The sequence below is a fragment of the Artemia sp. Qi Xiang Cuo genome, chromosome 12 (genome assembly GCF_049724085.1).
Source record: "Artemia sp. Qi Xiang Cuo chromosome 12, ASM4972408v1, whole genome shotgun sequence".
Classification (NCBI taxonomy): domain Eukaryota; kingdom Metazoa; phylum Arthropoda; class Branchiopoda; order Anostraca; family Artemiidae; genus Artemia; species Artemia sp. Qi Xiang Cuo.
In genome coordinates, this window is record NC_142805.1 from 46,345,486 (window position 1) to 46,489,664 (window position 144,179).

General features: G+C 35.1%; 3 protein-coding genes across 5 annotated transcripts in view; 2 read left to right on the forward strand and 1 right to left on the reverse strand.

The window, feature by feature from the left end:
• The first annotated feature begins 13,777 nt into the window (after positions 1-13,777).
• LOC148946189 (inosine triphosphate pyrophosphatase) lies at positions 13,778-73,417 on the forward strand. Of its 2 annotated transcripts, none has more exons than XM_089098263.1 (3): positions 13,778-13,825; positions 69,275-69,425; positions 71,110-73,417. In XM_089098263.1, exons 1-3 carry the CDS (start codon positions 13,781-13,783, stop codon positions 71,439-71,441), a joined length of 528 nt encoding a protein of 175 aa, XP_088954389.1. In that variant the 5' UTR covers positions 13,778-13,780; the 3' UTR covers positions 71,442-73,417. The 2 variants fall into 2 exon arrangements, with proteins under 2 accessions (XP_088954389.1, XP_088954388.1); XM_089098262.1 differs by lacking the exon at positions 13,778-13,825 and adding an exon at positions 64,992-65,157 and having other exon boundaries at positions 69,273-69,425.
• A 7,308-nt stretch (positions 73,418-80,725) lies between these two features.
• On the reverse strand, positions 80,726-124,816 carry ArfGAP1 (ADP-ribosylation factor GTPase-activating protein 1). 2 transcript variants are annotated; one of them, XM_089098264.1, is made up of 10 exons: positions 124,756-124,816; positions 111,483-111,650; positions 108,984-109,097; positions 105,764-105,999; positions 101,683-101,794; positions 99,354-99,476; positions 96,563-96,622; positions 95,049-95,194; positions 89,443-89,508; positions 80,726-84,523 (listed from the first exon to the last, which is right to left on the reverse strand). In XM_089098264.1, the coding sequence occupies exons 1-10, from the start codon at positions 124,813-124,815 to the stop codon at positions 84,310-84,312; spliced, it is 1,299 nt and encodes a 432-aa protein (XP_088954390.1). In that variant the 5' UTR covers position 124,816; the 3' UTR covers positions 80,726-84,309. The 2 variants fall into 2 exon arrangements, with proteins under 2 accessions (XP_088954390.1, XP_088954391.1); XM_089098265.1 differs by lacking the exon at positions 96,563-96,622.
• A 10,144-nt stretch (positions 124,817-134,960) lies between these two features.
• The window catches only part of LOC148946191 (uncharacterized), a 389,952-nt gene continuing 380,733 nt past the window's right edge, over positions 134,961-144,179 (forward strand). Inside the window, exon 1 of the mRNA XM_089097629.1 lies at positions 134,961-135,035. Coding sequence (XP_088953755.1) covers positions 134,961-135,035 — 75 coding nt within the window. The remainder of the gene's footprint in view (positions 135,036-144,179) is intronic.

Genomic DNA, 144,179 nt, shown 5'->3' on the forward strand with positions numbered 1-144,179 from the left:
ACGTCATTATATGCTCATAAATTGATTCCCGTCACGAGCTCCTGATAGGGTTCTACCGATTATGTAATCAAATTCTCGTGAATTCTCTCCCTTCGATTACGCAGTCAATATATCTCTTCCCCACCTTCCCCATAGAAACAACAAATTAATTGCCCTCTCGTGAATCAATAATTCCCCTTAGAAACAACAAATTAATTCCCCTTTCGTGACAATCAATCAACCTTGACATCACCTGTCAGGTGCGATCTAACTGTTTCCTATTTCTGGACACATTGACATTTGCATCGAGCGTGCACTTGCCCAAAACAACAACAACATCAAATACTGTTTCCTATTTCTGGACACCTTGACATTCACGATCGATTACGCAATCAAGTTCTCGGAAATTCTCTTCCCCCTCGAGTCCTAGATCAATAACATTGTTCCTGTTAGAATTCAATGCGCAGTTGCAACCTTCGTCCTGGAGTTATTACACCTAGAAACAACAAACAAATGAATCTTGGAAAAAAGAGGTCATTGGGACACTTTGATTACTCAATCAGTTTCTCAGAAATCCATTTCCCCTAGGGACTCTATGCCCATATTAGGAGTCCCCTCGGATCAATAGGGGCCTTTCTACTCCCCTTGTTTACATATAGTATTGGTTATTGGGAATTATACAGACATTTTCAGGAAGGATTTTTTTCTGGGGGGGGGGGGCTGGAGGAGGGGTTTACTTGGGAGAATCGTCCCGTGGAGGGTGTTTCCTTGGGGTAAGGGACATTTCTGTGAAGGGGGCACCAGATTTCCCAGCAATATTTAAAAAACGATCAGAAATTAAATAAAAAAAACAGTTTTTTCAATTGAAAGTAAGGAGCAACATTAGAAATTAAAACTAACAGAAATTATTACATATATGAGGGGGTTCGCCCCCCTAGTCAATACCTCGCTCTTTACGCTAAAGTTTTTTTTTTAGTGATTTGAAAAGAGCTATGTATTCTAATTAAACGGCCTTTGTGATTCAGGGGTTTGTGATCTAAACAAAATTTTAACTTTAGCGTAAAGAGCGGGGTATTGACTAAAGGGAGAACCCCCCTCATATACGTAAAAACAAATACGTAATAAAAAAAAACATAAAAAAAGAGATACGGCTCAATAGTAATCGAAACTTTAAAAAACGGAATTTTCATGTCAATAAATGTACCAAAAGAATGGGATTATATTGCTGACTGATTCTAAATATATAAATTTTATTAAATTTAGTATTACTCAACAAAGGCTCCCCTACAAGTGAAAGAATTATAATGAAAATCACACCGTCAGATTCAGCGTATCAGAAAACCCTATTACATTGGTTTCAAGCTCATATCTGTAAAAATGTGCAACTATGTATTTTTTGCCAGAAGAGATCACGGATGCCTGTTTATTTTTTTTTTTAAGGGGTAATCGTACCGACCCAGTGGTCCTACAACATCAAGAGAGAGCTCATTCGAACGGAAAGTAAAAGTCATAGTGCCCTTTTCAGTGACCAAAAATGCTGGAGGGTAGCTTGGCCCCCTCACACGCCACTTTTTTCCCAATCTCGTCTGATTCAAATTTTTGTACTTTGATCAGAGATAATTATTATAATTAACGGCCTTTGTGATTAAGGAGTCATTCTTAAAGAATTGGAACACGATTTGAATTTAACGTAAAGAGCGAGGTATTGACTAGGAGGCGAACATAATATACGCAATAAAAATATACGAATATAGAAATTCGTTACGTAAGTTAATTTGTAAATTACGCTAGAACCAAATTTAGAGAAAACCATTTAACAAAAGAAAACTAGAATGAATATGCAAATTTTGTTTTACTCATTCAAACTGCATTAACAAAAGCTGCATTAACTAAAAAACGATCAGAAATTAAATAAAAAAAAAGTTTTTTAAACTGAAAGTAAGGAGCGACTTAAAACTTAAATTGAACAGAAATTATTCCGTATATGAAAGGGGATGTCCCCTCCTCAATGCCTCGCTCTTTACGCTAAAGTTTTTATTGTTTAAAAAAATTAAGTTGTGGGAAAGTCAAACTTTAGCGTAAAGAGCGAGGCATTGAGGAGGGGACATCCCCTTTCATATACGGAATAATTTCTTCTCGTTTTAAATTTTAATGTCGCTCCTTACTTTCAGTTTAAAAAACTTTTTTTTATTTAATTTCTGTATTAGAGCCGTCGTAACACTGCTCAAAATATATTCGACCTTATTTATTTCATTGGAACGTTATAAAAAGCTTAGGTTTCAGTTTTTAGAAGAAATGTATCTTCAAGTTTCAAACGGTATTAAATAGTTAATAAGTATATCTCAAGTAGCTTAAATCAGGAAATTGATATCCTACAGTTCAAAATAAAATAGTTAAGCACATTTGGGCCAGTGGAAAATGTTTGGGCTTATAAATTTTCGCATAGGACCATCATAACATTGGTTCAAATAATCTATGAATGTGTTTAGGGTAATTATAAGCACATGCTAATTGGATTTTACTGACGTACAAGTTATCCTAACATATTTAAAATATATTCGACTTTGACAATTTCGTTAGTACATTTTAAGTAGCTTAGGTTTCAGTTTGGAGAAAAAATGTATTTTCATGTTTCAAACGGCATCCTATAGTGAAAAAAATATATATATATAAGGTAGACTTAATTAGGAAACTAGTTATCTCACCGTTCAAAATAAACCTGTTAAGCACTTTTGGACTTGTTAAAAACTATTTACAACGCTTTTTATACAAAAAATTCGTCTTAATAAGACCTGTTCTCCCAATAGCTGGTTTGCGGAAGAAAAAGCACACGCCGCTGTTTTAAACAGAATAATTATCCCACACTCAAATAGCGTGAGACTAATATCTAATAGCGTGAGACCGCTCTTCTTGGCTCTGTTACAGGGATACAGGCGTTCTGATCGGCCCTGTTATGCGGATCTAGGCACTTTTCTCGCAGTGCCTATGGCCATACTACTTGGAGGTTTTCCAAAAGGATTTTTGAAGGGGGGTAAGCCAAGCACCATTATTCTGACGACAGCTGACGACGCAAACGAGAGCTCTACTCGGATGGAGTATAATATTTTTCTTTGAATAAATGTATAAGGGTGACATATTACTAAAACAGTGAAAAATACTTTTTGGAATATTGATTCTGGTTCCAAATAACATCACTCAAACAGTTTGTGGTAACAAAGGTGAATTAGGAGAGACTAGGGCTAATAGTAGCCCAAACTCTAAAAAAGAGAGTTTTGACAAAACATTATTGCATTAGAGAATCAGATTTTTATGCTAATTCCAAGTATATAAAACTAATTAAGTTTAAAGTTACGCATCAAAAGCTACGAACTTGGGAAGATTTGCCTGGATTTTAAGAAAGGGCAAAAACACCTTCGAGGAGGCAACTAATTTCAATGAAAATTATACTATCAAATTCAGCGTATCAGAGAACTCGATTGTAGACGTTCTAATCCCCTGTGTAAAAAATGGTGGAATTTTGCAATTTTTTTTAGAAGGGAGATCAATGGAAGATCACTGATGCGAGCTTGTTTTTTTTTCCTCGGTGACTGTCGGATCAAACCAATGGTCCTCAAAAATTGCGAGACAGCTCGTATGAACGGAAATTAAAAGTTTGTGCTTCCCTTCTGAGTAGAAAAAGAGATTGTGCAAAAAAGTGGCTCATTCTGCCATTTTGTGGCATCGAACTATGATTTTAACCCAAAGAGGGTGTATTTCACCCAAATGATAGCAGCTCTTTTCACCAGAGTTGCTATTAGTTGGAAATTCTGAGATAGCCAACCGATCTAAAACTTTTAAAACTTGTACGAAACTGACTTCCCAGTTTCAGAGACAGTAATACCGCAGCCCAAGTTGATTCACTTGATGTTTGATAGCATTTGTATAGTGATACAGAGTTTAAAATCAGTTATTATGGAGGACGGCTGGTGGGCTATTGGGTAGGGTGGATGCCTGATGTCCTAAAAGGCACATTCTTTGACCCCATTTTCGACTTTTTTGGATATTCAGGTAAATATAGGGGAGGTTCTGGGGGGAGGTGAGAAGATTTGATTTGATCAACGTTCTTCCTTTATTTCGATTAGACATAGATGAACATGCAGCGGGGTGATAGCTTCCTCCTTATTGCAATTTTTTCTTTGTGGTATAAAATATCACATTCATATACTTGCCGGCAAAAAAGCCGGAGTGGCGAAAGGGTATCTTGAACGTCGTCAGGAAATTCCCCAGAAGAGCGTAGGCCGTGTGACCAGGAACAGTTTTTTTTTCATTTTTTTATCGATGTTCAAATGGACAAAAAAAAGTTTGAGTTTGTTTTGTTATAGTTTAAAAAGGTATGTGGAAAAAACTGCAAGTAAGGTGCGACTCGTGCTCACAGTAACCAAAGCTTAAAAAAGTTGTAACAGCACTATGTATATTAAACGAATCTTTTTATGGTGATTAACTTAATAAAAATTAAAAACTTCCCAAGAAAAGGTTCTCATAGATAAATAAAGACCCATATAAACCTAACACCAGCGGGAATAGGCTCCATAATAACTCAAACTCAAAACGACAAGAAATCCCTATCAAAGAATAAACGAAACCCAAAACAAACAGGGAGGTATACAGTTGGAGGTGATAGAGCTCGTCCGGAATGATGCAGGCTCTGTCTGCTGACCACTTGCCTCTAGATATGGGGTTTTCCCTAGGTAAACACTCCGATCAGGGTGGCCGTGACCTCTTGTGGCCTGTGGAGCCCCCCCCCCAGGAATCTTAGTATATAGGTTTGACCTAACTCTAATCAGATTCCAAGCCTTGGGTCAGTTGGGCTAGCAAACTTCCACCTGAAATAAATTGCTACGAAAAGTGACAGAATAGCCAAGGATCCGGACTTCCTTTTAAGGTCTCGACCATCGTGCGTGCAACAGACATGCTTCAACAGGACCAAAGGGGGCTTCGGATAGCCGCCTGGAAAGTTTTGACTCTCAATGCACCCGCATCAAAGAACTTACTCTCCGTAGAGCTCTATAAGAATAAAGTGGCGATTTCTTGTCCCACAGAAACTCGTCTTATCGGAAACAGAGAAGAGAAAACAGACAACAATCCCTCGTTGCTCTGGTCTGGAGGGATCATGAGAAGGAATGGCGTTGGCCTTGCACTAAATAATCTGACAAGAAAGGCATTACTCTTGCACGAAGCCGTATCAGACAGACTAATGAAGTCCCGTTTTAGACTCAAACATGGTGAAATAACTATTGGCATATGATATACCCCGACCAACGATCCTGACGACACAATCAAAGAAGAGTTCTACTCTGCTCTAACCAGATGTCTGACGACATTTTCCCCCCACTATATAACTATACTTCTTTGTGATTTCAGCGCAACAGTATGTGATGATACGGGCTTTGGCGTGGCACAATTGGCCCTGTTTCTCCCGGCCCGCTTAGCGACAATGGCCTTCGCCTAATTGAACTATGCCGATTCCATGACCTAGTTATCGCAATCACTAACTTTCAAGGCAAAACCATCCACCAGTACACGTGGTATAGTAATGACGGTTGCACAAAGAAGATGATCGACTACGTCATTATGTCTAAATGCTGGAGATCATCTCTGAAAAACTGCAGAACTTACAGATCAGCTGAGCTCGGGAACGCAGACCACAGGCTTGTGTGTGCTGAAGTCTATTCATCGGGACCGGATTCAGTTTGTTACAAGGGAATCTGATAAAATTAAATTAGCAGCAAAAAAGAAAGACGTGCGTAGCCTCTTCAAACATCTGGGAGAACTTACGGAAAATAAAACTCCTAAATTGTGACCTGTCCTATCCCTGGATGGGACACTTGTCTCTGATGAAGGCAATTGTCTTGAGAGGTGGAAGGACCACTTCTGCTATCTTTTAAATAATACTAACCAGCCTGTCTCTCCAAATAATGGTCCCAGAGAATCTACCAGTTAAAGGCCTGAAGCAGATGTTCCTCCATATGAGCCTTTCGGCCCCTCAGGAATTAGAAAAGCAGTTAAAAGCCTCAAGAATAACAAAGCTGCTGGTATCTGTGGCTTAAGCTCTGAACTGCTGAAATATACCGGTACTACAATGCTCCTGTTTCTACACACTCTGTTCTCTACAATTTGGCAAACTGAGATAATTTCTTAAGATTGGCGGAAAGGTGTTATAATCCTCTTATGGAAAAGGAAAGGCTCTAGAAAGGACTGTTCAAACTACAGTAGAATAACTCTGCTGTCAGTCCCAGGAAAGTTCCTCTCATTGGTCCTGCTGGATCGTTGTCCGAATATAGTTCGTGGGATTCGGTGACCTGAACAAGTTGCTTTTATCTCGGACCGTTCCACCATCGAGCAGATTTTTCAGATTTTGACAGATAATAGGAAAGGTATCGGAGTTCCTCCATAAGGCTTTTTTCGCCTTCGTTGACTTCCTTGCTGTGTTTGACTCAGTAGACCGAGAAGCACTTCGGTCTACCGAAAGGCCTCCAATTGAAATACTGCAGACTCTTCAAAGCTTTACACCATGGCACAGATAGCTGTGTTCATGTCAATGGTTTACGTCTCAACTTTGGACTGAAGTTTGGAGATCGCGTCATCTCAGATGCTGATTTTTCTGACGATCCGTGGATCAAATTCTAGCGGAATCCGTGGATCAAATTCTAGAAGTGCTTCAAATCTTACGAGAAGATGCCGCCATTGTGGAACTGCAGATAAACTGGAACAAAACGAACATTATGGCCATAGACCCGTATTCTTCTGCTGTCATTTCTCCAGTAAGTCTGGACGGAGCAACCAAAAGTTTACCTAAGTTTTACATAGTAGTTGTCCAAAAGTTTACCTAACTGTGATCCACGATTTCTTCAGATGGCTCCCTTCTCCTCAAGCTGCAAGCAAGGCTATCTAAGGTGTCTTTTGCTATGGGCAGGTTGAGCCGTCACCCTTGGCGAAAACCAAATATCAGTCGTTCGACCAAACTGCGAATTTTCAACGCCCTTGTTGCTTCTGTGATGCTTTATGGAGCTGATTCCTAGCGAGCATCAGCCGCAACCCTAATGGCCATCGAAATGTTCCAATCAAAGAGTCTGAGAAGGATAGAAGGTCTACGGTGGGTCGACTTCGTGAGTAACGAGAAGATGCTGCATCTCACTGCTACCCAAGCAGCCAAGCGTACCTTAAGGGGATTTGGACATCTAATTTGAATGCCCCCGCTCTTACCTGCAAAGATGATCTTCGACATTGACCCTGTTAAAGCCGGTTGGAAGTGACCTCACGGCCGACCGAAGAAGCGATGGTTCCACTGCGTGTCCGAGTTCCTTGCGATGGGAAATATCAGAAAGAGTGAAGCACAAACCCTTGCAATGGACTAAAGTGGATAGAGGAGGCAGACGTCACTCTTCACGCCGAGTAGCACTCGGCAGGACACCTAAGTAAAGTAAGTAAAAACAAACAGAATTTCACCTTAACAGCCTTAGCTTTTTGTGACTCATCCAGGATCAAGCACCCCCTCCCTTTTCCAATAATAAATCCTATAGGTAAACAATAGGCAGATCACATAACTTAAAGCCCTTTCCACGGGGGCTGTGAGGGCTTGGTATAACCCGAGACATAGGTTTAGACCTTTTGACTATTTTGAACAAAACGTCTTCAGAATTTTGATCAGTGTTGAAGGGGCCTCTAAAAAGAGCTAGTGGGGAGGATCCAGCTACCCTGCGATCACTTTCGATCATCCCCATGAAAAGACTCTAAAAACTTCAACTTAATTTCTTCAGTTATTCCTGAGGGATTGCTGATACGTCCTTTTGACAACCAGCATTCATGTAGCGTGATTAATTTTGTTCAATATACCTCTTGACATTTCCTGAAAGTAATTGTAAATAAAAATAGTTGCTGTCACAAGTAGTAGCTGTCAGAGTCATGAGTAGTTGCAGTCGTAAGTAGTCGTAATAGCAATCGTAAGTAGTCGCAGTTGTAGTTACATTAGTAGTAGCAGTAGTAAAGTAAGTAAAGGGTTATATGTGTTCTAGTACACTTAGAGGGATAAAGTTAATAAAGTCAATAGCTAACCCCCCGTACACGGAGGAATTGCAATCTTGTGAAGCTTTAATCGCTCTTTACTTGCCTATAATAGTTTTTTGTTTTTGTTTTTTTTTTAATTGTCATTTTAACAATTTGTTTTAGGCAAACACGTTTCAGATTGGTTTTGGTTCTTTTATTAAAAAAAATCAACTGAAGGTAAGGAGCAGCATTGAAACTTTAATGAACAGAAATTATTCCACATATAAGGGTGAGGGTGTTGTCCATCCTCCATACCTAACTTAATACACTAAAGTTTAATAGTACTTTAAAAATGATTCTCATTCCCATTCAACAGCTCTTGTATTGGAGCTGTGGTTCTTAAAAAAAAAACTTAGACAAAAGGTAAAACTTTAGTGTAACGAGCTAAACGGGGTTCATACATGATCCCCCGATTCATACATACACGGATTAAGATTCATGCACGGAATCATTTCTGTTAGTTTTAAATTTTAATGTTGTTCTGTACTTTTAGTTGAAAAAAGTAGTAAATTTGTTCAGTTTCTGGTCGTTTATCATATTATGCCCTGGCCTAACCAAGGTGTGACGTAAGACTTGGGATTTAATATGTTATACTAAAAACAAAAAGATTTTCTACTATAAGAAAGGAGCTATCATCCAGCAGCATCTATAGACAGGGTTAACCCAAATGAAGGGCGGTGAGAGATTATTTTTTACTTCCCCAGGCCATCTTCTATATTTGACTGAAGTTTCATAGAAAGTTAGAATATTTCTGTGTAAAAATGCGGGTTTTCGAGTAATCAGTTACCCTTTCCTCCTACACAACGATCCATCGACTCTCCTCCATAATAGCTGATGCAAAATTATAGCTAACTGTAGAGAATTTTATTAGACATAATTTGAATCAACATGGTTAAATGCAAAATTTAAGATTTTTGTAGATAGAATTTTAAAACCTCTATATAGAGGTCTCTAATATGCTGAATTTAACAGTATGATATTCCTTAAAATCGCTTGAATTTTTTGGAGTGTTTTTCCCCTTTTTTCAAAAATCCGGCTAATACTTCTACGATTATATGCTATTATATTTTTCTACGATTGGAAGCAATATTACAAACTATAATGAACAGAAATTATTCTGTATATGAAGGGGCTTTCCTCTCCTCAATCCCCCTGTTCATTATGCTGAAGTTTTACTTTTTATCTCAATTCTTTAAGAACCACTGCTCAAACACAAGAGCCGTTGAATTGGAAGGAGAAACAATTTTAAAGCACTATTAAATTTTAGTGTAAAGATTGGTATATGGAGGAGGAGGTAGCCCCCCGAAGTAAACGAAATAATTTCTTTATATTATAGTTTTTAATGTTGCTCTTTACTTTCAGTTGGAAAAACTGTTTTTTTTTTCTAAATAAAAGCACAGAAACCAATTTGCCTAAAAACAATTGTCAAAACAGATATATAAAAAAAAAATTTAATAGGCAAGTAAAGAGCGAAAAAAGCTCATAAAATTACAATGCCCGCATATAGGGGAGGAGGCTAGTCTTCATTAATTCTTCCCCCCTAATCCTACTAAGACATTTATAACACTTTTATTAATTTACTTATTAAAAAAAGAAAATTCCGGGGCCGATTAGAGTCAATCGTTAAAAAAAATATCCTAAATATCCTAAGTTAAAACAAATATCCTAAATATTCCTTTATATTTTGAGAAATAAATACAAATCAGTATGATTACCTAGGGGCTGATGGTGGGAGCAGTTTCCCTCAAATGCATGAGAAGTTTTGCTTGATGAAAGTTTGAATCACTCCCTATGTATTTAAAAATTGTATTTCGTTGTTATTATATGAACATGGTTACAGCCAAATCTGCAACCTAGTAAAAAGTCGCCAAGGTTCATAGTAAACAGAATAAAAAAAAAATGTTTTCTTATGAAACAGTCTATTGAGATTAATTTATCGTGCAATGCTCACTCAGAATTCAACTCAGAACTTTTTACTCAGACTCAACTTGACAATAACTTTTAATTACGAGAAGGATATTTTTTTGAATTTTGAAAATGAATCTGCAACACCAAGAAAGTGATGCCAAATAGAAATAAAAGTTCGTCACTGAAATCGCCAATGTTGGTAACAAATGACTGAACCAAAAAAGTGGGCATATTTACAGATGCCCGCCATCAACAACGAGGGAAATTAGATTGCTACAGGGGTAGCATCAATGTCTCTTTCTCTTTTTTTTCTAGCAGTAAGGAGAGACATTTGAACCAGCAGAGAAACTCTTTTAATAATACAAAACAAGTACTAGTGTAAGAGCGAAGGAATTTGGCCATGAATTTTCTAGCTGCTTTGCCTTGGGATTTTAATGGCAAAATGAAAAATTCAAATCTATCCGAACAGGTGGAAACAGCAATTCCGTTCCTAAGTATTTGCATAAGTAATTTTAAAAGCCGAATTCTTTTGTGTTAAAGTCGTAATTTTGTAATCAACCTTTGCTAAATAGAAATTTCATGCTTATTAATGCTGTTGTATGTTTTTCATGAAACATGCATACTACCTAAATATTGATAGATTATTGCAAGAGCTATTTGCATTACAATTTCACAGACATTATACACAGGTAATTAATTAATGAAATATAATTGCCACTGTAATGCTATTATAAGTAGATAGCAAATTGAGAGAATAGGTAATTAGTTCAAATAAAATTGTTGCCTTCGAGGCAAGCTTCTTACGCTGCAGAACGTATTATTGTGTTACTCTTCGCTGTTAGTCTTTGAGTGAGGGGCTTATACGTTTTCGTTGTTTGCATAATTGTGTAGGGTTTTCTCTACCTGTGTGCTGTTTTACCGGTTTTTTTTGCGATACCTTACACTTTTAGTTGGCTTCAGCTAGGGTTTTATCCAGTATTTTTTTCGGGGGGGGGGGGGGGTTCAAACCCTCTATGCCCCTTGATACGGCCTTAGCCTCAACAAATCTTGCTTGTTTCAGACAAGACCGTCTAATAGTGTACTTCTTGTTATGATACGACTCTATTTTGAGTCGGATCTAGTTACAAAAGCATTTTTTGGGATGAGGCTTAAAAAATGCTTTAAAAAACGCATCAAAAATTTGTTTATATTCATTTTTGTTACGTTTTTACGCGTCAGACAAATATTTGGGGGGGGGGGTTCAAACCCTCTATGCCCCTTGATACGGCCTTAGCCTCAACAAATCTTGCTATTAAGTCGTCACTACTATCACGAGCCTTGTATGACCATTTTTGCTTTGTCACTGCCACATTTTCTGTCGACAACCAGAAAGCTCGCTCGAACTGTCTTATATGTGTAAACTGTCACCTTAAAAGTCAAGCTTTTACTGGTAACAAAGAAAAATAAAGTGCCGTATATGCAGAATATCGAGGTTTCAGCCACTTTCCTTCATTTTCAAGGCAATACATTTTCCTTGTTGTTCGAGCCAAGAGACTGTAAGTTTTCTATACAGGGGTTTCAGACAAGACCGTCTAATAGTGTACTTCTTGTTTTGATCCGACTCTATTTTGTGGAGCTATGGGCTATTGCAGTTTTTACTAAGGGACGTGATCGTCTCTTACTAGGTTGCTAGGTACCGCTGCAACCCGCATTCTAGTTTCAGCTGAAAAATCATATTTTTGTTAACCCCCCCCCCCAAAAAAAAAAGACGACTACATTTTACATAACTATGTCTGCATGCTTTTTGTAATGGTAAAAGTTCTTTGTAAAAATATTTATTTTAAACTAAGGCTGCAACTATTAATGAATATTTCAGTTAGTATGAGCTAAGGTTCGTTCTTTATTATATCCTTTATGTAAACTACCGCTGCAACCCGGATTATGGACTGCTGTATTTCTTAGTATTGGGCGTGATCGTCTCTTACTGGGTTGCAAACTACCACTGCAACACAGAAAACCCTAAAAACATTATTGCATTTTTCTTCCTCTTATACTAGATGCTGTGAAACTATAAACAGGAAAAAGACTATGGCATTTTCTTAATTGGAATAGTAAGAGACGACCTGGCTATAACCTACGGTTATGATATCATTGATCAATGTCGTACATGAAAAATGTATTTTTTCGTAGAAAATTGATTTTATTTAAAAAATTATTCTTTTATTTACAAAAGGTTTTAACCACATCAATTTTCTTTAAAATGAGCCATGGAACAGATCTCTACAATGTTCCAGGGCCAAGCTATCTGGGAAGAATGAGAGAAAAAAGATGCCGCATATGCAGAATATCGTTGTTGCAGCCACTTTTCTTGATTTTCAAGCCGATATATTTTCCTTGTTGTTCAAGTCCAGAGACGGTAAGTTTCCTATGTAAGGGTTTTGGGCAAGGCGGTTTTAATAATGTACTTCTTATTTTGACCTGACTCCATTTTTAGGAGTTATGGGTTATTGAAGATTTAATACGAGAAGTGATCGTCTTTTACTAGGTTGCTAGCTACCGCTGCAACCCGGATTAAATTTAAAAAAGAAATTCTCAACTGAAAGTAAGGGGCAACATTAAAACTTAAAACGAAGTGAAATCAATCCGTATATGAGGGGATTTGTCCCCTCCTCAATAAAGTGGTCTTCACGCTAAAGTTTTTTCGCGCTTTAAAAAACGTCTCTCATTCTATAAAACGGCCCTTTTGTTTCAGGAGTCATTCTTAAGGACTTGGGACAAAAATTAAAACTTTAGCGTAAACAGCAAGGTATCGAGGAAGAGGCAACCCCCTCATATACGGAATAATTTCTGTTCGTTTTCTGTTTTAATTTTGCTCCTTACTTTCAATTTTAAAACAAACTTCTATTTTCAATTCAATTTCTGATCGTTTTTAAAATAATACCGAAAAATTCCCCACTGAAAATTCCTCGTTGGAAAGTTCTTCTCACGTAAAAGTTCCCCTCTCCCGGGAAATTCGCCCGAATAATTCCATCCTCACTGAAAATTACCCCCAGAAAATTTGCTAAGGACTATTCCGCCTGAAAAATTCTCCTTGGCGTACTTTCATTCTAAAGGCTTGACTTTATGATCTTTTTCAAATTATGCCATTCCCCCCTCCGTCAAAAGCTTTTACTGGAAATCCCCCCCCCCTTCTGTGGTTTATTGCTCCTGTGAAAAATTCCCATGTTGAAAATTCCTCCCGCCGAAACTGCCGAAGGGGAGAATTTCCACCGTGGAGAATCACCCCCCCCCCCGCGAAAAAATCCTCCCGGCACATCCAACCCCCAATTGAGTCAGCAAAGAAAAGTAAGATAAATAAAACGAATTCGTATAGGAATTCTGGAAAATTCCCCCAGTGTAAAGTTTTCCCTGGAAACATCCCCCCGTGAAAAATTCTCCCGTGCCAATAAAATTCTCTTTTGTTTTTGAGCATAAAATTCCCCCATTCCAGAAAATATCTGTGTACTTCCCAATAATAAATACGAAATTGTAACCATTATTACGGTAGCCTGTTCGCTGAGCAAAGTTTTAGAATATGTCCTGCTTCCTGATATTCTTCCAAATGTTGATAATGTGTCCAATCAATTTGGGTTTAAACCAGACATAGGATGCCAACATGTACATCAAATTCCTACTTCTTTTTTAATTCAAGCATAAAAAGATGGATCTGAAGTTCATTTATATGCGTTATATATTTCAAAAGCTTTTGACTTGGTTTGTCACAGCCAACTATGGTATTCTCTTACCCAGCTTGGAGTGAATTCATCTGTTATATGTGTCCTTCGTTTTTGGTATGCAAATTCATATGTTGGACTTCGGTCAGGAGAGATCTTTTTTGGTAATATTCCTATTCGGTCTAGACTTAGGCAGGAAAGGGTTGTGTCACCTTACCTTTTTAATGCTTGTTTATACCCTGTGCTTTCTCGTATTTTTCCGTCGTGTTTTACGGGTCTAACTAATTTATCTTAATTTGCTTATGCAGATGACTTATTACTTATTAGCCGTTCAAAATTCACCCTAGCTAAGTCTACCCAGTTTGTTCCTAAGCTTTTGGAAAAAATTGGCCTCGTGCTTAATGCTGAAAAATGTGAGTATTTAGTTTTCAATGCTAAAAACCCAAGTAGTGATTTGAATTGTAATTCTTTTTCAGTTAAGCTCCTGCGTTGCGCTGGCTCGGGATTAGTATCTGCTCTTCTATTTCAGCTATCCGTGCTAGTGCACTTGCAGATATTAAGAATAAGCTTAAAGCAGGTTATGCTAAAATTGACCCAAATCACGGCCGACATTCTCGTAAGGCATTGGCGAAACTCTTCTACACATTGCGACCATTCCGTTCTTTTTCTATCAGGTTTGCGCCCATTTTTTAATACTAGTGATATGCAGGATATTAGAGTTTTGTATTTCCGTTATTGTAAATATCTTTTGTATTTGCCTCGTTGGTATAGAAACCATACGATTATTCGGATGTTTAATGCAACTGATATATTGACGTCATATAATAAGTTGGACTCCAAGTAAAAAGATGAGGCCTGCAAGCGGTTGGGTCCTTTTCATCCTCTCGTGCGATTGTTCTGATTTGCATTTGTAGTTCTTTATATTGATATTGTTTTGTATGTTTTACCTTTTCTTTTCTTTTGTTACTCCACTTTTTTATAATGTTAGTGGGTCAAAAATAAATTATTATTATAATTATTATTGGGCAAATTTGATTATTTATCGCCCTTTCCCCAGAACTGTGGGGGGTCAGTTTAACCTCTTAATCACAGTTATTGGACTTTTTAACTATGCTGAAAAAAATCGCTATCTCGGAATTTTGATCGGACGACCTTGGAGAAAAAGGGGCGTGGAAGGGGGCTAGCTGCCCTTCAAACTTTTGGTCACTTTAAAAGGGCACTAGAAGTTTTAATTTTCGTTCGAATGAGCTCTTTTCCGGTATTCTAAAACCATTGGTTCGATACAATCAGGTAGCTTGAAACCTCTACAGTAGGGTTTTCTGATACGCTGAATATGATGGTGTGATTTTCATTAACATTCCTTGGGTTTTTGGGAAGTGCTCCCCCGTTTTTTGAAAGTCAGGCAAACTTTCTCAGGCCCGTATCTTTCGATAGGGAACACTAAATTTAATGAATCTTAAATATTTGGAAATAGCATAAAAAGACAATTCTTTTGATTTATCTATTGATATCAAAATATCGTTTTTGAGCTGGGACGCTGCTTGCCTACTGTTCGTTACCACGAACTATTTGATATCGTCTTCGTTTTTTAGGTTTTTCTGCCTTAGCAATTGAAATGTTTTCCAAAAGCAAGTACAATTTATAAGAATAAGAATTAGCAAGGTGAATAAAAGCACAAAATGAAGGAAAACAAAAGAACTGGGATATTTTATTTATTTTGCAGTACTGTATTGGGCAAAATTTTTCTCATATTAAGGAATGGAGATAACATGGGTAGTTGCTGAGAAACAACACGGGGTGATTGAAGCCTGGATAGGATACTTTTTTATAATAATAAAAAATAGGATAGATAGGATAAATATAGGATATATAGGATATATAGGATATATAGGATAATATAGGATATATAGGAAATATAGGATATATAGGATATATAGGATAGATAGGATAAAAATAGATAGGATAGGATACTTCTCTTTGGGGATACTTTTTCCATATAAGAGCTTAGGATTGTTTTTCTCAAAAACATTGAACCGCAACGTAAATCTCTCATGCTCATGTGTGTTTAACCTAGCTTTTTTTAGAAGTGGAGAGTACAGAACTTATGAGAGTAGTGGGCAAACAAAGAAGGCATACATTCTTGAAGAATGAGAAGGGGAGGTGCTAAATTTATTAAGGAGCTTAATGAGGGGGAGAATAGAAGGAATAGCCTTCTGGATGGTGTTTAAACCTAAACATTAAAGAAATTTCGGCGCCAAGTAATTTCAAAGAGGATGCAGAAATTTCGAGAGAGATTTGATCAAGAAAAACCATTGATTTAAGAAAACCTATTCGCTCTATTTCAGATCTAGAAAAGTTGACCCTTGTGTCTAAATATGCGGCATCACAGTGGCGGCCCCCGCGGGGGGGGGGAGGGGGCGCCCCCTAGTGTAGTCTAAAGTAGTGTTAATTTAAGTTGAGTTAATTAATTTACTTAATTAACTCAAGTTTGTGGTAATTAAACGCAAGTTTATCGGATGAAACTATTTTACGCCCTCCCCCTAATTTTTTTTTTATCGGATCATGCTATTTGGCCCCCCCCCCCCCCCAAAAAAAAAAAATCCTGGATCTGCCTCTGTGGCATCATGCATAAACCGCTTCAACTTAAATGTTTTATACCAGGTGTTTACGACCGTTAGGTCATTGACAAATTTTCACCTGTCGAGAAATCCCTTAGCCACGCTACTAATCAAGACTAAAGGATAGAAGGGGACCTATGACTAGGAGAGTGCCTTGCGATTCTCCATTACGGACAAGGAGGGGATTGGTTCAGATATTTAAGTACTTTTGATCGTTTTGATAAGAAAGAAGCAACCAGTTTCTGCAGGAAAAAAACTCAGTATTGAATTCAGTGACAAGTTTCTTACCTAACAAAATAGTGATAAACAGTGTCAAATGCTTTTGAAGGGGGTGCTACCATTTCGACAAACCGTCACAAGCACTAAGCGTCATAACATCTAAAAAAAGTATAAGTATATAATAGCTTAGAAAGAAATTTCGGCTATATATTTGCACATCAGGGGGGTGGGGATAAAGCATAGCATATATCAAATACGTAAGCTAACCCAACCTGGGTACCTTTTCGCCCCTTAACCCCAAAAAACTAAAGTTTTAAAGTTTTAGATGTTATGACGGTTAGTGGTTCTGACGGATTTTTTTGTCGATGGTATGACGAATTTTGTCGGTGCCCTAACGTAAGGGCTCCTGACGGTTAGATGTTATGACGCCTTCCCCTTTTGGAGATTTAACCAATAGTTAGGCTTTTCCTGAATTTTTCCGAACGATTTCGAAAAGATAAACAAGGCAATGGGAATTTGAAGTGGATTTGGGGTTTGCAAATGTTCGAAAAGCAATGAGAGGTAGAATTCAAGGCTGTATCCAGGGAGATTAGGGGGTTTGAACCTCCCCTCCCCCAAAATCTTTGTCCGACTCGTAAAAAACGTTACAAAAATTAATATAAGCAAATTTGTTATGTGTTTTTAAAGTTTTTGGTATCCCCCCCCCCAATCCTGGATACGTCCCTGGTAGAATCATTTGCAGTTTACAAGGAATCCTTTGTGTAGTTTTGAGAATATAGGACTGAGGGAGACAGGACTGACACCTTTAAACAGCATTTTTGAAAATGTTATTAAGCTCATAGACTTATTAAACAATATAGTGTTAATCTAGCCTTATTTCTGTAGGAATGAGGTAAAGCAAAACAACTAAGGAGATTTCAAATATCAAATCTAGTATTAAAATTCAATAGTTAAATAGTTTGCATTTAACTAAATTTTAATCAACGCTAGTAGTTGTCCTTCTTAGTACTACCAGTGGGATATTGGCAAGAGCGACCCTAAATGAATTAAAAAGTAATTGAAGTTGCATTTCAGTGTGTAGTAAAATGGCATGTGTTAGCTATACTTATATCTATTAAAAGCAAGCGCATAAATACAAAATTAATTACAATGTAATTATCATTTAATGATTTCCTGAAAAGTCAAAAACAATCGAAGCGTGACTGCGCTTTCCGTAATAGCGTGAATCCCAGCAGAAACCTTTAATTCAGAATTGAACACAGACCATAATAAAGGTTTGTCTACCTGCCTCCAATCTCTATCGGCTTGTATGTAGAGGGTAACAGCTAAAAATAGCGAGACTAATTATATCATTTTCTGTGCTGTCTGGATTGGGCAATATTGTAGAGAAAACCTAAAAACTTTCACTTGGTTGTGACAGAAACGCTTCGATGGTTTGGAGGATGTAAATGGTATGAGGCTAGTAGCAAAGTCTCTGAAGGCTTAGAGAAGATGCTGAAAATAACGTATATAGTTCATTTTTCTGCATGCATAGCCATCAACGGAGATTCAAGCTACATTTTCTAAGATTAGGTACACGTCCTTAAATTTGGTGCAGGGGGATGGAAGGAGCTAATATCAAGAGTTGTGTTCCAGGAGGGATCTTCTCGCTTTCTTGGCAGATTTCACTTAATTAAATAACATTGATCCACTAAAATGAATAAGACCTCCGAGCACTTAACATAAAACATCCAACAACAATGCAAACACGCATTCTAAACTGTGCCGCAGCTAAGGGGCAATGACAGGTTGTCCCCGATACAAAATTAGTTGCCCCCATACAAGAATACCTCAAAAGTGAGTGCAAGGCTAAGTTATGATGGAAAACGCTTGATTTCTCGCTCCCTTGCTGGCCAGTTGCCCCGCTCACTTAGAAAAGATCCTTGGTTATTCCCACGATTTTAAAGTAAAAAACAATTTTAAGTATTCAAACAGTTCGTGGTAACGAACTGTAAGTAAGGAGCGACCCGGCTCAATGGTAACCGAAACTCTAAAAAACGGAATTTGGAAACCAATAGATACATCAAAAGAATCATATTTTAATCCTGATTTCAAATTTTCGCCTGAGAAAATTTGGCTGATTTTGAAAAAATGGGGGAAAGAACCCCTAAAATTTATATAACATTAATGAAAATCAAACCATCATACTCAGCGTATCATAGAGCCCTCCTGTAGAGTTTTCAAGTTCCTATCTGCAAAATGTGGAATTTTCAATTTTTTGCCAGAAGAAAGATCACGGATGCGTGTTTATTTGTTTTTTTTTGTTTTTTTCCCAGGGGTAATCGCATTGATCCAGTGGTCCTAGAATATCGTAGGAGGGCTTATTGGAACGGAAATAAAAAGTTCTAGTGCCCTTTTTAAGTGACCCAAAAAATGGAGGGCAACTAGACCCCCTCCCACGCTCATTTTTTTCTCAAAGTCACCCAATTAAAATTTTGAGATTGCCATTTTACTCAACATAGTCGAAAATCTAATAAATATGTCTTTTAGGATGACTTACTCCCCCACAGTTCACAGGGGAAGGGCTACAAGTTATGAACTTTGCTCATTGCTTACATATTGTATTGGTTATTGGGAAGTACACAGACATTTTCAGGAAGGATTTTTTTCTGGTGGGGGGGGCTGGAGGAGGGGGTTAATCGGTAGAATCTTTCCATGGGGGATGTTTCTTTGGGGTAAGGGACATTTCTATGAAGGGGGCGCCGGATTTCCAAGCATTATCTAAAAAACGATCAGAAATTAAATTTAAAAAAACAAGTTTTTTCAACTGAAAGTAAGAAGCAACATTAGAACTTAAAACGAGCAGGAATTATTAAACATATGAGGGGGTTCTCCCCCAAGTCAATACCTCGCTCTTTACGCTACAGTTTTTTTTTTAGTGCTTTCAAAAGAGCTATATATTCTAATTAAACGACCTTTGTGAGTCAGGGGTTTATGAATTAAATTTTTTTTAAACTTTTAACATAAAGAGCGTGGTATTGACTAAGGGGAGAGCCCCCTCATATAGGTAATAACATATACGTAATAAAAAAAAAACAAGCGATACGGCTCAATAGTAATCCAAACTTTTAAAAACGGAATTTTGATGTCAATAAATATATCAAAAGAATGGGTTTATAATGCTGATTCTGAATATATAAATTTTATTAAGTTTAGTATTACTCATCAAAGACTACGAGCCTGAGAAAATTTACTTCGATTTTTTAAAGAGGGGGGAAACATCCCCTACAAGTGAAAGAATTTTATTGAAAATAACACCGTCAGATTCGGCGTATCATAAAACCCAATAACATAGGTTTCAAACTCATATCTGTAAAAATCTGCAGCTTTGTATTTTTTGCCAGAAGAAAAATATACGAAGAATATAGAAGTTCGTTACGTAAGTTAATTTGTAAATTACGTCAGAACCAAATTTAGAGACAGCCATTTAGCAAAAGAAGAGTGAAATTTTTATGCAAATTTTGTTTACTTATTCATTGACGGTGAGCCAAAATAAAGCATGCATTAACTAAAAAACGATCAGAAATTAAATAAAAAAAACAAGTTTTTTAAACTGAAAGTAAGGAGCGACATTAAAACTTAAAACGAACAGAAATTATTCCCTATATGAAAGGGACTGTCCCCTCCTCAACGCCTCGCTCTTTACGCTAAAGTTTGACTCATTTGACAACTTTTTTTTTTAAACAATAAAAAACTTCAGCGTAAAGAGCGAGGCATTGAGGAGGGGACAGCCCCTTTCATATACGGAATAATTTCTGTTCGTTTTAAGTTTTAATGTCACTCCCTATTTTCAGTTTAAGAAACTTGTTTTTTTTTATTTAATTCTCAGTCTAAAATAGATGATATAGAAGCTGCCGTTAGATAGATTAATCTAAAAAAACAAAGTTTTTCCAAGGGAAGTAAAGAGTGAAGTTGAAACTTAAAACGGAAAAACAGTATTGCTTCACAGCCTATCTAATATATACATCAATAAAACTAGTACAAATAAACCAACTAATTATGTTCCCTGTGTTTCTAGGATTATAAAAAACTAGCGCTTTACTGAAAACACAAAAATCAGGAATTAATCACAGGAATATCGATTTTGGGAGTCAAAAATGAGTATTTAGCCTGACCAGTGACAGATCCAGTGGGGGTGAGGAGGGTATCCCCCCTTATGTAGTCTAAAGTAGTGTAATTTACTTACTTAACACAAGATTGCGTCAATTAAACTTGCTCCTAACGCAAGTTTACCGGATCAACCTATTTTGCCCCCCCCCTAAAAAATCCTGGATCTGCCCCTGAGTCTGGAAACAATAGACCAATCTATAAAGTTTTTCATAGTCATACACCAGTTGTGACATCTGTAACTTTCCATATACAATTAAAATTATCTTAAAAACATAAGCGTAAAATTAAATATTTTTGTAATAACCGTAAAGTAATTGAACAGCATACAGAAATATTGGATTAATTTATCAAGCATGATTTTAGTCTTGCCAGCTATAATACCAATACTGGGTAATATACAGTCTTAATTGTAAGAAATATGCTTTAGTATTACTTGAAATGAAGATCAAATAAGACATAATATGAATTCTGAAAATGCGGTTATTTTTCTCTAAACAACAGTGAAATTCAAGCTATGATACAAATTCTAAAGCTAGTCTATAGCCCTAATCGTAATGCTATCAAGATGGTTATACTTCGAACTTGTCTACAAACTAATTATGAGATGTCCTTTTTAAAACCGAAACGACAGCCAGGCATTGAACTGAGCCATCGTACAAAAGTGATACCAAATTAAACGAGTAAAAAAAAATAAAGCAACAATTCTAAAATGAATTGGGTGTATCCCATTTGAGCGCTTTCCCATTTGAGCGCCATGGCGCGCAAATGGGAATTTCCTATTTGCGCGCCGTATTTTAATTAGTTCAGTTGTGTCCCATTTGAGCGCCAGATAATATTTTGCGTTTCCTCTTCATGTTGAAAATCGCTCTTCTCTTATCCAAGTCCGAAATTGAACTGAACTGAGCTAACAATCTTGCACCCTCTTATAACATTTACTTCGAGCGCCCATTAATCCTAATTTACGATGCAAGGTCAGGTGACCTAATTGCGTAAGCGATTGCACAACCGTTTACCCACAAAATGCAATAGGATTTAGTGTGGGAGCATATTTTTTTACCCTCTTATAACAAGTATTTAATGATGCCAGGAACAATATTTCTGGTTAGTATTAATAAGTCAGTTTGACAATGAAGAGCTCCAAGAATAAACAACTGCTAGAACACGACGGTTTCGTCTACAGATTCGATAAGCCGATTTCTGGAGGAAGAAAGAAGAGCTGGAGATGCATGAAGAAGGGATGTCTCGGGCGGTTACACACTGATTCCAGCGACGGCTCACCAGTTTCAGTTGGTACGCACGACCACAGCGCTGATCCTCTGCAGACCCAGCAGTACAAATTCCGGTCAGACCTTCGAAGCGAGTCAGCCCGTACTACTCGTCCGATTCCCGCTATCTACGACGGCCAGGTCGCAAGTGCTGCTGCCAGTGGGCTGAGTGCTTTGCCTCAGTTACCCTATAAGCACGTGAAGTCGTCCATGTACAGATCACGAAACAAGCTGATACCACCACTGCCCGCTGATACTATATCCGTACCGACGCCCTTGCCCCAGGCTTTCAGTGAGACGTCTGCAAACCAGAGATTCCTCCTCTTTCAGCTTCAAAATAACGCTGCGATTTGCTTTGCAACCGACGAGTCGTTAAGTCTGCTTGAACGAAGCCCGGAATGGTATATGGACGGCACCTTCGACTCAGCTCCTTCCCCATTCGGCCAGTTGTTCACCGTTCACGTTTTCTTTGGCGACAAGCAACTTCCCGCTGTCTTCGTGCTCATGGAGAGCAAGTCTGCGCAGCTTTACAACGACGTCTTCAGCGAGCTGATCCTACAGGCTGCGATGAAAGGAGTGACACTTCGCCCGACGACCGTCGTCTCTGATTTTGAGACCGGTCTGCTGACATCCGTGAAGCAAGTTTTTCCGGCCGCCAAGCACCGTGGGTGTTACTTCCACTTTTGCCAAGCAGTAATCAGAAACTTGGGGCGTCACTCAGTCCGTGAGCTGTACATGACCGATGCAGACTTCAACCTCTACGTTCGAAAGCTTCTGGCTCTGGCGTTCCTACCTCCAGCGATCGTCAGAATCAATTCTGGTCCAATCATTTCTCACATCGTTCGTACCTGGCCTTCGGCTCGTCCGTTTGTCACTTACTTCAGCCGTCAGTGGTTCGACCAATGTCCTCCTCATTTCTGGTCAGTCTACGGCATCCAGCGAAGGACAAACAACGACCTCGAATCATGGCACATGCGGTTTAACCGAAGAGTCGGTCGCTACCACCCGAACTTGTGGCAGTTTATCTCTTTCCTGAAGGAAGAACAAGCAGTCGTCGATTCTGCAAGGACACAGCTACTCCAGGGTCTTGTCATCCATCGGACGAACATGATGTATGCAAGGCTGAACGAACGACTCGAAAAGCTGTCGACGGAGTACAGGGCTGGAACTCGAACAGCAGACGAGCTTCTCTTGGGTGTCGCACATAACATTTCGCCGGATGTGTGATATTAGCAGTTTTTGTTTGTATTTTTACCAATATATTAATTTGAATTATCCGTTTTTGGCACGATTTTTGGGTGATTTCGTTCCATTTCTAAACGATCGTTGTGAAATAACTCTAAAAAAAGAGCCGAATATTTCGACTTGACGAGCAAGCCTTCTTCAGCGGCAATCAGTTCTTACCCTATGAACGTGCGTAAAATCTTCACTTATATTCTTCACAAGCTTAACAAACGTTTAGCTTCTTAACTCTCAGTACAGAGTTATTTCACAACCATTGACCCAATAAAATCCTCAGTTTTGTTCGTTGTCTTCGTGGCAATAAATATTTGTACAGGTCAATGTGGCAGCAAACCACGCTTCATCCACCGCAACATCACAATTTTGGGTTTGGCGCTCAAATGGTACTCCGTGGCGCTCAAATGGGAACAAAATTCCGTGGCGCTCAAATGGAACAAAATTCCGTGGCGCTCAAATGGGAAAGCGCTCAAATGGGAACACCCCAATGAATTGTTGCTTTATCGTAAAAGGGATTGATCCCAAAAGGAATTGATAATATCTTTACTCTGTAAAAAGAAATAACCAATGAAATAACCAAAAAAGGCGTTTTTCAAAACCTAGGCAAGAGCAAAAAATAAAAGGGACAAGGACGTCCCTTCCCCTCAATTACTGCTATTAGAACTGCAGAGTAAAGTTTGAAGATTTAATTCAAAACTGTTGATCATTCAAGCTTAATTTTTGGTAGGTTTTTAGTTGAAAAGTTTTTATTTTTAGTTAATTTGTTTTCGCTATAAGCTAAGAGGGTTTGGAGGGGGAATATATGTGAGGGGGTTCTTATAAACCTCCAGTTAAGGACTTTGGACAATAATTATTGCAATGGTACCGTTTTATGCTTCCAAACTCTTCCACTTAAGAAGTGGCACCAAAAGTGCCGTTTTTAGTACTCTATGGCACCTATGGATGGCAAAATTGATAAAAAGCACGTAGATATGAGTAATAGCTTTAAAATGAGTCTTCCCAGAATTTGCTTGGAAAAATGAGTGCATCACATGTGTAGAAATAGTGGATTACCTAAAAAGTAATGGTAAGAAGGGGCAAACCATGATTGAAATAAAATCCAATGAGGAATAAAACGCATGATAATCCAATTTGAAGTCCAGTGCTGTACTAACAGAAACACGCCTCTAATAATCTAATTTCATATATTGGTGTTTGTGGGACTTTAATTGCGTAGCTCATGAAGGGGGCCTGGAAGAGGAACATGCGGTAGGTGTTCTTGCAAACCTCTATTTAAGGGATCATAATTTGGATCATAATTATTACAATTATACCGTTTTTAGCATAAAGATCTATCCCCAGGGGCTGAGGGGAGGTCATGTTATCTCCAAAGGCATAGTTTTGGAACCTTTCAACTATGTTGAACATAATCACTATCTCAAAATTTTGATCGAACGGTTTTGGAGAAAAAAGGGGCGTAGGAGGGGAGTAGTTACCCTCCAATCTTTTTGGTCGCTTAAGAGGGGCACTAACACTTTTAAATTCCGTCCGAATGAGTCCTTTTCTGATGCTCTAGGGCCATTGGTTCAATACAGTCACCCCTGAGAAAAAAAAGCAAATAAACACTCATCCATGATCATTCATCTGGCAAAAATACAAATTCTGCATTTTTGTAGATAGGAACTTAAAACCTCTACAGTAGTCTTCTCTGATACGCTGAATCTGATAGTCTGATTTTCATTAAAATTCTTTGACTTTTCGGGGGTGTTTCCCTCTTTTTCAAAAATCGGGCAAATTTTCTCAGGCTCGTAGCCTTTTACGGGGAACAATAAGTTAAAATAATCTAATATATTTGGAGTCAAAATAATAACCCAATTCTTTTGATATTAGTAGTATCCATGTATAAAGTACAGAACTTACGCCTGAGGCATGGATATGTGTGCAGTTTGATGAGCACATTGCAAAAAGCGACCAATCCCTCTATATAATGGATCTATAAAGTGACCAAGTATATTATATTTGGAACCATGGACGAGAATGTATAATGCAAGCAGACGGGTTTCTGAGCTAGCACGCATTTTTCTGGTTCAAACATGAGGGTATAATGAGTTATACAAGAATATATTCCCAGTATCGTCGGTTCATGCACCTACAATGAATATATATATTTCGCAACTATAGGTATTTTAAAACACGTTTTTCGTAGGTTCAATATCCAAAACTTGATTCAGCAATACCGTATATTCAAAGATGGTCTTTTTCTAGAAATACTGGTTTTCACCTTGGGGGCTTATAATCAAGTTTTTTACTATAAATATAGAGCAAATTGGTCTTTCTGTATTAGTTGAATAATAGAACTTGTAATAAGCCTTCTACAGTTAAATCTATTCATTTTCTGATGGAGAACACCACAAGAATATTGAAAATAAGTAAATATACATTATTCTTGAATTATCATAAAAAGCGTGATCTTTTTCCTATAGCTATCTACCATATGTCTTTCGGATTGACAATGGGTTACATATCTATGATAATATTCGCGTGCTTTTATAACGGCTGTTTAGATATTTTGATTTAAAAAAAGGGTACTAAACTAAGAAACCCAAAAAACCTACAAATTAGTTTAGCTTAATTGAATGATCCTACTCAATTACAGAGTTGCTTATTCATTCCGCTTTGTTATAATGGTGAATATAAAATAAAAACTAGGCATGCGAGAAACGTTAAATAATAATAATAAAGTCAATAAAAGAATTATCTAGGCGGATTTGGTTTAATTTGGTGAATATAATTAACAATCTGACGATATCCAAATCTGGTATGCTTTAAGCAGCGGCAAAACTCTAATTTTTGTAAAAAGTGAGACGTTTGGACTTTAAACTGTCTTTAAAATTGTGGGGGAGGGGGTTATATGGAAAGGGTTAGATGAAGAGATTTACCAGCACTGTTGCATCAGCTTTTGCATAGTCTTTGCATCATTAAAAAAAACTAAATAATAGTAATAATTAAACACAATAAGAGGACTAAATTGGGATTGGCCAGATATGAGACAGGTAGATTAGGCTATTATAATCACTCGATGGTGATGTCTATATGCCTGGGTAAAGACAACTTTTGACCAAATCGCGGCTGTTTAAAACCGTGACATACATAATTGAAAAAGATCTGTAATTATCATGTTTTGGGATTTGGTGTTGTGGAGTTGAGGGGGCAGCGCTCCCCATTAATATTCTGAATAAATAATAGACAGAGTAAATAATCATTTCTTTATTTATCGTATTTAAAATATGTTTTGTGATACCCGTTCAGATATAGGCTATCTGATTTAAAATGCTTTTCAAGTACTTTACAGAAATAACACATTTTTAAGACTAAATTCTCTGCCGTCTCCCTTTCAGTGAACATAGTAATTATCATTGGTAAATTCAAGTGATATAAGCCAAGCGTTCAGGTATTTTGTCTAAAAAGGATTCTTGGTTCATAACTTGAAAATGACATGCATTTTTTTTTCTTTTATCCCAATGTTGGGTTATGCTATTGTAGAGTGGATGAACAACGCCCCTCCCATTAATATTCTGAATAAATAACAAAAACAGACTAAATAATAAAAAAGTGTGTTATTTCATTGTGCTTCATTTCAGAACAATCCTTAGAAATCACTGCAAATCAAGTAGTGAGACGATTATGAGTATGAACCGTCAAGGATCGTAAACACCAATGACTCTAAGCACCAGGGACCTCAACCTCCAAAGGTCTCCTATCCCCAACCTCAAAGGGACCCCTCCCCCCCAGTTTTTTGCACCCTTCCACCTTCCCCCATTTTTTTTAATTTTGTTTAATTTTTTTAACATGTTTTTTCATTTGGTTCATTGACTGACAAACAGTCAATGAACCAAATAATACCAAAGACGAGACACATATTGAACATGTCGGTGACACACCAGTAAAAATTGTGTATGGTTCGAAATGGAATAATGATTATTGAGTGATTACGAGCTAAGAGAAGACAATAGCTACAATATCAAGAGAGAACATGGTGAACTATTTTATGGAATAGATTCAAAATGTCCAAAGTTAATCATTGATATTAATAATGTGTCATAATATATTTTTGTATTAATATTCTACATGACATTATTTCATTAAAAATATATTATGCATTACATTGTTATGTTTTCATTATTTTTAGAGTATGCTAGCACATCAAACGTTTAGAATGTCTATTAAAACATCGGAGATGTAGGAAAAGGAATTTGCATACATCTATTATCAGACACATGAGATAACATTGACAAAATCTAAGTATCAGAGTGAATAAAATTTTTCTATCAACATCTTTGTCAGATATGCTTGATAAAATTGAGAAAATCTAAGTATCAGAGTGAATAAATTCTTTATCAATGGCTTTTGACAGATACGTTTGATAACACTGACATAATTTAGATATCAAATTGAACAAATTCCTTATTAACATTTCTTATCGGTATCATTTGTCAGATACGTCGGATAACATTGAGAAAATCTATGTATTAGGATGAATAAGTTCTTTATCATCATCCGTTGTTGGATATGTCATTATGAAAAAATTGTAAGTAAGTAAGTAACAAACTCTTCCTTGAATTCACCTTTTGGATACACAATACAGGAATTTCACTCAAGAAATTATGAAAAAATTGTAATTTCTAGGCTTCATTTGCATGCAATAGATAGCGAGAGTTCTATGACTCCTCCCCACAATCAATTCTACGGGTTTTATGACTCCTCCCGACAATGAATTCAGATGGTTTTAGGACTCATCCCCCTAACCATAACTCCATTCAACCTTGAGCAATGGTATAAAAGTTTGATGAAGTACATCTCTGCTTAAATACTGGATTAATAGCTTCCAAGACGATATGCCTGTATGATACAGAATTTATCGGTTTGAAAAAAATCATCTTGTGGTGTTATATTTGAATGTGCTTTCTTATTATTGTCTATGGAACTCAAAGAAATTGACTGTTATCATTGGATATTGAACTATAATATGTTTGAGTATGATAAAGGCTTGTGGAGTACTACATTACGTCGTATAAACAGACTGGGATTCTACGATAGAGTGATTACACCAGTTAATAAAAGTGCTCAGGAACTGAGAAATGTTCAGGAGGAAGTCAGTGAAATTTGCAGCTCTATAGGGGTTAAAGCACTCTACATAAAGGGTAATGTACCTACAGATAAAGTTTTAATTCAAAAGCGTGACCCTTGGATTCCACTTTTCAATCTAGTAGAATTTAACTGTCCTAAATTTGAAGGGGCTTATCACCGTCCTGAAGACGAGGTTAGGTTCTTTGTGCAGTGGATACCTAAGGACGTACCTGATCACCATAAGTTCATAAGACACGGAAAAAAAACTATTCTATATCATGGCATCCTCGTTTCCGGATGTGTAACAGTGAACTTTAAGTACTATTTTTATGTAAATATGTGTTTTTTTCAAAAAAAAATCGTTTAGTATGTTTAGGCAATAAATATCTTTAAGCTTAACCCGTCTTTATTCTTTAGAATAGTTCTATTCATTCATTGAATTATGAAGAAATTGTAAGTAAGTAAGTATCAATATCTTGGCACTGGGAAAAGCAAACATCCGCCCAAACAAATAAGCAAAGAGAGTGAGAGAGTCAAAAACACATAAAAATATAGATTCTGCAAACAAACTGACAAAGACAGGCACTGGGAGAAGCAAACATCCGCCCCGACACATAGGCAAAGAGAGGTGGAGAGATAAAACACATGCAAATATATTGATTCACACATACAAACCAACATTCACAAGCATTGAGATATGACTCTATGCATCATTACGTTGAATATAGGTTAGATCAATTATAGATAGCAGCACACCCACTCAGACACACAGTCATAGTGAGAGAGATATGCAAAAAGTTGGGTTAATCTAGGTTCACTTAGAGTGGCACGCCACTGTCATTGTTGCCTGTCATTGTTGGTTTGTATGTCTGAATCTATCTATTTGCATGTGTATGTTTGTATGTTCAGAATATTAATGTGAGGGGCGTTGTTCACCCACGCTACAATAACATAACCCAACACTGGGATAAAAGAAAAAAATGCATATAATTTTCAAGTTCCGAACCAAGAACCCTTTTTAGACAAAATACCTGAACGCCTGGCTTACATCAATTGAATTTACCAATGATAATTACTATGCTAGCTGAAGGCAGACGGCAGAGAATTTAGTCTTAAAAATGTGTTATTTCTGTAAAGTACTTGAAAAGCATTTTAAATCATTTAGCCTGTATCTGAACGGGTATCACAATACATATTTTAAATACGATACATAAAGAAATGATGATTTACTCTGTTTATTATTTATTCAGAATATTAATGGGAAGCGCTGCTCCCTCAACTCCACAATACTAAATCCCAAATCATGATAATTACAGATCTTTTTCAATTATGTATGTCATGGTTTTAAAACAGCCGCGATTTGGTCAAAAGTTCTCTTTACCCTGGTATAAAGGCATCACCATCGAGTGATTATAATAGCCTAGTTTACCTGTCTCATATCCGGCCAATCCCAATTTAGCCCTCTTATTGGGTTTAATTATTATTATTATTATTTTTTTTTTTACTGAGGCAAAGACTATGCAAAAGATAATGAAACAGTGCTGGCAAATCTCTTCATCTAACCCTTTCCACATAACCCCCTCCCCCACAATTTTAAGGACAGTTTAAAGTCCAAACGTCTCACTTTTTACAAAAATTTGAGTTTTGCCGCTGCTTAAGCAACCCAGATTTGGATATCGTCAGATTGTTAATTATATTCACCAAATCCGCCTAGATAATCCTTTTATTGACTTTTTTATCATTATTTAACGTTTCTCGCATTCCTAGTTTTTATTTTATAATCACCATTATAACAAAGCGGAATGAATAAGCAATGCTGTAATTGAGTAGGATCATTCAACTAAGCTAAACTAATTTGTAGGTTTTTTGGGTTTCTTAGTTAAGCACCCTTTTTTTAATCAAAATATCTAAACAGCCGTTATAAAAGCACGCAAATTTTGTCATAGATATGTAACCCATTGTCAATCCGAAAGACATATGGCAGATAGCTATAGGAGAAAGATCATGCTTTTTTATGATAATTCAAGAATAATGTATATTTACTTACCCTCAAGATTTTTTTGGTGTTCTCCATCAGAAAATGAATAGATTTAACTGTAGAAGGCTTATTACAAGTTCTATTATTCAACTAATACAGAAAGACCAATTTGCTCTATATTTATAGTAAAAAACTTGATTATAAGCCCCCAAGGTGAAAACCAGTATTTCTAGAAAAAGACCATCTTTGAATATACGGTATGACTGAATCAAGTTTTGGGTATTGACCCTAGGAAAAACGTGCCTGACAATGCCTAAAGTCGTGAAATATATAGATTCATGGTAGGGGTATGAACCGACGATACCGGGAATATATTCTTGAATAATTCATTATACATCCATGTTTGGGCCAGAAAAATGCGTGCTAGCTCAGAAACCAGTCTGGTTGCACTACACAATCTCGTCCCTAGTTCCAAATATAACATGCTTGGTCACTTTATAGGTCCATTATATAGAGGGATTGGTCGCTTTTTGCAATGTGCTCATCAAACTGCACACATATCCATGCATCAGGCGTAAGTTCTGTACTTTATACATGGATACTACTGATATTTCTAATGATATCAAATTCCGTTTTTTAGAGTTTCGGTTACTATTGAGCCTTGTCGCTCCTTACTTACAGTTCATTACCATGAACTGTTTGAAATTTATTGTGTTTGGCCTCGAAACCTTTGTATTGAAGGTTCATCGTCAGATGTGTCGTCAATAACTTCCAAGACCATACTATGCCAAATAAATACGGCATACTATACTGTAGAAATTGGAAACCATTTGTGACATGTCAGCTACATACTGTGATTCCTATAACACAATCATATTACAAATTTATTCGTTTAAATATTTAAATGTATTTACATTCAAATTCATACAAATTCGTGTTCAATCATCAAGTTATATTCATACAAATTCTGTGCATTTAAGTTGATTTTGGGTCAACGCCAAAAACCTTATTGGTAAAAAATGGACACTTATATTGTAGTGTTAGCCTCACATTTTTCATCAGCTAATTATAAAACCCTGAATTTTGACTTTGACAGGAACTGCAATTTTCTATTATTTTCGCCTGGTTTTGGGGACTTTGTATGATTAAATTATTCTTCATAGCAAATTTTTAATCGTATTAGTAATCCTGTGGCCAATTACGAAATGAATTCTTCGTTTTTATTTTTTGATTTTCATATAGGAGGATGTCTCGGGGATAAAGCGGGTGACTCTTCAAGTTTTTTAATTCGTATTTTTATTTTCTGGTTTTTATTAATAGATTTCCTAACAGATTTATAATAGAATATAAGAGATTTTCTTTCATTGTCATATGGATGGTTTCTCACTTTGTGAGTATATTTTTCACACTGATGACATCTTAGGCCTTTGCTGAAACTTTTGCTTATCCCGGTTTGATTTAGCGGCTGCGATTTATTCTTGTTTTCCTTTCGCTGTTTCTTGTTTATCCTCATTATATCTAGTCCGGTTTCCTTTCGCTGTTCTTGTTTTCGCTTTCATTATTCTTGTTTTCCTTTCGCTGTGTCTTGTTTATCCTCATTATATCTAGTCCGGGTGGTTTCAGGACTTATTTATGATTAAGGGAGCACTATATACTTCGATCCCTAGAGTAAATAAATACATTATAAGTTTTCAATTGAAAGTACTGTACAACATTAAAGCTTGAACCGAACAGAAATTATTTTGTACATGAGGGGGACCCGCCTCCTTCTCAACTTCTCGCTCTTTGCGCTGAAGTTTGACTTTTTGTCCCAATTCTTTCAGAAAGACTGCTCAAACACAAGGGCCGTTGAATCGGAATAAGCAGTTTTTTTAATCCCAAAAAAACTTTAGCGTAACGAGCAAAAAGTTGAGGAAGGAACAGTTCATTTCTCGCACGAAACAATTTATGTTCGTGTTAAGTTATATTATACTCCTTACTTTCTTATGAAAAAAAATTGCCTTTTAAAACTGTTTTATGCTTGAAAATTCCTCCATCCCCTCTGGGGAAAATTCATCCAACGGAAAAAATCCCTCCTCACAGAAAAGTCTTCCTGCCGAAAATTTCCTCTGGAAATCTGGAAAAAGAATTCGGGAAAATTCTCCTCCTTTGTGGAAAATTTCACCCAAAAAAATTTCACCAAACAATTCCTCCCTAGAAAATTCCCCCCGGAAAGAATCAGCCTAGTTATTTCAAGCCTAAAGATAAATGTTTATATTGACCATTTAATTGTATGGACTACATGACTTTTCAGCAACGAATGCACCCCTATGTGGCATAACTTCCACTACAAGGAAAAATTTTCCCCAGACAATGCCCCCCTGGAGAATTCTCCCCACATGTGGGGAAAGTTCTCTCTACAGTGAATCAGCTAAGTTAAATAAAGCATTGAGATAAATATTTATAATAATCATTTATTTTGCATGGACTGAAAGGCTTTTTGGTAACGAATGCACCGCCGTGTGGTATTACTTCCTCTATGGAATACTCAATAAATAATTTTTTGATGCTCAAACAATCCATTGGCTATCTTGGAATCGTTAATCAATGGCAAAGAAGCCCTCTTTAGGGTAAAATCGCAGTCTGGTGCCACAAAATGGCAGAAAATGCCACTTTCCCAGGGCAAAATCTATTTGGTCACTGAAAATGGAAATTAGGACGTTTAATTTCTGTTCGATTGGACCTTCTCACGATCTTCCAGGACCGTAGGTTAGATACGATCACCCCTGGAAAGTACAAAAAAAAATCAATAAAATAAACATGCTTCCATGATTTTTATTCTGGTAAAAAAAAAAATGCAAAATCCAACGTTTCTGTAGATAGGAGCTTCAAACCAACACGGTAGCTTTCTCTGGTATTCTAAATCTAAAGGCTCGATTTTCGTTAAGATCGTATGATTTTCTAAGAGGTTTAGCCCCCTTTTTTGAAAATCTGGCATATTTTCTCAAACTCGTAGCTTTAGATGAAGAACATCAAGCTCAAGGAATTTTATATATTTGGAAGCAGATTTTTGGTATCCAATTGCTGTCAAAATTTTTGGAGTTTCGTTTACTATTCGGCCAATTCGCTCCTTACTTACAGTTCGTTACCATGAACTGTTTTATACGGTCGTTTGGGATTTAAAAACGTGATTTCTCTGTGCTAGGGTGGGTCCATTTATATAAAAAAAATATTAAGTTTGATATCTTGCCTTAGTTTACTAAGTGGCATTATAGTTAGCGTAAGGGGTACTACAATATCGATATTAAAAGACAGAAACGAAAGTATGGTATTTTCATTAGCTAATGTTACAAACGGTAAAAATTATTATTAGGAAAGCAAACATTGAAATTTTATTTACATAATTATCTATTAGGCTAAATATTTTGGTTTTTCATCTGGAAGCCTGTTTTAATATTTTTTCTTAAAAATTGTATCCATTTATATATTTTTCCTTTTGATAATAAATGAAAAGACAGGGGGGTCTAAGAAATTATTAATATATTTCCCCCTGCTTTCAGTCTCTAAACCCTTTAAACATAGTTATAAAATTTGAAAAAGAGAAGGAAAGAAAGAAAGTAAAAGAGAGATCACACACATTCTCCGACTTTTTTAAAGATTCGGGCAAATTATTCCAAATATTTGGCCCAGTATGACTTATTGAAAGATCTAGTTCTAACAACTTCAGACATCCTTACATTATTAGCATATCGCGTAGGATAATTGTTTACTTCTTTCACCGGAAATAAATAAATTTAGGAAACATTTATTCCCAGAAAAAATAAATAAGACACTATCTCGTACAGCCCTCAAACTACTTAGTAGATCTAACCCATATTTATATTTGATTACATATTTTGAACATATCAAAGCAACAAAGATATAACATTACTACTACGGCTTGCAACACCAAGGTACCCTCTGTAGGGAAAACTTGGAGGGAAAACTTGGAGGGGTCTAAGAAACTATTAATATATTTCCCCCTGCTTTCAGTCTCTAAATTTGTCTTTGTCAATAAAGTATTGTCTAATCAAAAGCTACCTCTCCCCTGGGCTTGTACTTGTGCGCATCTACGGTACGGTTCTTTGGTATTATCTAGACAGGAGTATCTGTCTCCTTCCATTCATGAATTCACTCAGCGAAAGTGAATTTTTTCTTCTTTTTTTTAGTCCTAAACGAAGTGTATGAATTTTAATTAGTCATTGTAAAATTATAATGAAGAAATGTATTAATCTTTTCCCAAATAAGAAATATGGACCTAACAATACCTTCAATAAATCTATTCTCACCAGCTTTACTGAGTTTCGGCAGTTTTGCCTGCGGTAATTCTAGGTGAAGGTTAATCAATGCTAAAAATTTGATTTATGGTAAAAATTTGTATTCTGAAGTGAGAGCTGATTATGCTAGGGTGAAAAAGCCAAGGATAAATACATGCTTTAAAGTTACCAAAAATCGACACATATTATTATGCTGTAAATAATTCTGTTTACACGAAAATTGGCTTTTTAATCGAACTCATTTATCGTCAGATAAATCATATGAGATGTCTCGCTTGCTCGAAAATTATAAGAGAGGTGAAGTAAAAGCAACAAGCCTTTGGCTCAAATAATATTTGGTTTTGTTGATTTTGTTAAGGGTCGGACGATAAGCAATATTTGCTTTGGGTTTTACTTAGAAATTTGCCTGGAAAATTTTAATTGAATGTGTTATGTGAACTTTGCTCAGTCGGCTTCTGCTAAAACAGAGTATGTCCATTCTTAAGAAAATCAAATAGTTATTTTATGGAACGGAAGAAATAAATGGAGATAAGAATTCTTTCAAAAGATTATGTGAAGTGCTTTTCTTCTCAGTTTTACCATTCCCTTGTCTGCTGGACGTAAAATTTAGGTTTTGCAATTCTTTTACGTCCCCACCAGTTTCTAGCATGGAAAGCAGGAGATTTCTGACCACTTTGGATATTTCAAAAATAGTTGTTAGAAAGATCTTGACCACAACCTTGGACTTGCCCAGTCAAAGTTAGGGGAGCTCCGTCCTTATTCAAAGTCAAGTTTACCTGTAGATGCTTGGTTATGGCAGAGACACAAATGTGTTACACAAATGATGTATGTGTGTGCACTTTTCTTGTGAACTGAACAATAAGCTAAACTAATCAAGTTGGAAACATACAATTTTAGCGGAATAATTTTGAAACCATGAGAATGGACATACTTTCAAACAATTCGCGGTAACGAAATGTGAGTAAGGAGCGACACGGCTCAATAGTTACCTAAATAAAAAAACAAGGTTTTTAATATCAAAAGAATCGGCTTAATTCTCTTTGTAAAGCCTGTTCACATTTATACACATAAATAGTATTCCCTGTTAAATTTAGATTTTTTAACTTTTCAACAATGTAAACGGATCTTTATCTGTAGAATATCTGCGTACTTAAAGATGCTTAAAGAAGCTTAAAAAAGGTGGCAAAAAAGTTTAATACACTTGTAGCTGGGAAACTAGAACATACTACGATAGAACGCAACAAGATATCTTTCTTGTGGATTTTGGGGAGACCGTAATTTGGGAACAGAACAACCTTTGAGGTAGAATTTTGTATACATTTGAGGGGTAATTAGTCCATTATCTGTTAAAATTTCTAGTTCTCTTCTTAATTGTTGTGTGTATTTATCTGCGAGGTCAGCTTTTATTTCTTTGTAAGTATTTTAATCCATCAAAAGGATCAAAGCGATTTTTCATAATGTGCGGTGCGGTGTCGATAATCACAACTATGTTTCCTTTTGTTTGCTTTTGTGAGTACTGTATTTTTTGTCTTTTTTTCAAGTTAAGGAGGATTCTAGTTTCTTCATTCGATTGACTTGAAAGTGACAAAGACAGCTTAAAATCGAGGATACTCCTTACGACTTCTTCTCTTAAGGGTAATTGTCTTTATTGTTCCCGCTCAATTTTCGAAACAGATCTTACGAATCTTGGTAACGCCACTGCTTGTATCTCTTGGATAGCAAACCCTTTTATGAGACTGTTGACAAAAACATAATTAGTCTGACACATGGGATCTTTTTTTGACACATGGGATCTTTTTTCCAGTTTAACAAGGGAGAATAAAGAGATGTTGATTTAGTAAAAGCACGTTAGATTCTATAAAGATCAAATTAGATGAACAGGTTATGATATGTAAAAGAAAATATAACCACTGTTGAGCTAAAAATAGTATTTTCTTTCGCACATCAAATTAAAATGGAAGAAACTGTACGAAAAATTTAAAATTCTTTAGATTTCTAGGGAACAAGGTTACTGTGGACCCCCTCCTCCGCTCCTTGTATATGTCAGTACTTAAACATTTAATCAAACTAAATAAAAATACATTTCATATTTTGCAAGTCGATAAATAAGAAATACAGAATTTACCGTTTCCGATTGCTTTTTTTTTCTAGGAAGTGCATAATGGGGGGGGGGAGAAGGTGGGTGAAAACTTTGAAGTTTCTGCACCAATTTTTCACTTTTGAAAAAGAAATCCTAACACTTAGAAATATAGTGCTAATGAATGTTCTAATTGTATCTAATATTTTTAATTTAACCAGCCTGGTTTTTCACTTTTTATGATTTACCACCCTCCCCCAATACCAATTCCAAAGAGATTCTTGCAAAGATGATTCTTATAGAGCTTGCATCATACAAAAAGTTTATAATTGGCAATTCGATGGGTGTTTGTGTGTTGACTTGTGCCTGCGGATCCAAATACAATAACCATTTTTGTCGGAAATGAATTTTATCCCCACCCCTATATATACCAATTCATGGTATTTATTTGCACATTAGGGGTGGGGGCAAATTTTATTTCTGATGTAAATGGGAGGTAAGTTTAAACTTTACTCCCACCCCCGTAATGTGCACATATATACCCTGAATTGGTATATAGGTTTGGGGGTAATATTCATTTCCGACAAAAATGATTATTATATTTGGAAAGAGCATAAAAAATGCATAGAGGGGTATATTCACTTTATTCGTAAGTCAATAATATGATTTGGTAAAAATTTACCGTAAATTTGCCCTATTTCCAAAATTGGAAGGAAATCCCCCAAAAAGAGGAATGATTTATGATGAAAATTACACCATCTAATGTGGCATATTAGAGGACTCTATTGTAAAAATTTTAAGCCTGTATCTACAAAATGTGTAATTTTGGAATTTCTTTGGGAAGGACGGATGCGTGTTTATTGCTTTTTTTGTTCGGTTTTTGCTTCCTCGCGGTTGACAGAATTGAACATTTTCGTATGAGACGGAAAGAAGAACCACTATAAAGTAAATTACAAGTTCTATTGACTTAAACAAAAAGATAGTGCTGCAGCAAAGTGGCGTCTTTTATTATTTCACGACGTAAAGCGGCAATTTCGGCCCGAAGTGTGTCCCATCGACATAAAATTCTGAGACAGACAGTAGATTTTTTTGTAAAAAAATATTTTCTATAACCTCTCTCCCCAAACCAAAACAACCCCCCCCCCCCAAACAACAATCCGGGATGCGCCCTTGATATAGATATAGGCTATACTTGTTTTCTCGAAAACAGAGCTATAGTTCTTTCTGAAAATGGGCATTTTAACATTTTCCTATGTAAAAAAAACGATCTAGATAAGTCACAACTTTAGGAAAACTTGTCTTCCAGCACCCTTAATACATTTTTCTTTAGTCGTTTGCTAACCTAAATTAGAGGCCCACTAGCCGAAAAAACCTTCAACCTCAACGCTGACAGCTGGACAAGGGTGAGTGAATATCAATCACATAATTACATTTTAAACGTTCCGATCCTGACATGGGCTAATTTTTTATTAAATTGATCCCTTATTTCTATCTTTAATTTTTGCTCAGCAATTGCTGAATATAGGCTATTAGCCGTTTTGCAGTTCAACTGAACCTTGCAGCTCAACAGAACAGGTCAATTGACCGTTGAGTGACCTTAGCAGGATATTAAATAAAAGAACAAGTTTTTTTAACTGAAAGTAAGGAATGACATTAAAACTTAAAACGAACAGAAACTATTCCGTATATGAAAGGGGCGGTCCCCTCCTCAACACCTCGCTATTTACACTAAAGTTTTTTTTTTAAATAAAGTTGTGAGAAAAAATCAAACTTCAGTGTAAAGAGCGAGGCGTTGAGGAGGGGATCGTCCCTTTCATATACGATATAGTTTCTGTTCGTTTTAAGTTTTAATGCCGTTCCTTATTTTCAGTAAAAAAAAACTTTTTTTTATTTAGTTTCTGAACGTTTATGGATTAATGCAGCTTTGATGTTGGCTCACTGCACATGAATAATTAAAAAAAAATTGCATAGTAATTTTACTTTTTTTTTTGGATAAATGGCTTTCTCGAAATTTTGTTCTGACGTAACTTACGAATTAACTTACGTACCGAACTTCTATATTCATATGTTTTTACTACGTATATTGGGGAGTTCGCCCCCCTAGTCAATACCTCACTCTTTACGCTGAAGTTTGAATTTTGTTCGAATCACAAACCACTGAATCACAAAGCCCGGTTAATTAGAATAGTTAGCTCTTTTGAAAGAACTAAAAAAACTTCACCGTAAAGAGCGAGATATTGACTAGGGGACGAACCCCCTCATATACATAATAATTTCTGTTCGTTTTAAATTTTAATGTTGCTCCTTAATTTCAGTAGAAAACTCTTTTTTTATTTAATTTCTGATGTTTTTTTTAATAATGCTGGGAACTCTGGCGCCCCCTTCATAGAAATGCCCCTTCCCCCAAGGAAACATCCTCCATTGAAAGATTATACTTCCCCTTAACCCCTCCTCCGACCCTGACCCCCCCCACCAGAAAAAAATTATTCCTAAAATCGTCTGTATACTTCCCATTAGCCAATACTATATGTAAACAACGGGCAAAGTTCATAACTTGCAGGCCTGCCCCCGGGAAATGTGGATCATTAAGTTATCCTCAAAGACATATCTATAAGATTTTCGACTTCCAAGTTGCCCTCCAATTTTTTGGTCACTTAAAAAAGGCACTAGAACTTTTAATTTCCGTTCGAATGAGCCCTCTCACGATATTCTGGGACTACTGGATCGATACGATCACCCCTGGGAAAAAATAAAACAAAAACAAGCACAAGTAAACACGCATCCCTCATCTTTCTTCTGGCAAAAAATACAAAATTCCATATTTTTGCAAATAGAAGCTTGAAACTTCAATAGTAGGGTTCTCTGATACGCTGAATCTGATAGTGTGATTTTCATTAAATTTCTATGACTTTTAGGGGGTGTTTCCCCCTTTTTTCGAAAATATGGCAAATTTTCTCAGGAGCGAAACTGATGAGTAAGATTAAACTTGTACATTTGAAATCAGCATAATAAGCTGATTCTTTTGATGCATTTACTGATATTAAAACTCCGTTTTTTATAGTTTCGATTACTATTGAGCTGGGTCACTCCTTACATACAGTTCGCTACCACGAACTGTTTGATTCAACTACAAACATTGTTGTTTTAAACTAGATTTTTTTAAGTAAGCTTGTTTTACCTTTGTATAGTTTGGGGGTACTAATTCATGAATTGATAAGGAAAATAATGAGATGAATGTCAATACAACTAAATCTAGATAAATTACGCAAACAGTTTTTTTTGTGTGAATCAGGGTAAAATAATAATACAAATTTATTCTTAACCCACTACAAACAACAAGAAAAAGTGGAGTAATGAATTACGAAACAAAAGAAAGAAACCAAAATAAAACAAAGACAATCAATTAGATTAAAAACATGGGATAAGACCATGAAATTGCTGAAACGTAGAAATAGCAAACTTGGACATCTCTTCATATAACAGGGTCAGTTTTGCCGTTATATCTGGAGCACTAACATTTTGCACAATTTTTCTATTCTTATACCATAGCGGCAAATAAAGTAAAAATCTCAAATACCGAAGATACGTTGAGCGAAGAGGTCGGATATCTTTTTTCAGGAAAATTTGAAACAAACCAGATGAAGATAAGACGGAGATGGCTTCTCGCTGACGGAGAAGATAAGATGGAGACGGTGGCAGTAGGTCAAGTACAGTTTCATTAGTGCAGTATGGTTATATTTACTCCTGTTAACAACGACTTTCGAACACTCAATCTGGAGCTTTATCTTAGCGCTGGAAACCGTACGCGTAAGTAGAAAGGCCTTATTGACTCCCACGAGAACACCGTGCTGCCACCTACAACTTTTTTTAACACCTAATATGGGCATAGAGTCATTGGGGAGAACACGTGGTTAATGGGGTAAATGAACTCTTTTTTCCAAGGTCGAGGTTTTTGTTGTTGTAAGTGCACGCTCTCAGCGAATGCCAAGGTCGATGTTTTTGTTATTGTTGTTGTAAGTGCACGCTCTCAGCAAATGTCAAGGTCGATTTATTTGTTGTTGTTGTTGTAAGTGCACGCTCTCAGCGAATGTCAAGGTGTCCAGAAATAGGAAACACTATTTGTTGTTGTTGTTGTTTTGGGCACGCTCGAGACGAATGTTATTGTTTCTAAGGGGAATTATTGATTCACGAGAGGGGAATTAATTTGATGTTTCTAAGGGGAAGGTGGGGAAGAGATATATTGATTGTGTAATCGAAGGGAGAGAATTCCCGAGAAATTGATTACATAATTGGTAGAACCCTATAAGGAGCTCATGACGGGAATCCATTTATGGGCATAGAATTACGTAATCAACTAGGACAAATGGATTTCTGAGAAATTGATTACATAATCGGTAGAACCCTATCAGAAGGTCATTACAGGAATCCATTTATGGGCATAGAATGACGTAATCAACAAGGACAAATGGATTTCTGAGAAATAGATTACCTAATCGGTAGAACCCTATCAGCAGGTCATAACGGGAATTCATTTATGGGTAGAAAATGACGTAATCGACTAAGACAATTGGATTTCTCAGAAACTGATTACATACTCTGTAGAACCCTATAATGAGCACGTGACGGGAATCCATGTATGGGCATAAAATGAAGTAATCAACTAGGACAAATGGATTTCTGAGAAATTGATTACATAATCGGTAGAACCCTATCAGAAGGTCCTGACGGGAATTCATTTATGGGCATAGAATGACGTAATTGACTAAGAGAATTGGATATCTGAGAAATTGATTACATAATCGGTAGAACCCTATCAGGAGCTCGTGACGGGAATCCATTTATGGGCATAGAATGACGTAATCGACTAAGACAAGCAAGTTACTTTCTTAATGTCCCTCCTAAACCCATTTTGCAACTTGAAGTACTTATCTTTTTCACCCACAACTATACTTTACAGATTTTTGGATACCTCAACACCATGAAATACTTTTCAAAGACCATTTCAGAGCAAGTTACTTTCTTAATGTCCCTCCTAAACCCATCTTCTAACTTGCAGTACTTATATTTTTAACCCACAACTATACTTTACAGCTTTTTGGATACCTCAACACCAAGAAATACCTTTCAAAGACCATTTCAGAGCAAGTTACTTTCTTAATGTCCCTCCTAAACCCATTTTGCAACTTGAAGTACTTATCTTTTTCACCCACAACTATACTTTACACAATTTTGGATACCTCATCACCAAGAAATACTTTTCAAAGACCATTTCAGAGCAAGTTACTTTCTTAATGTCCTTCCTACACACATTTTGCAGCATGAAGTACTTATCTTTTTCACCCACAACTATACTTTACAGCTTTTTGTTTAACACAACACCAACAAATACATTACAAAGACCATTTCATAGCAAGTTACTTTCTTAATGTACCTCCTAAACCCATTTTTCAACTTGAAGTACTTATCTTTTTCACCCACAACTATACTTTACAGCTTTTTGGATACCTCAACACCAAGAAATACTTTCCAAAGACCATTTCAGAGCAAGTTACTTTCTTACTGTCCCTCCTAGACCCATTTAGCAACTTGAAGTACTTATCTTGTTAACCCACAACAATACATAAAAGCTGTTTGGATCCATCAAAACCAAGAGATACATTTCAAAGACCATTTCAGAGCAAGTTACTTTCTTAATTTTCATTCTAAACCCATTTTGCAACTTGAAGTACTTATCTTTTTCACCCACAACTGTGCTTTACAGCTTTTGGATACCTCAACACCAAGAAATACTTTTCAAAGACCATTTCAGAGCAATTTACTTTCTTAATGTCCCTCCTAAACCCATTTTCAAACTTGAAGTACTTATCTTTTAACCCACAACTATACTTTACAGCTTCTTGGCTACCTCAACATCAAGAAATACCTTTCAAAGACCATTTCAGAGCAAGTTACTTTCTTAATGTCCCTCCTAAATCCATTTTCCAACTTGAAGTACTTATCTTTTTCACTCACAACTATACTTTACAGCTTTTTGGATACCTCAAAACCAAGAAATACTTTTCAAAGACCATTTCAGAGCAAGTTACTTTCTTAATGTCCCTCCTAAACCCATTTTGCACCTTGAAGTACTTATCTTTTTCACCCACAACTATACTTCACAGCTTTTTGGATACCTCAACACCAAGAAATACCTTTCAAAAGGCATTTCAGAGCAAGTTACTTTCTGAATGTCCCTCTTAAACCCATTTTACAACTTGAAGTACTTATCTTTTTCATCCACAACTATACTTTACAGCTTTTTGGATACCTCAACACCAAGAAATACCTTTCAAAGACCATTTCAGAGCAAGTTACTTTCTTAATGTCCTCCTAAACCCATTTTGCAACTTGAACTACTTATCTTTTTCACCCACAACTATACTTTACAGCTTTTTTAGTGTCCCAACACCAAGAAATACTTTTCAAAGATCATTTAAGAGCAAGTTACTTTCTTAATGTTCCTCCTAAACCCATCTTCCAACTTGAAGTACTTATCTTTTTCACCCACAACTATACTTTACAGCTTTTTGGATACCTCAACACCAAGAAATACTTTTCAAAGACCATTTCAGAGCAAGTTACTTTCTTAATGCCCCTCCTAAACCCATTCTCCAACTTGAAGTACTTATCTTTTTCACCCACAACTATACTTTACAGCTTTTTGGATACCTCAACACCAAGAAATACTTTTCAAAGACCATTTCAGAGCAAGTTAATTTCTTAATGTCCCTCCTAAACCCATTTTTCAACTTGAAGTACTTATCTTTTCAACCCACAACTATATTTTACAGCTTTTTGAATGCTCCAACACCAAGCAATACTTTTCAAAGGCATTTCAGAACAAGTTCTTTTATTAATATGATTCTTAAACCAATTTTACAAATTCTAAATTTTTCCATAGTAGATAGAAAAAGCTATATCATAGCTGTGAATATTTTCTCGAAAGATAAGCAGTTCTATTTCAATTTTAAATTTTCTCAATAAAGTGAAGAAAAGTTCAAGTTCTCTTCTGAATTTTCTCAATGAAAAAAAAATAGTTTTTATTCAATTCTATTTTCCCAAATAATATAAAAATTTTCCACTTTAGTTCAGATTTTTCTCAAAGGGATGAAAAATTTAAAATACTGTTCCAAATTTTCTCAACGAAGTGAAGAAAAGTTCAAGTTCTCTTCTGAACTTTACCAAAGAACTCACTTCAATTCTAATTTCTCCAGAGAAAACAAAAATCTTCCACTTCAGTTCTTTATTTCACAAAGACATAAAGATATTTAAAGTTCAATTCTAATGTTTCGGTGGAAGATAGAAAAAGTAATCCCCAACCCGAAGGAACCCCCAGTCCTCAAAGGCCCCAAGCCCCCCGGTCCCCACAATACCCACCAAAGGACACCGACCCCAAAGGCTCCCAAAGGCCCCCCGACATACCCAAAAGACCAACAAACAAAAATTTCTCTTAGAAATAATATTTTTCATCACTGATAACACTTTTCTGTTCAAACTAGCGAGTTTTCTACCAAAGATACCAAATATTTTCATAGAAGTAACATTTTTTGATTGTGATAACAACTTTTCTGTCAGAATTAGCAAGTTTTGCTTAACACTAACAAACCCACTCATCAAAGTAATGATATTTTACTTTAATACTAACATACTTTTACTGAACACGCGCAAATTTCTCTTAGAAATAATATTTTTCATCAATGATAACACTTTTTCTGTTCGAACTAGCAAGTTTTCTACCAAAGATACCAAATTTATTCTTAGAAGTAACATTTTTGATTGTGATAACAACTTTCCTGTCAGAAGTAACAAGTTTTGCTTAACACTAACAAACCTTCTCATCAAATTAATGATATTTTACCTTAATACTAACATACTTTTACTGAACAAACAAAAATTTCTCTTAGAAATAATTTTTTTTCATCACTGATAACACTTTTCTGTTCAAACTAGCAAGTTTTCTACCAAAGATACCAAATATTTTCATAGAAGTAACATTTTTTGATTGTGATAACAACTTTTCTGTCAGAAGTAGCAAGTTTTGCTTAACACTAAAAAACATTCTCATCAAAGCAATGATATTTTACCTTAATACTAACATAATTTTACTGAACACACAGAAATTTCTCGTAGAAATAATATTTTTCGTCAGTGATAACACTTTTTCTGTTCGAACTGACATGTTTTCTACCAAAGATACCAAATTTTTTGATAGACGTTCCATTTTTTTATTATAATAACAACTTTTCTGTCAGAAGTAGCAAGTTTTGCTTAACACTTACAAAAATTCTCATCAAAGTAATGATATTTTACCCTTAATACTAACATACTTTTACTGAACACACACAAATTTCTCTTAGAAATAATATTTTTTCGTCAGTGATAACACTTTTTCTGTTCAAACTAGCAAGTTTTCTAGCAAAGATACCAAATTTTTTCTTACAAGTAACATTTTTTGATTGTGATAACAACTTTTCTGTCGGAAGTAGTAAGTTTTGCTTAACACTAATAAACCTTCTCATCAAAGTAACAACATTTTACCCTAATACTAACATACTTTTACTGAACAAACAAAAATTTCTCTTAGAAATAATATTTTTCATCAATGATAACACTTTTTCTGTTCGAACTAGCTTGTTTTCTACCAAATTTGATTGTGATAACAACTTTTCTGTCAGAAGTAGCAAGTTTTGCTTAACACTAACAAACATTCTCATCAAAGGAACGATATTTTACTTTAATAATAACATACTTTTACTTAACACACACAAATTTTTCTTAAAAATAATATTTTTCATCAATGATAACACTTTTTCTGTTCGAACTAGCATATTTTCTAGCAAAGATATCAAATTTTTTCTTAGAAGTAACATTTTTTGATTGTGATAACAACTATTCTGTCAGAAGTAGCAAGTTTTGCTTAACACAAACAAATATTCTCATCAAAGTAATGATATTTTACCTTAGTACTAACATACTTTTACTGAACAAACAAAAATTTTTCTTAGAAATAATATTTTTCATCACTGATAACACTTTTTCTGTTCGAACTAGCAAGTTTTCTACCAAAGATACCAAATTTTTTCTTAGAAGTAACATTTTTTTATTGTGATAAAAACTTTTCTGTCAGAAGTAGCAAGTTTTGCTTAACACAAACAAACCTTCTCATCAAAGTAATGATATTTTACCTTAATACTAACATACTTTTACTGAACAAACAAAAATTTCTCTTAGAAATAATATTTTTCATCACTGATAACACTTTTCTGTTCGCACTAGCAAGTTTTCTACCAAAGATACCAAATATTTTCATAGAAGTAACATTTTTTTATTTTGATAACAACCTTTCTGTCAGAAGTAGCAAGTTTTGCTTAACACTAACAAACATTCTCATCAAAGTAATGATATTTTACCTTAATACTAACATACTTTTACTGAACACACAGAAATTTCTCCTAGAAATAATATTTTTTGTCAGTGATAACACTTTTTCTGTTCGAACTAGCAAGTTTTCTACCAAAGATACCAAATTTTTTCGTAGACGTACCATTTTTTGATTGTGATAACAACTTTTCTGTCAGAAGTAGCAAGTTTTGCTTAACACTAACAAACATTCTCATCAATGTAATGATATTTTACCTTAATACAAACATACTTTTACTGAACACACACAAATTTCTCTTAGAAATAATATTTTTCGTCAGTGATAACACTTTTTCTGTTCGAACTAGCAAGTTTTCTAGCAAAGATACCAATTTTTTTCTTAGAAGTAACATTTTTTGATTGTGATAACAACTTTTCTGTCAGAAGTAGCAAGTTTTGCTTAACACTAACAAACCTTCTCATCAAAGTAACAACATTTTACCCTAATACTAACATACTTTTACTGAACAAACAAAAATTTCTCTTAGAAATAATATTTTTCATCACTGATAACACTCTTTCTGTTCAAAATAGCAAGTTTTATATCAAAGATACAGAATGTGTTCTTAGAATTAACGTTTTTTTGATTGTAATAACAACATTTATGTCAGAAGTAGCAAGTTTTGCTTAAGACTAACAAACATTCTCATCAAAGTAACGACATTTTATCTTAGTACTAACATACTTTTACTGAACAAAAACAAATAGCTCTTAGAAATAATATTTTTCGTCAATGATAACACTTTTTCTACGTACGCGGGCGTACGTAGGCTAACCTAACCTAACTTAACCTAACCTAACTTGATCTAACCTAACCTAACCATACTCGCCGGAAAATCCACCCATGGTGACTTTGTACCATGCTTTAGTTAGGCTAGGTTAGCTTATCATGAGCGCTCATGATAAGTTAACCTAACCTAACCTAACTTAAACATGGAGAAATGTTTACTAGCTAACCTAACCTAACTTAACTAACCGAACCTAACTTAGCTAACCTAACCTAACCAAACACCAACCTAGACATGTAAGCAAATAGATTCAGACATAGAAGTGAAAAATATTATTTCTAAGAGAACTTTGTCTGTGTTCAGTAAAAGTATGTTAGTATTAAGGTAAAATATCGTTACTTTGATGAGAAGGTTTGTTAGTGTTAAGAAAAACTTGCTTCTTCTGTCAGAAAAGTTGTTATCACAATAAAAAAATGTTACTTCTACGACAAAATTTGGTATCTTTGGTAGAAAGATTTGCTAGTTCGAACAGAAGAAGAGTTATCACTGACGAAAAATATAATTTCTAAGAGAAATGTGTGTGTGTTCAGTAAAAGTATGTTAGTATTAAGGTAAAATATCATTAATTTGATGTGAATTTTTGTTAGTGTTAAGAAAAACTTGCTACTTCTGACAGAAAAGTTGCTATTACAATCAAAAATGTTACTTCTAAGAACAAATTTGATATCTTTGGTAGAAAACTTGCTAGTTCGAATAGAAAAAGTGTTATCACTGACGAAAAATATTATTTCTAAGAGAAATTTTTGTTTTTTCAGTAAAAGTATGATAGTATTAGGGTAGAATATCATTACTTTGATGAGAAGGATTGTTAGTGTTAAGCAAAACTTGCTACTTCTGACAGAAAAGTTGTTATCAAAATCAAAAAATTTTACTTCTACGAAAAAATTTGGTATCTTTGTTAGAAAACTTGCTAGTTCGAACAGAAAAAGTGTTATCAGTGAAGAAAAATATTATTTCTAAGAAAAATTTGTGTGTGTTCAGTAAAAGTATATTAGTATTAAAGTAAAATATCGTTAATTTGATGAGAATATTTGTTAGTGTTAAGCAAAACTTGCTACTTCTGACAGAAAAGTTGTTATCACAATCAAAAAAATGTTACTTCTATGAAAAAATTTGGTATCTTTGCTAGAAAACTTGCTAGTTCGAACAGAAAAAGTGTTATCAGAGATGAAAAATATTATTTCTAAGAGAAATTTTTGTTTGTTGGTTTTTTGGGTGTTTCGGGGGGCCTTTGGGGGCCTTTGGGGTCGGTGTCCTTTGGTGGGCATTGTGGGGACCGGGGGGCCTGGGGCCTTTGAGGACCGGGGGTTCCTTCGGGTTGGGGATTACTTTTTCTATCTTCCACCGAAAAATTAGAATTGAACATTAAATTTCTTTAAGTCTTTGTGAAATAAAGAACTGAAGTGGAAGATTTTTGTTTTCTCTGGAGCAATTAGAATTGAAGTGTGTTCTTTGGTAAAGTTCAGAAGAGAACTTGAACTTTTCTTCACTTCGTTGAGAAAATTTGGAACAGTATTTTAAATGTTTCATCCCTTTGACAAAAATCTCAACTAAAGTCGAAAATTTTTATATTATTTGTAAAAATAGAATTGAATAAAAACTAATTCCTTTTTCATTGAGAAAATTCAGAAGAGAACTTGAACTTTTCTTCACTTCATTGAGAAAATTTAAAATTGAAATAGAATTGCTTATCTTTCGAGAAAATATTTACAGCTATGATATAGCTTTTTCTATCTACTATGGAAAAATTTAGAATTTGTAAAATTGGTTTAAGAATCATATTAAGAAAATAACTTGTTCTGAAATGCCTTTGAAAAGTATTGCTTGGTGTTGGAGCATTCAAAAAGCTGTAAAGTATAGTTGTGGGTGAAAAAGATAAGTACTTCAAGTTGGAAAATGGGTTTAGGAGGGGCATTAAGAAAGTAACTTGCTCTGAAAGGGTCTTTGAAAAGTATTTCTTGGTGTTGAGGTATCCAAAAAGCTGTAAAGTATAGTTGTGGGTGAAAAAGATAAGTACTTCAAGTTGGAAAATGGGTTTAGGAGGGACATTAAGAATGTAACTTGATCTTAAATGTACTTTGAAAAGTATTTAAAGGTGTTGAGGTATCCAAAAAGCTGTAAAGTATAGTTGTGGGTGAAAAAGATAAGTACTTCAAGTTGGAAAATGGGTTTAGGAGGGGCATTAAGAAAGTAACTTGCTCTGAAAGGGTCTTTGAAAGGTATTTCTTGGTGTTGAGGTATCCAAAAAGCTGTAAAGTTTAGTTGTGGGTGAAAAAGATAAGTACTTCAACTTGGAAAATGGGTTTAGGAGGGTCATTAAGAAAGTAACTTGCTCTGAAATGGACTTTGAAAAGTGTTTCTTGGTGTTGAGGCATCCTAAAAGCTGTAAAGTACAGTTTTGGGCGCAAAAGATAAGTACTTCAAGTTGGAAGATGGGTTTAGGAGGGACATATAGAAAGTAACTTGCTCTGAAATGATCTTTGAAATGTACTTCTTGGTGTTGAGACACTCAAAAACTGTAAAGTATAGTTGTGGGTGAAAAAGATAAGTACTTCAAGTTGCAAAATGGGTTTAGGAGGGACATTAAGAAAGTAACTTGCTCTGAAATGGTCTTTGAAAGGTATTTCTTGGTGTTGAGGTATCCAAAAAGCTGTAAAGTATAGTTGTGGATGAAAAAGATAAGTACTTCATGTTGGAAAATGGGTTTATGAGGGACATTAAGAAAGTAACTTGCTCTGAAATGCATTTTGAAAGGTATTTCTTGGTGTTGAGGTATCCAAAAAGCTGTAAAGTATAGTTGTGGGTGAAAAAGATAAGTACTTCAAGTTGCGAAATGGGTTTAGGAGGGACATTAAGAAAGTAACTTGCTCTGAAATGATCTTTGAAAAGTATTTCTTGGTGTTGAGGTATCCAAAAAGCTGTAAAGTATAGTTGTGGGTGAAAAAGATAAGTACTTCAAGTTGGAAATTGGGTTTATGAGTGACATTAAGAAAGTAACTTGCTCTGAAATGGTCTTTGAAAAGTATTTCTTGGTGTTGAGGTAGCCAAGAAGCTGTAAAGTATAGTTGTGGGTGAAAAGATAAGTACTTCAAGTTGGAAAATGGGTTTAGGAGGGACATTAAGAAAGTAACTTGCTTTGAAATGGTCTTTGAAAAGTATTTCTTGGTGTTGAGGTATCCAAAAGCTGTAAAGCACAGTTGTGGGTGAAAAAGATAAGTACTTCAAGTTGGAAAATGGGTTTAGGAGGGGCATTAAGAAAGTAACTTGCTCTGAAAGGGTCTTTGAAAGGTATTTCTTGGTGTTGAGGTATCCAAAAAGCTGTAAAGTATAGTTGTGGGTGAAAAAGATAAGTACTTCAAGTTGGAAAATGGGTTTAGGAGGAACATTAAGAAAGTAACTTGCTCTTAAATGATCTTTGAAAAGTATTTCTTGGTGTTGGGACACTCAAAAAGCTGTAAAGTATAGTTGTGGCTGAAAAAGATAAGTACTTCAAGTTCCAAATGGGTTTAGGAGGGACATTAAGAAAGTAACTTGCTCTGAAATGGTCTTTGAAAGGTATTTCTTGGTGTTGAGGTATCCAAAAAGCTGTAAAGTATAGTTGTGGTTGAAAAAGATAAGTACTTCATGTTGGAAAATGGGTTTAAGAGGAACATTCAGAAAGTAACTTGCTCTGAAATGCATTTTGAAAGGTATTTCTTGGTGTTGATGTAACCAAAAAGCTGTAAAGTACAGTTGTGGGTGAAAAAAATAAGTGCTTCAATTTGGAAAATGGGTTTAGGAATGACATTAAAAAAGTAGCTTGCTCTGAAATGGTCTTTGAAAAGTATTTCTTGATGATGAGGTAACCAAAAAGCTGTAAAGTATAGTTATGGGTGAAAAAGATAAGTACTTCAAGTTGGAAAATGGGTTTAGGAGTGACATTAAGAAAGTAACTTGCTCTGAAATGGTCTTTGAAAGGTATTTTTTGGTGTTGAGGTATCCAAGAAGCTGTAAAGTATAGTTGTGGGTTAAAAGATAAGTACTTCAAGTTGGAAAATGGGTTTAGGAGGGACATTAAGAAAGTAACTTGCTTTGAAATGGTCTTTGAAAAATATTTCTTGGTGTTGAGGTATCCAAAAGCTGTAAAGCACAGTTGTGGGTGAAAAAGATAAGTACTTCAAGTTGCAAAATGGGTTTAGGATGAACATTAAGAAAGTAACTTGCTCTGAAATGGTCTTTGAAAAGTATTTCTTTGTGATGAGTTCTTATAAAAGATGTAAATTATAGTTTTGGTTGAAAAAGATAAGTACTTCAAGTTGCAAAATGTATTTAAGAGGGTAATTAAGAAAGTAACTTGCTCTGAAATGGTCTTTGAAAAGTATTTCTTGGTGATGAGGTATCCAAAAAGCTGTAAAGTATAGTTGTGGGTGAAATAGATAAGTACTTCAAGTTTCAAAATGGGTTTAGGAGGGATATTAAGAAAGTAACTTGCTCTGAAATGGTCTTTGAAAGGTATTTCTTGGTGTTGAGGTATCCAAAAAGCTGTAAAGTATAGTTGTGGATGAAAAAGATAAGTACTTCAAGTTGGAAAATGGGTTTAAATGGGACATTAAGAAAGTAACTTGCTGTGATATGCCTTTTGAAATGTATTTGTTGGTGTTGAGGTCTCCAAAAAGCTGTAAAGTATAGTTGTGAGTGAAAAAGATAAGTACTTCAAGTTGGAAAATGGGTTTAGGAGTGACATTAAGAAACTAACTTGCTCTGAAATGGTCTTTGAAAAGTATTTCTTGGTGTTGAGGTAGCCAAAAGCTGTGACGCACAGTTGTGGGTGAAAAAGATAAGTACTTCAAGTTGCAAAATGGGTTTAGGATGAACATTAAGAAAGTAACTTGCTCTGAAATGGTCTTTGAAAAGTATTTCTTGGTGTTGAGGTATCCAAAGAGCTGTAAAGTATAGTTGTGGGTGAAAAAGGTAAGTACTTCAAGTTGCAAAATGGGTTTAGGAGGGACATTAAGAAAGTAACTTGCTCTGAAATGGTCTTTGAAAAGTATTTCTTGGTGATGAGGTATCAAAAAGGTGTAAAGTATAGTTGTGGGTGAAAAAGATAAGTACTTCAAGTTGCAAAATGGGTTTAGGAGGGACATTAAGAAAGTAACTTGCTCTGAAATGGTCTTTGAAAGGTATTTCTTGGTGTTGAGGTATCCAAAAAGCTGTAAAGTATAGTTGTGGGTGAAAAAGACAAGTACTTCAAGTTACAAAATGGGTTTAGAATGGACATTAAGAAAGTAACTTGCTCTGAAATGGTCTTTGAAAAGTATTTCTTGGTGATGAGGTATCCAAAAAGCCTTAAAGTATAGTTGTGGGTGAAAAAGATAAGTACTTCAAGTTGCAAAATGGGTTTAGGAGGGACATTACGAAAGTAACTTGCTCTGAAATGGTCTTTGAAAGGTATTTCTTGGTGTTGAGGTATCCAAAAAGCTGTAAAGTATAGTTGTGGGTGAAAAAGATAAGTACTTCAAGTTGGAAAATGGGTTTAGGAGGGACATTAAGAAAGTAAATTGCTCTGAAATGGTCTTTGAAAAGTATTTCATGGTGTTGAGGTATCCAAAAATCTGTAAAGTATAGTTTTGGGTGAAAAGGATAAGTACTTCAAGTTGCAAAATGGGTTTAGGAGGAACATTAAGAAAGTAACTTGCTTGTCTTAGTCGATTACGTAATTCTATGCCCATAAATGGATTCACGTCAGGACCTCCTGATAGGGTTCTACCGATTATGTAATCAATTTCTCAGAAATCCAATTGTCTTAGTCGATTACGTCATTCTATGCCCATAAATGAATTCCCGTCATGACCTTCTGATAGGGTTCTACCGATTATGTAATCAATTTCTCAGAAATCTATTTGTCCTAGTTGATTACGTCATTCTATGCCCATAAATGGATCCCCGTCACGAGCTCCTTATAGGGTTCTACCGATTATGTAATCAATTTCTCAGAAATCCATTTGTCTTAGTCGATTACGTCATTCTATGCCCATAAATGAATTCCCGTCATGACCTTCTGATAGGGTTCTACCGATTATGTAAACAATTTCTCGGAAATTCATTTGTCTTAGTTGATTACTTCATGCTATGCCCATAAATGGATTCCCGTCATGACCTTTTGATAGGGTTCTACCAATTATGTAATAGATTTCTCAAAAATCCTATTGTCTTTGTCGATTACGTCATTCTATGCCCATAAATGGATTCCCCTCACGAGCTCCTTATAGGGTTCTACCGATTATGTAATCAATTTCTCGGGAATTCTCTCCCTTCGATTACACAATCAATATATCTCTTCCCCACCTTCCCCTTAGAAACAACAATTAATTCCCCTCTCGTGAATCAATAATTCCCCTTAGAAACAATAACATTCGTCTCGAGCGTGCCCAAAACAACTACAACAACAAATAGTGTTTCCTATTTCTGGACACCTTGACATTCGCTGAGAGCTTGCACTTGCCCAAAACAACAAATACCTCGACCTTGGCATTCGCTGAGAGCGTGCACTTACAACAACAAAAAGCTCGAACTTGGAAAAAAGAGTTCATTTACCCCATTAACCACGTGTTCTCGCCATTGACTATGCCCATATTAGGTGTTAAAAAAAAGTTGTAGGTGGCAGCACGGTGTTCTCGTGGGAGTCAATAAGGCCTTTCTACTCGCGTATGGGGGGATTACGTTTTGTTTCCATCAGCGAGACTTCCTTGACTGTAAAATCGAATTAGCCTGTAGACTTATGTTTTTTAAATGCTTCATATTTAAATTTTGCCTGTTTTCTTTTTTTTTACATTATGATTTTATGTTTGTTGGGTTGTTTTAAGTTTTAGTGATCTGCCTAATATCAAACGTATTTTTTCTAAAAATTTGACCAAAATCATAAAATTAATATAAAAATGGTAGTTCAAAAAGTTGAACTAACAATGTTTTTCTCCTTGAACAGTGCAAATACACTTGCATAAAATCCTCTAAACCCCGCCGTTTTATAAAATTTATTTTAGAAAAAATAGCCAAAAAGGATCTTTTCAAAGAAAAGTAAAGAGCCATATAAAAACTGAAGACGAGCAGAAATAAAGTCTTATTATGATTCAAACCTAAAAAGGTGCCTGATTAACGATTAATGAGTACATCTTTTTATTGACAATCCAGCTAAAGAAGAGGGTAAGCAATTATCACCGAAATTCTGATTCTTTACAGATAAGATAAGCTATTCCATAATACATCTTGAGATCGTTCGAGGAACTTGGAAATTTTATTTGGGTTCTATTTTTGTCTTAAATACCCCGTGGCATTTATTATAAGCAAAGAAATTTTTAAACCATCTTCCTTTTCACCCAGCGAAGCTCAATCCCGTGTAACTCCATTTTTATGTCAAAAGAGAATTGGAGTTTTGAAGTCTTGTGAAGTCTTACTTTCAACAAGAGTTTTGGGGTGACACTAATTATCCTTACTTTAAGCATGTGCTGCGTTAGAAGCCTCCACAATGGAAAGTTGACTTTCTGTATAAGTCCCATCCTATATATTTTTCTTATTATCATTCGTTGTTTGGCTGATTCACAATTATTCAAAATAAATATTAACAATCAAGGATTCTCCTGGAACAGTTTCTCTATTCTTTTATGTTTTTTTTAGCTACGTTATCCTTCGTCTTGGTTATTTTTTTCTTGTCATGGTCACTATGCGTTCGTATTTCAGGAAATAAGTTTTGACATTGGTTTTAAAGCTGAATAAAGGTTTAGATTAAAACCTATTTTAATGATATTTTATGCTCCTTATAGACCACCTTTTCATAAATATTCCAGAGCATATATAAAGGTCCCCAGCTCAAAAAGTAGGGCTACGTCCCCCAAATCTTCTAAAGACCAGCGCGTCATTTGTGCTTTACTTGAAACGATTTGCATTTTGAGCACTGTGTTTTACTAATATCACAAGACTAATCGTACACACTAACGCTGTGTTTTACTAATATCACAAGACTAATCGTTTTAACGTTCGTTTTAACTAGGAATCAGCACACCATGGCCAGTTCTATTGATCTATCAATATAAATTTGTCTTAGAGTTTATCTTACTATTGGGCCGAATCGCTCCATACAGTTTTGTTACTATGAACTGGTTGATACTCGCCTTGTTAATGCTAATGCCCAGAAATAAAGGATCCTTAATACTGTTATTCATCAATTAAGACCAGGTCACAATGGCGGTTATGGCGGTTGTAAGCTATTTCACTGTGTTAGGGTACGTGGCACAGCACCACCAGTGCCACTACTTGCTTCGGCAAGGGTATAGTATCGCGATCGAGCAGTCACACGGGTTCTACTAGTATTCCCGCACCGATATTATAACCAGTGTGAATAAGACAAGTGTACTACCCGTGGAGGGGGTAAGTGCAACTCTATTTGGCCCAAGGTGCAACGACCTGTGTCACCACTAATAAATACATCCTTGGAGGGAGATGGGTCCTCTGGTGGATATTATAACGATGATAATCCTCAATACTCTCTCCCTAACCCTACCAGGGCTCGAGGGAAATAATCTAATACAGTCGTGGAAAATAGCTCACTCTTATTACCAATGTCAACTCCAAAATAAACTCGCTATATTCTAGATGGTAACTAACTCATTTTTTAGTTCTGTGTAATAGTCCCTCTTTATATTATACTTTCTATATCGAGATTTCTCTGTGACCACAACTTCGTTTCTTATTTCGGTTCACCTATCTACCAACTCTGGCATTTCCTCACTTGTTTTCGGGTTATTTTCCTTTAAGTATATTTTTAATTCTCTCTGGGTATTTTCTAGAAATTGTTCTTTCACTGTCTTTTGTACTACCTCCTTATGTTTTTCTTGTAATTCAGCTATATCTTATATCACGGTATATGCACCTAACTCTTGCCATTTGTCTTATAAATCTGTCAACTTGTGTTCAAATTCTATCCAGGTTTCTTAATTTCTTCTTTTTCATTTCTTTACTTGTGGCGGAAGTTTTTCGGAGATAGTTCAAATCGCCTAAAAATAGTTTCTTTTAATTTTTGAAAGTGTTTTCTTTGCGTAGTACCTCGGTAAAGTTGGACTGTATCATTGTCACCCAGTGCTCCACCGGCTACTCATTTAGTTCCGCCTTTTTTTCAAAATTAGAGGTATGCAAGTATATATCTTCGTTTTCTCTCATCGGTTGGAGGTTTGTGGCCCGCATTAGATCTATTATAGACAATTGTTGTTGCGTCTGGGAATTTCTCCCTGCAATTACTTCCCTTCTATCCATCCCATCTTTTCTTCCCTAGCCTCTCTTTCTTCCTTCATGATTTTTTTTGTTATTTTTACTTTTTTGTAATATTACTTTTTTGTAATATACATTTTACTTTTTTGTAACCCACTTCTGTATACTGAGTTCATACTATTCTTGCTATTCGGCCTATTTTGATTTCTCATTTGTCAAATTCTCTTAGTTAATTTTCTGAGTCAGTTCGTTCGTTATTTCCTCGGTCAGTAAATCTCTAACCGGCGACTCTCCTTCATTCGCTTAGCATCTGAGGTGTGAGTTTGTCTTGATTCCCGTGTATTTTGATCTAATAGACTTTCTCCGTTTTTTTTTCATGGATTATAGCCTTCGTATCCATTTGGTACCCTTTCGAACTACCGGGTTTACTCCTTTCCGGTTCTATTATTTCTATTTCCATCTCTGTCTCTCTATCTAGGCATCTCGTTTTGGAAAATAATTCTTTTTCATACCAGATTTTCACTACCTCTCAATTCTCATGTTCCTCAATTGGGGATCTTACCGTCTTTACGGAAGATGCAAATGAAGAAACTAGGTGAGAACTGGCCAATTTACCGACTGAAAAAATTGGGTTTCACTTAGTGGCGAATCGTCTTGGATACTCCTACCGGGAGCTCCGTTTAAATGCGAATCTGAAAATGCTTTTCTTTGTTTTACTGTGGTGATTTTTCTCGAGTTAATATCAAACTCAATTAAGCCTTCTCCGTGCCTGAAAGACCTTGACATAGCTTTTCTAGTGATCCCGTCAGACATAAATTCAAAATTCAGCTAGAAAAATTGTTTCAATTCACATCGAAGACGTTCCTCAAATGCTCAAATTTATTTCCTGTAATGTATTTTCTTTTTTCCACTCTTGTGAAAAAATTGACAACGTTCCAATTAATCGTCTGTATTTCACAAGCTTTATAGCTATGTGATATTTTAATTCCTAAGAATTTATACTAGGCGAAACCCAGCAATTTTCTGCTATTGTTTAGATGATTTATGGGTATAATGATTTACAGATGATACTGATTTACATACTCCAAAACAAAAATTAGTTTTAAATTTGCTATTATCTTTATAGGCTATATCTATGGACTGTTTTTATAGGCTAAACTTAGCCCAAATCTTCAGAAAACGAGGGTTCCGCTCACTACCAGCGCTTAGATAGTGAAGTTGTTCTTGCTGCCACCAGTGTAAGCTTCCTCACGATACCAGGGTACGTTGCACAGCACCACCAGTGCTACTACTGGCCTCTGCTGGGGTATAGTATTGCGGTCAAGTAATCCCACAGGTTCTATGAGTTCTTTCCTCACTGTTATTATAAGCAGTGTGGGTGTCACAAGTGTACTTTAAGTGTGGGGGAGAGTAAGTGCCCAACTATTCGGACCAAGATGCCACAACCCGTGCCACCACTGATAAATACATCCTTGGAATGGGACGGGCCCTCGGGTTAATGCTACAATGAAGATAATTATCAATACTCTCTTCCTAGCCCTAACAGAAATCGAGGGAAAATATTCTACAGTCGCAGAAAATAATTCACTTTTACTAGCAATGTTAACTCGAAAATCAACTCGCTAAACTTTAGATGGGAACTAACTCAAAAAGCATATACACAGACAAGGGATAAGGTCGCCTCTTTCACCGTAGCGTGACACGTTGGGCCAATAAAATATAATTGAACTTGAAATTGAACTTGCTTTACGCATAAATTATATTTCAATGTAAGGATTTAGTTAGATAAAAATATAACTTCAATGCAAAACAATTTCTTTCCTCTTGTGAAATTATTATATTGAAAACAGGCTAGCCTCCACGAGAGTTTAACTTATAAAGACAATTATATTGCAAGTAACTTTATGTATAAGAAAAAAGGGACATGTATCTGATAGTAAGGGGCACAGGCCCCAACAGTGAGCGTTTTGCCGTTAGAAAAGCTTTTATTTGCCTCTTTCACTGGCACTGAGTCGAAGAGTTAAATTTAAATTAGACAAAAATGTTGGCAAAGTTATGATTATGCTTGCTTTGCCTGGGAAAAATTAATGTTAGTTTCTGCAGCTTAAAACTTACCACTTTTATTTCAAAACTGTTTTAAAATGCAGTAAAGACGTAAGTTTGGCTTTTACTGCAACGATTAAACGAAATGAAGTGTCACCGTGTCATTCATGGGCGTAGGCAGCATCTTGTGTAGAGGGGGGCAGCCGCTTCTGTGATGGAGGGGGGAGGGGTCTTACTGATTCTTCGCGAGGTCCTTTGAATATAGGTCTTTAGAAACTAGTCATTCTATATTTCGCTAAAACTCGGCCTTTAACATTTTCCATGCTCTACTTTTCCTGCAACAGCATAATATAAGAGACCCACTATCCAACTTCCAATTTCCAGAAAACATAAACACCATATAAGTGATTTGATACAAGTCACATTATTGTTAGATAACAGCTTCTTCTAAGAATTCAATTCAAAAGTTTACAGTTGGGCAAAATTAAATATCAAAATTGGTATAGGGAAGACTGGCCCACGTTTCGCCAAAGCAAACAGTTTCAATATAAGAACCTATGTGGCTTCTGGTGGATTATAAAAGCTCTGACAGATGGCGGTGAATGTTTTTAAAATGTATGACCTTAATTAATACTTTTACCAAAAAATATCAGATTGGATCAGGTTTTAAGGTGATTAACTCTGGAATTTTGTTCAATTTTGTCTGAAAGCCTACGCCTAATTACAAATACTAGAAAACTCGCGTTGTAAACTCACATTGTATTATCTTATTATATGCCCGTTTTTGACAGCTTCCGATACGTGCCATCTTCACCAGCTTGCTGTTGGTATTTTTTCATCCTTTGGGATAGTAAACTGTCACATTTATCCCCAATGCCCGGGGTAAGTTCCGCATGCCTTATCAAGGTGTTCAAAAGTAGGCCATACTTTTAAAAGCGGTGTAAGCAGCATATGTAGAGGTTGAAGGCAAGCTTAAAACGCAAAACTCTCTTATAGCTGGCGCTGTTTAATCCTGTCAGAACATTAGGTTAAATGAAGTTCCATTTTTTCGTGTTAAATTTCATTCAAGATAAAACGCTTAAAATTAAAACAGAAGAGAAAAGAAAGAAAGGTGGCTGTGATCCAGAAGAAAATAAAACAGCAATTTTTTCTTATTCTACAAGAAGTCAGTCTTATTCTATAGAAGTGCCGTGGCTATCCCAAGAGGAAGGCTGCAAGACTCCATAAAAAAAAAAGTTGAGAAGCTAAATGTTCCTCTAAAAAGTCTGGACCTAAGTTCCCTAACACCCTGTTACAACATATGACAAAATTATACAGAGGAACAAGAAAAAGGACTAAAAACTAACTTGAAAACGATAGCTGATATGCTTTCGACTGTATTCCCATAGAAACGTGTAATTTGCATACACTTATGCCATTATTAAGAGTATAAAAGTACCGGATAACGGAACTGCAAAGGCAGTGGAGACAGTGGAAGAATTACCGGTAAAGATTGGTACCGTGGTTTTATGGATTGTCTTAAAACGCTATCAATAAAAACGCCAGAAAGTACAAGCCTATAACGGACAACTGCTTTCAACCGTCACAGTGTAGGAGCTTTCTTTAACCACCTGGAGCGAGGCCTATATTAACACATGTTCAGACCACAAGACATTTGAAACAAGACATTTGAAAAAGTAGCAACTGAAGAACTTAAGGTCCACTTTTGGAAAGAGACTGGAGCAAGAGACTTTGCGCTAACTGACGAGATGGATACTGTCTTAAAGACAAAAGTTGAAATAAAACTACCACCACTGACAGGTAGAACACCAAGATTGGCGGAGCGGCTTACTTTTGGTGTTGATCAGTCAATGTATAATTAGAAATTAGTACTCATAGTTTTTTTTACACCTTAATGAAATTCATTTTGTAGTTTTTTATGCTGACCATATTCTTTCTTAATTTTATAGCTGAAAAACAAGCTTTAATGTTTCCCTGGTCACTTTTCTTTTTCTTTTGTACGGTGGCCAAACATAAGCCAGAGACGGCCGAAACAGTGCCGGGGTGGTCCAGGTTTAGCACTCTTGACCACTTGGATAGAGAGGCATACAGGTGGAAAAGTTGTGGAGTGTTTCTAATTGTCTTTTTCAAGGATGGTATTGAATGAGCTACTTTTGCTTTGCCATACTCAGCGACTTCTTATCACTTTAGTCTATTCATAGATGAATTAAAAAAGTTAAAACCTGCCGATCGTGGGCCAGTCTCCTATCTATATATCGGACCAAAAATCAATATGGAAGATCGAAACGTAAATGTTGATATCGCAAACGATATTTGGAAATTTCTGTTTGTTTCCATCTTTTTTAACTATCTACCAGATAACTTCCAACAAAATATTCCAACATACGAAAAGTTCTCGTTAATGTCTAGTGTAAATTTGAAGTTCTAGGGGGGGGGGGGCAGATGCACTCCCCTGCCCCCCCCCCATCTTCCCAACGCCCATGGTGTCATTAGACATGTGTCTCCTTGAATATATGTTCTATGGATTTCTAAAATACCTTTTTTGTATCATCATTAAAAAATAGTCGATTCGTTGTCTCCCTTCACTTTTGTGAATTGGTGCCCCTAGCAGAAGCGTTCTGAAGCTCATTTTATTGGGGGAGGGGCGATCTTGGTAAATTTTCCTGAATCGCTATCTGTTTTATGCCGAATTTTCTGCAGAAATCAAGAATTTTGCTAAATTTCAGCTTATTTTGTAAAATTTCTGCCGAAATTTTAGCCTTCGGTGAAAATTTTACCGAATGCCAAAAAATTTGGGGGGGAGGTGAACCCCTCCCCCCCCACCCCTGATCGGGACGCCCCTGGCTCCTTTTAAAACTATTAACAGAAGGACCTACCGAGCGGGGAATGGACAACCGTCAAAGACTCACTCGCATCCATTATTTTGCTCTATCATCTTATTGCACAAATGAACACTTAAAGCGAAACAGCAGGGAAAGGCCAGAAGCTCTTAAAACCATACTTGATAAAACACTAGAGTATTGTAATTTAGATAATTTCAAACGCAGAATTAGTTCTTTTTTCGTGACGTATTTTCTTTGCAATTTGCTCTTTGGCTTGTTTTACACACACACCCCAGGAGCACTTGCCACCACTTATCCCGCCATAGATAATATCCCAAGAAACATTCAGCCAAAAGCCAAAGTTCGGTTCATTTGGAATTTTAAGGTTCTGTCAACCACAGAGATTCATCACCAATCCTCAACTTTGCGGAAAACACTGACATACGACGAAAAAACGTACAAAAAAAAACAAAAATAGACAAATGAAATGGTAACGATGGTAATCTATTGAATCCTATTCTAAAAAAGTAAGCGGAGTAGAGAGGAAAAAAAAGAAAAGTGAAAATTATGTACATATTTGTCTTTACGCTCACACTTCAACTCTTGCACATAGGATGTGAAGGAAGAATCTCTGCTTTCAAACGTTTTCTTTTCGTGCATATATAATTGTTGTGTAATTGAAGCTTTTGGATGATCAGGGACCTCAAAGCCAAACGAATGAGGTGTAATTCATTAGAATGAAGGCATACGAAACAAGGGAGACCGCAGAAAATTTTCAAGGGTGGGGGGGGGCAGATACCAGAATAGCGGAGATTGGAGGATAAATAAATTTTGTGGTAAAAAAAAATACAAAGAAGTATATTTTTGATCAGTTAAGCATCATTTTTGAGTTTTAACCAGTTAGCTACTATGTCAAACTTATTGAGAAGGTATTGGCACTATAGAACCATTGAAAAAAGACAACTTGCGACGTTGCCCTGTTTGGCTTAATCATTGCATTAAATACTGTCGATTAAGCAACTATGGATCTGGGTAAAAGCTTTTGCAAAAGTTCGAGAATATATCGTATTGAGCCGGTTGCAATCTTGAGAAGGATTTCAAATTGTAGACTTGACTGCAAGGCCGTATCCAGGGGGGGGGGGGGTACCCGGTTTGACCCCCCCCCGAAATTTTTGACCGAGTCGAAAATTAGTAAAACCTAGATAAAAATCAGTAAAATTAGTCGAAAACTGAGTCAAAATTAGTAACCCCCCCCGAAAAAAAATCCTGGATCCGCCCTTGCTTGACTGTGACAATTTTTCCTATTTTATCATTATGATATTGACACCTAAGTAAAGAGACAAACAAAGGCAGATATACAAATGACAAAACTTATTATTTACATAAAAAATTCAGGAAAATTTCAAATGGCAAGGATTCATGACAAATAGATTAATCACTTTTCCAATATATGCTTCTCCTTCAGTTTTTACTTTTTCTTTATGGACAGATAACAGACAAAAATCCACTCAGATGGCCATCTGATATCATACTTCTTGTCCATGTTTTAACTCTTCTTGAGCCTGCTGAAAATTGTACACATATTTAATAGTGACATGGGGTGTATTATGATGTCATATTTTATAGTTGAGATTGACTTACTTTTATTATTAGAAATTGGGTCTCGGAAACAAATTATTTACAGACCCAACAAAATTGGGTATAAAAAAAAAAACACATCAATACTTTGGAATGGGGGTTGTCATTTGAAAATGACGAATAATGATAATTTTATTGCTGTAAGAACCCTAAATTCATCTCAATACAAAATAAAAATTACATTTTAAACTCAAATAAAATTCTCAAATTTGGAAATCCTTTTTTTCCACGGGGGTGTATATTCCAGGGGGGGGGGGGTTATTTTCCATGGCGGTATTTTCCACGGGGGGGGGGGGTATTTTATGGGGGGGGTATTTTCCAAGAGGGTAATTACCAAGGGGAGGGTAAACGCTGGCCACCAGACTGATCATGATACCTTTAGACTGATCATATTTCAAACAGTGAGTGGTACAAAAATGTGATTCTATACCAGTATAGAAAAACCAAGAGTTTTAGTAAAAAAAAAATGGTTACTATTTTACAAATATTTTTACTAATAACTATTAATTTTACTATTCAATTTAAACCATTTCTTTGTAATTTATTAATAATTATTTGTTGGTTAATTATTATTTATTTGTTAATCTACTGAAAGATCAGTATTTTTAATTCACAAATTCTGATATCTTGACTAAATTCCCGTTCAGGTTTAAGCTAAAAGTTAAGTTTCATTATTATGAAAGAAAAGCAAGCAAAATTCCCAATAGGATAGATAAGACCTTGTAGGATGCAACCAATGGAATAGACAGAGGATGCTCATTATAGAATTAAGCAAAATAAGAATCTTACCCCTTAACTAGGATTATATTTTAAAAGTTAAGGGAAAGAATAAAAAAAATTAAACTTAGGTTTTTAGCTTGACAAAATATAAGCAAAAACAAAGACCAGACTGACTCCTGGTAGGGCACGACGCTGTATATATATATATAAAACTTTCTTTGTTTATTAATTCCAAAATGCGGTAAGCTTTATCAAGCTTGTCGCACTATCGCTAGGGCATAAGAATGCCCTTGAGAGTATTTACACTTCCGGTTTCAGTCTCCTTTAGATAAATTAATAATGACCTATATTGAGTTAATCTAAGATCTAAGAATTGAATTAAATTCTGAATTGATTCTAAACAAGTTTCATAGCAGTTCTTAAAGACAAAACAAAAATAAGAAATTCTTTTTCTTTGATTAGTTGTTACACTTCTACTTTCTTCCTCCTCTGTTCTAAATTCCAAGGGGGCCATGGCCCCCGCCCCCCCCCCCTGCGGGTGCCCCTGATACGAAAAGAAACTACAAAAAAATGATATAATTTTCGATTAATCTCTTTCTCTCGACCATAACCATAGATGATTTATGGAAAGTTCACGCTATAGCGTGACTGCTGTATACAATTTAGTCAGTACACGCCTGTTGTAGCTATGTTCTAGCACCACAAGGTGGGTATGAACTTATTATAAGTTACGCGGCAAGTCCCTACTTGACGTGTAATGAGTGCTCGTGTACATCTGAAGTCTGAACTGTATGTTAAACTTGAATACTTTGATGATCATAGTTTGCTGTATCGAGATACAGGGCACAGCAGTCTCAAGCTAGATAGATTCACGTGGATAGAAAATCAACTCACCGTTGGAAGGATCCTTTTTAGCTTAAAGGGTCAAAAAGAATGCTTATAATTAAATAATGTTTTGTGTAATGAACTTAGGTTTTAAACTTTAAAATTTAGCATTTTAGCAAAGAAATAGATAATGAATTTTTCAGGAAGTATGATTGGCCACATTATTTGGAATTAAAAAGAAAAAAGAGAACAGTTCAGTGCTACCAATACAGGAGAATGAATTTCCTTGCTGTTCAAGCCAGGGTACTGTAATCTCCTGTACAAGGTTTTTGGCAATGATAATTCCAATGCTTTATTTTTTTTTGTTTCAACCTGACGCTTTTTTATAAGAATATTTGAGTATTTTTCGAAATCTGCATAATTTTTTTTCAAAATATTATTTTACTGTTACAGCTAATCAAGATAATAGTCACTATTCTTGAATTAGCTAAATATGGCGATTTTTTCTAATTAACCAGTTTTTTCAACGTGTTTTTTAATTTTTGGTTAATACAAGCCGTAGTCCATCCTTTACTAAATTACAGCTACCGCTGCAACCAAGATGACTTGTGTTTGCTGGCTTTACAACTAAAATTTCCTTTTATGAAGTAACGTTTGATCACAAGTACTGGTTAAAGTTAAGTTTTACCATGTCCTAAACCTTGAATTCTTGTTGAACTCGGTGGCTGGTTAGAAGGTACGCCTTTTTCAAAATAGTATTGTTTTTACAGAAACGAACCTAGGTTGTAATTTTTTCCACCATCCGAAGTTTGCTACACTGAATAGTGATTTCATAGATAACGCTGTAAAAGCTGAATATTCAAAAGAATTCAAGTGTGTTCTTGAATTCAAGAATTCTTAAAAAAAAACATTTTTTTTAGAAACATGTCCTGGAAAGCAAAGCCCATATGCTTTGCAACCGGTAATGCTAAGAAACTTGAGGAGTTTCTAGCAATACTTGGACATGAATTTCCTTACCAGTTAAGTAGCCTTTTAACCACTTTTAAGAAACTTGAAAATGTTTTAGCCTAGGCTAGCCTAATATGGGCACCCACCACATGGCTAATATGGGAGTAAAGTTCATTTGTGATGCAAATGGATGTTATATTTAGATTGAGGATACAATTCTAGGTATATATTTACACATTAGAGGGGTGGGGGTATATATTCTGTGAATATAGGCTATAGGCTCTAAGAAATTCATGAATTTCTTAGAAAAACTGGAAAAACAAGCAAAGAAGTGAATATAAAGGCTCTCCCCTTGCAAGATGTATTAACAATGATTATTCTACAGATTGTGAAGTAAGAAATATTTTCTTGATATGTTTCCTTGTGTCCAGCTGGACTATTATACTGGTTGGCCGGTTGGCAAATTTAAAGATTTGTATATATATATATATATATATATATATATATATATATATATACTGTCAAATTAGCTATCTGGTGGTATCCCGCCTAATACTCTTGAGGTGAACAATCAATAAACACAAGAACATGGTCTTTATACTTACACATTTTGGGTGCTTGGGGGTAAAGTACAGGGAAGCACTTTGAGAAATGTTATCAGCAAATATTTTAGGATTTTAATGCTGTTTCCTGAATTTTATAATGTTTTCTTCTTTGCAAACCCAATTGTGTATTGACTCCACTTAAAAGTATAAATGGGAGACATACAGCCCCAGCCTTAAACAACAAGGAAAGTCACATTTTTGGATGGGTAGCACTGATAGGTCCTTATTTTCCTTTTGTGCTGTTTTTTTCTTTGTTGCTAACAGAATGCTGAAACATCCTAGAGAGTTGTTTGAGAAGTAATTTTTATGTCTGATTAGTGTTTGAGTTATGTTTTAACTTTATTTAGGCCTAGTCTAAAATTATTGATTAAATAACAATTTGCCTTTTGAGGCCCCATAAAAGGCTCAAAATGGAATTTACTGCTGAAGCTGTCACTGAATTTGGAAAGAGCATAAGAAAAGGCATCAAGGGATATTTTTACTTTCTTCCTAGCTAAGTTATTCAAAATGTGTATAGGCTATATTTACCAATAGCCTACCAATAGATCAATTATTTTTTTTTTGCTATTTGTAAATATCATGGTCACTTTTCTGACAATGTACTCCTCTCCAGGCATGGAAAAAGTGAGGTAGCATAGTTGCCATGCTACTTGGTAGTTTTCAGAACATAGTGAAATTTGTCAGCAGGTTCTGTCAGAAAATCCCAGTGCTTGCACTATCCACTATATGAGAATTTCCCCAAAAATATCTATGTCTCCCTTCAAATATTATTAATATTGAGGAAGTTGGGTATGCATTATTTTGATACTACATATAGGCCTAACATTAGAGCATAACCTCTCCCCATAAAGTAATAGCAGTACAGTATATACAGTATACTTCAGACTTTGAATACTATACTCCACAAGTAGTACTGGAGTATATATGATGTAGTACTTTTGATAAAATGGTATATTTAAGATTGTGGTGTATGATATTTATGGCTGATATATGACTCAGCATGGAATTGGTTTACTATGTTAATTCAGAAAACTTGATATTTCTAACAGATAGTCATACTAATTTATATTTTTGGCTGTTCTGCAAATTTTACATTTAAAGATAATTTTGCTCAAAGCAAAGCTGTCAAAACAAAAATATTACTGCTAAAGCGTTGGCAGCCATAGAAGTTTTGTCAAGTTTTATTACTGGCAGCTTTTGAACATGTTGCATACCTGACCAATGCTAGTAAATACTTTATTACATCAGCACATTTTGAATGAAATAGTGCTATGATCTTGTTATTATTATGTTTATTTTAGAAGAGAGTTTAGATTTTACATGACAGAAATTAAACAGAGAAGGAAATTACTAATATAACCATCCCTTATGTTGTAAGAGCACTAGAGTTGGCAGGTGAAATTTGATTGTGATGGCCCTAGTTAGGCCTATTATGCTTGGAAAAGGCATTGAATTGGCAGCTGAATGGTATATTTAAGTATATTTGGTGGTTGGCCACTTTGCAGAAAACATACTAAACAAATAAAAGTAGTTCCCTACTATTATATTCCATATTTTATGCTATTTCTAAATATCATGGTTATTTTTCTGACAATGTATCTCCTCCTCCTGGTGGTCCAAGATACTGAAATAAAATCCTAAAAACATATATTTCTTACTTTATATTATGCAGTGGGTTTCTATTAATCAGGTTCTCATGTTTTGAAACAAAGTATCTGATTAAAAAGTATCTTTCCTGTACATACGCAACAGACTTGTAATCATGGACATTATGTATATAGGGTTTAGTAGTTTTGATTGGATGATAGTTAGGACTAGACTAGTTAGATTAAATAGGCCCTAGCCTATTGTAATACCATTGTTGTGTTTCACAACACTTGTCTTAATTTAAATCTGTCCAAGATTTACTCATTCTCTATGTGAACTTGTTGTTCTAGCTTTAAGATTCTCTATCCAAAATTGGACAAGCATTTTTGAAAATTAGTTTCAAGCTTTAGACGTTTGTCTATCCACTATTGTATATCAGTATATTTTAAACTCTATTATTCCACTTTCTAAACGGAATAGAGGTTTTACAATGATTTAACCTTTTTTAGTGATTATTAGCTGTCTAACTGGGTATCTTACCTATATACCCAATGTTTACTACAACAAGAATTAGGAGCAATAGTGGTAGAACTATGGAGAAAAATACTTTTTATTGGAAATTTCCAAAACTGTGAAAAAAATCATCCTTCTGCCTACCCACAGGATTTTCCTGAATATGTGCTGCCAAAATTAAATTTAACCCCAAATTATTGTTATGAAATAGTGTTTTACTGTGTGCTCATTTTGAATTTTAAATTTTGTTTTTCTTAGGGAAGCATCATCTCAAATAATACTTGGGCTGTGACCAGCCTGTGTTTACATACATCAGTTGTGATATTGAACTTTCAAATCACAAAATCTGTTTAAATCACTTAATGAAAAAAATTTTGGAGGGGAGCAAAATATTTTTCAAAATCTTGAAGGGGGCAAATTTGACATTTAAAAAATAAAAACACCAGAAAATGCAGTTCTCAATGAACAGGCCAAAAAAATCAGTATCATTCAAATTTATGAGGGTAAAGAATCCAAGTGGTCCATACCCTCCTCTATTCCCAAATCTACACAAGTGGAAATTACAAAGTATTTGAGCAAGCATCAGAAAATTTGTCTCTGGAAGGTATGTTTTATTCAGCCATCATTGTAATTTGAAGTCCCTATGCTTATTTACTGGGATTTTAATTTCTACAAAATTTTTCATCTGTGTTGATATGCCAAACGATTGCTGTACCAATGAATTTTATGTCAGAGGTTGCAAAATCAGTGTTGAAAGTGTGCTTTTTTTTAAGGAATCAGTGTAGAAGCTGTTATAACTTAGGAGTTGCATTCATCATAGTAAATAAGGCCTGAAAACCTAAGAGGCGATAAATATGAACAATGTTCAAAGGATTTGGCATTAGAGCCTTTGCACACATGATGTGGCGAGGCCAAACACCTGCTAAAGCTGTTAGGTGTCTTTTCTAAATGATTTTAATCTCTTAATGATTGCTACAAAAAATAAAATGAAGTGCCTATAGTTTCTTGCTACAGTTGAATGAAATTGGCTTTGTTTGACTGCTTTTTGTGGGTGATGACAACTTAAAAAATTACATGGTAATCTTGACAACAGCTGAATTTAGGTATGCCAGTAGGTAGATATATGAGCTTAATAAATCAAATACTTAAATTAATCAAGTACTTAATTATAGTATATTATTTACTTGTTTATTTTGTTTAGTTGTTAGTATTTACTTTGTTTGCATATTTTTTTGGAAAAAAGATATCCTGGCCATATGTCCTATGCCTAGACATATGAAAACATATTGAGTAATTTTTTGGAATTGTTGAAAAATATGTGCTGCATCAGGTACATCAGCCTAATTTTGTACTGGTTGATCAACTGGTTCCTGAATACTAAGCTGACTAGTAATTTTGACTATTTATGTTGCAATTTGAACTTGAATATTCAAGCAAGACATGATCCCAGTATATGTTTCTATTTCCTTTTTTGCCTTTTAGGTTGTTAATAAAAGTATAGATTTACCTGAGTTCCAAGGAGAAACTGATGACATATGCAAAGCAAAATGCTTAGAAGCTTCAAAAATTACTCAATCTGCAGTCATAGTTGAAGATACATGTTTATGTTTCAATGCTTTAGAAGGTTTGCCTGGTCAGTAGTCTACTAAATTTCTGTAACTGTTTGTAATTCTCATAGCATGTTTTGGTTTGGTGATATTGGAAACTTTTGCTGGTATTTTTTGGTGATATAGGACTCAGGACATGCAAATAAAATCATAGTATAGTGTGTAAAAAAACCTAAGTAAAGAGCAGTGAGGTTCAAAAAAAAGAATACAACATTTGACTTTACAGTCCCTACTGGCAGTGCTGATCTCTGTTTCATTGTCCTTCAGCCAGGAAGTGCAATGGCGGTTGGGGGCCAGCTTTCCTGTGCCTTTGCACTTGCTTTGTGTTTACCTTCCCCAGATTTCTCTGGGTACCCATTTAGATCTAACTTTGGAAAGGGCTTACTCTGTTTAAATTTGAAATTTATAGTACCCGTTTTTATAGCCAAAAGTCATTGGAGGGCAACCAGCATCCCCCTTGCCCTTTTAGCTATGCTCCTCCCATATGAAATATGTCAGATCATCAAAATTTTGAGATAGCCATTTTGTTCCAAATAGTCAAATGGCCCAATAAAGATGCCTCCAGCGATAATAAAAGCCCTAACAGCCCATGCCCATTATTTACATATAGATTTTGTTATTATAAAAAGGTTGGTATCTTTGATCCTGTCTCTCCAAAAAGGTTAATGGTATTAAGGTGAAACTTCTAGGACATGATAAAAAAAGCTGAGGGCAAAGGGCAAAGGGTCTTCTTTGTCCTTTTTAGATGCCCCCCTCAACACAGACCTAAATTTTATATACGCCTTACCGAAAACATTTTATAAAAGTTTTCTCTTTTATAGCATTAATAAATCCTAAGTTTAGAAGGCATAGGGGGGATTAGCGCTACTTCCGTGTACGACAGTTCCTTTTTGTTTGTTCGTTTTGGGTTTTGTTCATATATTCATAGGGGTTTACATTCGTTTTACGCTTGACTCTATTTTTGTTTGTCTTAGGTTGAATGCTGCTCTTTGCTTGTCTTTGTTAAAACAGAAGCTCCTAATTTGGATAAAATCATAAAGAAATAAAAAACCGAGAATTTTATACACAAGTAGAGTGATTAAAATTTCAAAATTTTAAATGGTGAAATCTACTCTGCTATGGGAGTACTTATATCCTGTGCCCAAGCTGACTACAGTCCTAAGCTAGAAGGCCCTTTTTTTCAAAAACGAGTAGGCTATTTTAAAATCTTGTACAATTCTTCATTTCACTGAACTTAACATAAAACTTCTACTTGTAGTACCAAAATCTGATAATTCGACAAAAAACCTGCCATAATTCCAGCCTCTTATATTGAACTGAGACTACAGACCACAATATGAAGTCCTACATTAGATAAGTCACCTCAATTTCGGGGATCTGACACGATTTTTGACCTTTTGATAAAAACTATCTGTCCAAAAGGGTCCCAAAATGTCACAAGCTTTGGAGTGCCTCAATGTCTTGATCTGGTCCTGCTTATCCCAATTACATTAGTGGTAATTTTGCAAATATAGAGCTTTTATCTGTAACTCATTTTAATATAAGCCTGCCATGTACTTTCGTTTTAAAAGAAAATTTAGAAATCTTACCATCATTTTTACAGAAATGAAACCATTGTTTTAATTATTTTCATTTCTGAATATATTTTGCTCTATGGCTATTGAAAAAAGCCTTTGAATCTTGGTGATAATTTAAGATTTATTATTTTAGGTCCATACATTAAGTGGTTTCTATCAAAACTTGGGCCTGAAGGTTTACATAGGATGTTGGAAGGATGGGAAGACAAATCTGGGTATGCTCTGTGCACGTTTGCATTTCATACTGGGGATTCAAAAGATGATGTTCTGCTATTCAAAGGCAAGACAGATGGCACCATTGTATCTCCAAGAGGTCCTCGAAATTTTGGATGGGATCCATGTTTTCAACCGCTTGAATATGAGCAAACATACGCTGAAATGAGCAAAGATTTGAAAAATAGTATATCTCATAGGGGTAGAGCTTTAGAGGCACTAAAAGAATATTTTGTCAAGAGTTCTAAGTAATTACCCAATATATAATTTGTTATTATAATCTGTTTAGTGTGCATTCATAGTAGTCCTAGCAGTGCCAAGCATCATGGTAAGTTCGCCTTCTCTAATAAAAAAAAACTCTTACTGCCTTACCTTTTACCCTTTTTTTCAAGTAGAAAACGGTCTATTTGGAACTCTTGAGTCCTGTTACTGGGATAAATCCCTTTATAATTTCGAGTGCCCTGTTAGTATTGTCTGAGCACTTCAGCTTCTTAGAAGTCAAGAGGCCTATTTTGTGACGTGCCTGACCTTAGCATGAGATATGAATCTTTAAAATATCCGATTCTCTGACAATGATCATTTTAAGAGTCATCTACTGTACATTCTTAAGATATGACTAATTATATTAAGAAATTTAAGATTATTCCAAAGTGATATATGGCGTTTCTACTCAGGAAAGGGTCAACTGACTTCTCACCTAACCCTAAGCCCAAAAAGTGTGTCCTAAGCAACCCTTTTTTGCAATTAGGTTCTTAATGGACTGTCTCTACTAAAAATACGCATCATTTTCCATCCATTTTAGACCATTTCTAATTAGTGAAGGCTTTTCTAATAAAGTATGAGATGGACCAACCCCTTGACGCTTTCAAGTCGAAACACAAAAGCAACTAAAAACTAAATTATTGTGATGTGTCGTTTAGGCTTAGCAAAGCATTATTCGACCAAAGCCCAAGAAATATGTACTGATTGTTTTGGGGGACTTCAACACTGTAGTCGCTTAAGATAGTGACGGCTAATGTAGTGGCCTTTTGGTCACTGGAAAGTCAATGAAAGGGTGGCAGGATTGTTCAATTTTTGTCAGGAAAACTGTTTCGAGGGATACTGGCTAATCACTCTCTCTCTCTTGATATGCGCTAACTGAATAGGACCTTGTCTGAAGAAGCCACACCAGCCATCTTCACGCCAGCAAATGACGTTCTCGGAAGAAAACAATAAGAAGCTCTCGGTCACAGATAAGATCATAATATGCTAGGATAAGCGACTTTTTATAGCAAGTCCGACCACAACAGCCAAGATACCTAGAAGCTCCTCGAGAGAAGAGCAGAGCAAAAGATCAGAAAGGCACTGTATAACCACCTGATGAAGAAACCAGAAGACTGGTAGGCAAGAGTGAAGCAGTTTTCAGAACGGTACACTGTTTGAGTCGCAAACATAATCGCAGCTATGTGATTTTTGACATGGAAAAAGACTAGGGATTGAAAGGGGAAACTCGAGATTGACAGAGTGGGCCTACTTAAAACAAAAACTTAACCCCCCTAGTAGCTGCTAATCGTGAAATACAGAAACGATTCCCCATACCTGACCATGAACTTCAAGCCCACTCCTACTCAATTTAGAAACTGAATCAGCGATCAAATCGCTTAAGCAAGGAAAAATCCCTGACCCAGAAGGAGTTGCCACTGAACTTAGTAAGGTCAGGTCGCATGTTGTGACTGATGTTTACGGTACCATTGTGTCTACCGTATGAGAGACCGGCTAACTATACCGTCAATAGTACGAAGCCACCATTCTCCCTATTCAAAAAAAAGAGATTAAAGATTATTTGTGGAAACTACTGTCCAATTAGCCTCACGAGCTACCAGTCACCTGTTTTGATCAAAAGTCTTACTCCGACACATACAAGTGATTACTGATTTTCCAGTTGGAGAATATAAGGACGGCTTTCGTCTGGGCAGATCCATAATCAAATGGATGTTTGTCATTCAACAACTCATGAAATGGCACCTAGGATTCTACCAAGAACACTAACCGCTATTCGTCGATTTCTGACAGTCATTTCACCTAATGTGCGCAGGATTCTGGCATATCAGGATTTCGCGAGAATTATAGTACTATAGAACAATTTTTTATTTTAACCAGTCTAATTAATAAAATATATCAGAAAAAAGAGACTAAGTTGTTTGTGGCGTTTTTGGACTTAAAAGGTGCTTTCGATAGTGTAAATAGGGATATTCTTATGCATTGTTTGATTAATTTAGGATTACCGCGTCAGTTTGTGTGTATTTTAATACAAATGTATTTGACGGTTAAGTTTGTAGTGCGGGATGGTAAGGAAACATCGAGGGAAAAACTTAGCAGGCTAGAGATGAAACAAGGTTTTACTTTGTCACCGAAGCTATTTTCGTTGTATATTAATGACATTGAAAGCTATTTAAGGAAAAGAAAAGTAAGTGAATTGCAATTATTTAATTAAAAAAAATGTCCGCTCTTTTGTACGCCGATGTTATAGCTTTATTGGCAAATTGTAGAGAGAATATGCAGCATGCATTAGAGAGTGTAGAAAAGTATTTTAAGGAAAAGAGACTGGTCTTAAATCTAGAGAAGGTAGCAGTAATGGTTTTTGCAAGGGGAGCAAAGACATCTGAAGAAAATTTTAGTTACGGGAGGGGAGTTATAAAAGTAGTGGAGTATGGTTACATAGGCTGTAGACTTGTTTCAAATTGTAAGTGGACAAGAAATATAGCTCTAATGTGAAGTAAAGGTAAAAGTTTTAACTGGAATATTCTTAAAGAGTTGTATTAAGGATATAGGAGCAAAGCATATCAAGTTACAAAAGTATTTTTGCAAGTAGAATAGAACCTGCTATACATTATGGGGACACGAAATGGGGTGGAAATGGAGAGGATACAGCTTCGTTATTTTAAAAGATTAATAGGCTTAGATAAAAAGTTCAATATCATTGTTATAAAGGGTGACCTGGGTCTTTTTAGCTTAAGAAATAAACCGTTAGTAGGTTATTGGGAAAAAATTATTGCTATGCCTGATTATCGGTTAACAAAAAATGCTTTCAATGAAATGATATTGGATAAAAGAAAATATTCTTGGTCTGGGCAAATTAAGAGTATACTAGACAATTGGGGGCTATCAGGCTGGTAGAATGATGACATTGGACCTGGGGTGGAAACAGGATTGATTGCAAAAGCTGTGGAAAAAGTGCTACATGATCAAGAGATCCCGGTTTGGCAAGAAGACAAGGCTAAGTCACAATCCCTTGGAATATATAGAAAAATTAAAGAGGTCTGGGGAGAAGAAATATATCTAAAGTTTGGGCTCCAAAATGATACTTTAAAATGGGTTTTATCAGTAAGCAGGAATTTTATGCCGCTTGGGGGGAGAAGAAAGTATATAGGAAGTGTTAAGATACGGAGTGGTCCTTACACTTGTCCGATGTGCGAGGAGTCTGAAGATTTAGAACATTTTATGTGTTATTGTGAAGAACTGAAGGTACTTAGAAGGGACATTTTTGGGAGGATATGATGCATAGAAGTTGTTTAGAAAATAAAATAGGAAGTAGTTGCAAAGTGGATATTAAACATTTGGGAAATTTTGTGAGTATGGGGATGAGACATAGGGAGGGTTTTCTATTGTAATGTTATTTTCAAAAGTGTTTGTACTCATTATGTTTTATGCGTTTTGTTGTATTTGTAATATTCATGGCCCATGGGGCTTTTGTGAGAAATATATCTATATCCATCCCTGATGATATAATGGAAATCACCAAACTGTTATGATAGTCTCGAGGCCAAGTATTAACCACAGATGGGTTGTCAGAAGAGTTCACGACGCCGTATATCTTCAACCTCTTTTTCATAGCCGTTGTTTCATTGCTGCCATTAGCAGATGATGCTAAAATAGAAGGGTTGGCGATATGCAATCTTATATACGCTGATGATATTGGTGAGCTAGCCAATCCTTTTCAGGAATTTCTGGCACACACTGATAAACTCTACGATGCCAGCAACCTTTTGTGATGAGAATCAATGCAAAAAAGACCAAAGTAATGATAAACTGGAGAACCCCCCATTATGATACGCACCGTATCAGATAACGCGGTATACCTAGTTCTTTCGCATGGGTTTTGACCCATGCTTTTTGACCCACGTGTTTTGAACACGTCCAATGTAGACGCCCAGAACTTATGCAGGTAAAGCGTTGCTCTAGTTAGGCTTTTTGGAGGTCCTGTTCTGTTTCCCGTTTACCTTTCAAAGTTTGAGCTGAAGAGAAACCGTCTACCCTTTCTCACGCTATTGAGTATAGATTTTTTTCTAGTTATTATATCTTCATTTATTTAGGGTAGTTCTGACAAAAAATCGTTTTCACTGGTTTTTCTAATCAATCAGGACCCTTATAAGTATAAGTAATTATCAAAATGTAGTTCCCTTAAGAAGAAAGGATAGGTCATTGACAAGACGCCGATCATACCATAAGTAATTGAACATGTGGATATCTCATGGACAATCTGTTTGACAGTAGCAGATACTCAGTACAAAACAAAGAACACGCACTAGTGTACAGTACATTAGACTCTAATAAAAGGTAACTGTAGATATTCGTCCTCGAATTTGACACTGAAAGCAAATAGGCTTGTGCTGCTACTACTGACGATCAATCGAAACACCAAGTTGCCTGATAACAATTCAGCTGCGCCCGCTTCTCCATCTCACTTTGTTCAAAGCTTCATTCATTACTCCATCCCATAAAGTTCCCATTTTCCCCCGCACCGCCCCTCCAACGTTTTTGGCATTCGGTAAATTTTCGCCAAAGGCGAAAATTTTGGCAGACATTTTGCAAAATTGCCCGAAATTTAGCAAAGTTCTTGATTTCTATAGAAAATTCGGCATAAATCAGGTAGCGATTCAGTAAAATTTACGAAGATCGCCCCCCCCCCCCCCTCACCCCAATGAAATGAGTCTCGGGACGCCCCTGATTGGGAGTAAACTGTGTAAAAAACAAACAAAACAAAAACAGTGGCTGAATGATCAAAAATATGCAAGGATATAACCCTGACAACTTGTTTCTAAATAGGAATTGAATGAAAATGTATGGTATATACCATTGAAAAGATCTTCAAAATTAAACGCTTCAAGTTATTGGTTAATTGACTTACCTACAGGAGAATTTTTTTTAGAAAGATCAAGTATACTATCCTATTTTTAGTTGATTATCGAAATATCAATAGAATCTTTTTCCCTTCTAGTTAAAAATAACATAATTAATTTTGACATATTGTCACTATTTACGGACACGACTCTTATTATATACGTACTCAAGGACACGATTTATGAAACCGAATAATAACCTGAAGTTTGGCTTTTTGAATGTACAAATGGTGTCTCCGTCGTCCAAAACCGAGCAAGTACAAAAAGAGATGACAGACTACCACCTAGACTTATAGACTAAGTATTGTCAGAAGTGTGGGGGACAGATTCACGAATAAAAAAAAAACTTGATGCTGACCATACCGTTATATACAGTGGTCCTGCGAATAAGCGAGAAGCCGGAGTTGCTGTGATGATGCCAAAGTACACCCGCAAGTCGCTCCAAAAACGAACTCCTGTATCCTCGAGAATATTAACTGCAAGATTTTGGGAACGCTTGCTAAACTGTCAGTCTTTGTCTGCTACGCCCCTACAAATGAAGCCACTGATGAAGAAAAAGACGAGTTTTATAGATTACTTCAAGCCTTAGCCAAAGATATACCAAGGCTTGACGTTATGGGCTTCCTCGGAGACGTTAACGCTAAAGTAGGAAACGAACGATCCTTCAGCCCACGAGTTCATGGCCAACAGGGTTTGGGTCAAAGAAACGAATATCGGGAGCTTCTGATTAGTTGACTTGTAGTTGGTGAATTACTGTTTTCTCACAGAGACGTGCACGAGTACTCATGGGCGTCGCCAGATGGAATGAACAAAAATCAGATTGATCACTGCCTCGTAAGCAGAAAATGGCGATCGAGTCTACAAGATATTCGGGAGTTTAGAGTAGCTGACGGATCAAATAACCTTATGATAGTCAAACTCTGCTTAAAGTTAAAGAAGATATGCAACAAAAGTATAGTCCCCAACCCCGTTTTTGACTCTTTGAAACTCCAAGACAAGACACATTAAAACGAAATTTCACAATGGAGCTATACGATAAATTTGCATCCCTGTCCGTACCAGAGGAAGCTGAATGCGAAACAGTATGGTAAGCCATGAAGGAATGCTACCACGAAATAGATAAATCAACCCTAGGCGCCCGTAGGAGCAACTAAAGACCAGTGGCCGTCCGAGCAAACGAGGCATCTAATAGAAGAAAAAAAGAAGATACATCATAAGGAAACGGCCGAAAAATAGAGACGGCTCTGTCAGAGATCCATTGGGGGTGCTGGTGACAGAATAGAATACAGTCAACGAAGTATGTGCAATAAATTCTGAAAATTTACTGAACAGACCTCCCTACAAAAAAGAGCCCTCTGACATTCCAGAGATTCCCATCTTCCCCCTGAATATGAGCACGGATCCGCCTTCTGCCAGTGAGATACGAGAAACATCAGAGAAACTGAAAATCACCGGGGCTGGACCGCATATCCGCAGAGATGATAAAGGCATCAACATCCTCTCTTTGGTCTTTACTCTTCACTCGGATCGGGTTGGACAACAGCCAAAGTACCATCAGACTGGAAACGCAGCACACTCATCAGGATATTCAAAAAAAAAAAAAAAAAAGGACACGCTACCGAGCAGGCAACTGGCGGAGTTTAAGTTTACTGTCAATACCTGAGTAGATGCTCTCACATATCATCCTACAGAGGATACGAACACAACTTGATCAGCACCTCCAAGACGAACAGTATAGCTTCCGGCCAAATCACTCACGTGCGAACCTTATATTCACACTCAGACTTCTAACTGAAGAAAGCAGAGAGTGGATTTCGAAAATCTATATGATATTTATGGACTTCAAGGAGGCATTCGACTCCGTAGATCGTGAAAGCCTATGGAAGGTTCTAATTCATTATGAAATCCCTGAAAAAATAGTGACGATTATTACCGTCATGTAAGAGGTTAGCGAATGCATCATCAAGAAACCAGAAGGCCAAATTCGTCTCTTCCGGATTTTGTCAGGAGTAAAACAAGGTTATGTTGTATCACCATTACTTTTTGCGATAATGATTGATTACATCCTGCGGGACAAAGAGACAGGAGGCATCAGATTCAGCCCTGAAGTCCAGGTCTATAACATTGACTTTGCAGACCACATACAGTACTTGAGTCAAGCAAAAAGTGGCTTCAAGAATTACTAGACAAGGTCACGGTAAAGGCAAGCCATCTTGGCCTACGTGTGAATGCTGGGAAAACCAAATGCATGGCGACAAGCGAGTCTCCTCTGTCCATTAAATGTGGCGACCAAGATGTTAAACAAGTTGTCCAGTTTAAATAACTAGGAAGTCTCATCGAGAACACTGGCTCGACAGAGAAAGAAGTGCTCGCCGAAACAGGAGAGACAAATGGCGCCTTCAACAAACTACGTCAAGTATAGAGATCTCAGATATTTTCTCTGTACCTGAAGCTATACATTTTTAGCGGCAATCATGGCACCTGAATCAAGAACAAAAGAGAAGAGTCCTAGCTTTTGAAAACTCGTGTTTTCGCAGAATATTGAATATACACAGGTAACAGAAGATGATAAACCAGACCATCCGTGAAATGACGCGACAACCTTTAATAACCAAAATCATCAGAGTCAGAAGGTGGAGGTATTTGGGACACGTCCCATGTATGGACGACCTTAGACTCCCAAAAGCCGCTTAACATTGGCAACCACTAGGAAATCGTAGCCGGGGAAGACCCAGAAACACACCAAGCCGGACCAACAGAGGGATCTACGCAACTTGCATACCTCTGTTCTACCAGAAAGGGAGGTCATCACTATGGCAGTAAGCCTGAGGGAAGATTGGAAGCTCCTCCTTGATGCCCTGGGTGCCTCAGCAGGCACAGGCGAACTAAGGTCTCACTGCCCTATATTTGTTCAATAGCAAACGGGTGTACCGTCCGACTGATTGTTGAAATGCTTTGACTATATTTGGAGTGTACAACCGTTAGGTTCGGCATTTTGTGTAAACAGAAGAGTTTCCACTTGTTTGTCTTCACGGTTAAGTGTGACAATAAAGGAGAGAATTTGCACAATGGGAAAGATGTTAATAGTTGTAAAATTATCAAAATAAAAATCGTAGAGTTCCGGTTTACAGAAATGAATAGACCTAAGGAGCCAGGGTGCAAAACGTGTTTTCATTTTAATGTCTTTTTATACTCTTAAGAAAATTTCAAGCCATGCACGACGTTAGGCATGGAGTTCCTTCGTCCGCACCAAGCCAAAGAATCCAAGGTGTCGCACATTACTAGGCATATGATGAACAAGTAATCGGGTAATCGTGATACAGGCACGAACCCATTAATCAATCACAGGGGGGCCCAACATTTTAATGACAACTAGGTAAAAAATTCGAGGGTAGTGACTTGCAGTCATCTCCCCCACCCATATGTCTGTTTAAGTTTGTTCCTGTTAAGACAATTTTGTTCACAGTCATCTGCACTCTGATTTGGTACGTGTCATTCTTTTGCCACGACATCTTGGATTTGTTCATTTTGAAGGATACTGGAAAATCTAAGGAAGTTGTGCATCTTTCACAATTGGCCTGCGGGTTCAGCGCTCTGGTTGTGGATTACTAATGAGCTTTCCGGCCCTCATTTGAACAGGGAACATTGTCCTTCTACAAAAAAGGCTAAAAATTAATATCCATGCTATTTTTGCAACTTATTAGCCACCTAATGTTCAAAATAGTTATCTCCCAGTGACAAAGGAAATCTCTGAGGGATATAAAAGAAACGAACTTGCAAATCTATAATCAAGTGCTGACCGAAAAACTTGTCAATCCCCCCCCCCTATGCATTTAGGATATTTTGTGGCATGGTTTTAATGACATTAAAACATTTCAAAACATGTTGGGTTAAAGTATAAATTGCCGTGCCTAAAATGAAAGAACAGTTCTCATGTTTCAATAGTTCTACAGGAGAGTGGAACTGACGTAATTTTTTTAATTTATGGTATATAGCATACAAAATTTGGTTAGGTGGTCTTTAAGCTAAAGGTAACTTTTCCTGTCCACCAAATGTGCATCTCAAAATGCAGTCAGTGGAATACGATCCGCTACAAGTAGATTTCTCTGTTTGTAACTCACTTATAGGACAATGTCCATGAGGGCCAATTATGAACACAAATCACAAGCAGCTTAAAAAGATACCGGATTTGACGAGTTTTTGTCAAAACTGGAAGAAAACACGCTTATAATTAATAATAATGAAAAAAATATTCAAGTATTCCGGTCAATTTTAACTAATGGGTGACGGGAACAGCTTCAACTCCAACCTAAGAAAAGTTTTTTTTTTCGTAATACCTACTGTGATCCAAATAGCTAAAAAGGCAATACAAACCATTAAACCATATATTTTGACTAAAATAGAACATGATTAAAATAACTTGAACATTATGGAACTAATTAAATCACAAGAACTAACGGCAGACATAAATTAAAATTACTTTCATTCAAAACAAAACAAAACAAAAACTTTTTTTTTAGCTAAAATAGCAAATTAATCTTCCCCAGAGACATCTAATACAAAGGCACAGTATAACATCCTGTTGCGTAGCAGAACTGTAGCATATGTTTTAATTCTTTATAAGTATAGACCTAGTAGTTTACAGGATGGTTTAATCTTCAATGTTTTTTTTATAATCATGTGGCTGAATTTCTTTCTTTTTAGTTTGGGTAAAAAAAAGTATTGTTATTTTTCTTTCATGATCATAAGCACCATTGACATGTTCTCGAAAATTAGTATACTTAAAAAAATACATTAAAAACTGACGGAAACAGCTTTTAAGGTAACATTTTTTTAAAGTACTGAAATCTTGGTTGACTTGAATTTTAATCTGTCCATTATTGAAACTCAAAGAAAAATTTCATATTAATTTATCGTTCATGATTGAAAATAAAATAAAAACGATACAGCATATTACCAAAAACCGACATACCTAGGAAAACCCCAAAGTGAATAACCCCTATAGTCAGGAGCACCAAGTCACGAAAATGTCTTTTTTTAAACAAGAATTTCTTTCTCTTTTTAAAAAACTATAAGATAAAAAAATAGTATTTCTCAAAATATAGGGGGGGGGGAGGGTAATTTGGTTGTTTTTTTTTTACTGAAAATACGCAAAACGTATTTATAGGGGAGGAGATTGGTCTCCTTACAAATTTTTGCCCATGCCTGTAATGAAGACTTCTCCAGGACTTATCATGAATTGTCTTGAGCAATTTACAGCAGAGAATGTAACTAGTCGGCTTAAAAAAAAAAAAAACTGAACGTTGATTTCAAGGTGTTGCTCATCCAGGTTTTTGGAAGGAAATCTCTATTTGTACTTACAAGTGAAAGTAATTCAGGAAAATGATAGAAGAACATTTACATTTGTTTTCTTTTAATAAACAGGCAAGCTAAAAGTAAGCTTTCAACATTTTGGTTATAATAGATGTCGAATTCTGTTTCATCAGCCGGATTCCAGGTCGCTCGACGAAAATGAAAAAAAAAAAGTCCTATTGGCGAACGTTTATTCACCTCTGCCTTTGTTTAAAGTTTTTTTCTTTAACTGCACTAGTAAGAATGTACAATTGATAACATGTATAAGAAAGGTATTTAAAAAATTGTTCTCTTAGAATTTTCTAGGAATGGTTCAGGAAACTTTGTTTTCAATCGGGCATGCATCCAACGTTTAGATGGCAATGGCGCTTAATCTTTCTAACTGAACAGAATTTACACTCTTCTGTCAGAACTTATCTAAACAATTTAATAGATACTAATTAGACAGATAACCTTCTGTGTTCATTTTCACAACTAACGATTACTAAATGAAAGAGCGTTAATATCATCTCACCTCAGGTTTTATAAAAACAAGACCTCTATCTTACCAAAAGTAAAAAAAATTACTCTTAGCTCCTCCCTAACAAAAGTGGCCAATCTTGAAGACCCAAGCAGAAAATTAACAACACAAATAAAAACTACACACACACACATAGTTCCCCAAAATCTACTGATATGCAGTCATTCATTACTGTCAAATGATTATAACTGATTACAAATTTGTAATATTTATTTAGCTTAAAGTCAAATAGCTCCAAAAATAACATAAGCGTTCCATCGGTATCATCTGGAAATTTGGAAACCGACATATAATACAATCATCTTCGAAATTCTCTAAACAATATCAAGCTGAATTGGCAATGTCACAACTGAACAAAAGAAATCTATTCACAACAGATTAACTCAATGAACAATGGCAGAATCTTAATTTACATCCGTAGTTTCCTTCTCTTTGGAAAAAAGGTAGAAGGCAGTTATTTTAGAATTTGTAGTCAGCGGGAGATCATAATCACCCATAAAGCTGAACAACTGGTGAAATGGGTCAAAACAAAAATTTCTCCATTTTTCCCAAAAAAATCCTAATTCTTGAAAAAGCGATTTTCTCTTCTAATGACTCCCCGCAATAACAATATCCTGAGCGGTAGCTCACCAATTTGGCACGAAGAAATAAAAAGATACAGCAATACAAACGTAGAATTGTTGATACATCCATTATTATCCGGAAGCTACAACGATAGGATACCTAGCGAAGCATCTAGGTTTTGCTAAATTACAAATAAGACCCTAAATACTTAATACAATCCTGCTATGGCAAACGCAAGCCTCTTAAGGTGGGCTCAAAAGAGTGCGATAGGAGGCGCAAACCCAAAGAGAAGGGGAAACTCAAGTTCGTTTCTGAAGGGAAAATAACAGCTACTACCGTCTAACACTACCCAGTAAAATCATAGTCAATCAAAATACGAATATTAGTTGTATTTTTAAAACCCTTTTTTTGGGTTTGCTTCACATTGGGTTAAAGATAAAGGGTCTATTTCTGCCAGCAAGTCACAATATGTATGTTTGTGGAAATTTTATAACAAGCCTATATTCTGTACACTAAAGCATCAGAAATTGTTTGAAAATAAAAGAATATGCCTATTTTCAGAAAATTTCGGGTTGGATCCGAATACACTGGAGCGTTCAACTGAAATCCAGAATCTATTATATGAAAACTGAGCTTGATTCCTATTAAACACAAGTTTTCTCTTTTATCAATTTGTTATAGTCATTGTACAAGCCATAATTTTGACTAAAATAACTATACAGAAATTTGTAGCAAAATGCAGCAAAGCTGTACATTTTATAGCTTTTCAAATTAACTAAATATGACAGCCAATGACAAGGTCTTAGACTAATAACTATAATAAAACAGTGGGACATGAGCTCAGGTTTGTTAATCTTAAGCGGGATATTTATTCTTTAAACAATCCCGTGAGTTCAAAGTTTTACTGAGATTTCTGGTGAACTCCAAAAAAAGGAAAGGTTAGCTTGTGATCCTTATGAGAAAGGCTTTATCATTGTAGTCCTATAATTGTGTTTATGATTTGCGGAAGGATCACGTAAACAGGAAACATTTACATTTTTATCAAGGAAAAGTTACCCAGTGAGCAGATTTCTGTGGGAACCATAGTCTGTTACCTGTCTCCCCGAATCCAAAGCTGACTACTATATTAGATAAAACAAAAGTTTACAAGTTTCTACAAGGTTTTGTATGCCTACAAATTTGAGAAAACTTCAATATGAAATCCAAAAGAAGACGAAAAAGATATTTCAACTATTAGGAAAATTAATAGGCAACAAAACACAATGGGGAAGCTTGACGAAAAAATTTAAACAAAAACTTTGTCACAAGCGTGACTACTATAAAGAGTCACTACTTTGACTACTATGAGCAGTCACGAGACTAATTTTAGCAAAAAAGTTCATAATTTTTGGGAAAAGGAGAATAAACTCCTTCAAAATTAGGCTTTAGATACAACCGCATCAAAATTTATGAAATGAACTGGAATGGCTTGATTCATACCTCCTTAAAGAAAAAAAGCTAAAACAAAACCCTATCCACAAAAGCTTTAACTATTTAGTATTTCCCAGGCTTCTTCATCTAATTCTTCTTTAGTTCTGCCCTTAGGAACTGGTTTTGCAGGCTCTGCTTTCCAGTCCAAAAATCCATCTTTCGTGGGCACTGACGTACTTTTCTTCAAATGTCCATTATTTGATAGGGTTTCAGTATGTGTTGTAGCATAGGAATCCCATTCTAAGCCGTCAGAGCCTCCAACTACAGACCTACAATTGAAAATACCGTTGTACGTAAAATTTCATTAAAATTAATTTCATACGTAAGTCAGAACAAGAAAGGATAACAAAAAAAAAAAAAAAAAAAAAAAAAAAATGTGAAAACAGTGAATAACGCACGGAATACAACCTAATTGGATATTTCGGCTATAGATGCAACAGCCGTCATCAGCGAAATACAATGTAGAACAAACAAAAAGAAAACAAACTTACTCAAAAATCTCATCGATAAAATAACTATTTATATATAATTACACGGAAAGATTAGCATAAAAATGAAAAAGGTAAAAAAAAGATCTTCCGAAGTATGAGCTTCTAAAGTTGAATACCCACTGTTAAAAATATTCTCATTGGCCTGTTTTGGGACTTGTTATAACTCAACAATGGTTTAAACTCTACAGTTTAAAACAAAAGATCACTATAATACAACTTACCCCTCCCAATTATTGAGTTGGCTTTATCTTAATAATACTGATATCTCTTGATTTTTTAATAAATAGCATTTATTGACGGGTAGACATATACTCGATCCAATTCAAAATGACCTGTTTATACTGGTTCTAATAAAGCAAAATGCCACATTCAAAATACTTCATACTATTGAAATCTTAACTGCTTAAGCATAGATAACATCTACATCCATTTAGGCAGGTCAGAACTCTACTTGGAAACTTTACGTTAACATAATATTTATCTTTAATAAAATACAATGCAATACTCAAGCTATTTCATAATTATGAAACCTCAGCTATTTGGGAAAAGTTAAGAATCACATTAGTTTATGTGGAACAGCTTGTGAATTTGCACGATGGACTTTATGCAGGTCATAACTTCACTGAAAATTTCGCTAGAATATAATAATATGTGTAGAAAGCTCTGAAAATAAAACAAAGAAAACCTAATATTTAGAAACTTATTTTGATTTGATTTTCGTTTACTAAGTCAAAATTGGCTATTAAACGTAATAATAAAATAAAAAATAATTTCATTTACGCAACTGGCAAAATAATTAATAATTATAAAAACAAGAAGTATTAAAAACAAATATAACAGGCTAAAATCTTTGTTTTAGAAAAACAATATCTTGTTTCATTTTGCTATCGAAATGATTTTTGATAATCGGCAAAAAAGAACAAAAATATCTTCCTATTGAAGTATAAATGTAACCCGAAAAAAAAGAGAAATTAAATAAACAACCATAGCAAACAAACATACAATAGATACTAATGTAAATGAATAAATAAACCTTAAAACGAGGGAAGGCAGTATTTATAAATTTCTCATCTTATAATTTCAGTGTTTCTGGTGTGTGAACTTTCTATTTTTCTTTCTTGATACATTCGGTGATAGGTTGACTTAATAAACTTGTTTAATTAACGGTTGTTAACTGCACGGGAATTCCCCCCCACTTCAAAGGGGTTTCTTTTAGTGGTATGATGATTCACGGGGAAGTACAAAACTTGCCTGTAAACCAGGCCCGTATCATTTTCAGAGTTTAAGACAATGAAAATATATATAAATAGTATTTTAACATATTTGCGCTACAGTTGGCAAATTATCCTTATTCCCTTTTCAAAAGAATATTGATAGTTGGGTTTGAAAAAACATGCAATAAAAGACTGTTGCCAAGACTTTAGACCATTCAACATGTGCTTAGTCAAGCCATTAACATTTTTTTTTTGCCACCAATTGTTTTAGAAAGGCAATTTTAGGCATATTGGCAGTTACAGGTCTTGGCATTAAAACACATTTCTGACTCTTGCTTTTCTGTGTGATCATAAAGACACTCCTTAAGCAATAGCATTATTACAATAAAAAAAAAAAAAAAAATTCTGCAGTGCGGTAATAAATATATTTATTTTTAATTTCTAAAATTGTCACTTCTAAAACATACAAAAAGATTCTTTTCACTTGAGTAAAGTCATCAACTGATTGGTGAATTAAAACCATTTTTCTTCTCATCCATACTCACAATCCTCCAGGAAAAATTTCTTAGGGTTTGCTTCTACCTCCACGACAGAATAGTTTTTATGGGCGCGCAGGAACACATATAGTCATGACGTTATATTCACGTTACGTATTCCCCTGCTACAACCCCACTAAATATGACGTAGATAATCTCGGAGACCACACTGCCTTTCCATGACGATAAAATATAAGTTCAAATAGGGATAAAAATCCTTTTTAATAGACAGTGTATAGAAATTTCACAAAAAATACCAGATATTTCGGTCAAATATACAGTGACCAGTTTTACTACTGATGACGGTCACTGTATATGTGACCGAAATAGCTGGTATTTTTTGTGAATTTCTATACACTGTCTATTAAAAAGTATTTTATCCTTATTTTGAACGTTTATTTTATCCAACCCCACTGCCTAGCGCAGTAGTCAGAGTAGTTTTATGTTATGCCAGAACATGGTATTAACTATTGGGGATAATCCTATTCCAAGATTTTCCTGAAGGTTTAAGCTACCAGGGTTTTGGCCCATAGCTATAGCATATACTTTATTTCACTTACAAATAGGCAAGCCTACCAATAAACTTCCCTATTACTACAACATATAATTTTACATTTACAAAACGTAGCTGATTACAGAACATATGCTTGTACTGAACTAGGCTTTCCCGATTCTGTTGGTTTGTTTTATTTTTATACTTAATTTCTAATGAAAAGTTGTTGCATAATGTGAAATAACATCCATTAAAAACGAGCAAGATTTTATATGCAGCATAAGACTCAATTTTGCCCCATTAAGAGGGGGGGGGGGGGCTGAAATGCAATTGTCATAGTAACGACCATTACATTTGGAACGGGGAATTGGATGGCACTACTTAATTTGTTATTATATTGTACTCTTTTGTTTCTGCTATTATAGACTGTTAACTTCTGAGTTACCTTCTCAGCAGGGGCCTCCCCCAGCCCACTCCACGCGTCCCCAGGTGACAGATAGGGGAACTTCCTACAGATATGTAGGATACCTCCATGGAGATGGGAGGCGTGAACCAAGGGTGGACCCAGTTTCTGGGGGTCTTGAAATATAGCTGGAACACCCTCACCCGGGGGACATAAATACAGGTGGAAGAGGAGGATGGCCTCTCTGATACGCACTGGGCAGGGCCCACCGGCCTGTCGACACGTCCCGCCAGTCACAATCCACTTCCCCAGCAACGGGTAAATTGTTGATGATGCAGGATGCCATATGGGCACATTACCCGTAGGAGATATAGTCGGCCACTGCTAGGGACAGAGAGTAGTGGCTTACCGCTGTCCTGACGTCAGCCAAGAAACCCCTTTTTTCACTTTTATGATGATTATGAGCAAACAAATGAATATGAGAACCAGTGCTACCGCGTCCGGGGAAACCGACGATGCTAACGCGTCCGAGGAAGCCGACGATGCTACCGCGTCCGGGGCAACCGATGATACGACGACCGCAAATCACGCGAATACCTCCACTCTGACAACTCCACCCTTGGAGGCCATTTTATAACCTAAATCGACTTTATCAATTGGTACCCTCAACATCAAAACACTTGCAAAACAAGGAAAAAAAGGTACTCCTCCTGAGAGAGATAAAACGTTACAACTGGGACGTAGTCAGCCTATTCGAAACCCACCTTCCAGTCACCAGCGAAGAAAAACTTGGTGACGCTACTCTTATACAGTCATGACACACTGATGGGAAACACCGGCAGGGATTTGGCTTCCTATTCTCCAGTAAGGCTATGAGATCATTAATCGCAGCAACACCCATCTCTGAACGCCTGATCATGATCCACCTGAAAGGCTCACCAGTGAATCTCACAATCATCCAAGTATATGCACCCGACTCTAGCAGAGATGACGAAGAATCTGAAAATTCCTATCTTCAACTTCAGTGTCTAGTGGAATCCGTGTCAAAAAAAGATACAGCTTTTGTCATCGGGGACTTCAACGCCATTGTCGGTGACGACCGACGTAAAACAACCTGGACCTCCCCAGATGGAAGGACTTGGAATCTAATATATTACATCCTCGTATATAGACGCTGGAAATCTTCCACCACAAACACAGTCACTTTGGCTGGCGGCGACTTCAATAGCGACCACTCGCTTTTTATGACTTCATTTAAACTACGTCTAAAAGCCGCCGCAAAACTCTCCAAAAAGCCCCCCCCCCCAGATTCAAAGTAGACCTCTTAAAAGAAGACTATCCGACAAAAATACACCGATACTCGTTCCGAAAGAATTTATGAACTCCTCTCTACGTCCCCGCTAACTCTATTAAAGGATGACATCGATAATCTTGTGAAGAGATTATGGATAGGTCGCAGGTTATATGCGATGTCACCCAGTTGACCCTGGGAGACCAAAAGGCGGACCAAAAACCTAGGATCACGGATGAGATAATCTCACTATGCGAAGAAAAACGCAACCACACTAACAAACTAGATAGAGAAAGTCGGGATAGGTGCAAGCGATTGAAAAGTGTGGTAGAGAAAACCACTCGCCGTACTCGCCGCTCCTACATAAGGGAACAATGTGAGCGATGCGAAATTGCATTCAAGAAAGACTTTTTATATCTAATGAACACGTCTCTGCGATTGCGCAGATTGGATAAAGGCTCACTAGAGGACTACTAGGAACATAAAATTTGTTTTATTAAATTCCAGTATACCTACATTGTGCTACTGGAAATGGCGGTATATTTCCTGAGCTAGGAATCGAATAATTTGATTTTCTTACATAAAGAATAACAAATAAACATAAAATCTTCAAATAGCATTAAAAGCCCGGGATTCACACATTTTAGCAGAATTCTATAGAAAGAAATGTTCAAGGAATATAGCAGATGCAAAGTACTCTTTAATAGAAACAGATTTGAAGAAGCTGTGTAGAAAAAGAATGCAAGTGTATCTCACTCACCCTTGATTTGGTGTCCATGCAATATTTTCACTCGCATCATCATCTAATTGCTGATAGTTTTCACTCCTAGAGTAAAATTAAAGTTTTGTCAGTATCTTAAACAGCATAGATAGTTACTACTAATGCAACGATTAATCGGATTGTTTTCAACCAATCGGAATCATATCGAGATTAAAGTGAATTTTCCCAATTCTTCAAATGATTAAATGATTCCACTGTGTAATTCAGCTTTTCGTAAAAAAGAGCGTAACTCATTTTTTTCTTCAAATATACTTGACCTCTCTGAGACTGGACATCAAATTTGTTTGCAACGATACGCAGTCAGTAGAACTGCTTGATCAGCCGCTTTATGAAACAGGTTAATTGAATAATAACAGAATAATTGTTAATGCTTGACAATATTTGCTTTTTGTCAGTTAGGTATTATTTATATGTATTAATTATGAAAGTTAAGTTGCAACAGTGACATCAAGTGTTTAGCATATTATTTTTTTTTGCTGGATTTTTTGTTTTTTTTTTTTTTTTTTTTTTTTTTTTGTAATATATCCTAATTACGATTTTAATTTGTTTTCATATAAATATAAAAATCGTGAACTGCGACCATGCATCTACGCAGGACTGTATCTCACGAGGTAACACAGCTTCTAAAATAGGCAAATTACACTGAAAATCTAAGATACGGGATAGAAAATTGCAGAGATTCCATAATTCTGTGGAACACTTACTAAAAATGGCTAAACTGTAAGAATTATTGATTGGAAACACCAAAAAATATACCTTCTGAAATGCAAAATGGGGAAGTTTGAGCTACAAAGTAGAACTAAACATAGATACCGCCTGATTAGCTGTGAGGTATTTCAAAACTAAGTGAAATTTTCAATATGACATTGGTTAGAAAAGGTGGAAATTGAACGATCAGCAATTGGACGTTTGTATTCCAATAAAGGCCATCTCAGAATGTAGATTACCTGCCAAACATAGATTAGTATTAGTCCCCTTCACTTTAATAGCATCTTCCCCCCCCCCCCCCAAAAAAAATAAATAAAAAAAAATAAAAAAATGCCACCTCCCCTACAAAAATCCTTGACTTCTGCCTCAGAATTCAAGAAGTCAACGTTTAAATATTGTTCGTGCAAATTCCAGGAATACAAGTTGTTAATACATACGATCTTGTCCAACAACGGAGTTTTTATTAGACTTTTTCAGAATTGGACAGTAGAGTAAAAATATGGTTTTGAAGCTATCCAGTCTTCGTAGGAGTTTCTTTTCAATGTTTGAAAAAGGAAAAATCTTAGAAAAACCTCAAATATAAGAGGTTTTAGAGGTGTCCCTCTGGTCTACTCTATCGCTTATGAGCACGCCTCTGCGAATGCACAGATAGGATAAAAGCTCATTAGAGGACTACTAGGAACATAAGATTAAGATATAAGATGCCTTCTAAAATGCAAAATGGGGAAGCTTGTCTAAAAAGTAGAACTAAAAATAGGTGCCGCCTGATTAGCAGTGAGGTATTTCAAAACAATATGAAATTTCCAATATGACATTGGTAAGAAAAGGTTAAAACTTTGGAATTTGAACGATCAGTAACTGGACGTTTGTATTCCAACAAGGGCCAGCTCATTCAAGAAACTATGAAAATAAAAGCTACAATTACCAGAACGGCACCCGTAAGAGGGGCCTACTGCTTCTCTTCATTTTGCACACTTTCAAGTTTCCTCATGTAAAATCTAAAAGTATTTTAAATCCAGTGATTTACTTCGCAGATTTGTATCATCAAAAAATTTATTACTTTATTCATTAAGAAATACATTAACAAGCCGATCAACCTTGAAAGGCTTAGGCTGCAGCCGAACGCGTATGCATGATTTTTGTACAGGCGGGGAGGAGGGCAAATTCTTAAAATACAAACCAGTAATATGATACACACCAGAGAATTGTTAACATTTTGATATCACTCGGGAACCTATTCCCAAAGACCCCCTGCGTAAGTACGGCATTAGTTAAAAATGATAAAAGAAGAAGACCAAAAATATTAAATTAACAGCGATAATGAAACTGAACACGTTTCCACTTAGATAAAATATCGGGAATAAAAATATAGAAAAATGATAATTCCCAAGTTGTATCGCAAGAACTTGGTAGATTATGTGGTATTAACTGATAAACAATTATGTAATTGGTGCGCTGGATTAAGGATTTTTTGTCTGAGAGGGTGAGGGTTCGAATCCTAGTATATCCAATTATTTGGGTTTGGACGGGGGTCAGTGGCGTGACGCTGTAGGCTCAGCCAGAGTCGACCCAGCTCTAAATGGGTACCTGGAGAAATCTGGGCAAGATAAACAAGAAGTTAGTGCGAAAGCACAGGATGGTTGGCGCCCAACCCCCATTGCACTCTCTGGCTGAAGGGCCAAGAAACGGAGATCAGCACCGCCGGTAGAGACTGTTAAGTCCAATGCCGTATTCTTTACCTTTTACCTTTACCAATTATATAATAATTAGTCAGTTTATCTACAGCTGGCTTTTAAACATAAAGAAATATACAAACTTTTAATTACTAATCAGGGACATACAAAGGTAACGCTCAGGTAAGTGACCCAAAAATTGATGGAATTTCTGCAATTTCTTCATTTTTATTCTTTCTATTGTCACCTGGGGTTATGCATGGTTTTTAAAAAAAAGCAAGGTTTTCACGCTCTTAAGGCGGTAGAGCAGAGGTATTTACGGAAATATTAGCTGTTTTCATCAATAATAGCATCAATGGCGGAGGGAGGAAGTTAGAAGGGAAGTATTTGACCCCCGCTCCTAAGATTTTTTGTCCATCCCCCTTAGCTTTTGAAAAACACTTTTCTGCCCATCCCCCTAATCTCCGTGAATTGACGCCACTAATCTTCAAGTATTCGTTCACTGGCTAAGAGAGGATCTTTCTTTGAACTAAAAATAAAATTTGGACTAAAAACTGATCTCTTTAAATCTTTATTTTTATTGGCAAAAAAAATGACCCAGTTTCAACAAGTCTACTGAAAATGGGACTAAGTACATTTCCCTGTATTCCTTACTTTTTGTTTTATTTTATCTATTTATTATTTTTTACATTTCTTTACTATTTATTATCATATTAAGGAATATTTATTATTGGTTTCTGATTTATTTATATTTGAATTTTATTAATAACCTGTCTTACAATAAACAGAAAAAGACAGAACACAAACTAGAAAAGAAAGAAAACGCAAAAACTGGCAAGAAAAACAAATACAAACAGAAAGAACTACATAATAACACAACTATTTGAGTAGGTGGGCCCACTGGTGATCCAGGAGCTCTAGTTTTTTCACGTAATTCTGAATTACCTCCTCCAAGGCACTCAGAGGCTCAACAATCCATATTTCGCCTGCAATATGGCAGTTTCTAACAAAAGGCGGCACTTGAAGAAGATATCGGGAATACTTGAAAAATACCGACCTTATGTCTTTCTTGTTTCATGCACTCAGGAGCTTCCAAAAAGGAGACAGGTACAAGACATGAGGCAAAGCTACTGCATTATAAAGACACAACTTATAATCAACACGACCAGAACTACCGACAAATACAACCATCCACGTCAATCGGTTAACATATTAGATTTTTTCAAAAAACGGGAATAAATTTCTATAATCAAGATAATTTCGAGCCTTTTAAACTAAAAGCTCACACTTACTCTTTATTACATCAGGCGGATCCTTTATTACATACATATACTTTAAAGAAGTATTACGAGCACTTAGCGGAAAACTTAGTAGAAATTTAAGATATCTAGAATACGCAACTTTAATTTGAGATGAAGCAGAAGATGGAGAAGTTTTCAAAATCACCGCAAGAACGCTAATCAAAGGTAGAACCGTCGACTGATACAGTCTAGCTAGAACATCCCTTCTCATATTGCCCTGCAGATGAACGAGGGAGCCGAATGTCTTTCTTATCTTAATTTCCGGATGGCTTATTATTAAAAGAGATGATGGTCTTTTTACAGTAGAATATAGGTCACCTAGGTATATCACAGTCATGGAAAATCCGATCATTACAGCAATCAGGAGGAGGAGAACCAAGAGGGTCATTAATCACAAAATACTGGCATTTCGCTATGTTAATTTCTAGACCTTTTTTCTTCAACTCATTCGCTAAAATCTTAAAATTTTCAACCAACACAGTCTTCGACCAAAAAGTAAAATAATGTCATCAGCATAAGCCAAATAACTAATTTCAACTGCTAAGTAAATCAGAGAGGTTTTTAATGAAGCAAAACAATCTTTTAGACACGAATTGAAAATAAACGACGATAATATAATCCCCTCCTAACTGCTGCTTCATCAGCAGAAATTATAGATCCCGAGGCAACGCGAACTTTATAAATAATACTTTATAAATACGATCTTTATAAATAAATGCGAATATTTATAAATAATTTTTATTTATTTATGGTTTCTTTATTATACTTTGTTTTCTTACTTTTATATTATTTTAGATTTTTTTTTTATTCCGATAGCTTTGTCTAGACTGTTTTACTCCGAGACTTCTGTCGAGATAAATTCGAACTAGGCAATCAAATAGAATCAGTCGCAGATTTATCGTTTTGCCTTGTGCACTTTTTTCAATAATACCGGTTTTTACAGAAGAGGGGGGGGGGGGCTTTCAAGAAAAGCGAGAATAATAATCTTAAATCATTGAATTTCCATAGATCAAAAATTCATATAAAAAATTTGCTACCCTTGGTAGACCCATAGACCGCAGAAAATATTTTCACCTGAAAATGAAATAAAACGAAATTACAAGGCGAACTTGACACATTATGGCATTAATTTTCAAAGTTTCTAGTCAACCAGCCCCAGATTATCTTTGAATATCTTTCGTAGCACTACTCAAATCTTTTTATTTCATAGATGATATACGTTAACATGTCATCAAAACTAGCTCCTTAGTTCAAAGCAACAAAATTTTGCTTCATTTGCCCAGATTATTTGGTTGGTATTATAGCAAGAATTTGCGATTGAAAGGCTCAACTTAGTGACTTTTGGTCAAACAACTCTTATTAAGCTTTAGTATATATAATTATTAAGAATTTAGTCTCTTTACTATTTATACTTCCTTTGATTCAAATTGTACGTCATCCCTGAGCAAAAAATTTTTTATAAGAAAAAGCTCTGTAAGACCAGGCTGAAGTTTTTATGACTAAAAAACGATTATAACGTAGCCAGACTGATACCTCTAGTACGGGTTTCACATTTCCAAAACTTCACAAATAAAGGCCATCCTCAAGTAGCAGCCACGTGGAACCAAAAGAAGAGGATGCCCCCAAAACACCCTTTGGCGCAGCTACTGAACTGTCCTCACAAAGCTCAACACTTGTTCTAATCCGAATGGCAGGGGAGTATGTCTGGGGGGCACAATGATAAGAGATGACCAGTAAGAACGTGCAAGTACCTACGTTCTTTCAAGCATTAAATCCTTCGAGAAAAGCACCAAAAAATTGTAAGGTGGACAATCATGCGCATTTACCATCTAATCAAGATCTCACGAATTGTGGGATCCAGAATACTACGAAAGAGCTATTAAGATAACTATACAAATCAAACCTTGTGAACATTGTAGATTTGCTACCCGAGAGCAGGGATGATCTTTCATTTGATCTCCCATTCTGTCCTTCCATATTTTCAAACCCCTGGCCTCCTTCACTAGAACCAGAAAACTCTTGCCAACCACGACGACCTATATGTGATACCTAAGAAAAAAAAACATCGATTAGACAAGCACAAGGAAACAGTAGTTGGAACAGTCAAACTCCAGATTGATAAAGTTTGTATTTTTTACACCTTGATATTTTAGCAACACAACTCTATTAACTTTCCAATTCGTACCTTCCTTGATTGAAAAAATAACATTTTCCACAAAATAAAATTTTCAAAGGAAAGTATACAGTTAAGATACAAAGTTAAATTGTAATATAAGAGTAAAAACGAACATAATCACTCTCAGTAAATAAGTGAAACCCAAAACAAACAAAAATTAAAATAAATACTCAAGTCAAACTTCATACAAGCAGAAACTACCAAAAATTAGAGTAGGGCTAAAGACCAGAATATCATTTGCATTTTACTGAAAACAATTTTATTTAGAGGACAAGACTCTTGATTAACTTTCCACTTCGTACCTTCTTAGGGACATCCTCTAAAAATAAGGAACGATCTCAAGAAATTTGGCCATTGAAAGTTAAATAGTGTTTTAAAAGCCAATTTGACAAAGTTCATACTGAAATGTCTTTGAGTACATTCTTCATGCTGAAACGCATACATAAATCCACACACAAATTGGATATACTTTCAACCACATGACCAGCGCATCAATATTAAACAAAGCAATATACCTTTTGTTATAAATCTGTCCCTGATTTCATTCATAAACTGTATCATCCTGGCATTGAACGGATCGTTACAGGTCGGAAGGATGATAAATCCACTGAGACCATTTATTCCTGCATTTTGATTAATATATCGGATGAATTTAATTTAGTCTTTTTGCTCTCGCAACGTAAAATGGCAAACAAACGAAAAATATTAAGGAAGTTGAAATCAAATAATGTGACTTTGTTCGTCATGAATACCAAGACGCTCGTTTCTGTTGGAAAGACAAACTTTGTCTACAGATAAAAGTTTCCCAGCTTACAATCCATTTTTTGATTGTTTAAACTTCTACTAAACATTTCCTTAAGTTCCTATTTAGAACTCCAGTATTATTTGAATAAACAATATTGCTTTCAATTTCCAAGCTAAGCTTTCTTCGGCACAGAAACCTTTTTCATGCTTTCCATATCAATAAAAGAAAAAGAAAAAAAAGATGAAGTAAAAAATGACACATGCATAAATAACAATGGACAAGAGTCAATGTTCGACAATCATTCAGGAAGCCTAATCTTCCCCAACCTACATCAAATTTTTTTTTCGAATTAAGTTATAACATGGTATACAATACAAAAAGCACATAGGGGGGGGAGGGGGGTCAGTCCAAGACAACCTTTTTTCATAACTTTTTTTATGAATATACAATAATGACTACATAAAATGTATTTATAAAGGAATAAATAAACACTTACTTTACTAGCAACTGTAGAGACTTGAGCTCCCACCTCTTCTAAAAGCTTCCCTTCTTTTACCTTAGAAATAAAAATAAAATTACATGCAAAACCAAAAAAAAATCATGAATTTACGGTTTAAAAACCATTCCTAGCAAAATAAAATAAATAAAACAGATCTAAGGCTAAAAGGAATATAAAACACTATAAGCAATACATGACTTAAACGTGCAAGTCCCTAGGTTCTCTCAAGCATTAAATCCTTTAAGCCCAAGCTCGTATACAAGTTACGAAAAGCTTATAAATTACACTGTTTCGAAAGTAATCTGAGTGCCAAATTAATCCGACCATGTAGAGCTGACATAACAGAGACGCATCGAACAGGCGAAAAACAGCATGCCAACAACTAGTCAGCAGTTGAACAACATAGTTTGGCCATAGGCCATAGGGCACATAGTTTGGCCATAGGCCAAGTGGCACAAAATCCCATAAGGCCATAGAGCACTTTTGTTAACTCTGCCCAGATAAAAAAAATCTTTTGGTAAAATTCTCTGTAATGGTGCAATGGCACACTCAGCAATCCTAAAAATCATAAAATAACGAATCTATAAAAGACAGTACAATAGATTATAAAGACAAAGCGAAGTAAGATGCTTATACAGACTATAGCACCAAAAGCTACCCTTAGAAGAGATTAAAAACCAAAAGAATTATAAATTTAAGTTTAGATCTAGATTTAAACGATTTTTCTGTGACAGATTTTACTGAGAGAATACCATGGGGTTTTCTCCTCCAGGGTCCAGTAAGACCTTCTCAATTAATGTCGTATTAGGGAACAGTAGGATATTTTCAAATGATTTTCTGTACCCATCCCATACTTACGAGCTTTGAAAGAGCCTATCTTACACTTGGCAAATAAAAAAAGATCGAAGTCTTCTTCGGAGTCTGCTTCTCTCCGTCCGATTGTTGGTTCTCAGCACAGTAGACAAAATAACAGTATCGACAAAGGCTATACTCTCCGTAAAAAAAAAATGGGAAACATATTTGAAACCACACAAGATTCATACTTCGCCTTCGCGCACGCGCGTTACCGATTTACACATCACGAGAAGCCTATGGAAAAACCTGTTTTTTTTTTGTCCGACCACTAGCAACTAAACTAAGGTTGTTCCCAGGGATTAGTATGTGCGGTATCAAATGTGTTTCATCTTTGGAAAAAGAAGATACTACAGTCTACAATGGTTTTCAAAACTAAAGCCAGATTCTAGGCTAAATTTCGCCAAATTATAATCAAAGCAGAAACGAAAATATAAATTTTTAACATTCTGGGGGTGTTCCATTATTACTGTCGTTTCAAGTACTTGTACTCAATGCTTCTTTTCAAAGACGGTAATAAATTTTCAAATACTTAAGCCGTATTCTATTTAAGATAATATATTGTTTTATTTCCATTAACAGTTTTCTTGACTATATTGTTCCATTTGGTCTTTAATAGGATAACATCAATAAATTCTGAAGTGAAAAAACGTGCTATACACGTACTATTAATTTTCAGTTTCCATAGGCTGAATAGCTACAAGCATCGATTAAAATGACTCCACCGAAGAGTGCTAGACACAAAAAGTAATAAAAACGCAATAAATATGGATGCAACACAAGTAACAACAATAAAATTAAATCCGAAACGAAAAAAGAATCATCAAGAGCATACAAGCTCAGAAGGCGTATACCATCAGAAATCGAACACAAACATTTTACCACAAGAGCCTTGATTATATCAATCAGCCTAGTAATCATTACTTAAATACAGTGTTGTCAAGGGCGAACGATTTTAATTTGCCAATTTTAATTGCCTATTTCTTGAAAGAAAGTTTTCCGGAGAAAAAAATGACAACAACGTTAAAAACAAGCAAAGATTAACTTGTACAAAAAGTATGTCGTATAACAAATCGACTACTTTAAGAGGTTGCAAAAACATTAGCCGGTTGCTCTTAACGTTAAAGTATAATTCGCAATTCCACGAATAATTGACCCCTCTTCAAAACCGCAATTTCTTCTATTAAAAAGTTTAAAAAATCAATAGACTAATAAAAATCAAAAACATTCCAGTGTTCATACTTGTCGTATAAAGTGCTTTAATGATACTCAAGCCTAAAAACTTGGAAGTTGGGGCAAGGGCACATCCAGGATTTTTTTTGGGGAGGGGGAAGGGTTTACAATAAAAAATGCATTTTTTATAATGTGTTAAAATTTGTTATATGCATTATTGTTACGTTTTTATGAGTCAGACAAAAATTTCAGGGGGGGGGGGTGATGATGTTCAAAATTTTTACATTTAAATGCGAATCCGAAGGGCACAAACGTCTAATCATTAGGGATTAAAAAGCATATTTTTACCCCAAAGTGTTCAGAATATTCATGAGAAGGTGAAGTATTTTCTAATTCATCTCAGCATTCCCCTTCTCCACATTATCCTTCCTGAGGCTTTTTTGTCTGGTATTGTAATCTCCAATTCACGTCCAAACTTTTGAAGACAAACATTTCAAAATTTCAAAAATAGCCAACCTTGTCGTTTTAAATTAAATTTTGTTAAAGTTTAAGATATAAACTAACTTTACGGCGAATCAAATTAATTCAGCAATAAGATATAAACCAAATACTATTGTTTTTCTTTTAAGATAATTTCTGAGATCGCACTGGTTAAACATACTTTAATTTGCAAGGGATTTTCTTGTCAGGCCGATATGAATTTTGCACCAGCATATTTGGTCCAAATCTATTTTGCAGGACCCGCGCTAAACGATATTTTTACCTTTTCACCCACAGTAGCTGAAATCTCCATCACTTTTTGAGATGCCATTCCTCCGAATTTAACAGCGTTCTCAGAGGCTTTACTTGCTATTTTTGTAGCACCCAAAGATAGTAAAGACCAACCCTAAAAAGAATATAAAAACACATTAAAAGTGGTAGCAATATCGAAGAAAAAATCTGAGTCGTTGATAGAATGTTTAAAATCACTCGAAGCTGTTTTCGTGGTCTCAAAAAAGAAGAAGAAAATAAATCTACTAATGAAAAACATGAAACACGGACTAGTAGCATCATTTCCTCAAAAAAGAAGAAGAAAATATTAGAAGAAATTAGAAGAAAAAATAGAAGAAAATTTCCTCAAAAAAGAAGAAGAAAATTCTCAAAAAAGAAGAAGAAAATAAATCTACTAATGAAAAACATGAAACACGGACTAGTAGCATCATTTCCTCAAAAAAGAAGAAGAAAATATTAGAAGAAATTAGAAGAAAAAATAGAAGAAAATTTCCTCAAAAAAGAAGAAGAAAATTCTCAAAAAGAAGAAGAAAATAAATCTACTAATGAAAAACATGAAACACGGACTAGTAGCATCATTTCCGTCATTAACACTCAAGCTAGGGATAAAACAAAAAGTAAAAAATAAGACTCTACGCCAGTGAAATTCAAACAAGTAAAATATATCGCAAATAACTGCAAAATCTCTGAACCAACTGACTGGGTTAATTCAATGGTTACTGTAGAAAAAAAGATCAGTAAGATCTTCGGTTCTACGCATTTACCCCCCCCCCTAGAAAATACCCTCCCATGAACCCCCCCCCCTCCCTCGTGGAAAATTGGTTTTCCAAATTTGAGAATTTTATTTGAGTTGTGTTTTTTTTTTTTTAGTTTCGTTGAGAAGTGACAAGGAAAGGGTGACAGAGGAATTTACACACCAAAAGTATCTTAAAAACTAAAAACTGCAAATCCATTTTGTTGAAGACTTCCATATGAACTTCAGCGATTTTTGGCAGTAGCGGGCGCCAAATTAAAAAAAGAAGAAAAAACAAGTGAGCGAAAATCCTCAATATTAAGCTAAAAACATACAGCACCAAAAAGTTTAAGAAGGTTCATCTCCTTTGAAAGCATAGTTGGCTTTGGGAACCAACAAATTCTTATTGATTAAGTTTTTACGGACGAAAGCGTTGTCAAATCCTACGAGTTAGTTTTTCTTATCTTTCCAAGTGTAAAACTACCACAAATTACCATTATAAATGAAATCCAAAAGGAACAGAAACTACAATAGATAACCTAGTGAAACTCAAAAAGAGCAAAATTAAAAGGAATAGGGCTGAAAACCCATATGTCTTCTCAATACCAGAACATAATTTGCGACAAAAACATAATTTGCACTTCGCAAAAAAATAATAATAACCGTGGATTGTCAGTTTAATATACATATTCTGATATTTATTCCTTGGGAACTGGAAATTCTAATTTTCAACCAAATGAGCCTCCTCTATAGTTAAACATCCATCCCTTCCACAAAAACCTTAAATGCCCCCGGGGCATAACTTACAACCCTTGCCCCCAACCCCAAAGGGTTTTTTTCAAAAGCCTGGGTTTTTTTTCTTGAACCCCAAGGCTTTTGGGGTTTGTTTCAACCCTAAAAGCCTTGTTATATGCTACTGGACTATTTCGAATTAAATGGCTATCTCAAAATGTCTATTGGATACTTTTCAAGAAAATACGATGTGTGTGTTTATGGGGGGGGGGAGCTGCCGTCCGATAACTATGACTCTTAAAAAGGGCACTAGAACTTCTGATTACCAATCCAATACGCCCCCTCCAAAGTTTATACGACGAGGCTTTCAATGAAAGCCTTATATTCCCCCAGGGCATAACTTACAACCCTTGCCCTGAGGGCTCTGGGAGGGGAAGGGTTGTCATCCTCAAAGACATAATTTCCGAACCTTTAAATTACGCTGAACAAAATGGCTATCTCAAATTTTGATCGGAAATGCTTGGGGAAATGATGGGTGTGGGGGGGGGGCTATTTGCCCTACAATCACTTTCGACTATTACAAAGGAATCTAGCCTTTCAATTTCCAATTGAACGAGCCCTTTTTGATGTTTCTGCGAAAACTCATTGCCCTGGTCTACCTCCCCCCCCCCCAAAAAAAAATACATTGTGCCAACATCGTTCTTTACTTAGGTAGTGCTATTGCGCTATTAGACTCCATTATTTTATATTCTTTTATACTCCGTGGGAGGGGGGCGGGGTAAATACCGACCAACATGACCTCCAGGGCCTCCATGACAACCAAATTCAACATGCAAACAAAAAACTTGGTACTCACACTGGCAAGTGATGACACAGCGTTTTCTAATAAATCTGACTGATTTTTTTGCGGGGTTTCCACAGTGTTGCCAAATCCACTATATCGCCCACCCTGGGAAGGCGGTAAATTGCTAGAATGAAAAAAAGTGATTATAACCACTCACATTTTATGTCTTCAACAGTTTAGCAGAGTATTATGGAACACCTTTTTTTAAAATATCAGATGACTGCAGAGTGAGTTTCCGTTTTAAAATGCTTTTCAGCTGCAATGTTTTAACAATAGGTGGCAGCACTTTGAAACGAGCATGAAAATGCTCTTTTTATCTCTATATTTTTCTATTTATTATTCTAAAAAAGTATGTTAGTGGCAGGACTAAGGACCCATCATACACCTTAAGTACTTTTAGATTTTAATCTAAATTTCAAATTGAAACTGGTGCCTGTTTGCTTGCATGCTACAACGAAGCTTTCCATTCGAAAGCAGAAACATGAATCAGAGAGACGACAACTGGAGGAACAACTTCAGGAAGTTCTCTCTGGGATAGTCTTTAAAACTAGGCACCAGGAAAAAATCAAAAGGTTTCTCTCACAATAATGCAAGCAAAATTTCCAATATTGCAAAACATGAAATAAACCAATACAGCCATGTATGAAGTACCATGAGCTTCAAAATAAGACAATTGTACCCCTATTAGGTTTATTCATACTTGAAAACCAAAATTTTATACGATTTTTTTTAGTTATTTAAAATTATGAAGCTTTTAAGGCAGTAACACAGTTTTGTCATTGTTGCCACGCTGAACTGTTAAAATAAATAAACAAAATTAATCAGCCAATCTGATAACGCTTTTCTTCCGAAAAAAAAAATCAACTATTAACAGTCTGCTGATTCCCAAAGACAATTACACCTTCAAAGAAAGCCGCCATTTTCTTAAACTGTGTGGCGTCATACGTTTTAGCTCATTTTTTGCTGATTTTCAGTCATGTTTCTTTTTTTAAATTTGACACCCACTATTACCAAAGCCCGCAAAGGTTCCATATGGAGTTTTTTCATTACAAATTGGGCTTCCGATTTTTATATTTTTTAAAGTTTAGTATGGCTGAATAAGTTTTCACTTAAGGAAATCAAAGGATCAGATTTATTTTCACTGTCCTTGGTACTTCAATAAATATGTCTATTTATGTCCAGGGAAGTTTATCTCCAATAATTAAATGAGAAAAATGTAATGGTTCTTCCTGTTTCTATGACAGATTACACACGTAGTCGATTTTCTCATAATTTCCTGCTTCTGTTTACCTCCTTGATTTTTAATAATGACTCATTACGCAAAGATCTGATAAAAACTATGTGCTTCAATAGCTAAGTTTGTTTTACTAATTTGCGATATTAGATGCAGGTTGCGTGGTGGCAAATCATATTATTTTTGCACATTTGTTTATTTTCTTAAGGACTAGGCACACGTAGCTCACTTCGGAAACCGATTTCAGCAAGGGTGTATTCCCTGTCCAGTGATTATAATTAATGATGCTAAGAGGAGGGGCTTAGTGACGTTTTTCGGCGATTAATCATCATTAATTACCTTCTAGACAAGGAATATACTAAGGCTTTAGAGCTGAAGGCAATCAAATCATCGAATCTAAAGATTATCGTAAATTTATCATAATTAATTATGAATATACATTAAAAAATATCATTAAAACCTACCTATTAGCACTATTAATTATTAACATTCAATATGGAATATACCCTTGCTGAAATCGGTTCCCGAAATCAGCTACATGTGCCTAGCCCTTTAGTCCTTAAATGACAAATAGTATGTCAGCAGCGTTATGCACAAGTCATACATTTAAAAAGAACTAAGTTACTGGGCTACTTTTGCTAAAACTAATATTATTATGCAATTTTACAGGGGAAGCCATTGTTCCAGCCAGATCTACTTTAATTCCAAATTATACGGTCGCAATTTGAAATTAAGCCTTTAGTTACAAAATTGGAAAGGCCAATTTCAAATATGAAAAGCCAATTTGAAATAAATAAAGACGATTGAAAATTCAGCAAACAATATTTATAAATCAAAATCATTTTATTTCGCGCCATTGCTATTAAGGTTTACATCAAACCAGGTTCACAGCGCTACTAATATGTAGGGTTCAGAGTTGCAATCTAATGGAAAACTTTAACCGGGATGAGCTTACAGGTTACTTTTACAAAAACTAATACTCGGTAAAATTTTACTTGGGATCGATTGTTCTCGCCAGATTTTCTTTTACTCCAAATGACACCGTCACAGTTTAAAACTGAAAGGCCAATTCAAAATAAAAAAAAGGCGATCGAAAATTCAGCAATCAATATCTATATAACAAAATCGTTCTATTTCGCGCCATTGCTATTAAGGTTTTACTTATAACCAAGTTCACAGCACTACTAATATGCAGAGATTAGCGTTGCAACGTAGTGGAAAACTCACATTTCGTTTAACCGGGATTAACTTACTGGTTACTTTTCCTAAAACAAACTTTAGATACAATTTTACTAGGGATTGATTGTTCTCACCAGATTTTCTTTTACTCCAAATGACACCGTCACAGTTCGAAACTGAAAAGCCAATTCAAAATAAAAAAAGACGATCAAAAATTCAGCAATCAATATCTATATAACAAAATAGTTCTATTTTGTGATTAAAATCGTACAAAATTGGAAAGGCCACTTTTGAAATTGAAAAGCCAATTCGAAATAAAAAAAAGATGATCGAAAATTCAACAAACAATATCTATATAACAAAATCATTCTATTTCGCGCCATTGCTATTAAGGTTTACTTATAACCGGGTTCACAGCGCTACTAATATGCAGGTATCAGCGTTGCAACGTAGTGGAAAACTCACACCTCCTTTAACCAGGATTAACTTACTGGTTACTTTTACTAAAACAAACATTAGATAAAATTTTACTAGGGATCGATTGTCCTCGCCAGATTTTCTTTCATTCCAAATGACACCGTCAGAGTTCGAAATTGAAAAACCAATTCAAAATAAAAAAAGGCGATAGAAAATTCAGCAATCAATATCTATATAAGAAAATTATTCTGTTTAGCACAATTGCTATTAAGGTTTTACTTATAACAAAGTTCAAAGAGCTACTAATATGCAGGTTTCAGCGTTGCAACGTAGTGGAAAAGTCACACCTCCTTTAACCAGGATTAACTTACTGGTTACTTTTACTAAAACAAATATTAGATAAAATTTTACTAGGGACCGATTATCGTCACCAGATTTTCTTTTACTCCAAATGAAACAGTCACAGCTCAAAATTTGAGCTTTTAGCTACAAAATTGGAAAGGCCACTTTCGAATTTGAAAAGCCAATTCGAAAAAAAAAGATATTCTATTTCCCATAATTACTATTCAGATTTTACTCAACAGCAGCTTCACAAGTTGTTTCTTAAAACAAAACCATTCTATTTAACGCATATGACCGATTGGTCGAACGCGTCAAACCCCAAACAACAACAACAACAAACCATTCTATTTAAAAATTTGGAAAGCACCACCAAGTGGGTTCTGCACCAGCAGCAGTGCAACTAATATGCAGGTTTCAGTGTTGCAACGCAATGGAAAAGTCATACCTCCTTTAACCACAGTTAAGTTACTGGTTACCTTTCCTAAAACGGCACTATTATGCAAAATCTCACGGGGGATCGATTGCTTAAGTCAGATTCCTTTTTACTTCAAATGATACGATACAACTCTAAGGTGAGCCTTTGGTTACAAAAGTTGAAAAGCCACTTTCGAAAATGAAAAGCCAATCCAAAAAAAAAAAAAAAAAAAAAATCAATTCCAAAAAGTTAGCAAATGATTTTTAACTAGTAAAATCATTCTAATTCCCACAACTAGTATCAAGATTTTATTCAAAAACAAATTCCCAAAGTTGTTTCTGAACAGAAAAATTATTCTACTCAAAAATTTTAAAAATAAGACAAAGGGTTTCATACCAGCAGTAGGGTTACTGATATGTAGAGTTCAATATTAAAATAGATACAGTCCTTGAAAGCAATTTTTTTTAAAAGCAGTTTAGACTTTGAACATACAGAATAGACCTTACTCGGGCCTCATGGCGTTAGCATCTTTCCTACTTTGGAAGAATGCTTCCTTCTCGCTAGAAAAATTTTGATATCCACTTTGGTAGCCTCCTTGATACGAGCTTGTGCTCATAGAAACCGGGGAAGATGCGCTACGATTCATCTGCGAAGAGGGCGATGAAGCTGATGGGAACGACTTGTGGCTCTTAACCTGTGATGTTTCAATGCTCCATGGCCGACCTTCCGCCATTGCACTAATCTGCAACAAATTTACAACCTTTAATAGAGTAATATACGCTACATCTTCTATACACTAAAATCTATGTTTTGCAAAGTAATAAATAATAATAACAGTATTATAAACAATTTAAATTTCTGCAATGTAAAAAGCTCTTTGTAAAACTGCGTAAAACAGACAGTGAAATCTAATGTCTTCAATAATATCTTGATTATTGTTTTTGAAAGCTTCGTTTCCAATTTAATTTTCATTGTTTTACATTGTTTTACCTTCATACAAGTATAACTTCTTCTGAAATTTCATACACTTTATTCTTTAATATTTTCTTCCATTAGAACATTTATTTTTTAAATATCCAAAATTTCTTTGCTTCAAGTACTTCCATCCCTAACCCACCAAGGCTTTAAAGAAAGAATAATGTTAAGCAGTTTTATAAACACCTAAATTTCTAATTCAAATTATTATTTCTTTCTTGTGTCAACTCTTGATTTAGAAAATAAAATATTGGAGTAATAAGCCTTCTTTCCTTTCTATATTCATTCTTCTTCTTCTTTTTAAACTGCATTTGGCTAATATTTTTTTGCTAAAGTTTTTACAATATGATTTTAATACTTATGCTTCTATCAATGTATACAGGCGAGCAAAAAATTTAATATGAATAGGATTTCCCAAGAGAGATTCCAGGCTTCTGAGGAGAGAAAGATATTTTGTGTGAAAGCCCAAGTAGCAGTAGCGACTATAGTCTTAAAATTGGCAAATAAATACAGAAACAAGTTTCTCCTCTAATTTCATAGTAAACTAGGTTATTTTTAAACTATTCCGCTCCCACCCCCAGATGCCTCTGTGAAGCATGACACATGCAACCAAACAACCGGTCTAATATATGAACTTATAATAAATGAATTTCTGTAAGACGAAAAACAATGCACTTTTTTAGTTTAAAGTTTGGTTTCAACCAGTATTAGCACAGTGGATTGATGGTCTGCTTGGCAATAGTGGGTCAGGGTTCAATTCCTGCTGCCGCAAGGTGGGGCGATGGGCTTGATACCTATTCCTGCAAAGAGATCCAGCAACTGAAACGTCAACAATAGCCTGTCGACACCCTATACATCATCAACGGTTTTGCTTTTGCAAATTTTTATTCTGCCTCCTCCTTCTCCCCCCCCCCCCAAAAAAAATATTAATAGTGGAGATGATTAGACAGCAATCTGTGAGGATTTAATGTCCTTTTCCTTAATTTGCAGATAATTTTGCATATACTTGCAGAATCCTATTCATGTAATATTTAGTTATACCAGTTAATCAATACCTACTGTAGCCCAATAGCTCAAACACCAGGTTTGCACAACCTGGTTTGCATAGTAGAAGGGTTTAGCAGTAACAACCTTCTCGTGGTGTCCCTGGCTAATTTCAGTCACTGCCAAGCCACTGACCGTCTTGCCCGGTCTTTGATCTCGAGGCAGCGTATTTCATTGAATAAACTGCAAAGGTTGGTTTAATTGAAGCCAGTAATGGCTACCAAAATCATAGCGCGCGGGGGGAGGGGCAATTCCCTCGGCATATAAAGCGCCAACAATAGCGAGAGAGAAAATCTCTCATGGAGTAGTCGGAGCTGGGAGAAAGCAGTTCTCTTCTTTGCACTGGTTCTAAGGATAAGGTGTCACTTCCCGCTAATGGCTGGCGAATCGCTGATGACTCTCCCCTCTCTTTTAAACGACGAGTATTACCTCCCCAGGGTGGTCTGAAGATGGGCGTGGGGTTTTTAGAATGGTCAAAACAATAGTTAACACCTTGACATTACCAAGGAAGACTCTTCTACAAAGGGGAAAAATGAAACAGGAAAACTCAAGCTCAAAATACAGGTCTAGGGGGAAGCACCTATAGCCAGCTATTGGTAGTATATTATTCAATTTATAATTTTTTAGGGGGAGGGGTGGAGGCAATGAGTCTTTGTGACCTGAGCCTCGACTAATTTTTTGAGTATGTTCATATAGTAAATAACAAAAAGCAGTGGAAGAGACAAACGGATAAATTCGTAAATAATGCGTTTTCTTCTTTCAGTTCCAAATAAAGAATATTGATCGTAATTATTGAGTTGTTTATGCTTTTTCGCCAGACTGTATCTTTTTCCTAAATCAGTTACTTTTTTGCTCAGTCTATAAAAAATTAAGTACATTTTCAACAATTCTATGCTAAAGAAGCATATGATTGATATCACAGCATTAGAAAATATTCCTATTGAAATATGATTGCATATTTTCAGAAACGATCCAAAATTGTTAAGCTGTTATAAAGAATCTACAGCAGCAGTATGAGTGGGCTTTATTAACATATTCATTACCAAGCATTTGGGAAATAAACTTTCTAGGCTTAGTACACAGTTGAAGAGTCAGTCTACATTATGCCTTATTAGAAAAGCAATACTTTACTGAAGAATCAGTTAAGATTACTAATACAATGTATGGCAAATAGGCCTCCCAGATAATTTCGTTAACATGTTACTAAAAGCTGGATTATTAACATAAATCTTTTCGCTCTAAAGCTACTCACATGTTGACGGTATCGAACGAACAAGCCTTAACAGCGGTAGTAATCTTTCCTTTCACGGCACGGAATCACGGTTTTTTCTGTTTCTTAAATTAATATTAAAGTTTGCTGTTTTTACATGTTGTCCAATACATCCTTACATCATCCCAAAAACATGGCAATATGAACACAGCCTGGGAAGTGTGGGACACCAACTGCCCTCTCTTAAAGTCAATAAGACTAAGGGACAAAGTTCATCTTTTGCTCAAAACCTCTATCATAGGTGACTAATAAGTCTTTATGTTGAATTCAAAACTGCAGTAGGCTAGAGATCTTTTCATAACTCGCAGCATTTGTATAACCATTCAGTTTTAAAGCGTTTTTGTTTTGTCTTTATTTGTATGTTTTCGATTTTTTTTTAAACATATTTAGGGATTTAAGTTTCCTCATGCAATTGGTATACCAAATTCAAAAATTACCTTATCTTTATATAACGCAGCAGCTCGTGTATTATATCGTTGATTAATGTTGGCCAGTGGATCCCAGTCGTCTTGACTTTCTAAAAACTCTCTTGCTTTCCTGTTGCCTCCAACCTGAAAGGTTTTATTAATAAAGAACACGCTAAAGTTTATAATAAATAGAAATACTAATAAAGGGAAAAACAAAGAAATGTTACAACAGAAACAAACAAAGGAGGATATTTATAAATTTGCTTTCAGAAACATGGCTCACTAGAATTATTAGCTCACAAGGCTAATAGAAATATAAATAAAGGAAAAACAAAGAAATGTTACAATGGAAACAAACAAAGGAGGATATTTATAAACTTGCTTTCAGAAACATGGCTCACTATATTGCTATGGCAAAAAAAAAAAAAATAATAATAAAGACACCATAAGAAACCAAACTGATAAGAATGAGAACTCAAGCCTGTCTGGAAAAACTGGCCTACGTGAATTGGTGTCTTCAAGGGAACCACAGAGTTATAAAACGTAAATAAACATACTAATTGCAACCAACATTGCATTAGCTATCCAATTACTTTCTGTCCAATAAATGAATTGTATCTGAAGCAAACTGAAAAGGCAATTTAGAGAAATTGTAGTTACGAGATGCTAATACTCATATATCAAAAATTTACTCGCCAATATTGTTTTTCAGCAAACTCAGCATTGGGTAAAAAACATACAGGTCCAACAGCAACTCAAACAATGGGATATTAAACCAAACATATTTAGTAATCAGCAATAAGTTACATCAAAAGAAAATCATTCCACAAACAAAGAAAGATTGTATTCATCAAGTGAATAGAATGCATGGCCCACAATTGGGCTTAAAGTTAGTATGAGTTTTTTAAGACATTATTCCCCTTATTGAAACAAAAAATAAAATTTTATACAGCCAGTAAATTTACAAAACTGAATTTCATTTTGTTAGGTTACTGTTAGGTTCGAGCTCATTCAAATCCTATCTTGGTTCAACTTAGTGATGTGTACAGAGACACCAACTATGGGGGTTAGTACTTTCTCTCATTAGTACTTTAGCAGGTTTGGGACTTCATTTTTCTTTTGTGAAACCAAATGATTTATGATGATTGACAAAACCAAGTTGTATTGATTGAGAAACCCGTTGGTTTAACAAAGTGCAAAATGAGCATATTAGACTCTCTAGCAGGGTTGCCAACTGCTGACGTCCACTCAAAAAGAGTGCAAGTAAAAAAATTTACATGTGCATGGCTGCCACTGCTTGTGCATCATCTTAAATGAGGAAAGAGTGCATTTCAAACGAAAAATATGCAAGTTGTTAACTGTTCCTTGGCTTAATTACACTTCTGATGAAGTTGCCAATTACTGACGTTTAAAGTGAATGAAAACTAACACCCAAAAAGAGTAATTTTCACTCTTTTGCATCCTCTCTGAGGTAAAAAAAAGAGTGCATTTCACTCAAAAGTGTGCAAGTTGGCAACCCTGCTCTCTAGTAATATTTAATATATTCATGACAATGCTATACTATCTGAGATATTAGAAGTTTTTAACCTCAACAAAAGTTATGATAAAGCACTAATGGTTCAATTCTCTTCAATTTTGTATTCTTGAAAAAATAAATGCCGAAAGTATAGACTTTCATGCTCCATTTCATAGGTTTGCATTTTCTTTGAAATGCTTAGATTTTAGACAACATTTTCCAGTTAGACTGAGTTTAGTCATCAAATCAATCACCCATAATCAGCTAACGTCTAGTCTTTAACAAAATTGGCACACTATTTGAAAAACTCAGAGTTCAAATGGGGCTTGTCAAGTTTATTTTGCAAAATAAATGTTTTCTAATTCTAACTAAGAAACCTTTAACTTTAAAAGAGCCAATTATATCCTTTTAACTGTTGTTTATGCTATTAGTAGTTGAAATTGGAAGTTGTCCAGGGTATTTTTAGCAACAAGTGGTTATAAAAAGGTTCGTATATGCTTACAGTCCATCAATTGTAGACCCCCAAAATTTGAATAGCACAATTATACAAGAGCAGTGTCTGATCAAGGGGGAAGGCCCCCCCCCTTATGCAGGTGTAGTTTATTTGTTCAAGCCTTTACTTACTTTTATAGAGATCATTAAAAAATGAAATAAATGTAACAAAAGTCACAACATTTAAACAAATGCATATTCTAAGGTTGAAAAAAATTCAAATCTCAAACTTTTATTAAATCTAAATGAATACTAGCCTCCCACCCTCACTTTGACTTTATTTTCCAACATAACACCCTGCATTTTAGGACACATTGGAAATACCGTTGAAGAAACAACATATAAAACAATACAAAATTGAAATTCAAAAATCCCCTGATTGAGTTGGAGAACCATACTGTGTGCTAAAAGCCTACTTTTGTATACATTTGCTAGTAAATGATAGACAATTTCCTAAATTCATAATAGATCCCTTGTGGGCTTAGGTTCACAATGACAAATTGGGGGAGCAAAATACTTACTTTCATTTTTTCTAATTCAATTTCCTTCCATTTATCCATTGTGACAGACCTGACAAAGGACAGATGGACCCCAAGTCCTCTGTGCTTTCCAGAACATTCTAAGCAAATCCAAATACCATAAGTAACAGACACCCACTGAGGATTGTATGCAGAACATTCAAAACATGTCTAAAATAGAGTAGAGATAATAAGACTGTTATAAAAACAAAACAAGATATTAGTACTTGTACAAAACAATATAAAATCCTCTCAGTAGTTAAAGCAGTGTGTCCCAACTCCTAATCAAACAGTTCGTGGTAATGAACTGTAAGTAAGGAGCAACCCAGCTCAGTAGTAACAGAAACTCTAAAAAAAGGAATTTTGATGCCAATAGATACATCAGAAAAATCAGATTTTTGTGCTGATTTCATATATATAAGTTTTATCAAGTTTAGTCTTACAAATCAAAAGTTACGCGCCTGAGAAAATTTGCCTTATTTTTGAAAGAAAAGAGGAATACCCCTTATAAGTCAAAGAATTTTAATGAAAATCACACTGTCAGATTCAGCGTCTCAGAGAACCCTACTATAGAGGTTTCAAGTTCCTATCTGCAAAAATGTGGAATTTTGTATTTTTTGTCAGAAGAAAGATCACAGATGCATGTTCATTTTATTTATTTATTTTTTTGTTTTTTTATTTTCCCAGGGGTGATTGTATCGATCCAGTAGTCCTAGAATATCGTAAGAAGGCTCATTTGAATGGAAATTAAAAGTTCTCGTGCCCTTTTTAAGTGACCAAAAAAATTGGAGGGCAACTTGGCCCCCTCTCATGCTCATTTTTTTCCCAATATCCCCCATTCAAAATTTTGAGTCAGTCATTTTTTCAACATAGTTGAAAATCTAATAAATGTGTCTTTGAGGATGAATAAATCCCCCTCAGTTCCCAGGGAAAGGGCTGGAAGTTATGAACTTTGCCCATTGTTACATATTGTATTGGTTAATGAGAAGTATAAAGACGTTTCCGGAGGGAATTTTTCATGATGGGTAAGGGGGGTGTCGGAGGAGGGCGTTCCGGGGGAGGATCTTTCCATGGAGGATGTTTCCTTGGGGGAAGGGACATTTCTATGAAGGGGGCGCTGGATTTCCCAGCATTATTTAAGATAAGATAAGATTTATTCCAAAAATGAACTATCACTAGCCTTTGAAGGCCGAATTCGCATTCTGAGTCAAATAACAGACAATAACACACAAAAAACAACAAATCAAGTCAAATAAAAAGATCAAAATTCTGAGGTCAGGTAAAAAATAAAAATATGAAGTAAAAAATAAGTTCGAACATGAAATTAAAATAAAAATTTATGAAACACTTGCTACACTGGCAATACAAGAAATTGGTTAGGTACAAATTAGAAACTATTAATTGTGTCAGTTATAGCTAAAGATAAGATAAAGATAAGAAAGTAAAAAAAAAAGAAACTATTGGGACATTTTATTCATTTTTCCTGTAATAAAGGGGACAAAAGTTTTTTCATATCTCGAAGTAACGCAGTGAATGGGGGACAAAACAGGGATGGGATCAGAAACAGCTCGAGGTGGCCGTAATCTGGATGGGGAGTGACACTTGGGGAAAATACTTGCCGTCCAAGGGTTTGTTATGGCATTTTTTGCAAAACGGAGGCACAAATTATTTCTTCGTCTCTCGAGGGTCTCTAGGTTTGAAATATTTAAAAAATACAAATACGGTATCTTGCCCTCTTTAAAAATAATTTTTAGAGCTCTCTTTTTTACATTTTCAATTTTTCGTGGTGCTTCATTAGAGAGACCAGGGTGCCACACAGGACAAGCGTACTCTAATATGGGACGCACGAAAGAAATGTATACTTGCAGTGAATATGATTGGGGGCAACTAAATTTATTTAAAAGTTTAAGGAAGGAAAGCGAGAAGTTTGCTTGTCGTAGGATATTACTTATATGGGCATCCCATTTCAAATTGGAAGAAATTGTAATGCCAAGGAGTTTAAGAGATGTGACAGAAGTTTCAGGAGGTATAGGACCAAGAAAAAGGGGAGGGGATTTAAGGAAACTTACTGAGACTATTGCAGATTTAGAAGGGTTAACAGTCATGTCAAGGGACGAGGCCTCACAGGCAATATCTTGGAGTATGCCCATTGGGTTGCTAAACATGTTTTTATGAAATATCTCTAAAACTGTCAAGTCATCGACAAATTTCCATCTATTGTCATAAAGGGTTGAAAGGCTATTAATCATAAGAGAAAAAAGAAGAGTTCCTAGAATAGTCCCCTTAGGAATTACATTAAATATGTGGAGATGATCTGAGAAACAATTTAGATATTTAACTGCTTGAGATCTATTAGAGAGAAAAGAGGCAACGAGCTTAACAAGGAAAGTTTCAATGTGGAATTCCTTTATAAGTTTATCTATGAGTAAATTGTGGTTAATCAAATCAAAGGCTTTTTGAAGATCAATAGAAATTAGATTAAGCCAAGTGTTGGGTTTTTCAAGTAATTTACCCATGGTATCAACAAGATGAATCAGGTAATGAGAGGTTGACGTGGATTTAAGATTACCAAACTGTCTAAGATCAATGAGGGGGAGAACTTTCATCTTAAGCCAGTCTGCGAGAAAACTTTCATACAATTTTGAAAAAATCGAGGTGAGGGTAATAGGACGAATGCCATCAAAACCAGGCTTGCCATTTTTCTTTTTAATTGGGGTAATAAAGCCTTGTTTCCAATATTGAGGGAACTGTCCAGATTCGGTAATTTCATTGAACAGGGTGGATAGGGGTTTTCAGAGCTAAGCTTTAATCAGAGGAACAGGAATATATAAAGGGCAAATGCTTGATCATTTTAGTTTTTAAATTTTTTTTGCAACATCAAGTGGAGAAATATGTGGGAGTGAAAAAGGAACAGGAATATCTGGAAATTCGTAAGATAGTGGTGGGAGACTCTGGACAATAGAAGCCAAAAACTTATTGAGGTTATTAGCTGTGGTCTTTCGAGGTTCATTTATATTAAAATTTAGTTGTTCTTGACTCTTGCCGGTAAGTTTTTTAATTTTGGAGTACCAGTTCTTTGGTTTATCATGGCACAAGTCTTTAATTTTATTTTTATAATAGGCTCGGGCAGCTTTTCTAATTTGACTTTTTGATTCCTTTCTTAACTTATTTGCTTCAGCTAAATTACCCCTCTTAAATAAGCTTATTTTCGCATGAATTAATGTTTTTATGTGATTATTTATGTAAGGTTTATCACTGGAGCACTTTCTGATTTTTTTTTCCGGGAAACATAATGAATAGGAATCTATTAGTTTTTTGTGAAAAATCAAAATTTTGTCATCAAGGTTATTAGAATTATAAAGGTCTGACCAACTTTCACTGGTCAGCCATGATTCAAAAGAAAAAGTCCTGCGTCACTGAGGGGACGGCAAACCCCAATGGAGGTAGTAAAGGAATGTTCAATGGCTGAGGAGGGAGAAAAAAGAAGACAATAGTGGCAACTGCCTCCTAGTGGTGGCAGTGCTTGCGGGGAGTTGTAATACTTACTCATGTTTGAACAAATAATATCCAGAGAGGTGTTACCTTTTGTTGTAGATATTTTAACCAGTTGTTTAATATTAAGAGAGGTGCAGATAGAGTCGATCCTCAGGTCATTCGCATCGCCAAGTAAGCCAATACCAGCGTTCGGATACTTTGATAACACAAAGTCAGCACTTATAAGAAATTGTTGAATAAATTTACATTTCTGGTCAATACTGTGGTTAGGGGACTGATAAAAAACGGCGGTTACAATTAAATTGAAAGGGCGGGGAAGTACTTTCGGTCGAAGGCTCAGCCATAGAATTTCATCATAATCTGATAAGTTGGGGGTGGGGATGAGTTTAGGTTGGAGGTTATCTCGGATAAAAAATAATATACCACCCCCTTTTTTCCCGAGAGGGTGATCGGGAGGGCGAAGTTTTATAAACTGAGTATAATTGCTAATTTTTAGGAAATCTGGGTTCTTGGACTGAACCTCTGTCACAGCAATAATATTAATTTTATGAATTTCATAGATACCCTCAAGTTCGGTAATTTTGTCAGAATTCAGGCTCTCAGCATTGGTGAGTAGGAAAGTTGGAAATTTAAACCCATTTGGGTATTGGGTTTTTTTTTCAATTCGGGATGGAGTTTTTTGGGGTTAAAGCCTATGAGAAGGGTGTTGTGGATAAGGGTGTGGTTTTGAGGCATTATTAAAAGGCGGGACTGGACCGGGTTTGAGAGAAAAGGAGGACAGCGAACAAATTATGGGAATATTATTAAGTTGGGATGGAACTGCGGTGGAATTCGTCTTACTATTTGAAGTTTTAGAAATTTTGCATGGATGTGTTACCTGTGGAATATTCTGCCTGCTTACTCTTAAACCAGAGTCATACTGGTAGGGTAGCCTGGGGGGATAAAGTGCAAGGGAGGTGAGATTGGTTTCCTGGCGATCTGGGAATAAGTCAAATTGGGAGTGATCTTTATATGGGGGTTGGGGGTGGGGGCAAGATGATGCTGAGGGAGTGAGGTAAGGTGGGGGGTGTCTGAGAGGGGAGGGGTTGGGTTTGTTTCGGCAAATAACGGGTGGAGTCCAGAACCGGTCGGTAACTTCTTGGACGCACGGAGAAGAACAGAGTCGAAAGGAAGGGGTTTTTTGGGAGGAAAATGAATAAGGGGGGGAGGTTTGGGGATGGTCCGAATTGAGTAAAGTGATTGTGGGGGTTGGACTGACTGGGCAGGCGTAAGTACATGGGGCGGAGGATTGTTTCGAGGGATGGGTTTTCGGCGTCGCCCTAAAAAACGTTGGTTTTGTGGCCCAGTTTTGTGGAACCTACTACGACTCTTAATGGGCAATTTGATATGATGTTTTGCACAGCCAAAGCATCTTCCACTTGAAAAGCGTTTGCAGATATCAACATGGGGGTATTTGCAAAAATTATTCATACAACGGCTAAAAACATGAAATTTACAAATGTGTAGATATTTACAATTACTAGACATACATCTACTGTCTAAAAATCTAAAGCACACATTCGGTTGATTACACTTAAGATCACTGAACTCATTTTTTTGAATATATGATTGCATTGGGTGATAATTTCCGCTTGTAAGTTCGACATCATTGTCAATCTTTAAAGATGTGTCATTACCACTAGATTTCAAGAATAAATTATCTTCAGTTAAAGCAAGGTCAGTAGGATTATTTTGCATAACCCTTTCAATCCTTTGAGAAAATTCTGACGAAGGAAGTTCACTAGCACTTGCTTGATTACATATAGTGACGTTTTCAGATTCAAAGGGTTTTACAGTTTTTCACAACTTGAAGAATTTAGATAATGCATACTTGGATTAGAAATATCAGCTGAAGGAGAAACACTGGGAGATATAGGGGATTTTAATGCATGTATAGCATCAACAATTGCTAGCTGAAAACCGACTTTTAACATTTTGATCTCATTGTCCTTGAAAAGATCACTTTTCTGACGTTCGTAAAGATCGGATAAACTATCATAAAGAAATTCAAGATTAGTAATCCGTTTCCCGAGATTGACGATTTCCGCGTCTTTTTTTGTGCGATCTTCACAAGTATGGGGGTCGAAGACATTAGCGGTTTCTGTAATGATTGCCGATTCACCTTTATTGAAACAGTAGATTTGGGGGGTAATTTTGTAATGATGTGTTGTGGTTAATTTTGCATAATCAATTGATCCATCAGATCAATTGTTGACATTACTCGAAGCACAAGGTATAGAGTAGGGGAATTTGTAATACCACTTCGAACGATCATTTCAAGTTGTTTTTCGTTGGAGATAGATGAATTTTCTTCATCCGAAGTAACGGGGGATTTTTGAGCCTCGATTGGTTGAACCACTTCTGGTTTATTATCGATGGTATTAATCACGTCATTTTCAACCATCGACGCTCGGCATTGAACGCATAATCAATTAGTGTTTTTAAGGCGATTACTTTTTGTTATGCCAGCACAAGCAGGGTGCAACCAAGCATTGCACTTAGAACACTGGAAAGACCCAGTTCCACATTTTCTGTAGCATTCATTACAAGGATGGGACATTCTAGGATAAGGAATAAAAACCAGACAGACCTTGAATTAGAAGCTATATCTTCAACTAAAACCTGGTCGCCTACGCCAGGATTAGCACTGGATTGGTACTTGCTAAAGAAAAGTTCACAAGGCTGATCTCGCGTCTTCACTTAAAAATCACAAGCGTCATTTATTGCAAAACAAAACGTCTTGACCGGTCAAGATCTAATGGAAGACTGAAATTTAAAAAACGACCAGAAATTAAATAAAAAAACTAGTTTTTTTCAACTGAAAGTAAAGAGCAACATTAAAACTTAAAACAAACAGAAATTATTACATAAATGAGGGGGTTCGCCCCCTAGTCAATACCTCGCCCTTTTTGCTAATTTTTTTTAGTTCTTTCAAAAGAGCTATCTATTCTAATTAACCGGGCTTTGTGATTCAGGGGTTTGTGATTCGAGCAAACTTCGAACTTTAGCGTAAACAGCAAGGCATCGACTAAGGGTCAAACTCCCTAATATACGTAATAAAACATACAAATATAGAAGTTCGTTATGTAAGTTAATTCGTAGGTTACATCAGAACAAAATTTCGAGAAAGCCATTTAGCTAAAAAAGGGAAAATTAACATGCAAATTTTGTTTTAATTATTCATGTACGGTGAGCCAAAATCAAAGCTGCATTAATTCAAAAATGTTCAGAAATTAACTTAAAAAAAACAAGTTTTTTAACTGAAATTAAGGAGCGACATTAAAACTTAAAACGAACAGAAATTATTCCGTATATGAAAGGGGCTGTCCCCTCCTCAATACCTTGCTCCTTACACTAAAGTTTGAATCTGTCACACAACTTTATTTTTTAAAACAATTAAAAAACTTTAGTGCAAAGAGCAAGGTATTGAGGAGGGGACAGCCCCCTTCATATACAGAACAATTTATGTTCGTTTTAAGTTTTGATGTCACTCCTTACTTTCAATTAAAAAAACTTGTTTTTTTTTTTATTTAATAATGAGTAAAAACGAGCCTATTTCCAAGTGGGAAAACATCAATATATTTCATGCCTGGCAATAATCAAGCTCTAGCAGCGCCAATTCACAAAAATACAATGGCAAGTGTGCAAGGTTTTTTTATTTAATGAATATGCAAAAAGAGTATTTTTCAAAATCTACATAGGGGGTGACTTTTCTCTTCTGTCAATTTTTAATAATAAAAATACAACAAATGTATTTTACAAAATCTAGGGGACAAATGCCCCTTGACTATTTGGCTTCCCTCATCCCAAATTGGTACCCCAATTTCAGTTGTTAAAAATGAAAGTACAAAAAAGGCATTTTACAAAATCTAGGGAGGTCATTACCCCACTCCCCCTCCCTAATTGGTACCCCAAAAAATAAATGCAACCAAAATTGCAAGGATAATTTATGAAACAAAGAAAATATTATTTCAGTCAAAGAGTTCATTGTAACAGCAAATAGATTTTGATACATAAAAATAAAAAAAAATCTTCTGTTTATGATACCTCCAAATGTTTAAAATAAACTTACCCTACAGACATTAATAGTGCAAGAAAAGTTGCACAGTCTCCAATGAAGGGAAACAATACGTCATAAGGGGGGTTGTCAGAAATTTTTTTATCAAATTCAGTATATTTGAAAACCTTTTATTTTTCCAAGAGAAGGATAGTCACAGATACATCTTGTTTTTGTTTTTAGTTGTGTGTGTTTTTTTTGGGGTGATCATATTGAGTCATAGTCATTAAATATTGACAGGGGACACAGATAAGGTTCTATGGTCTTTTGGAGCAAGAATAGGGATCCCAGGGACCCCCCCCCCCTGCAAAGTGGTTATTTCTGTCATTTTGTGGCAGTAATCACAAAAAATTTAGCCTAATGCTATGTAGTGTGAAAATTGTCTGAGAGCAAGTTGGTTTTGAAACATGAAACACTATTTACATAGCCTTTCAGTATCAGATGCTATAATGTCTTGCAGAGGTGCATCTATCCCTAAATATATTTGCAATTGAAACAAAATAGGTAGTAATTCTTGATGATCATTTTCAATCTTTATTTGAATGAATTGATACAAGCCCCCCCCCCTCAGCGGACTCTTATGATAGATATAACCTTATACTATAAGAAAATACAAAATTCTAAATGGCAGGCTTTTGGTAATTTTGGAAAGTGTTTTTGTTATGTGAATAGAACTCAGAAATGGGTCAGGGGCCTAATTAATGTCCTGGAAAGGCATTTTTGAAGTATCTACCTCTTCACCTCCAACTCTAAATAACATTGACCTTTGACAAACTTTGCAGTATTAGAATGAAAGAGATGAGATATACATTTATTAAAAAAGAAAACAAACACTATTGCTAAGCTTATTGCTTATTGAGCTTTTGCCAAGAAAGGCAATAAGCTAACTATTGGGAATAGATCTACAGCACAAATGAGGCTGGAGTAATTTGTTTTGAGCATCTCAATATTGCTAAATCTTGAATTATGAGATGCTAAAGAATTTGGAAATTAGTTCAAATTTGAAGGTATACTGCATGTCAGTATAACCTCAGAGATTACACAAATACTATTCCAATAGTCCTCAGGGTCTTTGCTTGATAATATTTTGGTCATATTCATAATAAAATGCATATTTAATTGGCCAAATCAAAGAATTTTGCAATCTCCTTTGACCTGATCACTTTTGCTAAAAAAAAAAACAACAAAAACACTGATCTTTCAACTTTCATTCAAACTAACCCTCTCTCAACGTTTTATGGCTACTGTATCTACATGATCACCACTGAACACAGATGAACAAAAACATGCATGCTTGACAATCCTTCTCTGGAAAAATAAAAAAATTCATATTTTGTAGATAGTGGCTTTAGGGTTCTCTTATAGTTTTCATTAACATCACACCCTTTTTGGAGAGAGTGCAACCTTTCTTCTACAATTATGTTAATTTTCATTAGATGATAAATTTCATACAAATCAATTTTGAATATTTAGAACAAATGATGTATTTTGTTCTTGCATAGCTATATTCAAAAATAAAAATAAAAATCCATGTCAAATTGAAAACTTTGGGGAATGTTGGGATGATGCTGAAGCAAATATCAAAAAACACTATTTGTGTGGTGAAAATCCCATAATTGCAATATCTCAGAAATAGCTGAGTGAAGTTTTTAAGTAGAAATTTTCAGTACATGCTGAACAAAACCAAAAGGCAATATGGACATCTAGGTTGGCAAATGGGCACAGCACCAACATCACAGGAATGGCTAGTGGTGTTCAGTTACAACTTTCAGGGTATGTTTAGGGGAATGGCTAGTGGTGTTAAGTTAAAAGTTTCAGGGTATGTTTAAGGAATGTTGAATATAATTAAACATAGTATAAGCATCCAGGTTGTCCAAAGGGTATATATACAATATCTCTGGAATGGTTAAAGACATTATACTGATTGTTGAGAAGGATGTTGGACTAACACCAGGCATGTCAAGTTTGGCAAAGGGCCATATGTGCAATACCTCATGTATGGCTAAGGGTATTAACATGAAAGTTGCAAGACATGTAGAAGGGGATGTTGAATTAAATCAAAAGACATTGTCTGAATCCAAGATGTAATGAGGGTGTATCATAGTCAATTAGGTTCAAATCTTATATAAGACAAATTTTTGTTTTAGAGAAAACTAAATGACTTTTTTAGTCTTAGAGAAGACTAAGCAGCTTGAACAAGATATAATACTACAATGTATTTATAATGAAATTATTCAACCATATTTGTCTATATTCACAGTTATAACTTGACAGTGATCAGTATGGCTTCAGCCATATGGAAGGCCAAAAATCCTGCAAGTCTTCAATTCGTTTATTTGAATAATACCCCCCCCCCCTGCCTATCTATACAAAGTTCTAAAGTAAAACAATAGTTAAAATTTTCTCCAAAATATAAACAAGAAGCTAATTCTTATGCAGAAAGACCAAAACAAAATTTAATAAATATTCCTTTTATTAAGTAGTGAAAAAAACTATGTCAATTAAAAATGAACAGAAATTAATTGTATAAACTTTTTCTGAACAATAAAGAAATTGAAAAAAAATAAGTCTTACCAAATTCAATAATTGCTTCTGGGTCAAATTCAATTTGAACCCTTAATGAGGCCCTAAAAGGTAACTTATTACCTTATTTTTAGTTTTTAGATTATGCTGTGAAGTTAAAAAATTAGTTAAATTTATTAAAATATGTTTATATAAAAATTAGCCTTTAAACAACTGTCTATGATGTTTCAATAGCCAGTAAGCAAAAAAAAAAAAAAAAAAAAAAAAAAAAAAAAAAAAAAAAAAAAAAAAGAAAGAAGATGTATTAGTGCTAGTCTATCCATTCAAAAATTGTATTTTCTTTGTTGTTAAACTTTCAGGGATGCATGTAGAGGCTAAAGTTTCCTGGGAAGGTAGGCTGTTCTGAAGTATCTACCTCTACTCCTTCTCCCCCTAGAGGGTCCTGCAATTTGCCTACATGACAGGTCACCTATTAAAATTTTGACAAATCAACATTTTACCTTAATTTCCAGTTATCAGTTTCTTTTTCTCTGGCTTTAATTATGAAAATACAATTCCTGTTATTTGAAAAGAATTTTAAGCCATATCAATGTTTTTTTTTCCAAAAATTTAGGAAATGTAGACTATTTGCATATCTTTAAAACCTTCTAAATTGGGATTGATTAAAGTTGTGAAGCTAAAAACAATTTTGTTGTGCTTCATTTAAGCAGAAGATCTATTTTGCAAGGTTCTACTTTTGCAACACACATATTTTTAAAGGTTGGGACCCTCAAGAGGGAGGAGTGGAGGTAGGTACTTGGGTAAAGTTCTACCAAATCATATTATTGAGTTAGGAATAAAGTGAATACACCATCCGATACCTATTTTTTATGCTGATTACAAATATAATAATCATTTCTATCAGAAATGAATTTCAGCCCCCTATATATGCCAATTCAGGGTTAGGTTAGGTTGCAGAAATATATACCCTGAATTGGCATATATAGGGGGGGGGGGCTGAAATTCATTTCCAATAGAAATGATTACTATATTCATAAAAAATCAGCATAAAAAAAGGCATCGGGTGGTATATTCACTTTATGTGCAAGTCAATGATATGATTTGGTAGAAATTTACTGCTACTTGAAAATATGGCAAATTTCTACCAAATCATATTATTGACTTATGCATAAAGTGAATATACCACTTGATGCCTTAATTTTATGCTGATTATGAATATAGTAATCATTTCTATTGCAAATGAATTCCAGCCCCCCTCCCCTATATATGCCAATTCAGGGTATATATTTCTACAACCTAACCTAACCCTGAATTGGCATATATAGGGGGGCTGAAGTTCATTTCCAATAGAAATGATTATTATATTCGTAATCAGCATAAAAAAAGACATTGAATGGTGTATTCACTTTATTCCTAACTCAATAATATGATTTGGTAGAAATTTACCAAAAAACCTTCCCAGGACATACTTTAGCCTATAGAACCATCCCTGAAAGTTTCATTTTCCTAATCTAGGCTAACTCCTTTCCAAGATAGCTAAAAGTAACTAAAGTAGAATTTTACCATTTCATTTTCCTAGCCATAATTCTTTCCTAGATAGGCCTAGCAGAAAGTAGCCTGTTAAAGTTCTACAAAATCATTTTATTGAGTTAGTACTAAAGTGAATACATCATTCGATGCCTTTTTTATGCTGATTACGAACATAATAAGCATTTCTATCGGAAATTGATTTCACCCCCCCCCCTATATAGGCGATACCTAACCTAACACAGAATTGGCATATATAGGGGGGGCTGAAATTCATTTCCGATAGAAATGATTATTATATTTGTAATCAGCATAAAAAAGGCATTGAATGGTGTATTCACTTTTTTCCTAACTCAATAATATGATTTTGCAGAACTTTACCAGGCTACTTTCTGCTAGGCCTATCTAGGAAAGAATTATGGCTAGGAAAATGAAATGGTAAAATTCTACTTTAGTTTGCCTAGCTAAAATATTACCCCTTTTTTCTTCTATGGGATTTCTGCCTCACAATGTATATTTAGGCCTACCAAGAAATCCTCTAATGGTAAATATTTACCAAATCATATTATTGCCTTAGGAATAAAGTGAATATACCCCTTGATGCCTTTTTTTATGCTCTTTCCGGTAAAATTCTACTTTAGCTACTTTTGGTTATCTTGAAAGAAGGCTAGGTTAGAAAAATGAAACTTTCAGGGATGGGTCTACAGGATAAAGTATGTCCCGGGAAGGCATTTTAAAGTACCTGCCTCTACTCCTTCTCAGTCAAGAGGGTCCTGAAATTTGCCTACTTGACAGGTCTATACCTATTGAAATTTTGACAAAACAATATTTTGCTGTAATTTTTCAGTCATCAGTTTATTTTTCTCTGGCTTTAGTTCTGAAAATGCAATTAGGCTACTGTTATTTGAGCATAATTTTAAGTCATATCAAAAATTTGTTTCAAAATTTAAGAATTGTATTTGCATATCTTCAAAACCTTATAAATTGGGATTGAGCAAAGTTGTGAAGCTGAAACCAATTTTGTTGTACTTCATTTAAGCAGAAGATCTGTTTTGCAAGGTTTCACTTTTATTACACATGGGTTTTTAAAGGTCATCAAAGGTCAGGACCCTCTAGAGGGAGAAGGAGTGGAGGTAAGTACTTCAAAATACCTTCCCAAGACATACTTAAGCCTGTAGATCCATCCATGAAAGTTTCATTTTCCTAACCTAACCCCTTTCCAAGATAGCCAAAAGTAACTAAAGTAGAATTTTACCCTCTTTCCAAATATAATAATCATTTTTATCAGACATGAATTTTGTCCCCAGCCTTATATACCAATTCAGGGTATAGGCCTATATTTGCACATTAGGGGAGGGGGTAAATTTTATTTCTGATGTAGCCTAAATGGGAGGTAAGTTTAAACTTTACCCCCATCCCCCTAATGTGCAAATATATACCCTGAATTGGTATATAGGGGTGGGGGTAAAATTCATTTCTGACAAAAATGATTAGGCTATTATATTTGGAAAGAGCATAAAAGAAGGCGTCCAGTGGTATATTCACTTTATTCGTAAGTCACTAATATGATTTGGTAAAAATTTACTCCTCTAATACCTGAACCAATTAACTAGGCTATTCAAGGGAACAACTTACATTGTTTTCATCTTTAGGACGAAGCTCCTGCAATACTTTTCTTGTCCTAGGACTAGCCATAGTTTTCTTCGGTTTCTTCTTACAGAGGAAATAGGTCTTTTTACTATTTAGACCTGTTTTATTTCGATAGGCCATTCCAATTCACTCTTCTCTTTCTACGTTTGATTAGGGATATATCTTAGCTTTAGTGAACTTGAGTGGAATGGATAAACTTCTCTTGTTCATACTAGTACAGAACGAACTCTAGCCCATAGTGACCGAAAAATTAAAGCCCAAATTCGGAAAAAAACTGTAACATAAGGAAGAATCACCACTGAAATGATTTAAAAAAAACTTTTGCGTGGAATAAGGTGAATTTCATATACATTGGGCTTTTTTCAGCAGGCTTCATCAATTATGTTGCAAAGCCTATCTCCTTCGACTTCCCCAACCTCGCTTCCCAGCACAGGATGCTCAATCTTATAGTTGAACCAAGCACCATTCTAACAGCCCCGTGTATTGTGCTATTCAGTTGCAGGCAATTATGAACAAATTTTGACTCTGTAAGATTAAATTTGTCGTGCTAAACTTTTACTATGCGTGATTCATTGAGATATTATTTGTGAATTTTTATTAAACTAATTTGATTGTAGATTCACTGCTTCATATTAATAATAGCATTGAAATAAGCGGGCCACATAAAGCAAAAATACAGGATAATTCCAAGTTTTATTACATATAATTCCAAATCTAATGTTATAGTATAACATGAATCATATGACACTTCAAAATTAGACAAATTTACATATAAAATAAACCCACAATAAACACTAATCCTGGAAAAAAAAATGTGTTGGCTCTGTATTACACAAACTTGTTACGAAAATTGTAGTCTTCTATGTTTTTCTATATTAAATTCCTTTATCACTTTATCATGGTCAATCAGTGCTTCTCTTTCAGTTGCCAACAGTGCAAGTGAAGATAATCTTTCTTGCCCCGTGGTGTTGTGACAGTATGTCTTCAACCATCGAAGGAATGAAAAAGAAATGAAAAAGGAATGGAACTCTTCTGAATCCTCTCAAAAACTGCATGGCGTTTGGTTGACTTTTCAATGAAATTATAGATATTTCGAAGGGCAAAGAACGTATTTCTAATTGAAGTCACTGAATTACAGCAGCCGACAATGCATAGATTCAGTATGTGTGCGCAGCAATGAATATACATTGCGGTTGGGCTCTCCTGAAGTATTCTGGCTGCCACACCTTTATAAAGCCCTCTCATGTTTGAAGCTCCGTCGTAACACTGACCACGTAAATTTTAATGTCCAGTTCAAGTGAAAGAAATTTTTTTTTTTACAAGCGTGGCTGATGTTTTTCCCTTGGTTTTTTCCAGCAGGATAGAAACCAACAAACGATTTGTGAACTTCTCAGTTTTCATTAACATATCTCAAGACCTCTGCAACTTATTCATGTTTTGCTATATCTTGAGTTTCGTCCATAATAACAGCGAATATTTTCGCTTCTTTTACTTGTTTAAATATTTGTTGTAATATTTGATCTCCGATAATAGATAATAATTCATTCTGGATAGTCGGTGAAATATATGGAAAATTCTTTTTACGTTCAACGAAGAGCTGTTGAATCACATCACTGTCCTTAGAGCGAAATTCCATGAGCTCCAAAAAATTCCCTCTGTTTTTTGAATCCATAGTTTCGTCATGAGCTCGTAATGCGATACCTTGTCTACCCCAAAATATCAATGATTTGCATATGGATTTTAGATACAATCGATTTTTTTGCACGTCTTTGTAGTATTCAATGTTTAATTTTTCAGCAACAGAACCAGTTTTGTTCGATTCTCTAAGAGAGACCAGTTTATAAGCATTATCCATGTGTGAGTTACAATACTGATGGCTTTTAAATACCTGGACGGCTTTTTTCCAATTAGAGAACCCATTCACTGTAAAAGCATCATCTGCTTTATACTATTACTATAACAGTAAAATGTACGGCAGGTAAAACAATACGCTTTATAATTTCCTGGGCTATAGTCTAACCAAGGGAATGTGCTGTAACGATCTGTTCTGAATTTTCTCCCATTGGTTGAAGGGAAAATCAAGGGTCTTTGTTGAAAGGGGCCATCACAAAAACAAGCCAAAGCTGAGCCTGGACCATTAGCTGGATCTCGTTTGTTTATTAATTTGGTCAAAGTAGAGCTGCTTTCACAGTTTAGATTGGATTCACTTTCTGTATTTATGTTGCTATAAAAAGAAATAGACGGTGAATCATAGTTCTTTTCAATACATTCTTCTTTGTGTTCCAAAGTCCTTTGCTTTTTTACAGTTGGTTCTGAACCAAAAAAAGAAAGCAAGGAGCTCTGCCCTTTCTTGGTTTTATTAGCCTGTAAAAAACAAATAAATTGATATAAATTATGTTTTCTATTATATTATAAAACAGTTCAAACTTGAGAGCTGGACAGAGCTAGTTTTTAACGGAGCTGGTGAAGGAACCGAGAATTTCGTCATCTTACATCGCTGAGCCTACGAACGCACTTTTTCTGAACTATTAATTTTATTGAATACATAGCAGCCCAGCTGTCCCAATTCTGGGACCACAAGTGCATGTGCTATTCCACCTGATGGGGAGTAGAGGGGGTACCAAACGGTTAAAAAAGTAAAGATGGCCTCTTTCTTCCCTAGGTTTTCAATAGTACATTTCTCTTCAAGAGGTGGTAAAGAAAAGTTACTATTTAGCAATGACGTTACTCGGTTAATTTCAAAATCCTTATACAATACGTAAATAAACAACGCACACGTATCAGCTAAAATTAAATGCTTACGTTCAGCTTTTTCTAAAATTGTCAGCTATGAGTTGCTGGAGACGACAGTAGAGTGCTGTAAACAAACTTTGGGGTGAGTGATGGTGAATTTCGTATAAGATCGGTCTTTTTTGCCAACTTTGTTTTAATATTAAAGTGCGTATCTCCCTTCCACTACCTTCAACTCCTGCGCACATTACTTGATATTAAATCTTATAGTTTAACCAAGCGGTATTCCAATAGCCCCGTGCATCGCATCATTCAGTTGCATGTGATTTGAAAATAGCTTCGTAGCAAATCTAAAAGTACACCCTTTAAATTGCAATTGTCGAAACCTTATACAGGAAAATTATAACCCACCTCTTTGAACAAAAACAAATAATAATTTTTTGCACGGGCAGCAGCGATATGTCCTCTTTGTTTCTTCGATGCTATCGGGCACTGAATCATGGCTAATTCTAATATCTTTTTTATAAATTAGACTCGATAAAGCTTTCATAAACTACCATATGGTACTCAAGGGCGGATCCAGGATTTTTTTTTTAGGGATGGGGCGCAAAAAAGGTTGATCTGATAAACTTGCGTTAAGAGGAAGTTTAATTAACGCAAACGTACCTGAATTAGGTAAATTACGCCACTTTAGACTACGTTAGGGGGGAGGGGTACTCTAAAAGTGCAATTCGGGTGACATTTTTGGAATAGAAGAGCCGGGCCAGATACATGGACATCATAGAGAGCTAATTATGAGCTCATTTATAAACAAATCTTCTTCTAAATTCAACTTAATAAGGCAATCATAAAGTGCCATGTGACACCCACAACGTGTACTCTTGCAAAAAAAAACCTTCTTTTTTATTTAATATTCATCTTTAATATCTTAAATATTTAATATCTTTTTTATTTAATTTCACAGGTTGAAACAAGAGTGACGCATGGAAAAATACACGGGAAACGTATAATTTGGGTTATATATTTTATACTAGGGGGGGGGGGATGTGTGGGTAAATTATAGTGCAGCTGCAGTAAAAATATGTCAATTCTAATTATTCTACACATTATGAAGCAGGTCTAAGAGTGGTTTTTTTTAACATATTTCCTTCTCAACCGCCTCGATTCTATACTCAAACAAAAATTAAGGAGGTGTTTTCGCGTTTTTTACATTCAAAACAAGCTGGGATTAATCAAAAAAATTATTGGGCCGAAATAAAGAGCGAATTTGAAGCCTAAAACACATTTTAAAAGTTACTTAATGAATTATAGTTTTTTCTCTAAATTATTGGGGTGTAACTGCCCCTCCACCCCCCCCCTCCCCAAACGACGCCACTGGCTCGGAATACATACAGGATGGAACGATTTATCACTACAGTTTCTAAATGTTAAAAATCCAAACGTTCCATTTATTTGTACACCACTTCTTCCTCTCTTAATGGAATATTTTACTTTAGATGTTTGTAGCGTGAGCAGTTTTATAAGAATCTGTTACCAAAATACGCGTATGGTATTTAACTACATAATAGCCTCTCAGCTCACATTTACCAGTTTCCTTTGTCTTTCTTCAACACTCCCTAAAATTTTTGAATTGATATCTTATGCCTTTCCCATGACATTATTGATTGTGCCCCTTATTAGCCGTATGATGTCCAGCCCAAGTGGTTAGCGCGCTGAACATGCAATTCTGCGTCCTTCCGGGATGGGGTTCAAGTCCTTATTTTTCCAATTGTTTGGTGTTGGATAGAGGTCAACAGCATGGCCTCTGTAAGCTCAGCCAGGCTCAACCCGGCTCTAAATGGACACCTAAGGAAATCTGAAGCAGGTGAACCAAAATAATTTGTGAATATACAAAATGGCTAGCCGTAACCCGCATTGCACTTCCTTGTCGAAGGAAGTACAATGCGGAAGGAAGAAAGTGAAGTGCAATTCCTTGTCGTAGGAAGTGAAAAAAGATCAGCTCCATAGGTTTAGAGTATGAACTCTCGTGCCATTTCTTTACTTTACTTTTATAACCTCTTACCTAGCACCTAGCAACTATAACTCTTTTTATCTGGACTAGTCAAAAATATACCAAATCTGGTGGCTCACCTACTTAGATGGTAAGCATATTCCCTGAAGTGTGAGGAAAAGCCTAAATAGTGTGTAAATCTACGATTACAGTTCAGTATCAGTTAAGTCAGTATTTGAAGCTTTTATCCAATTCTTCATTGTAAGGTGTAATAAAAAACAACAAATAAACCTTTTCAGCAGAATATTCCTAGTGATCCAGAGCCCTGTAGCTTTAAAAAGAAGGTGCACATCTACTGCAATTTGTTTGAGGGTTGTTTCTAGGGCAGTTGATTGTCTTGATTCTTAATTTTGGGCCCAACGGGTCAAAACCATGCAAAACCGGTAGATGTTTACCTATGAGCATAAAATTGGCATGTAAGGGCATTGTTGCACAATCTGAAATTGAAAGCAAATCGTAACAGATTATTCATTTTCAGATATCGAAACATGACTAATTTTAGGTTGTATTTTTTTTTTTGTCTGAGAAGAATATGTCACAAAAAGTATAATTCTTAACTAAAACTTACAAAAAAGTTAGTCTCTTGTCGCTTCCACATACCCCACAGAAGTAGACTCAGGTTTGGATCCCAAAATAAACCAAATATGACAGGAGCATCTCCCCCCCACCACGTTTGATCAAATGTGACAGCTATTTGACAAAAAACTAGATGTCTTCTCCCTCCATAGTGTTGAGATCAGGTACTTATTAAATTTTATAGAAGCAACACAATTTCTTACTTCCCATTGAATTTAAGTGAGATGTGTCGACTCCTTGAAGATACCCAGATGGAAAAATTTTTGAAATCTAGTACCCCCGCAAATGTCGAATTGTCTTTGAACGACAAAAACTGACAATTTGACAACCATCTCTCACTTTTTGTAACTAAGCATTGGAAGCTCAATTGCTAGGATCAACACATACCTTGTGCTAGGCTAGAATTTTACTACTAGGCTAACAACTACAAGAAAATCGTTTCTGATTAGGAAAAGGCTGTGCTATTCAAAACAAAGTAAACTGGCCAACCCTTTTCATAACAAGACCCAGTTCACTGGTCTTATCTTCAACTCCTACATCTACCGAAACTTTTCCCAATCTTTTCATTAACAGTAACCTATTTGCGTGGTTTAAATAGTTTGGTTTGTTTTTCTTAATATCAAGGACGAACAAAAAATAAATCCCTATTATAATCAAGATAACTGGACAGAACTAAAGAAAGTAAATTGAATATTTAGTATATAATGATAATAATCCCTGGAAACTCAACAATTCAAAATTTTTTCTCTTTTCGTTTCTTTTTCTTTTTCGAAGTAATAAATATAAAAAAAATGTGTATAGGTTAATTTGTTGTCACTAAAGTGCAAAAGACGAAATAGGCTTTAGAAATGTAAACTATTAGAGGAGGGGGATGTGGGCAGTAGTTAGACTTTTTCTTCAAACCATTTTGTTTGTTTTAAGTTATACTTGAATATTGAATTTTATCTTTACTTTTGATTTGATCTTTTATTTTAGTTTCTGTTCGTTTTGGGTAATATTTATTCTTTAATTGCAGTTTCTGGTCGGCACGCGGCAGGCCTTTGCATAATTAATTTTTTTTATTGGATTTTTAACTTTTGCTTCGGCTTCTCTTTTGTGATTATGAATGACATATCACCAAATCATTGTTTCTTTCAATTTTTCAGACGGTTGGGGAAAGATGTCTTTTTCTTCCAACGATTTATCTATTCCATATTTTTGATCTTACAAGGTCTACAGGGCATTGACGACCATCTTTGTTTCTTTGAATTATTCAGGTTGTAGGATAAAAATATCATCTTTTGCCTTGGCTTACCTTTTGTCATTATGAAAGACATATCGCCGAACCTTTGTTTCTTTATTTTAAAAGGGATTGATCCTAAAAGGCATTGATAATATTATAATTCTATAGAAGTTGTCCTTAATTGGTTTGATGCTCCAGTATAAAAATTCCTATGTTATTGCGCGCTTTTAGAACAGCGCTAATTTTGTATAATTATAAAAGAGCCAAAAGGCAATATCAATTAGTTTATTTGTTCCTTTTTCATTAATACATAACAGATATGCTTCGAAATGATAATTTTTGTCCGTATTAAGTTTCAACTTTGCTCTTTAATTCCCTCGGAAAATTTTTTTTTTTTAAATTAATCATTTTTCAAGGGTCTTATGTTTCCCCCTGGGTATAAGGACACTTTGAATTGTAGAGTTCAGAGGCCTGATCCTTCCACATCTACAGTGATTCTTTCCCTTCCTGTATTTCAGGGGACTTTTAAAGTTTAACTTCTATTTTTTTTTTACTTTAAAGGTTTTGCCTTTAATAATGTTTTTTTATACCTTTAAGATTTTCGTTTTTTTTTTTAATTTTAGTTCGACTTTCAGTTTTAACTTTTAGATTTAAGGTTCTACTGTCAAAGTTTTAGCGTTAAAGTCTTACTTTTAAAGCTTAGTTTCAAAGTAACGGCTATAAAGTTTTTTGTATTTCTCTAGTTTAAAATTTTATACTCATTTAGTCTAACATCATAATGATAACAAATCTTTAGTTCTGATATTTTTTCTAATTAAACAAAAATAAAGAACAAAGAAATATACAGCTAGAATACTTGCGTCAACGACAATTAAACGAGTCAAAAAAAAAAAAAATTAAGAACAAAGACATATCCAGTTTGAAGAAAAGTGACAGTAAGAAATAAAAAGAATCGAAAAGTAAAACAAAGAACAAAAAAAATATGTATGCGGTTACAAGACATTCGACAACGAGGAGTAGAACAAATTAGAAATGAAAGTGAAGAACAAAGAAATACGTAGTTAAAAGATGTGCCACAGCGAGAACAGAGATGCAATTAGAAGATAGGTGGCAACGAGAATTACAAGTTATAGCGAAAATCGAGTATCATAACGTGTCAAAAAGGAAGTGAAGAACAGAGAATTGTGCTGTCAGAAGACAAGCGACAGCAAAAATCAGAACGAGTCAAAAATGAAAGTGAAGAAGAAAGAAATATTTCGTTAGAAGAACAACGCCATCACAATCTTCGACACCAGGAAAATGCGGCGCAAAACCAAGTACAAACCTACAAAGATGCCATACACAACGCAACTGTTTATTAAAAGTCATTGGGTCCCTTCAAAGTTATATTTATTCACTAGGGAGGCCTTCCTTTCCCGAGGAAAGAGAAGCAAACAAAGGTGATTCATTTGGAGGTTGCTGCTTACAACGAGAATCAATATATACAAGCCTAACGCATGCCCAGTGCCGGGGCCCGACTTCAACATTTGGTACGTAGTTTTTTTTTTGTCTTATAACTGTCATATTGACAATTTTGAACACAAAAACGATCTAAAAAGGTCACAACTTTAAGTAAGAATTTGTATTTTTCCCAGGGTGGTTAGAGCACCCTGCTACAACCACCAATATGGCAAAATATGACATATTTTTCCAAAATAGTTTAAAACATTGCAGATCCTGAATTAGCTAAGTTGTGAGGCCCAAACCCATTCGTTTGGGCATCAGCCCTTCTCTCTCATCTTTTTTTGTGACAAACTCAGCTAGATGTTAAATTAGATAAAAAAACAACACTTTGGTCAAGCCTTTCTTGTGTTAGATTAAATAAAAAAAACAAGTTTTTTAAACTGAAAGTAAGGAGCGACATTAAAACTTAAAACGAACAGAAATTATTCTGTATATGAAAGAGACTGTCCCCTCCTCAACGCCTCGCTCTTTACGCTAAAGTTTTTTATTGTTTTAAAAAATAAAGTTGTGAGACAGAGTCAAACTTTAGCGTAAAGAGCGAGGCGTTGAGGAGGGGACAGTCTTTTTCATATACAGAATAATTTCTGTTCGTTTTAAGTTTTATTGTCGCTCCTTACTTTCAGTTTAAAAAACTTGTTTTTTTTATTTAATTTTTGAACGTTTTTGAATAAATGCAGGTTTTGATCTTGGCTCACCGTACATGAATAATTAAAACAAAATTTTCATATTTATTTACTTTTATTTAGTTAAATGGCTTTCTCGAAACTTGTTTAATTTTATTTACGAACGTTTTTATTAGTAATAAATATACGTAACTTACGAATTAACTTACGTAACGAACTTCTATATTCATATATTTTTAATACATTTATTAGGGGGTTAGCCCCCTAGTCAATACCTTACTCTTTAAGTGAAAGTTCAAATTTTGTTCCAATTCTTTAGAAATGACCGCTTAATCACAAAGACCGTTAATTAGAATAAATAGCTCTTATGAAAGTACTAAAAAATCTTTGGCTTAAAGAGTGAGGCATTGACTATGGGGTGAACCCAATTATATATGTAATATTTTCTGTTCGTTTAAAGTTTCGATGTTGCTGCTGTTGTAGTTGAAATACTTGTTTTTTTATACTAAATTTATGATCTTTTTTTAAATAATGCTGGGAAGTCCGGAGTCCCCTTCATAGCAATGTCCCTTCCCCCATGAAAACTTCCTTCATGGAAAGATTCTCCCACATAACCTCCGACCCACCTCCCCCCCCACTACCCGGAAAAATCTCCCCGGAAAACGTCTGTATACTTCCAAATAACCAAAACGATATGTTAACATTGGGTAAAGTTCATAACTTTAAGCCCTCCCCCCCGGAACTTCGGGGGATTGAGTCATCCTAAAAGACATACTTATAATATTTTCGAACATGCCGAACAAAATGGCTATCTCAAAATTTTGATCAGGTGACTTTGGGAAAAAAATGAGCGTGGGAGGGGGCCTAGTTGCCCTCCATTTATTTTTGTGACTTAAATAGAGCACTATAGATTTCAATTTTCATTCTAATGACCCCTCCAGCGATATTATAGTAACACTGGGTCGAAACAATCACCCCTGGGAAAAAAAAAACAAAAAAAAAAACAAATAAACACGCACCAGTGATCTTCATTCTGGCAAAAAATACAAAATTCCCCATTTTTGTATATGGGAGCTTGAAACCTCTACAGTGGGGTTCTCTGATACGCAGAATATGATGGTGTGATTTTCATTAAGGTTATATAACTTTTAGGGGGTTTTTCCCCCCTTTTTCGAAAATCAGCCAAATATTCTCAGGCGCCTAACTTTTGATGGGTGGGATTAAACTTGATGAAACTTATATATTTCAAATCAGCATTAAAATGTGATTCTTTTGATGTATCTATTTGTATCAAAATACTATTTTCTAGAGTTTCGGTTACCATTGAGCCGGGTCGCTCCTTACTTACAGTTCGTTACCACGAACTGTTTGACAATCGTGTTTATTGACCCCTATCAGAGACTTGCTTTCTCTTTTAATCTGAAGCCGAGAGTGTTTATCACACTTTGAGAGACAGTTGCTACTAACGACAAGTAAACAAGTTAAAATGGCTGAATTGTATAAAAGTTCGTTATTGCACAAGATTATTGAGCTTACTGACAAGCATGTTTTGGAAGAATTGGTACCGTGTTTTTATTTTTCTTACACATTCATTTTTTTTATAATATTCTTTATTCACTTGTAGTTGTTTTCTTCGCTGTTTTCCAACCTCTGGTCTGCAAACAACGAGTGACTATAGTATATGACTATATATATATATATATATATATATATATATATATATATATATATATATATATATATATATATATATATATATATATATATATATATATATATATATATATATATATATATATATATATATATATATATATATATATATATATATATTTCTATAATCCTAGAAACATAGGGAATCATAATTAGTTGGTTTATTTGTACTAGTTTGATTGATATATATTAGATAGGCTGTGAAGCAATAATATTTGTCCCTTTTAAGTTTCAACTTCGCTCTTTACTTCCCTTGGAAAAACTTTGTTTTTTTAGATTAATCTTTGCTCGTTTTTAATGTAGAAACAACCCTGCCATGATCTTTTTTATTTTTACGGAATAATTTCTGTTCGTTTTACGTTTTAATGTCATTCCCTAGTTTCAGTTGAAAACTTATGAAGCTGTTCAAGGGCGCATTTAGAAGCTTATATTTATGCCTAGTCACTTTTTATATACTTGACTTGATAGCAAATTCCCATAAAGTGCACTTTCTGTTTTTCCACCCATTTTTTCAGATGAAAAAAGTGCCTTTTTCAATGAAATAACCAAAAAAAAGGTGTTTTTCAATACCTAGGAAGGAGTAAAAATAAGGGGGCAAGGATCATTGCGAATTCTCCGGAGAAACTAGTTCATATTGAAATCTGTGAAATCTAATAGATGGTTGAATTTGTACAAACCTAGTGAATATAAGCAATAGCTTATAATTGAACCATTAAACATCTATCTACGATGGTGTGGTAGCCTGTTAATGTTTCAGTAGCTTACTGGTGAGCTGACTATCTATAAAATTTACTACGGGGTTTGGGTGGGGGTGGGTGCGGGAAGGGTTCTTTGTAACCTCCAGTTAAGGTTTCTGGAATATAACTATCACAATAGTACCTGTTTTGTACTTCGGAGCTTTTCAACTTATGGAGTGGCACCAAAAGTGTTGTTTTCAGTGCTATATCGTACCTACTAATGGTAGAATTGATAAAAAAAAGCATGTTTATATGAGCAATAGCTTTCAAATGAGCCATGAAACATAACTCTTATAAGTTCAGCTAGCCCAATAGCCTTGGCTTTTTTACTTGAGACAAGACACAAAAAGTGCCGTTTTTAGTGTCATTTTGAAATTTTAGATGGTGGAATTTAGGCCTATAGAAAGAGCGTAGATATGAGCAATATCTTTTTTATGAGCTATAAAAAATCTGTCTATGATGTTTTGGTAGCGTGATAGCGCCACCACTTGAGAAATGGCAAGAAGTGTCATTCTAGTGACATGTGGCACTTGCAGACAGCGGAGTCTATAAGAAGCATGTATATATAAGAAATAGGTTTCGAATGAGCTATTAAGCATCTCTATATGATGTTCTGGTGACCCGCTAGACAAAACAGAAAAAAGGGAGACAGATCAGTGCTACCGATGCAAAAAAGCGATTTTCCTTGTTGTTCAAGGCGGGGGACTGTAATTTCCCTGTATAAGGTTTTCGACAATTTTCATTCCAATATTGCACTTTTCATTTTGATCTGACGCCTTTTTGGAGGGGTTTCAGGCTTTTTTCGAAATCACCATAAATTTCTTTTTGCAATGAGCTTTTACTTTTAAGACAAACCGAAATAATAGCTAATAATAATAATAATAATTCATTTGTAACCCACTGCACAAACAATGTGAAAAATTGTGGAGAAAAGAGAAAAAGGAAAATAAACACACACAACACTTAAAGTAAAATAAACAAATAAGAAGAAAATTCAGCGAAACAAACGAATGAGACCATGGCGAGGAGACAGTTTTTCATAGGCACTTGCAGACAGTTTTATATGTAAATCACGAAGTTTTTCATTTATATTACGTGTATTATACTTTTTGATAATACGGCGATTACGAAATGACAATGGAAGATGCAACAAAAATTTGCGATACCGATAATAGCCTTTCCTTAAATTAGATAGGTCATTCTTCCTAAGCAAAATGTAAATACCTGAAATAGCATGGTCACAGAAAACAGAATACAGCGACACTAAAGCTTTGCGATTATATTTCGACCGATCTTGGAATAGCCACATCTAATCTTGGTACAAGCCTTCCTTACAGCTGACTGGCGAAACCAAAATAATTATTACATAGAGTAATACCAAGCCAAAGTAGGCTATCAAATGAACGTATAGAAGCATAATTTCAATTCAAAGGAGATTTCGTAGCATTACCGTTGAAACAAAGATACTCGCACTTTTCAAAATTTAAATTAAGTCCAATATCTAAAAAACCTTTTCTCACATTATCCACAATTTTAGACAAAGAAATTTTGCTCCTACTAATAATTAATCTAAAAAAACAAAGTTTTTCCAAGTGAAGTAAAGAGCGAAGTTGAAACTTAAAACGGGCAAAAATTATTGCTTCACAGCGTATCTAATATATATCAATCAAACTAGTACAAATAAAACAACTAATTATGTTTCCCTGTGTTTCTAGGATTATAGAATACTAGCACTTTACTGAAAACACAAAAATTAAGTATTAAAAACAGGATTATTAGTTTGGGAGTGAAAAGTGAGTATGACGCCTGACAACAATAAACTAATCTATAAAGCTTTTCATAGTCTTACAGCAGTTGTGACATCAGTAACTTTCCATATACAATTAAAATTATCTTAAAAACATAAACGTAAAATTAAATATTTTTTTTAATAACTGGAAAGTCATTGAACAGCATACAGATTATTGGATTGATTTATCAGGTAGCGTTTTGGAATAATATTCAATAGTGCCATAAGCTATAATAGACATAGTGATTAATAAACAATCTTCAACTGTAAGAAATATGCTTTGGTGTTACTTAAAATAAAGATCAAAGGAGACATAATGCACACTCTAAAAATATGGCCGTTTTTCTCTATACAATAATAAGTTTTAAGCGATGGTTACAATCCTAAAGGTATTATGTAGTCTTAATTCTAATGCTATTAAGATCGCTTCACTTCATACGTGTCTTCAAACCGATGATGGTATGTCCTTTTTAAAACCAAAACGATAGCCAGGCATTGAAATGAGCCACCGTGCAGAAGTGATGACAAATTAAACGTGAAACAAAAAAATAAAGCAACAATCCTAAAATGAATTGTTATTTATCGTAAAAGGTATTGATCCTAAAGGGGATTGATAATAGTTTTATTCTGTTGAAAGTGTTCTTAATTGGTTTGCTGTTATTGTACCAAAACTCCTATATTATTTTGTGTTTTCAGTAAAGCGCTAGTTTTCTATAATCCTAGAAACACAGGGAAACATAATTAGTTGGTTTATTTGTACTAGTCTGTCTTATATATATTATATAGGCAACTAAGCATAGGTTTTTGTCATTTTCATTTTTCAACTTTACTCGTTACTGTCCTTATGAAAACTTTGTTTTTTTAGATCCATTTTTCTTCGTTTGTGGTTGAATTCTAATGACGAAAAAAAGCCAACATGATCTTTTTTATTTATATGGAATAATCTATGTTCGTCTTAATTTTTACTATCATTCCCTAGTTTCAATTGAAAACTTATGAAGCTGTTTAAGGGCGCATTTAGAAGCTTATATTTGTGCATAGTCACTTTTTATATATTTGACTTGATAGCAAATTCCCATAAAGTGCACTTTCTGTTTTTCCACCCATTTTTTTCAAATGAAAAAAGTGCCTTTTTCAATGAAATAAGCAAAAAAGGTGTTTTTCAAAACCTAGGCAGGAGCAAAAAATAAGGGGACAGGGACGTCCCTTCCCCTCTATTACCACCATTAGAACTAGCACACAAGCTTCATCGCAGAGTGAAGTTTGAAGGTTTAATTTAAAAGTGTTGATCATTCAAGCTTAATTTTCGGTAGATTTTTAGTTGAAACGTTTTTAGTTTGTAGTTAATCTGTTTTCGCAATAATCTTTTACTTTTAGGATGAGAAGAAGATTTATGAAACGCACACAGGGGGTTTGGAAGGGGGAGTAGATGTAAGGGGTTCTTATAAACCTCCAGTTAAGGGCTTTTGACCATAATTGTTGCAATGGTAGTGCTTATGCTTCCAAACTCTTCCGCTTAAGAAGTGGCACCAAAAGTGCTTCTTTTAGTGCTATATGGCACCTATAGATGGTAAAATTGATAAAAATCACGTAGATATGAGTAATACCCTCTAAAATGAGTCTTCCCGGGATATGCTTGGGAAAATGAGTGCATTACTTTTGCAAAAATAGTGGATTATCTAAAAAGTAATGATAAGAAGGGACAAACCATGATTGAAAAAAAAATCCAAGGAGGAATCAAATATGACTATCTAATTTGAAGTCCAGCGCTATACTAAGAGAACCACGCCTCTAATAATCTAATTTAATATATTGGTGTTGGTAGGACATTAATTGCGTAGCTTATTAAGGGGGCCTGGAAGAGGAACCTGCAGGAGGTGCTCTTGCAAACCTGCAGTTAAAGGTTTTGGATCATAATTATTACAATTATACCGTTTTATACTTTCAAGATTTTCACTTAAGAAGTGGCATCAAAAATGTTGTTTTCAGTGCTATATCAGTAGACTATTACATTCCATTTCTATAACACTATGTTCCTTCCCATGCTATTTGGGGACATTATGTTCCTTCCCTTGCCCTTTGAGTAGATTATGTTCCTTGGTACCTTTCCAAGCAAAGTTATCAAACATATTGGAATAAGGGACGATACTGTGTAATGCAATCAGACTGGTTTAGAGGATATGTGCTTTAGCAAGTTCGTTCATCCATCATCATAACATGTTTTGCCAAAACTTTTGATCGTCACATTACGTATTCAAAAGGTTTATTGCACCTTCTGTAAAAAGTTATCAAACAGTAATAGGCTCTAGGCTGAAGGTATCTTGCATCGTGTCTAGAATTGATTGGCATATGGTGTTAAATCATTTTGCTTAAAAGCTAACTCCAATTGCAAAAAAGGGTATAGCATTTGCGAATTGGACTGTATGAACGATATTAATTTTTGATTGAATAATAGGGATGTGAATGATCCTAATTAGTGATCGGATCGTATGAAGGTGGGGAATAAGGGTTAAACTAATTAGCAGTTAAGGTAACCCCTCGGGGTTGTTAACTCATAGCTTATTTATTATAAATTTGGAATACCATCAATCTATGAAAATGGTTAACAATGATAAAATGGTCTTGTGACTTGACCTAGCTTTACTTCTTCGACGTGTTCTGTATAATACACAAGTGGCGTTTGAACAGTGTTGCCAATTTAAAATAGAGTCTAACGTTATAGTTTACTAAAAAGTTCATACTAAGAGAGATGTAGATGGCAAGAAAGAATTTTAATAAAAAAATTCAGAACAATCCACAGAAATCCTTACAAATCAAGTAGTGAGGTGTATATGAGTATGAACCGTCAAGGATCATAAGCACCAATGACCCTAACCACCAAGGACCTCAACCTCCAAAGGTTCCATATCCCCCAAATCCAAAGGACCCCCCTCTAACTTTTTGACGTATTTGTATGTGTTTTTTGTCTCTCTCACTCTTTTTACCTGTGTGTCAGGGCGGGTGTTTGCTTATTCCAATGCATGTCTTTCTCGGTTTGTGTGTCTGAATCTACGTATTTGTATGTGTCTCTCTCATTCTTTTTGCATGTGTGTTTGTATTAATATTCTACATAGCAGTATTTCATTAAAAATATATTATGCATTACATTGCTATGTGTTCATTATTTTTATAGTTTGCTAGCATATCAAACGTTTAGAATGTCTATTAAAACATCGGAGATGTAAGAAAAGGAATTTGCATACATCTATTGTCAGACACATGGGATAACATTCACAAAATTTAGGTATCAGAGTGTATAAATTTTTTCTATCAATATCTCTGTTAGATACATCGGATAAAATTGACTAAATCAAAGTATCAAGGTGAATAAATTCTTTATCAATGTATTTGACAGATATGTTTGATAACACTGACATAATTCAAGTATCGAATTGAACAAATTCTTTATTAAAATTCTTTATCGTTATCATTTGTCAGATACGTCGGATAACATTGACAAAATCTACGTATTAAAATAAATAAATTCTTTATCATCCTCCGTTGTTGGATATATCATTATGAAAAAATTGTAAGTAAGTAAGTCACAAAGTCTTTCTTAAATTCCCCTCTTAGATACAGAATACAGAAATCTAGTTCAGGAAATTAAGAAAAAAATGAACAAATTCCTTATTAACCTTCTTTATCAAATTAATTAGCCTTCTGGACAAACAATAGATTAATTTCACAAAATCTAAGTATCAGAGTGATTAAATTCTATATCAACATCCATTTCTCGGATACATAGAATAAAATTGACAAAAAATATGTTTTAGAGTGAATACATTTTTTTGATCAACATCTTTTGTCAGATACATCGGATAAAATTGACAGAATCTAAGTGTCAGAGAAACTAAATTTTTTTATCAACATCCTTTGTCTGATACATTGGATAAAATTGACAAAATCTAAGTACCAGAGTGAATAAATGCTTTATCAACATCCTTTGTCGGATAGATTTGACAAAATATAAGTATTAGAGAGATTAAATTCTATATCAACATCCTTTTCTCTGATACATAGGATAAAATTGACGAAATCTAAGTGTTAGAGTGAATTAATTTTTTTTTATCAACATCTTTTGCCAGATACATCGGATAAAATTGACAAAATCTAAGTGTCAGAGTGAATAAGTTTTTTTTATCAACATCCTTTGTCAGATACAATGCATAAAATTGACAAAATCTGCATATCAGAGTGAATAAATGCTTTAACAACATCCTTTATCGGATATGTCGCATAAAATTGACAAAATCCAAGTATCAGAGTGATTAAATTTTAAACAACATCCTTTTCTCGGATACATATGATAAAATTGACAAAATCTAATTGTTAGAGTGAATAAATTTTGTTTATCAACATCCATTAACAGATACATCGGATAAAATTGACAAAATCTAAGTGTCATATTGATTAAATTCTATATCAACATCCATTTCTTGAATACATGGGATAAAATTGACAAAAGCTAAGTGTCAGAGTGAATAAATTTTTTTTATCAACATCTTTTGTCAGATAAAACGAATACAGTTGACAAAATCTAAATGTCAGAGTGAATAAATGCTTTATCAGCATCTTTTGTCGGATATGTCGGATAAAATTGACAAAATCTATGTGTCAGAGTGAATAAATTTTTTTATCAACATGCTTTGCCAGATACATCAAATATAAGTGACAAAATCTAAGTACTAGAGTGAATAAATGCTTTATCAGAATCCTTTGACGGATATCTCGGATACAATCTAAGTATCAGAGTGATTAAATTCTATATCAAGATCCCTTTCTCGGATACATGTGATAAAATTGACAAAATCTAAGTATCAGAGTGAATAATTTTTTTATCAACATCTTTTATCAGTTAAAACGATTATAATTGACAAAATCAAAATCTAAGCATTATGAAAAATTGTAAGTAAGTAAGTATCAAACTCTGTCTTGAATTCACCTCTTGGATACACAATACAGAAATTTAATTCATGAAATTATGAAAAAAATTGAACAAATTCTTCATTAACATTCTTTATCGATCGAATTCGCTACCATCAACATCCTTTGTCAGATACATCAAAAAAAATTGACAAAATATAAATATAAGAGTGAATAAATACTTTATCATCATCCTTTATCGGATATGTCAGATAAAATTGACAAAATCTAATTATCAGAGTGATTAAAATCTAAGTATAAGAGTGATTAAATTCCATATCAATATCCCTTTCTCGGATACATGGGATAAAATTGACAAAATCTAAGTATCAGAGTGAATAAATACTTTATCAACATCCTTTTAAATGCGTTATCAACATCATTTGTCGGGTATATCGGATAAAATTGACAAAATCTATGTATCAGATTGATTAAATTCTATATCAACATCCATTTCTCGAATACATGGGATAAAATTGACCAAAGCTAATTGTCAGAGTGAATAATTTTTTCTTTATTAATAGCTTTTGTCAGATATAACCAATATAATTGACAAAATCTAAATATCAGAGTGAATAAATGCTTTATCACTATCCTTTGTCGGATATGTTGGATAAAATTGACAAAATGTAAGTGTCAGAGCGAATAATTTTTTTATCAACATCTTTTGTCACATACATCAAATATAATTGATAAAATCTAAGTACCAGAGTGAATAAATGCTTTATCAGCATCCTTTGTCGGATATCTCGGATAAAATCTAAGCACCAGAGTGAATAAGTTCATTATCAACATCCTTTTTCGGATATGTCAGATAAAATTGACAAAATCTAACTATCAGAGTTATTAAATTCTATATCAATATCCCTTTCTCGGATATATGGGATAAAATTGACAAAATCTAAGTATCGGAGTGAATAAATGTTTTATCAACATCCTTTAAATGCATTATCAACATCATATGTCAGATACATCAGATAAAATAGACAAATCCTAAGTATCAGAAGGAATAAATTCGTTTTCAAAGTTTTTATTGGATACATCAGATAACTGTCATAAAATCCAAGTTCTATTCATTTTGACTTCATGCGTCGTTACGTTGAATTTAGGTTAGACCAGTTATAGATGGCACCACACCCGCTCAGAAAAACAGTCATAGTGAGAGAGATATGCAAAAAGTTAGGTTAATTCAGGTTCACTTAGAGTGGCGCCACTCTAAGTCCAATACTTAGATTTTGTCAATTTTATATCTGTCAATTTTTTTAGATTTCACTCCTATGCTTAGATTTTGTCAATTTTATTCCATGTATCCGATAAAGGGATGTTGATATAGAATTTAATAACTCTGATAGTTAGATTTTGTCAATTTTATCCGACATATCCAAAAAAAGATGTTGATAATGAGTTTATTCACTCTGATACTTATATTTTGTCAACTTTATCCGAGATATCCGACAAATGATGCTGATAAAGCATTTATTCAATCTGATACTTAGATTTTGTC

What these genes read in the sequence shown, in the direction of transcription:
- LOC148946189 (XM_089098262.1), top strand. Translation starts at nt 65,064, where the DNA reads ATGTCCTGGAAAGCAAAGCCCATATGCTTTGCAACCGGTAATGCTAAG. An exon ending in TGGACATGAATTTCCTTACC is followed by an intron (nt 65,158 to 69,272) that starts AGTTAAGTAGCC and finishes TTTTTGCCTTTT; the next exon opens with AGGTTGTTAATAAAAGTATA. An exon ending in TGCTTTAGAAGGTTTGCCTG is followed by an intron (nt 69,426 to 71,109) that starts GTCAGTAGTCTA and finishes TTATTATTTTAG; the next exon opens with GTCCATACATTAAGTGGTTT.
- ArfGAP1 (XM_089098264.1), bottom strand. Translation starts at nt 124,815, where the DNA reads ATGGCTAGTCCTAGGACAAGAAAAGTATTGCAGGAGCTTCGTCCTAAA. An exon ending in AAATCTACAATGTTCACAAG is followed by an intron (nt 89,509 to 95,048) that starts GTTTGATTTGTA and finishes ATTTTACTCTAG; the next exon opens with GAGTGAAAACTATCAGCAAT. An exon ending in GCATGGACACCAAATCAAGG is followed by an intron (nt 84,524 to 89,442) that starts GTGAGTGAGATA and finishes TTTCAATTGTAG; the next exon opens with GTCTGTAGTTGGAGGCTCTG.